The 135,846-nt window shown below is 55.2% G+C and overlaps 9 protein-coding genes, 1 non-coding gene and 1 pseudogene across 12 annotated transcripts; 2 read left to right on the top strand and 9 right to left on the bottom strand.

Moving 5' to 3' along the window:
* Positions 1-912: 912 nt before the first annotated feature.
* Positions 913-7,614, bottom strand: FAM50A (family with sequence similarity 50 member A). The gene is made up of 13 exons (XM_016123729.2): positions 7,403-7,614; positions 6,126-6,210; positions 5,925-6,024; positions 5,514-5,659; positions 3,134-3,210; positions 2,950-3,016; positions 2,756-2,817; positions 2,415-2,491; positions 1,973-2,027; positions 1,694-1,742; positions 1,542-1,612; positions 1,314-1,424; positions 913-1,176 (listed from the first exon to the last, which is right to left on the bottom strand). The coding sequence occupies exons 1-13, from the start codon at positions 7,511-7,513 to the stop codon at positions 1,168-1,170; spliced, it is 1,020 nt and encodes a 339-aa protein (XP_015979215.1). The 5' UTR covers positions 7,514-7,614; the 3' UTR covers positions 913-1,167.
* A 766-nt stretch (positions 7,615-8,380) lies between these two features.
* GDI1 (GDP dissociation inhibitor 1) lies at positions 8,381-14,291 on the bottom strand. The gene is made up of 11 exons (XM_016123716.2): positions 14,132-14,291; positions 12,860-12,967; positions 12,612-12,711; positions 12,329-12,463; positions 11,661-11,859; positions 11,271-11,402; positions 10,654-10,753; positions 10,057-10,228; positions 9,643-9,787; positions 9,478-9,532; positions 8,381-9,388 (listed from the first exon to the last, which is right to left on the bottom strand). The coding sequence occupies exons 1-11, from the start codon at positions 14,174-14,176 to the stop codon at positions 9,236-9,238; spliced, it is 1,344 nt and encodes a 447-aa protein (XP_015979202.1). The 5' UTR covers positions 14,177-14,291; the 3' UTR covers positions 8,381-9,235.
* Positions 14,292-14,834: 543 nt separating this feature from the next.
* ATP6AP1 (ATPase H+ transporting accessory protein 1) lies at positions 14,835-22,402 on the bottom strand. Its single transcript, XM_016123702.2, has 10 exons — positions 22,257-22,402; positions 21,880-22,006; positions 19,495-19,569; positions 19,021-19,214; positions 18,493-18,533; positions 17,577-17,662; positions 16,905-17,143; positions 16,255-16,302; positions 15,938-16,169; positions 14,835-15,710 (listed from the first exon to the last, which is right to left on the bottom strand). The coding sequence occupies exons 1-10, from the start codon at positions 22,400-22,402 to the stop codon at positions 15,501-15,503; spliced, it is 1,398 nt and encodes a 465-aa protein (XP_015979188.1). The 3' UTR covers positions 14,835-15,500.
* A 7,222-nt stretch (positions 22,403-29,624) lies between these two features.
* TAZ (tafazzin) lies at positions 29,625-37,041 on the bottom strand. 2 transcript variants are annotated; one of them, XM_016123692.2, is made up of 10 exons: positions 36,609-37,039; positions 36,388-36,516; positions 35,361-35,406; positions 35,028-35,113; positions 31,632-31,712; positions 31,491-31,532; positions 31,269-31,331; positions 31,043-31,095; positions 30,568-30,645; positions 29,625-30,455 (listed from the first exon to the last, which is right to left on the bottom strand). In XM_016123692.2, the coding sequence occupies exons 1-10, from the start codon at positions 36,715-36,717 to the stop codon at positions 30,354-30,356; spliced, it is 789 nt and encodes a 262-aa protein (XP_015979178.1). In that variant the 5' UTR covers positions 36,718-37,039; the 3' UTR covers positions 29,625-30,353. The 2 variants fall into 2 exon arrangements, with proteins under 2 accessions (XP_015979178.1, XP_015979168.1); XM_016123682.2 differs by having other exon boundaries at positions 29,625-30,645; positions 36,609-37,041.
* Positions 37,042-38,456: 1,415 nt separating this feature from the next.
* Positions 38,457-44,678, top strand: DNASE1L1 (deoxyribonuclease 1 like 1). Its single transcript, XM_016123679.2, has 8 exons — positions 38,457-38,612; positions 41,275-41,484; positions 41,843-41,931; positions 42,011-42,097; positions 43,182-43,282; positions 43,421-43,533; positions 43,614-43,862; positions 43,943-44,678. Exons 2-8 carry the CDS (start codon positions 41,350-41,352, stop codon positions 44,090-44,092), a joined length of 924 nt encoding a protein of 307 aa, XP_015979165.1. The 5' UTR covers positions 38,457-38,612; positions 41,275-41,349; the 3' UTR covers positions 44,093-44,678.
* Positions 44,679-45,389: 711 nt separating this feature from the next.
* Positions 45,390-47,865, bottom strand: RPL10 (ribosomal protein L10). Its single transcript, XM_016123664.2, has 6 exons — positions 47,820-47,865; positions 46,905-46,963; positions 46,708-46,815; positions 46,367-46,505; positions 45,684-45,846; positions 45,390-45,599 (listed from the first exon to the last, which is right to left on the bottom strand). The coding sequence occupies exons 1-6, from the start codon at positions 47,840-47,842 to the stop codon at positions 45,447-45,449; spliced, it is 645 nt and encodes a 214-aa protein (XP_015979150.1). The 5' UTR covers positions 47,843-47,865; the 3' UTR covers positions 45,390-45,446.
* LOC118608153 lies at positions 45,895-46,029 on the bottom strand. Its single transcript, XR_004952946.1, has one exon. It is a non-coding gene; the product is annotated as a small nucleolar RNA SNORA70 (small nucleolar RNA).
* Positions 47,866-61,339: 13,474 nt separating the features above from the next.
* On the bottom strand, positions 61,340-86,876 carry FLNA (filamin A). 2 transcript variants are annotated; one of them, XM_036226506.1, is made up of 48 exons: positions 86,736-86,876; positions 83,120-83,607; positions 79,885-80,133; positions 79,673-79,770; positions 79,404-79,551; positions 78,737-78,855; positions 78,574-78,651; positions 78,317-78,479; positions 78,016-78,216; positions 77,336-77,473; positions 77,127-77,250; positions 76,867-77,003; positions 76,569-76,762; positions 76,282-76,395; positions 76,049-76,192; positions 75,165-75,288; positions 74,922-75,082; positions 74,741-74,831; positions 74,489-74,658; positions 74,186-74,303; positions 73,825-74,087; positions 73,001-73,598; positions 72,731-72,904; positions 72,487-72,649; positions 72,244-72,404; positions 71,976-72,146; positions 71,468-71,591; positions 71,223-71,379; positions 70,404-70,593; positions 70,225-70,248; positions 67,666-67,913; positions 67,467-67,562; positions 67,188-67,290; positions 66,960-67,100; positions 66,723-66,851; positions 66,361-66,534; positions 66,103-66,264; positions 65,812-66,015; positions 65,583-65,735; positions 65,355-65,477; positions 64,992-65,258; positions 64,724-64,861; positions 64,409-64,524; positions 63,729-63,861; positions 62,811-62,987; positions 62,418-62,636; positions 62,130-62,333; positions 61,340-61,824 (listed from the first exon to the last, which is right to left on the bottom strand). In XM_036226506.1, exons 2-48 carry the CDS (start codon positions 83,490-83,492, stop codon positions 61,637-61,639), a joined length of 7,944 nt encoding a protein of 2,647 aa, XP_036082399.1. In that variant the 5' UTR covers positions 83,493-83,607; positions 86,736-86,876; the 3' UTR covers positions 61,340-61,636. The 2 variants fall into 2 exon arrangements, with proteins under 2 accessions (XP_036082399.1, XP_036082400.1); XM_036226507.1 differs by lacking the exon at positions 70,225-70,248.
* Positions 86,877-91,258: 4,382 nt separating this feature from the next.
* Positions 91,259-93,684, top strand: EMD (emerin). Its single transcript, XM_036227155.1, has 6 exons — positions 91,259-91,469; positions 91,658-91,765; positions 91,921-91,998; positions 92,213-92,346; positions 92,813-92,859; positions 92,942-93,684. Exons 1-6 carry the CDS (start codon positions 91,388-91,390, stop codon positions 93,273-93,275), a joined length of 783 nt encoding a protein of 260 aa, XP_036083048.1. The 5' UTR covers positions 91,259-91,387; the 3' UTR covers positions 93,276-93,684.
* A 15,957-nt stretch (positions 93,685-109,641) lies between these two features.
* On the bottom strand, positions 109,642-133,749 carry TKTL1 (transketolase like 1). The gene is made up of 13 exons (XM_016158870.2): positions 133,574-133,749; positions 130,054-130,171; positions 126,657-126,754; positions 124,217-124,408; positions 124,010-124,137; positions 122,671-122,864; positions 118,457-118,621; positions 117,959-118,115; positions 116,201-116,331; positions 114,375-114,458; positions 112,049-112,145; positions 111,794-111,913; positions 109,642-110,505 (listed from the first exon to the last, which is right to left on the bottom strand). Exons 1-13 carry the CDS (start codon positions 133,705-133,707, stop codon positions 110,333-110,335), a joined length of 1,791 nt encoding a protein of 596 aa, XP_016014356.1. The 5' UTR covers positions 133,708-133,749; the 3' UTR covers positions 109,642-110,332.
* Positions 133,750-135,475: 1,726 nt separating this feature from the next.
* LOC118608370 lies at positions 135,476-135,594 on the bottom strand (annotated as a pseudogene).
* Positions 135,595-135,846: the final 252 nt, after the last annotated feature.

The following is a 135,846-nucleotide window of genomic DNA, read 5'->3' as shown; positions in this document are numbered from 1 at the left end:
CATGGCCGAATGGGACACAGGGCTCTGCTCACGGGAGGAGGGAAGAGCCTCTGCACCCAGCAAAGCCCGTGCGCTTGCCAATGAGATGGGGCCAGACTCAGAGCTGGAAGCTCCCCACAAGCCAGGGGTTGTCCCCTGTCCCCACTGCCTGGCCTCAGGCAAGGGGAAGAAGGGTGAGAGTCAGGAGTGGTCAGTTTGCCTTCCTCGATCTCCTGGAGCCAGGCCTGCTTCTCTCAGCTTATTCAAAGAGAACTGGGGGGCACCTGCCTCCAGCAAGATTTCCCCATGAGGCTGTGACAGGGACCAGCCCCAGGGCAGTCCGAGCAGGACATCTATAGTGGCCTTCCCGTGTTGGGACTGGGAAGAGACACTGGGAAGGGCTCAGAGTAAGGAGGGCAAAGGTGGGTGTGCGCAGCTATGACAGCGAGGTAGGGTGGCTGGGAGCCACAGGACAGCCTTGTCCCCGACGGAATGGGCAGCTAGGAGACAAAAGAGGAGCCCAAGGGCCTGGGAGGGAGGCCTGGAATGGAACGCCCCTCCCACCCGCAGTACAGAACCACAATGCCACGTAAGTGCCCCGGGGAGGATGGGCTGGCTGCAGGGCCAGCTGGGCCTGCCCGGCCTGGGTTGCAAATGCCCCGCTTCTCTGTCCAGATACATTCCTGCCCACCCCCCTCCCACCCTCCCCAAACACACTTTCTTGTCAGACACAAAGACCACAAACGCTGTGCGACTCCACCCAGGCGAAAGCTCCGGGACAGGCACACCCACACGGATGGCGGACTGGGGGTGCCAGGGGCTCGGGGGAGACTGCTGACGGGTGCGGGGTCTCCTTCTGGGGAGTTGGAAATATTCCGGAACTAGAGGTGATGGTTACAGAACATGATGAATGCACTAAATACCCGTGAATTGTACATTTTTGAATGGCCACAATGGTGAACTTTATTTATCTCAAAAAAGATGTTTTAAAACAAAACGCGCTGCGGGTACTCCGACTCCAACATGTACATTTCTTTATCTTAAAAGAAAAACGCAGTGAACGACATCAGGGGCAGGGGCAGGTCAATCACTTCTCGAAAGGGGGAGCCGGGCACCTGTTGTCCAGGAGGCCCAGGGGGTGGGGGGGCTGGTGGGAACCGGGGAGCCGAGCCCGTTCGACGTCTGCATTCACCGGATCTAGTGTGAGGACGAGGAGACAGACAGGAAGCCGAGCTGAGCAGGGTGGGCCGGCCCGCTGACTGTTCCCCTAGCGGGCCAGGCCAGCTGCCGCCCCCCAGCCGGGCGCCAGGGCCCCCAAGGAGGGGCCTCCTCACCGTGTACTTGTCCCACTTCTTCTCGGGGTCGTAGGGCTCCCAGCGGCTGGCGGGGAAGATGTGCTTGTTCTTCTCGTACCAGCTCCTGAGCACCACCTTGCCCGCGTGTGACTAAGGAAGGACAGCCGGGCCTTGTGGCTCAGGGCTGCCTGGGCGCCTTGCTTCTCCGCTTGTCCCTCCCGCCACCGCTCCTCACTCTCGCGGCCCAGCACCCCTGCACCGCTGTACCTCGTCCTTCTCCACAGTGGCGTCACTGAGCAGCCGCACGTCATCATGAACGTCGAAGTTAAAGAGGGGCCCTGCAAGGGAGAGGCAGCCGTTCCACCCTCGGCTGCTGCCAAGTGGCCGGGGAAGGGGGACGCTGGGCCGGGCACACTTACCACTCTTCCCCCGTGCCTTGGTGACGATGAAATCGTAGAAGCTGTGGTGCTAGAGCCAGGGACAGAAAAGCCATGGCTGATGACCCGTCTCGGTCTCTCCCACCCGCCCGCCGGCCCGCAGGCTGGACGCAGGCCCCGCTCCGCACATGGCGCCACCCCGGCCCGAGCCAAAGACCCAGAGCAGAGTGGAGACTGTCCCGAGAAGCCCCCAGGCACGCCAAAGCCTCGCGCCCCTCCCAATGCCACCCTGCCCAGGGCTTGGGGAGAGAGGAGACTCACATGGGGTATGATTAGGTCCTCTTTGATGTACATGAGCTGCTCCACCCCTGCCGACCTGAGAGAGAAAGGCAGGAGGGCGTGGAAGGATGAGGAAGCAGCCAGCCAAGGAGACGGGCGCCGGAGCTGGGAGCAGCCCCGAAAAGCCCTGAGGCCGGCTGCTAGGTTCGGGGAGCCCAGCACCAGCGCCCAGGGTCCTCCGGGCGAAAGAGCTAAGGCCGACGCTCCCACCTGAGCTGTGCATGGTGAGAGGGATGGAGAAAGGACGCTGGCCCTCTTGCTGGGAACGCAGTGCCAGCATGCCGCCTTCCTACCCAGCGAGGGGTCATCCTGATACGTGCGCCACAGGCGGCGCAACCACTGGTATCAGGGCCGGGACTGCGGGCTCCAGACACACACACACACACACACACACACACACACACACACCCACCCACCCACCCACCTGAGCTCACTGAAGTCTTTGCGCAGGATCTCCAGCGCCTTCTGCAGGAACTGCTGCATCGTGTTGCCTTTCTTCATCTGCACGAGGGGGGCCAGGAGCCGGCGGCCGGGACACCAAGGCGTTGGGCGGGGGAGATGGTGATGGGCTCTCGAGAAGGCCTGGAGGCCCCTGCTAGGGTCCCCAGAGCCCTCGCTACCCCACGGGTGGCCGGGTCCTCTTCCCTGCTCCGCCCAGGGCCACCCACATGAAGGGGCCTGCGGGCTTCCCAAGTCGGGATTAACGCTCTTCCTCCCCGAATCCGAGGGGCACTGGGAATGGGGTGCAGCCCCCCGACTGCCCACCTTGACTGTCCGCCGGTGCCCAGAGCCATCCCAGTAACTGAAGGTGATTTCTATCTCCTCGCCTACAAAGCAAAGTGTCACGTAGCCTCCAGAACCAGGTGTCCCTCTCCCCGACCCCGGCAAGCCCCCAGCCCCAGCCGCCATCAGCCCCAGCACCCCGGAGGGCCACGTGGTCCCACTTGGCGAGCACTCACTCTTGATCTTCTCCTGCTTGGCTTCCCATTCTTGCCGCAGCTCTTCCCGGAGTCGATTCTCCTCCTCCTGGGACAGGAGACAGGTACAGGAAGGAGGCCCAAGGCACTCAGGGGACATGCAGGGCTCTGCTTCCTGAGCAAAAGCCTCTGCCCAAGATCAGGGCTAGGGTCAGGCTGCCTTTACCTCGCGGTCTCGGTCAGGCAAAAAGCTTGTGTCCACATCTGGGTTCTTCCCCAATTTCCTCTTCTTCGTGGTGATCTCTGAAGCCAAAAAAAACATGAGTCAGTGGCATGATGGCCCCTGCCTGCAGGACACCCCGGACCTTTGTCACTCAGACCTCAGCTCAAACACCACCTCCTCGGAGGCCTTCTGGACCATCCTGGCTGGGACGCGCTGCCCTCTGCTCTCAGCCACAGCGGCCGGCACTGTCCTCTTCTCAGTACCTATGGTGACCTAAAAGGCGCCCTTGCCAAAGGCCTTTACCTTGGTCTCCACGGCCAGAACCTGGACAAGAGACTGAGCACTGCGTCCTTCTCCCAGTGGCTGTGACCTGGAGTACCTTGGAGGACTTAAGGCATCAGTGCCAGCGCCAGAGAGGGCAAAGGCTCCTTTGTGCTGGAGAGACGGGGCACCTGCAGAGGGGCGGGTGCTTGGGGGACGACCCCCTGTGCCAGGAGCTGTGCTAGGCACAGTTACGTGTCTGATGTCTCTAACCCTAAAGGGGCATGCTGCTTCTTTCTCCCACGAGGAACCTGAAGCCCAAAGTCCCATGATTACTAAGACCAGAGGCAGCAGGGAGACGAGGACAGCCAGCCTTGCCAGCATCCTGGACTCTGGGCCGACGTCTCTCCAATTAGGACGTGGATGAACTAGAACGGTGGCTTTTCAACTTGCCAGTGTCGGCACCTGGGAACACTCTGACACGTTGCCAAGGACCCCAGAGAGCTCTTGTCTAGGGGATTGTAGCCACTGACATTCACCAAATTAGAAATTAAGCCTGAGAAACACCAAAGACTCCAGGACAGAAAAGCAAGCACTCTGTTAGCTGTTGGAGTGATGTCATCACATGTCACGTGGCTTCTGGAAAACTCCATCGCACACTCATGAAAGAACCAGAATGCAAAAAGCCAAAGATGTCTTTGTATGATTATAAAAATGTTCTTGACCTTGCCTGCCCTCCAAAAGGGTCTTGGAGACCCCCAGGGACCCTGAAGCACCCTTTGGGAACCGTGGACCAGGAGACAAGCCTGCTTCAGGGCTGGGGGTCCAGAGGCTGGCTGCACATCAGAGTCCCCCAGAGAGCTTTAAACAAATCCTACGCCAGCACCACGTCGCCAGGCCCCTGACACAAAGCCTCTGGCGGAGGGAAGCCCCCACGAAGCTCCAGTAACACACAGCGAGGTTCGCAGCCTTCCCCTCAATCTGTGCCGTCCAAAATGGTGGCCCCTGCCACACAGAAGCATAGCTCGTGCAACGTGTCACTAAACACTTACTACCAAATAGTGCTGAAATTAACCGCACCTGCTTCTTTTCATGTGTTTTACTATGGCCCCTAGAACACACACAACCCCAGGAGGCTCACAGGCTTCCTCCTGACCGCGCCAGCCACTCCCCTCAAAGCCATCACACCCGGTCTGTCGCCACACCAAGCGGCACCATCCAGCACCATTCCTTGGCCATCAGGCAGCCCAGGCCTGCCACCTCACCCTCCCAATCCTCAGATGTGTCTACTCCTGCCGCTCCGCCTCTGGGTGCACTCGGCAATCAACTCCACGTGTTTCCCTGCCCGTCTCTCTGGCCGCTAACGAAATACCCGCATCCTGAAGGCCCAACTCAACTGACCCCTGTGGGACACTTTCCCTGGGCCCTGGCAGGGTGCATGCTAACCTGTGTGACTCTGATGAGAGGGACAGTACCCTGCCTGTTAGTCTGCCTCAGCCCTGGCCCAGCCTGGAGCAGATGCATAACACATGGGGTCCCCATGTTGGCTTTGTCCTTGCTCCCCAGCCTTCCCAATTTGTCCCTCTGACCCCTTGTTCCCTTGGCTGAGAACTGCACTATACAATTAGTAGTCACTGAATTTCTGTGGCTGTGTCAATTTACACAGAAATTAATCAAACTGAATTTAACAGCCACGTGCCCCAGTCAGGAGCCACATGCTCAGTGGCCACCTGGAAGCACAGATATGTACATGTCCATCATCACGGAAAGTTCCACTGGCCAGCCTGGTCTAGACCTTCCTCTCCCCTCCTCCGTCCATCCTTCATGGCACACACAGCAGCTCACCCTGGCAGGCTCTCGCACCAAAGACCCCACACCCCTGCCCAGGGGATGTACGCCTGGCTCCAACTCACTCTGCCGCTGAAGGCGAGCCCCCACCCCAACTCAGCTTTGCACACACTGCAGACTTGGCTCTTCCTCTCCTGCCCCGACGTGTGAGGTTGGGGACCACGAGCACAGTGGGGAATCGAGGCTGGGTGGTGGATGTCCGCTCTAGAGCCAGAAACCCAGGACAGAGGGCTGCGGGCAGGGCCCCTCCCTGGCGCCCCAAGCTTGCCCTCACCTTCCCTTTCCAGCTCCTCCTCGTACATGGCCATCTCCTCCTCTTCCTCGCCTGCCTCCTCCTCTTCCTCCAGGGTGAAGGACAGGCTGGAGATCTTCCGCTTGGCCTCCTTCTTGCGCTCCTTCTCTCGCAGCTTCTCCAGCTTCCTGCCGAGGTACAGACAGCCATCATGTAGCATGTCCCCACCCCGTGACCCTTTCCCTGACCCACAGCCACCTGTGTGCTCAGCATGGGGCCCACGTAGTACAGACCCTGAGGAGTCCTACTGCCCTGGGTCACTTCGAGCTCACGGGCAGGGTTCTGATTACGACGCAAGGATTTCCCATTCATGGTTCAGGAACAGCCTGACCTGACCCCAAGCACTAGCTACATCTCAAGGGGAGGGCTGCGGGTAGGGATGAGAGGACCCACAGCTGCAGCTCCTTCGACTGCTCCTTCTTGGCCAGCTGCTTCTCCCGCTCCTTCACCAGTGCCTCCTGTTTGGCCTTCATATCATTCAGGGTCACAAGTCCTGCGAGGCAAGGAGACATGAGGGGTAAGGGCCGGTCAGCCTGGAGCCAGCGAAGCAACAGGTGTCTGGGTCCGGGACAGGGTGGCAGGCGCTTTGCTCACCCACGGTACTGGACTTGAGCTCCGCCTCCACGGCATCGTAGTGAGCAGAAAACTTCTTGTCGATGTTGGATTTCATTATGTTCTCCTGTCGGGGAGGGAGAGCAGCGGTGAGGGCCACCCATCACCCCACTGCGGAAGTGGGGACCTGGGCCTGGGTTCTAGTCCAGATCTGCCCCAGGCCTCACTATGCGATCTTGGGAAAAATACGCCCCCTCTCCTTAGTTGATGGAAGGTTCCACAAGGGCTGCGAGGGGTTCTTTCAGTGCTGAGGGAGCCAAATGGGGTCGTTTCCTTGTGACCTCTGAACTGCTCTGGCCCCTCCATGCCTCCCGATGGGGACCAAAGCTCCCCCAGCGGTCTGGAGTCATGGGCTCTGCCGGCCTTTGGCATTTTTCACACCCAGCTTTTAAGCTGAAGCTCTGGAGACCCAAGGCAAGGGGTGACAGAAAAGAGTGGCCAGAAGGCCAAGTCCCTCACTGAGCAATGTTGCTCCCTCCCTGCTCCAGATGTTACTAAGCTTCCCATGAGGCCTCCTTACTCCAGCCCAGCCCCATCCCAATAGGTCCCCCTCTGGCCAGAGGCCTCCAGAGGTGGCCAGCTGAGAAATGTACCTCTGGCTGGCCAGAGAATGGGCATTGGGACGGCAGGGCCAGGTGAGCATAAACTAGGGCCACTTCCTTAGGCCTGGCTTCCACAGTACCTGCTCGCCCCTCGCGCTCTGAGTCCATGCTCTTCCAGAGTCTCCCGCAAAGGCCCGGGCGGAGGACTCCTTCCCACCTGACTGCCCATTGCCGCTCGCTAAAGCCCTTTGTGAACCACTAGCACCTCTGAGGCTCGCGCACGCTTTTGTTGCAGCATGAAGGGCTCTGGAGTGAGCCTCAGCTGCCAGGTGATTGGCCGAGACCCGAGGGGCTTGCCCTTCCCAGTATCCATTGGCTCTGGGCCGAGACCTCGCTCTCAGGGCTGAGGGGCCAGAGCCAGGATGCTTTGTGCCCGCGAGGGGCGCTCCAATGGGACCGACCGTTAAAACCACTGATTGTGGCTCCCTCAAGCGGGAGGCTTGTCGCGAGCTAGCTCGGCGCAGCCTTCCGCGCCCATTTTACAGATGATCAGACTCGCCGGCTCGTTTCTGCCTCTTGCTGGAGGTCAGGGAGCGAGGGTCCCGCCCCGGCTCGCCGCCGGTGCTCTACGCCTGCCGCCCGGGGACGCGCAGGGGCCCAGGGGGTCCGGGCAGTGGGCAGCGCGCATGTTTCCAGGCTCCCCGGCCTGGTTCGCACCTCGGCGATCCGCTGCTTCATCTGCTCCATCTGCTCGCGCTGCTTCTCCCGCTTCTTCATCAGGTGCATGGCGCGGCCCGCCTCGCTCGCGGCACCCTTGTACTGAGCCATGGCGGTGGAAGCCGCGGCGGCAGCAGAGGCAACACCGACAACAACCCGGCTGAGTCTCGGCAGCTGCGACGCCGCGGTCCGTGCAGTCTGCAGACGCCCGCACAGTGACGTCAGCCGCCAGGAGACGCGCGGGCGCCCCGCCCCGCCCCGCGCTAGCACGTGACCATCTGTTGCCCCGCCCCCAAGGCAGCCCCGCCCCTGCGGGCCGCTGGACACTGGCCTGGGGTCCCCTCTGCTAGCAGTCTGCCGTCCCCCTCGTGCCTACTCCTTTGGTTCCCCATTAACTCCAGGACCAAGGCTGGGTCCCCACTCTTACTGCCTCCGGTTGACTCCAAGGCCAGGCCTCTGAGCCCTCCGCTTCCTTGATGATGACCCGGCCCAGGGCCAGACACCCCTATCCCCTTGCTGCCTCCCAGGCAGAGGCCTCCTTAGTTTCCCCTGCTTCCACTGGTTTGACCCTCATCCAAGACCGAGCCACAGTCGCCGTTTCCTCAGACCGTGAGGCTGGGCCTAGGGCCCCAGTGTCCTCCTTCTTGACCTGGAGGCAGGGGCCCAGCTCCCTACACTTCATCCCCCACCCCAGGCAAGGCCCCTCTCCCTGGCTCCTTCATGTTGACCCCCGAGTGTTGCAGTCCTGGTGCCAGCGCTAAATCACTGGGTGGGCCTGAGCAGGTCAATGTGACCCATTTCCTCTGTATAGGCCCTTTCAGTTCAGGAGCTCTGTATTTCCCTGATGAAGAAAGTGACCCTTTTACAGCCATCAGTAGCCAAGCTAAACCAGTCTGAATCAGGGACAGCATGACAGCCCAGCAAACGAAAACCCCACCCAGGGCCCAGCTTCCGGAGAATAAAACTAAAGATGTGGGCTCAGGTTTCAACACAGTTTTATTGGGAGCTTTTGTTTTCTGTGAAATACACTAGAGGTTGGGGAAGGGCACACATTCACTTTTCAAGATAAGGGTTTTCCCACCACTAAGGGAAAGGCATGGGGCGGGGCACACAGGGTCGGGAGCCATTTTCCCACCTCCTTCTGCTTTGCTCACATTTTTTGTCTCTCAGCAAGTACCAGAGGACACAAACAAAAACAAGAAAACAAAAGGGTAAGATCATCCTCCAACGGGGCCACACCCGAGCCCTCTCCCCTCCCAGGCTACCCAGTTGGCCAGGGGAGCTGCTCCACAGCCCCAAGCTCCACCAACAGCCACGGAGGGAGGAGTGAGCGCTCCCTTCTCAGACAGGGAGGGCAGGAGTTAATAAATTAGAATAAATTAACAGGGGGAAGGAATGCAACTTTGTGCTGGGAGGGCCCCTTCTCTCCAACACGCAAGAGAGTTGGTGGGGGGAGGCAGGGGGCATCTCCAAAGGCCACTACAGTAGGGGTAAGGGCAGTGGGAGCAGAAGTCAGCTTTTCCTCCAGCTTCTTCCCAGAGCAGAAGAATTATAAGTGGGGGGGGAGGGAAGAGACACACAAGGAGAGGAACCCTCTTTTCCCAGGATAAGGAAGGGCCGAGAAAGAGGATGCTATCCAAACCCCCCCCCCTCCCAAACCGATGCTAAGGTTAAGGATTTGGTCAGTGAATCAATGAGGTGGATGACAGGAATGTGGTGGGGGAAGCAGAGGATGCTGGAAATAGGGGTGCTTGGTCACGCCCATTTCCCCAGCCCTGGAGAATAGACATGGGTGTGGGGGGAGGGCACCTGGGGCTGAGGGAGGGTCAGCAATCACTGGTCAGCTTCCCCGAAGACATCGTTCTGTTTGCGCTTCATGTTCTCAAAGTCAAAGGCGGAGCCTGCCATGCGCTTGTAGATGTCTTTGATGTCATTGCAAGTTGTCTCGAAGTGTGTGGTGGCATCATAGGAGCAGGAACAGAACACCTGAAAACAGCCGGAGCCGGGGCCCGGGGTGAGTTGGGCAGGGGCCCTGGGCAGGCAGCCAGGAGCCGGGGCCGGAACAGGCTGCTTACCTGGCTCTCAGAACCATCATCGATGGGCTCATACAAGTCACTGATGGCCACAAATCTGAGGAACAGACAGAGAAGGGGACAGGACTCACAACCAGCCTTTCCCTCCTGGCCCCCGTCTCCCAGTCCACCAGCTCCTCGGCTCCCTTCCTTCCCCTAGCCCCTCACTTCTGGTCAATGGGCTCCAGCAGCTCCAGGGCTGGTTCAACCTCCTTTTCGGGCTCCGCAGTCTCCACTGTGGTGCTGGCGATGGCGATGTACTTGCCCTGAGCAGCCACGTTGTGTGCGTAGGAGATCATGCACACGTAGATGTCTGCCCGGAGGTAGGGCTCCATTAACTCAGGCATAGAAAGGGCTCCCCAGGGCTGGGCTCGGTTTGGGCCTCCCTGCCCCTCCCTGGCCCCAACAGAAGGCAGCAATCAAGCTGCCACTCTCATGGAAAAGAGTCCAAGCCACCCAATCCCTTAGAGCCCCAAGTCATGCAGACTATGATGTGGGTCCCTGTTCTTCCATGGAAGGACCAGGCAGAGCCCCAAGGCTGATGGGAAGAGACAGAGTCACCCCATGTGGGGCTTGGCCTACCTGACTTCCTGTTGACCTGGTTCTGGGGGATGATAATTTGGCAAGAGTTGGCATCGTTGGTGTTCTTGATGGGGTGGCTGAGAATACAGATGATGCGGATAACCTGGCCAGCCTTCCGCACACGGTCTGGAATGTAGCTGGGGTCACAGATCAGCTGCTTGCATCGGGCCACCTGGAAAAGCACCAGAAAGTCTTGTCCCTATCCAATCACCCCCCCAGGTGGTTGTGGAGATGGAGTCACAGCTAGGGCTGGCAGTTCCAACAGGTAAGGTGCTCCTCTGAGCTGTCACCACTGCCTCTCCTGTAGCACACGGCTTCATCCTATACCTCAGGGAGGTACGCCCCGATACGCAGAGCTGGGTAACCCCTCTGCTGGGACACTGACCAGGAACACTCCCTGGACCATGGACACAGCACATGGGCTTTGAGAGATACCTCTCACCAACAGGAATGGCCACAGAGACTTCTCCTGGAGCCCTGAGGCCATCGGAGCTGAGGAGCAGCAAACCCGGCAGAGCCAGGGTCACTGGGAAAAGAGCCTCCAAGGAGAGGAACGAGCCCCGCCCGGACCATCATGACTGCACTGTGGAGGCTTACCTCTCCCTCGGACTTCACACCCACCACCTTGCCGTTCTCCATGATGATGTCGTCCACAGGCTTGTTCAGCATATATGTCCCCCCATAGATAGCACTCAATCTGTGGTGAAGAGAGTGATGGGAAAGTCCCCCACCCAGGAGAAACAAGGTCCGGTGCCACTGCACCCTCCTCCCACCAGCACTGGGAGGCAGAGCAGGCTGCCTTGGGCAGGCAGAGTTCAGGAGACCCAGTGATTCTTCCCAGCTGTGTCCCCCAGAGTATCCTGCAAAGAGCTAGCGTAGGGGTGGCATGAGGGCACGGCTCGCCACGGAAATGGTCTGGCGAGCAAAAAGAAAGGTTCTGGAGAAGCCAACTCAAGGCGCCAAGGCCCCTCGCCCAGTTCTAGCGCTGCCTGACTCAGGCCTGGAGCCGAGCAAGCCCCATCTTTGGTGGCCTAGCTCTTCGGCCCTGCACTTCGGCGCGCTGCGGCGGCGCCCTGTCTCCCAAGGAAGGTGCAAAGAGAGTGAAGGCCACCACAGGAAAGTACAAAGTGCTGCAGAAATGCTCAACAGGGCCATTCCCACCCTTGGCCTTAGTCCTATGCAGTATTGCCAACTGAAAGAAGCCATGCCCTCACCTTGCAAAGCCCTGAGGCAGCTCGCCAAGGCCATAAAGTGGGTATAAATATGGGCTCTTGCCATACCGGGCCAGAGACTCGCTGTACAGCTTGATGCGGTTGATGGTCTCAAGACAAGGCTGGTCAAGGTAACTGCAGGGACAGGGTCAGGAGGAGAAGCTCTAATAGCAGCACCCCTGGCTCCCCCGCACCCAAGCACGGGGCCAGCATTCCCCCCACCCTCCATGGCCTGGGGAAGGCTATGGATTAAACACAGGAAAGAAACAGAAAAGGCCACAAGCGAGCGTGTGACTGAGTACAGGAGATGTGCAGGGTGGGCCGAGGGAGCAGGAGTGGACAGGGCTGGGGCAGGCTGGGTGGGGTCAATTTGCCATGCCAGCTTCCCCTCACTCATCAGTGCGGTAGAGCGCCAGGGCGTGGCCAGTGAAGTCGATGACGTCCTGGCCCAGGTCAAACTTCCGGTAGACTTCGCGCATACTGGTGCTCTGGGGATCGACGCCCTCGAAGGTCTTGGCATCGTTCTCATCAAAGTTGGCCACAAACACCAGGAACTTGCGGAAGCGCCGTTTCTCAAACATACCCATCAGATCTGCGGAGGCAAGGCGAGGGGAGCCTTCGCAGCGCGGAACCTCTCCTTCCCACTAGGCAGGCCAAAAAGCGGCTGCCCCAGCTCTCGCCGCGTTCCCTTGCTAACCACCCTGTGACCTGACGTTAACCCCTCCGCTCTTCTTGGCCTCAGTTTCCCCATCTGTACAAAGAGGGGGTTGGGCTGGACAGGCTTTGACGCCCTCCTGGCTCTGACACTGGGGGGGACGTTTCACTGGTCAGGTGGAGTCCCTGTCAAAGGCTAAAGTCCTTCAAGAATGACGCCCCCTCCACACACCTGCGTTTGGACTTCCCTCCCAGTAACCAGTGTGAGGCACAACTCGGGGCGGTACGGGGAAGACAGCAAGGGGGCTTCTGGTACCGCATGGGGAATGCGATTTGGACAAGGGGCACCCTGCTCTGGGTGACTACTCTGTCCCCATGATTCTCTGGCCCAGGGGACCCGCACTCACTGGAAGCCAAGGCTTCGGTCTCCGTGGACGGCACTTTATAGATCTTGCCCCCCTTGTAGACAAAGCTGCCCTCCACTACCTTGAAGTCGAGGTAGCGAGTCACCTCTGTATACAGCAGCATCTTCACCAGCTGCCCTGCAGGGCGGTGACGGAAAGGCAACAACGTCAGCATGGCTCCCTCCAGAAGCTCTACCTGCTCTGGCTGCCTCTTCTACCCAAGCCCGACCCTTCTCTGGTCATCGCAAGTGCCCCCCGCCCACAATACCTCATTCGTTTCCCTCACCATTGGCCATGAGGAATTTGGGGATCAAGTCAACATTCCAGTCTCGACCACGGCCCATGGTCTCAGGGGGCCCCTCCAGCAACTGAAAACGCTTATACAGCTGCAGGAAGGAGGAAGAAAAAGAGGCACCTCAAAGACCACCCCTCCCTCCCCCACCCGCCCCCGCCCAGAAAGCCGGGGGACTGCTTCAGTGCCCTCCATATGCGAGAGGGTAACAAGGGACAGGCCTGGGCCCAGGGGGGCCTCACCTCCTCCAGGGGTGTGATGGAGGAGCTCTCGCCCCCATAGTAGGGGTTCCGGTCCATGTGCAGTACCTTCTTCCCGTTCACGGACATGATGCCCGACAGGATGCATTCCTGGCAAAGGGGCACATTCGCATGCTCCCACCTGCCCACGTTCCCACCAGCAGCCCTGATCTGTTCCCCACTCCGACCTGGAGAGCAGAGCAGTGCTAGAAGGTCTCTGCCCCAGCGGACAGCTCCTTCCACCCCACGCTGGTCAGTTCACCTAAAACTAGAGGCGACAACTGCATCTGGCCACAGTCTCCTTTATAACCTTGTTGGGCAAGGAGGTAAAGTTGAGAAATAACGGAGACGTGGAGGCAGTGTCCGGCTGACACAGGGATGGTCCTCCAGGGACTACCGCACCAAGAAAGTCATCTATCTACACAGAGTCGTAGAAAAAAGACGTATAAGACACGACGAGCCACGGGAGAGACCCAGCTGGACAGAGCAGGGCCCCCGGAGATGAAACACGGTCCTGGGATCGCAGGCCCCACCCTGGGCTGCTTGGTCCTCCAAGTTGCCCCTGCCCCTGAGCCTTCTCCCCCGGCTGCAGGGAGGGGCTTCTGCGCCCCGACTCGGGGAGATGAGTCTCTCAGGGGAGCGGCCCAACGGGGTTTGAGGGACAGGGGGGAAATAAACACCCTCACCAGTCACTGTCATCAGCCCAAGGACAAAGGCTGCAGACACTACTCAGCCTGAGGTCTCCATGGGAAATCGGGGTGGGGTAGCGGGAATGTGGTCACTGCCCCCACTGCTGCTACTTCTGGAACATTCCCTGGGTCTCCGGGGCCCCGTAAAAGGCCGGGGGTGCAGGATGAGGGCCCCTGGCGAAGCCCCCGACCCGTGGTCCTTCATCGCCACCAGGATTAACGCGAGATGGGAAGGGATGCTGGATGGGTGACGGGGTGCGGGAGATGGGCGGAGGCAGGGGAGCGCTGCGGGGTATCGGGCCGAGTAGGTGTGCATTTTCCAGCCCAACAGGCCCGGGTGGGGAGGACGCTAAGGGCCAGCGGTAGGGGCTGGGGGAGTCGAGAGGACGGAAAGGAAGGGGGTCGCTTCTTAGAGGTGCGGCCACAGCGGAGGGTAGAGGCGACATCGCGAGGGGAGTGGGCACGGGGCTGTTTTTTGGGGGGACCCAAGCGCCGCGGATGGCAGTGATTGGATGGGGCCGGGGGCGGCAGAGCCGAGGGGAAGAGGGGACGATGCAGGACCCCGGGCGCCTGACGCCGCACTTACGGTGAGGCCGGTGCCCAGCACGATCACATCGTATTCCTCATCCATGGTCAGGCCTCGGTGCCAGCGCCGTGGGCTCCTCCTCCTCCTTCACCACAGCCGCCGCTGCCGCCGCACTGGACCAAAGATGGCGGCGTGCCGGCCGCCGCCCGACCCCTCCGCCGCGTCAAAGAGTCCCGGCCCCTCCCCGCACCCCGCCGCGCCCGGCCGCGGCCGCCGCCTCCCAGGCTCGCGTCCCGGAAGGGCTGCCAGGACGCGGGTCTCAGCACCAGCGAGGCCTCGCGGGCGGCGCCGCTCTCCGACAGCCCGGAAGGGAGCGGGGCGGGGACGGCCGGTGCTGCGGCCGAGGGATCCGTGCGCGGGAGCCGCGCGCTCCCGCCCCGCCCCTCGGGGATTCTGCGCGGCCCTGAGGGCCAGGCGCGCGCCGCTGCGGCAGCCAGGGGTGGCCCCCTGGAGACGTGGGGCAGCCATTGTCACGACCGTGTCCCCCAGGCGCTGACCGCCCACGCGCTGTAGCCCCCGCCCCACACTAGCCGCTTGGGGGCCCCGCTCGTTAAGACCCTCCGCGCTCCCCGTGGCTCCCCGGGAGGCAGTGCGCAGGGCTCCCGCAGGCATTCCCGCCTCCGCTAGGCCAGCTGCACCCTCTCCCGCAGCCCTCAGCCAAGCGCATCCTTCACATCCAGGGCAGAAATGAGTGACACGAGGCTGAAGCGTGGCGACCCGTCTTTATTTTATTAGGAAGGAAACCCACCGAGCATCCCGGCTCCTGCCTGGCGTTCCTGGCAGAAACCTGCCAGGAACCCAGTGAGCACACTCAGCCCACCTGCGTGGACGGTCCCTTCCTTCTCAAGCCACAGAAATAAACCCCAGTGTACTGCTTATTGTTAGCACGTCATCACCAAAAAACACCAGCCAAGCGCGACAGACAGTTATATGGTACTTCCACTCCACCCCCCCGAACTCTGGGAACCTCCAGCTCCTGATTGCTGCAGGAAGCCCCATAAAGCCTAGGGAAGGCGCATTGGCCACACAAAAGCACTATAAACAGCAAGGGGTGAAGGTGGAGAGATGAAAATAAATAAGGAGAAAGGGGAAGGAGGAGGGGGCCCTAGAATTCATATCCCCTCCCTTCATAATCACTGTGCCTGGGAGATCTGTCTACTATCTATGCAGAATATGTACACCTTATTGGTAGAGATGGGGGGTGGGCGGCCTCAGGGAAGTCCCTCATAGGTTGAACAGGAAGCAAGACAGACAGGGGAACTGGGGGTTCATGCTATGGAAGTCAGGAAGCCCTTCGGTCCAGCATGCCTCGAGGTGAGAAAGCCACAACTGGACACCATCACCCCTTCAATCCTCCATGGGCACAGGGTCACACGATTTGGGTCAAAGTGATGGTGGGGACCTTGTGGTCATCAAAGCGGTCCATGGTCTTGAGGCTCAGGATCATGTGCAGGCCATAGGTGAAGATGAAAAGCATGAACAGGGAGGTGAGCAGCCCCATCCAGATGCCCGGGGAGAAGAAGCCTGCACAGTCGCTGGCGTAGGAGAACTGTTCGCCCGTCACGTTGAAGGCCTGGATCTGGGGGACAGAAAGGACCACGTTGCCCCACAAAGAAGGAGGCCCAGTAAGGGTTGGAGTTCCTGGGTTAGTGGGTAGTCCAGATCTCCTGGGATGGGAGCACCATGGGAAGGGACTCTGGACCACATTCGTGAGCCCAATTGATGCCGAGACTTCAAGCCTCTGCTCCCTCCCCCTCCCCACCAGGACCCTGCTACCTCTGGCCTGGGCTCCTCCTTGATCCCTACCTGGAAGTCCTTAAGAGTAATCTGCCAGAGAGAGGGCTGCGTGTCAGGCACAAGGATATTGCCATTGTCACCATAAGTGCTGACATACTGGCAGTGGAAGGAGTAGATGCTGGGCCCCGTGATCTGGGAGGCATTGAAGTAGACTACAGAGCCATTGCCGTGGATTTCAAGGCGCTCCATGGTAAACCAGTACCGGGCTGACACTGGGTAAAAGCGGTTCACCAGGATGAATCTGAGGGAGGCCAGAGGGTGTCAGGCAGCTGAGACAGCCAGAGCCCGGCCAGTCAGCCCACACCTCAACCGCCCCCCAGACTCACTGGAATGTCACTGTGGTACCAAAAAGTTGTTCATAGGTCAGCGCAAGCCTGCAGGGCAGAAGAAAGAGGCAAGTTGTCAGGTTCTGGAAGGGCCTTAAGCATCTTAGGCCAAGTTGCTCGAGTTCGCTCCGACCTAAGCCGCCCAGGTCCTCGCAGCCACCTAAAGAGGCAGTGTCTCATTTGCCAAGCTGGGATAACTGAGACCTTGTCACATTCTAGGTCAGGAACCAGCACTCAGGTCCACCACCTTCAGATGAAGCCTCCTTCCTCTGGCTCCCCTGAACCTGCTGCCCCTCCTCCTCTCAGCTCCCACTCGGGGTCGCTGAGATGCCCAGTTGGGCTTTAGGGGTGAGAGCAGTCTCTCACATGGGGAAGGTACAGGAGCCCAAGAACTGACTCCAACCTGGTCTACGCCCCCATGCAATCGCCTTGAAGTTGCTCAAGGTGGAGGTGTCAGGTTTCCAGGTGACTGGGAAGTATGCACCACCAAGGTCCCAGCCAAGGACTAGAGGGCATGGGGAAGCAGAACTCTGAGCAACCTCTACTCCAAGAGCCTTCCACCAGCCTCACCCCATGACACCACCAGCACCCCGTAGTGCACACCCCCCAACACATACGCCCACCCTTAGCGGCAGGTACTTTGCCCTTACACGGCAAAGGAGTCATTCCAGAAGGAGCCAGCCAGGCTGAACTTCTGGAGGTTAAAGGTGATGAGGGTCAGGTCCTCCCAGCGTCCCCCGTATGCCACGGAGAAGTTCTGGGCCCAGAACAGGATCCGGGGAGCAGTGTCATTGTAACTCACAGGGGGGTGGATCACAACTGATGCGGGCTGTTTTTGCAGCAGCTGGCGACCTAGCCCCCCAGCCACCATGGCTACATCGCGGGTCACCTGCAGAAACAACCCACAAGCCTTCTCTCAACGGCCCTGGGGACAGGCTTCAAACCACATGGCCTGCCCTCAATGTCGCCCCCAGGCACCCTCTCCACCATCTTTAGTCCCAGTGGTCATACTCAGAGGCCCTTCCTCCAGGAAGCTTTCCCAGGCTGGCCCCTAAGCCTTTGTGATATTCCTAGTCCCTCCGATTTAGGATCACTTGGACTTACTGTCCAAGTATGCCAGCCCGTAAGGCTGCTAGGGCAAGGTGGCAAGCTGTGCCTGGAAGGACTAAGCAGAACCTTATGATTCATATTCATTCCCCGACATCGGCCCAGGAGAGAAGCCAGCTCCCACCGAGGTGCTTCGCTAGGAGCCATTCCCCCTCCAGGCCACTCAGCATGCGGCCTCTGCCCACACCCCAGAGCCCCTGCAGAGGGGCACGTACCCTGGAAGGGCGGACCGCCGTGAGGGCCGCTGTGTACGGGACGTCTTCAGACTTGAGTGTGCTCAGCACCTGCCCAATGACCTCATCTGAGGGGCAGTGGGGAGAGCAGAGAAGCAGGTCACAGGCAGCTGCTTATAGCAATGCTCCCCACCGCCTGTGAGAAACCATCTGATCTTCGCACAGCAGCCAGTGAAGGCAAGAGCGTGCCCTTCCGTGTCCCACATCAGTGCCCTCTGCTGATGGCGCTCAGCGAGATCACCTCATAGAAGCGGGAACCACCAGATGTCTGCGCTATGAAGTGCCCCCGCCCCCAGCAACTGGCATGTCCTCTGTGGTGAGACACAGACCCTCAAAGAGCCAGCACCCATGAACCTTCACTAGTGTGTTTTCAATTCCTGTTGAGGATCCCCCACAGCAGCTGCTGCTCATCCTGCCCGGCCCCAGCCTCCCCTGCGACACCTGTGGCCTCAGTCGCCGACTCCCTAATGCCAAGCCCTGACTAAGGGGAATGAGACAGAGACGTAAGAAACTCCAAACCCGTCCACAGAGGGTTCCTGATGACCTTTCCACGGGGAATGACTAGCCTTTCCAACAAAAAGACAAGTTTTTGGAACTGCTTTTGGAAATACTGCTGGTCTATTAAACCCACAACTATAGGATTCATGCTGCCTGAGTGGAAACTGGCTCCACAGGCTCCCGCACAAAGGACCGCTAGGTGCCCCGAAAGCTCTGCCAGGCAGGGCCTGGCTGGGGAGGGCGAGGCCTGGGGGCCAGCAATTCCCTGCTCAGGTGCCGGTTGCTCCGAGAAGCAGGGGGCCGCCCTGGGAGTGAAAACGGTCTGAGGAGCTGTGGGCCAGCTCTGAGGCTGAGGGCAGGACGAGGATGAAAAACGTGCACCCTGCCCGACCCCACTCACCGTTGCCTGTGAGGACTTCCCTTGGCGCCATCAGGCCCGAGCTATGGAAGAACAGAAGCGTCAGAGCCAGAGTACCCACGGTCCAAACAGCTCTCCGCCATCCTGGGCCGCACCCCCTCTATTGTGTCCTCTGCTCCATGCCACTGTCCTTCCCCACAAGTCCCATTCACCTGGCACTCTAGCTGGAGGCTCTGGGAGCCAGCTCACCGCTGTCTCCACACCTTTGCTCAGATCATGGCCCTACCTAGAAGCCTTTGCCTCTCCTTCTCACTTTATAGTCGTGCTCACGTCCCGGCCACCGGCTGCATGAATGGGTCCTGGCTAGGTGACTTGGCTCCCCACCACCAGAGCCCATGTACGCCTTGTCTCTCGAGGCCCAACAGGCCTAGTATGGGGATCCTTCCCACCTCTCTAGCCAAACAAAGCTCCTTCTGGAAGGGCTTCAAAGTTCTGAATGGGAGGACGGTCATCTCTGAGTTATGCTATCAGAGCCCAGACAGAGCCTTGTGGCTGGAGGCTGGGCCATACCTGGCTGTGTAGGGCAGGCGGATGAGCAGCAGGGCCGGGAGGCTGGCATTGAGCTTCAGCTCTCGCAGGGTGGCCAGGTCCACGTGCAAGGGACTGGCCCCGAGCTTCTCCTGCAGGTAAGTGGTCAGAGTGCTGACTGCGTACCAGTCGACGGCAGGAAGCACCAGAGAGGAGGGGGCCAGGTCCAGGGCATTCTGGGGACAGAAGAGAGGTGGGGGGTGAGTTAGCAAAAGACCAGTGGACCTGGGCCAGCCCCCCAAACCTGGCAGCCCTCCTCTGACAAGCCACACCCACACCCACACAGGCGTCTCATTCCAGGTCAGAAAGCAAATGCCCCATGCTCCTGGCCCCTTACACTCAGGCCTTTCTACCCCCCAAATCAGTATCTCTGGTTCCTAAGGGGACAGTTCTCATTGTGCTGGGGGAGGGGTGCAGGACAGCCCCCAAGGCCCACAGCTGGGAGAGGACGCTTACCTCCAGGTTAGAAAAGGCGCTGTCCTGCTTGTTTCCAAACACACCCCCGTATGCTGTGAAGTCCTCGATGCTCAGCTAGTGGGGAAGCAGGGAAGACGCCTCAGAAGGCTGGGCCAGACGAGGACAGGGCACAGACACCTTCCCTGTGCATATTACACAGGGCCAGCAAAATCTCATTTAGAGTCAGATCTGGTCTGGTCCAAAGAGCAAGCAAGGGTGAGTGTGGGGGTGGGGTTTGGGGTGGGGATGGAAGGTTCTTTCTGGTCTTTAGCACCCTCCCGGCAGGGTGAGAGTGAGGAAATACGGAAGGCGGTCATGGGGTTCGGAGGAAATCTGCGGGCAGCTGACTTGTGGTAACCTCAGGAGTAAGAGTCAGCTGCCCGCCTGCAGACAAGAGGAACCGGGTAGGGAAGAGGGAAGCTGGGGGAGGGGGCAGGGGGCAGTTAGGAGCCCTGACTGCATGCTCCCTGCTCAAAGGAAGTCACAGAAAAGGAGAACCTGCACGCCAGTTGAAACAGCTAGAGCCGCCTATGCCCAGTTTGGATGGCCCCTTTTGAAAGGAGGGTAAGAAGTCCCCCTCCCCACCTGGTTTCGGTGGAAGGAGAGAGAGAGGTAGAGATATTGGGATGTGCTGGAGAAAGCACTGACGTCTTCTGAGCTCTCACGACCACAGTAACCCTGATGCCCACTCCTTTCCCTCTGCGACCTAGAGATGTCCTTCGACTCCTGCCCTCCACCCAGACTCCCAGCTTCCTCTGGCTTTTCCCAGTTAAGCCCAGAGGTGACCTTAATCAGCTTCCCTAACCTCATTCTGTTTAGTATACACACTTGCCCAGCATCCTTTCCCTTCTCGGCAAGAATCACCACCCTGTTTGGCCGCCTGGGCTCTCCTTGTGAAAGTCCCAGAACTACCTCTATCTCCTCATGGCCCTCCCTGCTTGAAATAACCCAAGGCTCAGTGCCACACTTAGAACTGCAACCAACCTTTCCCTCCCCACCTCCTGGCTACTGGCTGACCACCTCTGACCCCTTTCACTCACCGCACTCCAGCAACACCAGCTCTTCCATGGGATCACTAAGAGCACTTCCTGCCCAGGGCCTTTGCACCTGCCAGGAACACCCTTCCCCCCATAGCCACATGGCTCGATCCCTCCCTCCATTTAGGTCTCTACTCAGTGAGCCCTTGCCTGATCACCCTTATCTTTAATACAGTTGCCAGTCACTCTGTCCCCTTATATCATATATGAACTTAGCTTTTACTTGTCACTCTCATGAGAAAGCTTCCTCAGGGAGGGCCATGGATTATTCTGCTCATGGCTATGTCCCCAACATTTAATAACTGGCACATAGTAGGCAGTCCAAATTTGGTAAATGGACGAATGCCATAAGACAGGGGAACCCCAGCTAGATGTTGCACGTGGATTTTAAGAATTGCTCCTCCCAGCCCTCTAACGTAGGTTACAGTATCTTCATTTCACAGATACAGAAACTGGCATTCGCAGATTAGTTCACGCATCCAAACGCTGGTTAAGTAGTAGAACTAGAACTGAATTCCAGTCTGACTACATTATTTACCACCTCCTGGAAGGACTACGGGCCAGCACGACTGCCACAACCTGCCCACAGAGTGACGGGGCAGGACCACAATAGGAATGAGACATACAGGCCACCAATGAAGAAGGGACAAGCAGAGGCTCGCTAACTTCCCAAACACCAATCCTACACTGCCCTAGAATCTTCTCATGGTCTAAATGTCTGGTTTCGGTACAGAGGAACCTGAATGGGGAGGGAAAACAGTGTGCTGGTTATAAGCACAAACTGGGGGGGGGGTGTCCAACAGACTCAAGCTGGAACCAACTGTAGTATGCATAAACCAGCCAATCGTTGCATCTCTACAAGCCTTAGTTTCCTTGGCCGTTAAACGAAGATAATGACATCAGCTTAGCACAGTATAAACGAAGCACTCCGTAAGTGGTCATTTTTTGATTACCTCTATTATGGTCATTACAAGTTAGAATCACAACTCTGCCACCCATTAGCTGTGTGACCTTGTGCAAGTCACTTCCGCTCCTTGGGCATCAGTCTTCTCATCTGTACACAGGGTCGATAATCCTCACCGTGGAGAGTAGGTCAGATAAGTGCTCAGGACCCAGTAGGCATCCAGACTCTGACCCCTTGCTTCCCCTAATCAAGTTGATGCCATTTCCAGGTCTTCACCATTCTCACTGAACATTCTCCTACAGGCCTTCCCAAGAGAGGAGCCACACCTCCTAGCAGTTGGGAGAAGGTCACTAAAGCTCCCCTTGGGGAATGGGCCTCAGTGTTCTGGGGAAGGGGGCCTGCCTGCCTCCTGGTGACCGAGGGAGAGGGCTGGGGCAGGCGCACCTTGTCCTGCAGGAACAACAGCACATTGCGGGGGCCCAGCTCCAGGGCGGGGTCTAAGTAAGTAGAGAGCTGCATGTCGCTGGTGATGTGGCCCTCGTGGGTGTCGACCGCAGGAGCCCACAAGTCCCTGCCAGGGGACAGAAGAGGTGCTGTCAAGCGGAGGCGCATGGTTTGAAATCCGAAGCCCATGGGCTCCCAGCTCGAGGCGTGGGGCCTGGGGCTCTGACCTGGCCGACTCGCTACGGGCCGCCGAGCAAGAGATGGTCTCCTCCGGGCCGGGCCGCTCCTCGCCGAGGACAGCCCTGGACTCGGGCGACGGCCCCTCGGCCGCCACAGCGCGCAGTGAAGCCCGCCCCGGCCCGACCCACCCTGCTCACCGGTCACTCGACCACAGCACCAGCGGCACCTGCTGCTCCGCCGCCGCTGCCGCCGCCATCAGCATCAGCGGCAGCCACCGCATCTGCCAAGGCGCCGGCACCTGCCGCGTCCCCGCCTGCATCCAAGTAGCCGCCGTCGCCGCCATCACAGCTTCAGCTTCAGCGTCCTCTGCTTTGGCCACTGCTGCCACGACAGATCAGGTGACCGTCGCCCCCGCCCGAACTCCGCCCCGCACCACCATTGGCCGGGGTGCAGTAGCTGGCCAGAGCCGCCGATGATTGGACAAAGTGTATGCCACTCACGGCCACCCCTTTTTCCTGATTGGCTGTACGTGTCCGAGGCGCGCACGCTCCAGGTAGAAAAGGAGGCAGGGCCGAACTCGGCCAGCTCCCATGGCCAGGCTGCGGGCTCCGCGGACTTCGGGAGGACGCGAGGGGCGGGGCGGGGCCAGTGGGGTGCCAGGGAGGGCTGCGCTTTACAGGTCCCCACACGCAGGGCTTCGCCCTTGTTTTAATCTTCTTTCTGCTTAAAACTGCAAGAATGGTTTCTTTTTCCTGCCGATGCACCCTCTGTGGGAAGAGAAGAGGGCCCAGGATAGCATCGAGGAATACCAGCACGTAGGGAGGAGGAGGAGGGTCCAGAAGAGAGATCTAAGGAACATCAAAGAGAAGGGAAAAACCCAGGGCGAAAACTTGGTTTCAAGGACACCATGATTTACTGTGTCAGTGTCGCCTGCTGCCAGGAAGCAGGTAAGATGAGGACAGAAAACTGTTTCTTGGACTTAGCAACAACCAGAGACTTTGGCAAGAGTGATGATCAGTCTGAGGAAATAGAGACACGGTGTAGGATTGTCCTTTTCTCGAAGTTTGCCTTAAAGAGAGGAGACAGTGACGGCTAGAGTCAAAAGATGGGACACCCCGCCTCAAATGAACTGGGAGACTTTCTTCTTTTTCTGTGCTACTTTTCGATCTCTCAGATTGGTGACCAGTAGAAACAAACAAAGAACGCGGAGAACTGTAGCCAACAATTGAACTCTTGTTAAAGATGTGTACACTAAACTTACTTAGGAGGAAGTGAACCGATGTCTGCAACTTAGTTTCAAGTGCACCAAAAACAAAATGGAGAGAAGTGTTGTTACATAGATAGGTGTGTGATGAAGCCATGACAGTGAAATCTTAATGGCAGAAGCTACAGGGTAGATATATGGGTGTTCACTATAAGTTTTTTTTGACCTTGAGTGCGATCATGTCCTCTCTCTCTCTCTCTCCACACACACACACACACACACACACACACACTGGGTTGAACGGTGTCCCCCTAAAATTCATGTCCATCTAGAACTTGTAATGTGACCTAATTTGGAAATAGGATCTTTGAAGGTATAATCAAGATAAAGTCATGCTGGATTAGGGTGGTGTCCTTATAATAAGAGGGAAATTTGGACACAGACACACAAGGAAGAATGCCAGTTAAGGATGAAGACAGATTAGAGTGATGCAGCTGCAAACCAAGGAACTCCTGGAGCCACCAGAAGCTGGAAGAGTCGAGGAAGGATTCTTCCCAAGAGCTCTCAGAGTGAGCAGGGCCCTGCTGACACCTTGATTTTGGACTTCTAGCCTCTAGAACTGGGAGGGAGTAAATGTCTATTGTTTTAAGCTGCCCAATTTGCAATAATCTCTCTAGGAAACTAATGTATGTTTGACAGTTTTGAAAATACATGGAAAAGAAAGTTGAATAATGCCCATTGTCTGCACAGATCCACGGACATAGAGTCTCACCTACACAGTGGTGAAGTATCAGTTGGAAGAACCTTTTTTGGAGGATAATTTCGTAGCATCTAACAAACTATTAAGTGTGTATGACCTTTAATCAAGCAATTTCACCCTTAGCGATCCATTCAACAGAAATAGCTGAGCACAAGACACACACGTAGAGAGGTCCATTTTGGCACCGTTTGTAGTTGCAAAAAAGTTGGACACTCGTTACTGGACACTGGGACACTGTGCCCAGCCACAGCTGCTTCTACCCCTGCCACTCAAATACCAGGATGTTTGTGACTTGAGCCAGAAGGCTGCTGAAGAAAACCAACACTCCCAGGGCCATGCCTCTCATGGGTAGAATGCAATCTGCATGCAAAGCCCTCCATGTGGTGCAGGAAGGCACACTAGAAAGAGAGGCTAGGTGCTGGGGACCACCATACCGTGTACACAATGACTTCCTCCCAGCCCTGTGTAGTGACAGCCCATTGATCACCTCCACTTATCAGAGAAACTGCTTATGACATTGTACTTGTTGTCACAAGTGTGGCTCAGATTAGGACCATGGCAATCGAGCTGGAGAGAGGAAGTGAGCTTCACAGGACATGGTTGAGGAAGACAGAGGCCAAAGATGGCTCTTGGGTCTCTCTGAGTTGGAGAATGGGAGATCAGGTCAGTTGAGGACACACAAATTTGCAGTGTTTGTAGGACCTTGAGATACTGTGATTTATGAGAGATTTAATCTTCATCCACAGTTTCTGGCTCACGACTCGTCAAACCCTTGCAATTTCCTAAGTGTTGAGTGTGATCAAGGTGTCTTTCATTGTGTTGATGAGGTGACGTTTGGAAAGCACCATTGGATGAGAGCTGGTTGCTACTGGAGCCAACCATGTGATTAGAGGGCTGGGACTTTCAGTCCCACCCCCTGCCCTCAGGGAGGGAAGAGGGGCTGGATGTTGAGTTCAGTTGCCTTGCCGGGGGCTAGTGATTTTATCAGTCATAATTAGGTAATGAAACTCCATAAAAACCCAGGAGGACAACTAGTAAATCGTTATCTAGTAAGTAATGTGTTTCTTGGAGTTCTGTGAGCTGTTCTAGCAAATTGATTGAACCCAAGGAGGGGGTCATTGGAACCCTTAGTCTATAGCCAGTCAATCAGAAACACAGGTGAGAACCTGGGCTTGTGGCTGGCTTCTGAAGTGGAGGGCAGTCTTGTGGGATTGAGCCCCTCACCCTGTGTATCTGATTCTCTTTCTGGACACACTGTGTCAGAATTGAGCTGAATCCTCAGACACCCTGCTGGTTTGTGGGAAAGCAACCTTCACACACGTTGGAATGGGGTCCAAGAGCCCCATTCAGGCCCCCAAGTGGCAACATCCAGGCCAGCTGAGGGGAGAGGTTTGTGCTGGAACTTTATGTAGCCCCAGAAGCCCAGGAGGAGATTGAAGCCCTTGCTCCATGATCTAATTTGTATTTTAAAGCAGTGGTCCCCAACGTTTTTGGCACCAGGGACCGAGGCTCCTATGAGAATCTAATGCCCGATGATCTGAGGTGGAGCTGAGGCGGTGATGCTGGCGCTGGGGAGCGGCTGCAGATACCGATGAAGCTTTTCTTGCTGGTCTGCTGCTAACCACCTGCTGTACGGCCCGGTTCCTAACAGTCCATGGCCCGGGGGTTGGGGACCCCTGTTTTAAAGGGCTGATCTTGCTGTGGTGAGTCGAACAGACTAGAGGGGATAAAAGTGGCAGCAGGAGACTGACTATTGCCATTTCTGGGAGAGAGATGACAGGTGCTTGGCCAAGGTAATGGAGGTGCAGAGCGAGAGAGGGCAGAAGAGACTGCAGAGGTTGGTGCCTCAGTGTTGATCTGGGACAGAAGTTTGACTGGGTGGCATAGTGACAGGACAAGAGCAGGGGCAGCCAGTGGATGGGGAAAGAAAGGATCAGTCCACTGCTGCTCAGGTGCTTCCCTCCACTCCCTCTTGCTCATGGCCTGGGCGCTCAGTTACATTCCCTGGGTCACGGATGCCCTATAGAGCCTACCTGGTGTAGAGCCATGAAAGGGGTCTCACTACTGCATTCCAGGTCATTTGGATTGTTTATCTTTTTCTTATCGATTTATAGGAATTCTTTATATGTTCTAGGTATGAGCCCTGCATTGATTATATGTATTACAAACTCTTCCACTCTGCGGCTGCCCTTTCCACTCTCTTAATGATATCTTCTGATGAACAGAACTTCTTAATTTGAATGTAGTCAAATTTACCATTTTTTTCTTTATGGTTAATATTTTTTATGTCCTTTAAAAAAAAACACACAACTTTCCTTGCCCCCAAGATTATGGACATATTCTCCTACATTATCTTCTAGAAATTGTCTTGTTTTCCAGACTTTTACGTATGCTGTGAGGTAGGTGTCAAGTTCCTTTTTTCCACAGGCATCTGCAGTTGCCCCAGTACTATTTATTGAGATAAACATTCTTTACCTACTGCCTTGACGTACTGCTTTTGCTGTATAGTAAGTGTCCGTCTAGCTGTGGGTCACGTTTTGGGCTCTCCATTCCATTCCAGTGGTCAATTCGTCCATCCAACACCACACTGTCTTAATTACTATAGCATCATAATAAACTCTGATACCCAGGAGGGCAAGTCCTCCCCCTTTGTTCTTCTTAGGCTATTGTGCTTCCATATAACTTTTAGAACCAACTTATTGGATTGATTAGATTATTTTAAAGAATCTGATTACGGTATTTAAGATTGTGGGAAAATACACATAAAATTTACCACTTTAACCATTTTCAAATGTACAGTTGAGTGGCGTTAAGTACATTGACGCTGTTGTGAAACTACCACCACCTTTTTCATCTCTAGAACATTGTCATCATCCTGAACTGAAGCTCTGTCCCCAGTAAACACCAACTCCCCATTCCTCCCCCTCCCCTGGCCCCTGGCAACCAACATCCTACACTCTCTGTCTCTGAATTTGACTCCTCTAGGGACCTTATGCAAATGGAATCGTACAATTAGTGGCCTTTTGTGTCTGGCTTACTTCACTTAGCATAATGTATTCAAAGTTCAACCACTTTGTTGCACATGTCAGAATTTCTTGACTTTTTATGGCTGAATAATATTTTATCACAAGACCACATTTTGTCTGTATGCCAATGGACAGTTAAGTTGATTCTCCCTTTTGGGTATGGTGAATAAGCTGCTGTGAACACTGGTGTACAAATACGTGTTTGTACCCTCTTGATTAGGTTTTGATGGGAATTATATTTAATCGGTAGATCAGTTCTGGAGAACCAACACCTTTACTACACCAGGTCTTCCTGTTCACTATGGGAGCCCTCTCCACTCAGGTCTTCTTTAATGTTTTACAATAAAGTGTTTTGATTTTCCTTATATACATCTTTCACATCTTCTATTAGATTGATTGCTAGGTACCTTGTAGCTTTTGTGAATGGTGTCTTGTTTTCAATTATATTTTCTAATTCTTTGTTGCTGGTGTTCTTATAGAAATGCAATTGTATTTTGCATGTATTGGTCTTGTAGATGGGACTCTCTAAAGCCTTATTTCCAAAATTTGTCTATAAATTCATTTGGATTTTATCCATAGAGCTATCATCAGCGAATAATGACAGTTTTGTTTCTTTACAATCATTATACCTTTGACTTCCTTTCCTTGTTTTATTGCTCTGGTACAGTAGTTTTGTTCTAGATTTTGAAAGCTTCCATATAAAAAAATATTAGGTTTTTTTTTTTGTAGACTATCAAATTGAGAAAGTTCCCCTCTATAGTTTGCTAAGAATTTAAAAAATTATGAATGTTATTTTATCAAGTGCTTCTGTATCTATTGAAATAATCATATGGGGTTTCTCCTTAAATCAGTTAATATGGGGAATGGCACTTACAAATTTCACAATCTCAGGACAAGTCAAATTTTGCCGTGAACCTAAAACTGCCCTAAAATATATAGTCTATATCAAAAAACATCAGATTGTGGAAGCATCCGTACAGTGTGATATCATTTAAAGTTTAACAACCTGCAAAACAATGTTTATATATTTATGAAGATAAGTATGTAGCAAATCACAAGTACATAAAAAATGAAACATTCTATCATTGGTTATAAAATCTGAACTCATCATGAAATGTAATTGCTTCGTTCAAATAGACCTAAAATATCTGCAGGAAGAAGGGATGTTACATTCGGACCTATAAATGTAAACTGGCCGACAGTCTGTTTTTATCTCTATTTGCATTTGCAAGTGTTCCCTTTTTACTCCAAGTGATTTTTTTCCCTTCTGGTCATTTTTTAAATGTTTCATTTTGAATTAGATACACAGTTGCAATCCTCATCATCTCTGAATCTTCTTGCTGGCTTGTTTTTGTGGTTCATTTTTTTTGCTTCCAGATTTTGTAACTGCACACAAACTTTGTTTCTTTAGTAGAGTGTTCTTCAGATTTTGCCCGGATAGCAGCTTGTGACTTACTTGCTTTTTGCACCCTCCCTCTCTGTGTGCCTGATCCTTTAATCTTTAAGCCTTAGGACCTAAGATTTATCCACTCAGGTCTATAGGCATGGGGACAATAAGTTTTGGTTACATTAAGGGTAATGTCCTAGCTTTAGACGTTTCAACCCCAGGCCCATTGAGGCAGAACGACAACAGCCACACTGGCCACTGGGACCAGGCCCCGGGACCAGACTGGATGGCGCCAGGCAGATTCCAAAACTGAACACGATGATCAATTACGCCAGCCGTCCAATCAGGAGCATCCATGCCCTTAGTTTCCATGGCGACTGATTTTTTCCCTATATAATCTGTCCTGAGACTGGCAGAGGGCAGGGTGTTGTTAAGAGCTTTAGCTAGTTTGCTGGAGTCTCCGTGACCTGCAACTCCCTGAAATAAGTCCTTACTTTCTTTGCTGCAAACCTGCCCGTATTCCTTCTAGGATTCACGCACAGGCAAACAGACCCCTACAGTTTTGGTAACAATTTCTATTATAGTTTTTTCCACATTCTGCCTGACACTGTCAATTTCAGAGGTCCCCAAGAGTTTCAACCCGTTCTTGTTTCCGCTGCCCATTGAGCTTCTTTTCCTTATGTGCTTGATCTTTGTGAGGTCTTTTTGGTTGATCTTCACCTGTGGATGAACTGGGGGCCTAAACTGAGCTTGCTTTTCTCTAGAGAGGATTTGCCTTGGGCTTCTGCCAGGAGCGTCACCACCTGCATCTGCTTTTTTTACTCCCGCCAGAGGTCCCAAGCTCAGTCTAGGTGTCCCCCTTCCCGCCTCCTGCTGCAGCTCACTGACTGAGCCCTCGACACCTCCCGCCTCCTGGGGACAGCCAGGGGAGGACTGGACTGCTACTTGCTTCTCCCTACTTTGCTAACTTCGGCTTCTGCGGCAAGTCCATTTAGCCTCGCTCTGCCTGTTTTGCAAAATGAAATTAATTCCTACTTTTGCCAGGTTCTGGGGATTACAGACAGTGGCAGAAGTCAATGGCTGGTGTGTGCTGAGAGTTCGATGCCCACCTACTCAAGGGCTCTAAGGGTCCAGCCTTCCTGTCCAGAGGGTCACCTCCCACCCCTCACCCTACAGAGAGGCCGGAGGTAAAACAGCACAATGCAGAGGTTTTATTGTTTACAAAACATGGCAACCCGGCTTCAGGGGACTGGAGTGATGCCAGGGACACAGAAAGGACGGAAAAGTTGGTGGGCCTCAGCATGGGGACAGCAGCCAGGTCTCAGGCCCCTTGCTGCAGGCCCGGTCCCACTGGGCTCCACTTGTGGCAAAGGGCCGCTACCCTGCCTGCATCCAGGGGCTGGCTCCTGCCCGTGGTTCCCAGGCCTGTGGGAACCTCCGGCAGAAGGGAATCCGTGATGAGGTGGGGAGCAGCCCCCAACTGTAGGGGCCCCTCTGGGCCCCTCTGGGCCCCTCTCTGAAGCTCAGGCCTGGCCACCTACCCCCCGACTTCCCTCCCTCGGGACATAGGCCCAGGGAAAGGACACTTGAAGGCAAGAAGGGCAGAGGCCCTGGCCTAAATCTCCTCCTCCCAGAGTGGTCGAGTAGGAGCAGCTGTGACCCTCCCGTCAACTGAAGAACAGCAGAGGAGCTGGAATGCTCACCAACTAGGGGAGGTCACCCTTTAAGGGTTATGAACAAATCTGCCTAAAAAACCGTATCTGGGCTCAAAGCATCGGTCCATTCCCCAGCCCCAGCTGTGTGCGGGGCGAGCCCCCAGAGGCAGCGCTGGGAGCCTGGCGGCTGGGGCTTGGGCCCCAGAGCTGCCTCTTTCCCAGGCCTCAGGAGGCACCTGGGTCAGGGCTGGGTGTGACCGGCCTATCTCCCGGGCTGCAGGTGGTGGTGGAGCTGCTCCGCCTGGCTCTTCAGGCGCTGGAATTCCTCCTGAATGAAGTCAGTCAGGGCTTTGCGCATCTCCACCTGAGGGGAAGGACTGGGGCTGGCCTGCAGCCCTCAAAGACCTTTGCCCAGGGACCGCACCCCCCAGGCCAAAGGCACCGGGAGGGGCCGAGGACAGCCTGGGACAACTCACAGCCGATTTATTCTCTGCCCGGAGCCGTTCGAGCACAGGTAGAGCACTGAAGGGCTTCCCGATCAGCACGGTGATCTTCTGCAGGGAGGTGGAGGGGTGACAGGAACAGGGTGAGTGCCCACAGCCCCAGCCACATTGCCTTGGGGAGCCAGAAGCCACGTCCTGCCCCTAACTTGCTTTGTGCTCCGTTGAGCTACTCTCCTTCTTTAAAACAAGGCTCAGTGACGTCTAAGGCCCATTCCAGTCCTTGGATTTGTGCTCTAAATGTCCTGTAGTGTCCCAACCCCAGGGCTCAGCCCTGATTCCTTTGCTCTCCTTAAATTGGCCTTGGTGCCAGGAAGTCCCTGTGTGCCACATGGTCCCTCTGCTGCAGCCTCAAGCTCAGCTCCTCCTGAATCTGGCCCCAGTCATGCTAAGTGGGAGACCAGGAGCAGACAGACAGACAGACTGACGAAGGTCAACAGCCTCTACCCACCTGTCCAAAGCGAGGGAAGTAGGGCCGGCTGTTAGGAAGGACGTCATTCATGCCTGCGGCACAGTGGACAGAGGCTGAGGAGCAGGTGTGGGGCGCAGCAGGGTGGCCCCAGCCCCCACCCAGGCACCCTCTCCCTGCCATCCAGTAGAACACCCCCCAGACACCTCCTACGGAAGCCCGTCTCCCCATCCTCAGACCACAGGCTCCGCCTAAGAGGGACGCTCACCAACATGCCACAGCGGCAGGATGATGGGGTTGAGGTGACACTCGGCAATCAGGCGCCCGATTCCTGCCCCAGGGAGAGGGAATTGGCGTAAGCGGAGCTTCAGTGCCAGCCGCCAGCTGGGGTCACCCCTGCCGTCCCCGTTCCCTTGCTGCCGCTACCAACACAGCCATCCGCCCCGTGTGCCATGGTCTGACTGAACCAGAGAGGGCCAGCAGCCCTTACCCCACTTGAAGCGCAGGAACTCAGAGCTCATGTTGACTTTCCCTATCGAGAGAGACAGGGGACAGTGGTGAGGGTTTGGAGGGGTCCAGGGGGTCCCGACCATATTCTTGGGCGTGCTCTGACCCTGCCAGCCCCACTGACCTTCGGGGAAGATGTGCACCCAGTCTCCATGGTTGAGCTTCTCCAAAATGAAATCCATTCCCTTCTGGTAGACGCCATCTCCTGCCCAGAAAAGGCCTCTCCCCATCAGTCTCCATTCTCCCGGGGCCCCTCCTCCCCTGTCCCTGGGAATGAAGCAGAAGCTCAGGGACTTCCTCTTCCCACAGCGCGATCCGGAGGGACACCCTCCGACGACTGTCTCTCCTGGGCCCCTCGGTTCCAGCTGCACCGCTGTGCACCGCGCTGTGGCCCATGGCATCCTTTGTTCAATAATATCCTTTAAACCTCTGAGTGCCTGTCACGTGCAAGGTGGCGTCATCATCATCTCAAATTGTCTTCAACTCAAATTCTGAATTTGACGATTCCTCTACCGATCTCCAAGCTCGCCTTCTGCTGTTGGTCACGCCACAGCCTCACCCGAAGGGCCGCTCGGCCACAGGCATGCTATGCCCCTGGTGGACCCCCGGCCCACACATCGCCCTCCCTCCCCAGCCAAGCTCTTGGAGCCTTCTTTCTCCTTGGGATGCGCCACCCTGGGGGACTCTACATCGGCTGCCCCTGGCCTGGAGGGTGCTGCTGGAGCAAACCGAGTCTATTCATGACTTCCAGCCTCGCTAGGGCCCAATTCTATACAGCACCTCTCTCCCAGGGGCCCGGGCAGTTACCGCCGCTTCGCCTCACGGGCCTCCCAGTCCTGCCTGCGCCCTCTGCCTCCTCTGTCCCTCCCGCTGGCCCCTTCGTCACAGGGCTCCCCTGAAAACTACTGACTCTCCATTTGATGGGACACACGGTGCTACGAGTTGGGAAAAACTAAAACTTGCTACTGAGGAAAGTGGGTTTGAGCTGTCCCCCATGCTAGCAACGCTGGCCTTAGAGATGCTCAGACCATGATACCAGACCCAGGCAGCCCGATGCTCAGCAACAGCGCAGACATGGGTGCCTGACGTTGTGTGGGGACAACCTGTGACCACGCACAGTGAGAAGCTCATCGACCACGTCCTTACAGTGGACAGAGACAGAGAAGGGGGTGGTTGAAGGAGCGAGGTTGAGTAAGCATCCTCATTTTAGCAAGGAGGGGCTAGAGAGCCACAGCGCAGATGGGTAATGTCACAGGGCCAGTGCACCAGGGACCGGACTTGCAACCTATTCTCTGCTAGGCTGTCTTTGGAAGGTACTGGTTTAGGGCTCTAGGGAGTCGGAGGTGCCAGCTCCTTCCCTGCTCAAACCCACTGGTGCAACCCAGCCACCCAGCTTGAAATCAAACTTTGAAAACAATGTGATGCTCTTGGAGCCATACTTCACAATGTTTAGCTTTTGCAAACACCCTTTCTGCTCACTTGGAGAGCTCGTACGAGATTCCTCCGATACTTCAGGTCCCATCGCAAAGCCTACACTTCAGGGAGGAAAGGGGGATTTTTTTTTGGAACACAGATGCCAGATCCTGCCTTTGCTTCAACACACATTCAGATCTCTGCTATTCATCAAATGTGTTTGATAAAAGGCTTGTCCTCGCCCACTGTCTCTCCCTGGAGGTGCTTAGGCTTAAGGGTTGACTTCAGGAGGCAAGAAGTGCACCTGCGAGGCACATCTGCCTGAGGCTGCAGGAGGGAGGAACTGAGACTCGGGCTGGGGTACGTGAGCAGAGGCCCCATCTCTAGAGCAGGATGTGATGAACACCAAAGTCACCAGCCATGACACTGTAGTCTCTGCTCGTGCTCTAGCGGGACAAAGTAGTTTCCAAAAGCAACAAAAATAAAAAGCGCTCCAGGCAGCTATCTCTGGGGAGTAGCCTGAAGGTTTGTGGGTGCTGAAGCTTTTCATTTTTTTTTAGGTTACCTTATTGTATTTTACCATGTTTTACTTTGATCGACTAGAAATAAAAATACTCCCCCTTGACACCTCTAACACGCTGGATTACTTCTTCCTCTCTCCTCCTGACCCACCAACCTCTGGGGGGAAGTGCCCACCCCTGCTGTCTCCTCTCCCCTCCCCCTCCAGCTCCCAGAAGCTCCCGAGGCAAGAAAACAGTTTCTCCAGGGTCCTGCTTTGCTTCCTTCCTCTCTGGCCACTGCTCTCTCCCTGCTCTTCCCTTCTACAATCTCACCTCTGTTTGTGACTTCCTTTGTGGCTGAGTCCCCAGTATCTTCATTCTCAACCAACTTTTCGAGTTCCAGAACTGCGTAGCCCACTGCCTCTGGGGCTGCGCCTCTCCTTGGGTGACAGGCTCCTCAGCTAAAGCATGTGCTGAACGGGACTCGTGTCCCCTCCCGAACACCACACTGCTTTCCCCTCATACCATCTCTCCCCAGTGGCTCGGTATCACCAGATGTCACCCAGCGTCATCGCTGGGTTCTCTTTTGCTTGCCCCCTCCCACGCCCAACCTATCAACAGGTTCGGTCAACTCTGCCTCCAGAGGATATCCCAAGGCTGTCCCCTTCTCAGGCTCTCCACGGTGACCCTCAGAGGCACAGCATTGCTGTGACAGCCCCTGAGCGGGCTCCTCGCCTGCTCTGGCCCTGCTCCCATCCACCAGCCTCTGCAGCCAGGGTGCTCACGCTCTCTCTCAAGCACAGACCAAAGCACATCACTATCCCGATGAGAGAGCAGAGTCTAAAATTCTTAACGTGATTATTCCAGAACCTTCACATTCGGCCTGCAACCTGCATTTCCTACCGTTATCGCTTCCAGCATCTAGAATGCTTTTACTTTCATTCTCTACCTAGAAAAGTTCTACTTCCCCAGAGGGAAGAGCAACCTGGATTCAAATCCTCGCTTTGCCATCTCTGGCCCCATTACCTTGAGCCAGCAGCTTAAATCCCTCCAAGCCCCTTTATTTGGAGAATGGGAACGGAAACGGCCCCTACCTCCTAAGGCTCTTGAGTGGTGCTGGGAAGTCATTCAATGTCACACACCTCACCTCACAATCATGCTTGTTCTCCCAAACCCTGCAGCCTGTGACACATGCCACTGCATTCACAGTCCCGTGACACCACAGAGACGTCAGCGAGTCTTTTAGTAACGTTCTCAAGAGAAGGGGCTGTGAATAATGCCACCTTGACTTCCAATGCCAGAGCTCCAGGTTCGCACAGCCATCAGGCAGTCACAGAGACTCGAGCACTGTCCAAGAAGCCATCAAGCCTCCAGCAGCCACCGCCACCTCTGCTGCCACTCAACGGAGCTGGACAGCCAGTGGGGCAGCAGCCCCCGGCTCCCCTTGCTCCCAGGCTTTCTGTCTCACCTGGGCCCTTCTACTCCCAGTGCTGCCAAGCCAGAGGCACTGGCTACCAGGCTCCCTGTCCCAAGGAGGCCAGAGAAGCCTGCAGAAGCACCACCCTGCACCCACTGGCCCACCAGCCCCTGCGGGAAGAGCAGCTCACCTCGGCATACGGGCACGCACTTGCCTAAGCTGAAAAAATGGGAGTGTAGCTCCTTGGTGAAGCAGATGTCTGCCGCTGCAGGAGTCCTGGAGTGGGAACAGACGCCGTCATCCCCGCCTCCCCCGCACCCTGCTTCCGGACCCACCCCACAAGCGTGATGCATGACAGCAGCAGCACTGGGCAGCAGAGGCACAGGAGGGCCTGTGGGGCCCCACCCCGTGCCCTGCCTGGACTGCTGGGTGCCGCCTCCTGGGCAGAGCAAGAGGAGGGCAAATCTGGGCAGAGACAGGTGAGGCCGGCCAGGCCCACTGGGAGGGGCCCGTTCCTCCTCACCAACGCATCAAGTTCAGGTTCCAGATGTGGCGGAGTTTCAGGATCCCTAGAGGAGAGGAAAGGCTTCATGCCCCAACTTATCTTGTCCCTAGAGAGCACTGTTTTCTGTCACCTCATTTCAAGGAATGAAGGACAACGGCAGCAGCACTACCATTTCCCTATGGCCAAAGTGGCATCTTCCAGACCCTTGGGCTGGACCCCCACATTCTCCCTGGCTCCTCTCTCTCCCTCTCTCTCTCATTCCCCATTTCTCACTAGTCACTATGTCTGGTCTGCCTACTTCCCTGACATATTTTGACATTCCTTACTCTTCTACACCTCTCTCTCTCTCCAATGTCACTGTCACCACCCTAGTCTAGACTACCAGATGGCTCTAAAGCCACCTTCCTGGCCACAGACCATTCTCTGCCCCGCAGCCATGGTGAGCCCCATACAGCTCCAACTACACCAGGTGGCTCCCCACAAGCTGTACTATAGTCCAACCTGCATTCGGAGGTGAAAGCTCTGGGCCCCCCTCTATCCAGACATCCAGGTTGTCAGAGCCAAGCAGCTCCTTGTGAAGTGAGTAGAGCGGGAACATCTAGGTGGGGAACCAGGTGGGCTCCCAGGTGAGGCTGGATGAAGGGTACAAACCCAGCCTGGGGCAAACGTGGAACCAGGATACAGGTCTTCCAGCCCCTAGTCCAGAGTTTCCCTGACAGGTCCTCAGATTTGTTCCCCAGACTCTGTGGGACCTTCAATGGCTTAGAGAATGGAGGGCTCCACAGGCCTGCTGCGTCTCAGTAAATAAGCTGTCAGCCCTTGTCCTGCAGCCACTTCCTCAAAATTTCTGACGCCCTCTCCAAATCGCATAGCCTGAGAGGATGCTCAAGGGACTACAAATCAAACTTTCACCTCCGAGGCAGGACGCCCCAGAAACAGCAGTGCCAGAGCTATGTGAAGACCCAGTGAGAAGTGGGTTTGTTCTGCTTCTGTCTGGCCCCCTTCTCTCCCTGCCTCCTTGTGCTCAGAATACTGGTCTGGGTACCCCAGAGATGAGGGTCATCCATGCAGGACTGGTGATTGGAGACGGTGATGAGGGGGGTGGTTGGGCCTCGATTCTCGATGAGCTCATACAGCACCTCCTTGTTGTGGACGGTGAGGTGGTTCATGTACTCTGGGGAGAGAGAGAGAGTGTCCGGGGATCTCGGCCTCCTTCTCCCCTGGGACCCGGGGCTCCCCTCCCCCAACCCGGTGAAGCGCACTCACTGGTCCAGAAGCAGCTGTAGGTGCCCACCAGGCCCATGACGACGCTGCTGGCCAGGGTCCAGGTGACCGGAGGCACCGCGGGGAACGGCCATTTCACGTGTAGGGGCATCACCCACACACACCGCCCCTGGCGGCGCGGCGGTGACCCTGCCACGGGGCAGCCTATGGGGCCGCTCTCTAAGTCTGTGTCCTCAACCGCTACAGAGCCGAGTCCCTAACAGGCCCGCGACTCAGGCGGGCACCGCGACTCGGCGCGACAGTGGGCTAAACCAAGGTCACCTCGTGGGGCAGGCCAGAGACTGGCCCGGCCCCGCTCTCTCGCCACAGACGAGCCGCCACCGGGGTCAGGGGCCGGGGGTCGTAGCGAAAATAGAAGAAGATGGACCGGCAGCCGCACTCGCCGGAAAGCAAATCCACGCGGTACCTCGCAACCCTACCGCCTGTCGCAAAACGTGCTCAGGCCGCTTGACGGCAGCGGGGGTGGCCCCGTGGGCTGTGTGGCCCCGCCCCGCGCCGGGCCCCGCGCGGCGCCCCGCGACCCGCCGAGCGCCCCGCGCCGCCGCGGCCCCAGCGCGAAGCGGGTCCCCGCTGCGCGCCCCTTTTTGTCTCAATTCAGCCATGGAAAGTCCCCGTAGGCAACAAGGGCTGCACAACATGATTCCCTGACACCGTCCAAACTGTGGGCTGGCGGATCACTTTTACTTTAGTTGTTTTCCCTCTTTATTTTTATTGAGGTCAAATTCGTGTAACGTAGAATGAACCTACCCATTTTATGGTCTTTTCCAGCACTTAATGTTTCATGTACATCACATCTTTATATATTACACAATGTAATTCTACATACTTACAACATTACAGAATCGTGCTATGTGTACGTATATAATATGTAATGTAACGTTATGTAACATATGTAGCAATATATATATTAGAATATTGTTATCACTACATTCGCAGAGTTAACACCTCTATCTAGTTCCGAAATATGTTCGTCACCCTCAAAAGAAAGCCCCGTACCCCTTCCTTAAGAAGTCTATTTTTTTCTTTTGAAAGCATAATTTTATTGATTTAAAATTTTTTTCCAACCTGCTCATTCATCACGACCCCCAATCCATTTAGCGCTTGGCTCTGGCAATGGCGACATAATCCTGACGACCACGCCACAATCATCCAGTTAAGACCCACCTCCCACCTTTAGACCCCGCCCGAGTTCCCCAGTTGTCCCAACAGCGACAGTGCCGTACCCCACGCGATACTGAGCTGCCAGCTCTCTAGTCCTCTTCTCTCGGGGACAGATTCTCAGTCCGCCCTTGACTTCTACCACCAGTCCCTGAACCGGCTGTCGCTCACTTTGGGTCGGCACAGAGCTCAGGAGCGTGCAGCCACACAGCGTGACGTGGCAGGAAGGCTCTTGTCCTCAGAGGTGCCAGGCTCCCCGCGGGCCTCGTGGGGCGTGAGCTCCGGCTTTTGCATTTTTCCGCACAAGATGCCGCCTGGAGGCGTCCGGCAGCCGGGGCCGAGCGCCAGGCTTCGGGGATCTCAGTTCAGGATCTACACTCGGGCGCCAGCTCCTCCGCGCCGCCCGCCGTTGGCACAGGCAACCACTCATTAAGGGGCTGCAGTCGCTCGATCGCTCTCCGTGACTCACTAGTCCGTCGAATGCCTGCAGCCCGGAGCCTCCAGCCCCGCCCGGTCCCACCAGGGCCAGGGGAAGGCGGGGTCTAGTGGGAAAGCAGACCTGCAGGTCGGCTGTTCCCAGGCGAGGCGCCCAGCCTCCCAGCCAGAGCCGGGGTGGAGCCGCGGCTGGGCCTGCCCGCCGGGGTGGGCGGGGCGACCGGCCGAGTCAGGACGGGCGGGGTGGCTCCCCTGGCTTTGACGGGTGGGTCTCACTCAGGCAGCGCCTTCGTCTTTTGTCTCCCGTCCCTGTCAGGAAGGCGCTGCAATTTCGTGGGGTGTTGCGATCCGCTTACAGCCGAGACCTGCGTGCGGACAAGCTGGTCTACGCAAGTATGGGAGCCCTCTGGGCAGAGGGAGGGATGATGTCGCACCCCCCACCCCGTGACAGGGAGTAGGGGGAAGGAAGTGAACCTCAGGACTGGGGCGAAGGCCTGGTGGAGTGGGGAGCCGGAGCTGGGCTTTGGGCTGAGGCTAGAAACGCAGTCTGGTACTTGTTCTCCACTTTTGTGAGAGCCCCGGCCCTAGAGCCTCCAAGCCTGCCCTTGCCAGCGCAGGGCTGCCCAAATGCCCACATACATCCCAGAATAGGCACCAGGGCAGGAAACCCAAAGTAACTTGAGTGACACAGCAGGTGACTAGGCATCCAGCCCAGCCAGGAGAGTGAAGTAGATATGCAGAAATGCAATGACAGACGAACAGAGGCAGGTAGAGTCTGAGAGAGACGGAAAGTGAGCCCAAGGGGGAAGGTGACAAGGTGACAGAGAAGAGCAGGCAGATAGAAATAGAGAGACTTAGGTCACCGAATGAGAGCCACATGAACAGGGAGTGGATAATGGGACTGAGCCCGAAAGAACATCGTCTGGGCGAGTCTGAGACAAAGATAAACCGAGAAGCTCAGGAAGAGGAGGCTCCAGTTCATAAGATGAACAATAAGGGGATCGCCAGTGGGGGCGGGGCGCCGGTACCGGGCCGCATCACACACTCCAGTGGGGCGATTTGGTGTATCTTGAGATAATTTTAAATGCATACGCCTTTAAACTCGGCAATTCCACTGCTGGGAGCTTATCTCAAAGATAACATCTCACATGTTTGGGAGAGAAATATGTGCGCAGATGTTTCTTCTAGTTGCTAATGGTGGAAAGCTGAAGTAGAGTCCTTGTGCACTATTGGTGGGAATGTAAATCGGTGCAGCTGCTGTGGAAAATAGTCCGTGATTCCTCAATAAATTAAACATAGTGTTACCATGTGACCCAGCAATTCCACTTCTGGGTATGTACCCAAAAAGATCGAAAGCAGGAACTTGATGGAGGAACTCGTGTTCACAGCAGCATTACTCACAGTAGCCAAAAGGTAGAAGCAACCCCAGTGCCCATCCACAAAGATAAACCGCGAAACGTGGTTTTTCCGTACAATGGAATGTTATTTAGCCTTAGAAAGGAAGGAAATTCTGACACATGCTACAATGTGGATGGACGTTGAGGACATTATGCTCAATGATTCCATCCTGTGAGGTTCCTGGAAGAGTCGAACTCATAGAAAGTAGGGTGGTTGACATTGCTAAAACCAAAAGACGACCTACTGAATGGGAGAAGATATTTGCCTATGATACATCTAATGAGGGGTTAATATCCAAAATTTATAAAGAACTCATACAACTCAATACCAAAAAAACAAACAATCCAATTAAAAAATGGGTGAAAGACCTGAATAGGTATTTCTCCAAAGAGGCCATACTGATGGCCGATAGACATATGAAAAGATGCTCAGGGTCACTAATCAGGGAAATGCAAATTAAAACCACAATGAAATATCACCTCACACCTGTCAGAATGGCTATCATCAATAAAACAAAAGACAGCAAGCGCTAGAGAGGACGTGGAGAAAATGGAACTCTCATGCACTGTTGGTGGGATTACAAATGGGTACAGCCACTATGGAAAAATTTGGGAGCTTCTCAAAAAACTAAAAATAGAACTACCTTATGACCCAAAAATTGCACTTTGAGGCATTTATCCAGAGAGAAAAAAAAAACTAATTCGTAAAATTTATGCACCCCTGTGTTCACTGCAGCGCCATTTACAATAGCCAAGATGTGGAAGCAACCTAGGTGCCCATCAGTAGACAATTGGATAAAGTAGTTTTGGTTCATATATACAATGGAATGTTACTCAGCCATAAAAAAAAAAATGACATCTTACCGTTTGAATGATATGGATGGACCTAGAGGGTATTATGCTGAGTGAAGTAAGTCAGACAGAGAAAGATAAATACCATATGATCTCACTCATATACAGAATCTGAGGAACAAAAGGAACAGACAAAATGAGAACAGACTCAGACACAGAGTAGTGACTGCCGGTGGGGAGGAGGTTTGGGGAACTGGGTGAAAAAGGTGAAGGGATGAAGAAGTACAGATTAGTAGCTACAAAACAGACACGGGGACGCAGAGCACAGCGCAGGGGATACGGTCAGCAGTATTGCAATGGCCGCGCGTGGTGCCAGGCGGGCGCTGGAGCAATCGGGGGGGGGGGCACCTCATAAATACTGTAAATGTCTGACTGTTGTGCTCTGTACGTAAAACTAATAAAAATAAAGACATAAAATATGAAATTCAAAAAGTAAGATGGTTGGTGCCAGGGGCTGGGGGACAGGGAATGAGGGGTCAGTGTTTAATGGGGACAGTTTCGGTTCGGGAGGATGAAAAAGTTCTGGGAATAGATACGGAGGGATGGCTGCACAACAGTGCGAATGTGTTCCACGCCACGGAATTGTACACTTAAAAATGGTTAAGGTGTTAAATGCTATGCTATGTTTATTTTACCACAATTAAAAGAATGAGGTCGAGCCATACGTGGCAATGCCAGAAGGTGTCCATGGGGAGAAAGCCAGGAAGTCTGCGACACTGGCAGCCCTGGGATGGTGGTGCTGGGCAGCAAGATGAGGATGAGCGTTGCTTTGTCTGACCAATAACACCATGTTTTTCTGAAAACAGAACCAAACACAGCTGGGACCACACCCGGCGCCGACCTGGATCCCTCCGGAGGGTCCCAGCAGCCCGCACACAGCCATGCACTGCCCAGCCGCGCTCCTGCTCCTCCTCCTGACTGGTGGGGCTGAGACCTTTCGCATCTGTGCCTTCAACGTCCAGCGGCTGTCACTTACCAAAGTGGCCAAGGAACATGTGATGGACACCTTAGTGCGGGTAAGTTCATCACTGTAGGTAAGCTGCTCCCCTGAGGACCATGAGCCAAAGACCCCAGCCCTGCTGGACCAGGGGGGCAGTCCCAGAGAAGAGGGGACTTCAACAGACATGGGTGCAGAGGCGAAGAGCACAGTCCCTCCCTGTCATTGGCCTGAGTCTTCCTCTGTGAAATGGGTACATTGTAGGTTCCAATGGCATTCAGTCTTCTCCCAGGTCCTTTCTAGTCCTACTGCTCTCTGTGGGCCACAGTCAGCACGCCACGATACTCTTGCCCATGTTAGTGGCAGTTCCTCAGGGACTCCACCCCTCCTCGGAGCAGCGGTCACTGAGTGGAACCGGTCTTCCCTGTGTTCTGCAGATCCTGGCTCGCTGTGACATCATGGTGCTGCAGGAGGTGATAGACTCTTCTGGAAATGCCATCTCCCTCCTGCTTCGAGAACTCAACCGGTGAGGCAGGTTCAGTGGGTGTAATCCCAGGCCCCTCGAGCCTTATGGCCCCTGACCTTGGGCTCCCCTTTCCTGGCAGATTTGATGGCTCTGGGCCCTACAGCTTCCTGAGCAGCCCCCTGCTGGGGCGCAACACATACATGGAGAAGTACGTGTACATCTACCGGTAAGCACAGGTGGCGGCTGGGGTGGGCTTGGTGCTCAGCTCACTTTGAGGTGGCTCGGAAGTCCCAAAGGCTACAGGCCCCTTCCTCCTGGGGCAGCCCTCACCTTCTCATCACACTTTTCCTCCTCAATGGCTTCATTCTGAGATCTGCCTCTCCTCTACCCTCACCAGCTTTGGTGTCCTTGTGTAGGACAGCAGAGGGCCTTCCCCACACACAGATGTCAGGTCCCCCTGCCTCTCTCCCATTGAAGCCACTGGGGCTTGGGACAAGTCTGGCTGCCAGAAGCAGCTGTTTCTAGAAAGAGGCTTGATGGGGCCCTGTCGTGGGCCTTGGGTAGACACAGTATTCCGAAACAGCTCTAAGTCCCTGGGAGGGCAGCCTGGTGGGGGGAGCCCTTTGGGGGTCAGGATTGAGAGGGCAAGGGGGACAGTCAGGGAAGGAGACCTATTTCTCCATGTAGATGAAATTAGATAATATCTAGAATTCACTCCAAAGGAATGGAAGAACAGAAACATGTCCGCACAGGAATGCTCATAGCAGAATCACTCATAACATCCCAAAATGGAAACGACCCAAGTGTGAATCGCCTGATGAATGGGTGAAGAAAAGGCGCTTTCTCCAACAGAATGTTATTCACCCTTAAGAAACAACGAAATACTGACTCATGCTGCAACATGGCTGAATGTTAGAAACCTACGCTAAGAAAGCGGCTACAGGAGAGCACATATTATTTGATGCTGTTCACATAGAATGCTCAGAATAGGCAAATCTATAGAGACAGAATAGGTCAGTGGCTGCCAGAGGCTAAGGGGGAGGAGAATGGAAAGTGACTGCTCACAGGTATAAGGTTTCTTTTTGGGGTGAAAAGAGCGTTCTAAAATTGATTGTGGTGATGGTCGCACAACCTTATCAATGTACTAAACACCACTGAACTGTGCATTTAATTGCGCATTCTATCTCAAGAAGAAAAAATTCTAGGAAAAAAAAAGGCTGGGAAGGCTGTGCCTACGTGAAACAGAGCTGCTGATGGAGGGCCCCCATCAGTGATGCAGGACCACTGCTTTCTGTCCCTTGGTCCCCCAGGTCACACAGGACGAAGGTCCTGGATTCCTACGTGTACAATGACAAGGAGGACCTCTTTGCTCGGGAGCCCTTCGTGGCCCAGTTCACTTTGCCCAGCAACGGTAGGAGGGGAAGGGTGTCCCTGCTACATAGGAGTGGGAAGGGGGTCTGGCTGGCTTTATTGGGGACTTGGTCCCCCAGAGGCTGGGTGGAGCAGGGCCAGGAGTGGAAGGGAGCCCTCCATATCTGGGGCCTTGCAGTCCTTCCCAGCCTGGTGTTGGTCCCCCTGCACACCACTCCGAAGGCTGTAGCGAAGGAGCTAGACGCCCTGTACGATGTGTTTCTGGATGTCTCCCAGCACTGGAAGAGCAAGGTAGGGCTGGCCAGATTGCACGAGATGGATGGGGACCGGAAGGCAGGGCGGCCAGGCCCGACGACTTTTCTCCTCTGCAGGACATAATCCTGCTCGGGGACTTCAATGCTGACTGCAGTTCGCTGCCCAAAAAGCAACTGAGCGAGCTGGAGCTGAGAACTCATGCCGGCTTCTACTGGGCGATTCCCGATGAGGAGGACACCACTGTGCGGGCCAGCACCCACTGTGCCTATGACCGAATAGTGCTCTACGGGGAGCGCTGTCAGAGCCTGCTGCGGACCGCAGCCACCTTCGAATTCCCCAAGTACTTGCAGCTCACTGAGGAGGAGGTAAAGGTTTGAGACCAGCAGGGTCACAGGGAAGTGCCTCGGCCCCGATACTGACATCTTGTTCCACTGCACACATCCAGGCCCTCAACATCAGTGACCACTACCCCGTGGAGGTGGAGCTGAAGTTGAGCCAGGCCGCTCAGCAGATCCGGCCCCTCAGTCTGACCACTTTGCTGCTGCCGTCACTGCTGCTGCCACTCCTGCCCCTCCAGCTGGGCCCGGTGGCCTGAATCCCCACCCCCACTCACTGACTGCTGCCCACAGATGTGATGACTACACTGCCTTCAGGACTGAAACCCTGGCCTCGGTCCCCAGAAGTAACTCCACCCCTTCCCCCTCCACCAGCCCTGCCCTATTGGACTGCAGCCCTCTGCCTTTGCCTGGCATTAGAATGTGGAAGAGGAAGGCCCCCCGGCCCTAAGGATGGAGCCATGACACTCCCCACCCCCCACCCCATGTCAAAGGTGGGGACTAAGCAGGCTCTAGGGCTGGGGGAGGGTCAGAAAGCAAGCTCAGGAGGCAGTGATCTTGGCTAAATGGCAGGGCTTAGAAAATGGAATCACGAGTTAAAATTATTTTACCATGAAAAGGAAACACTGAAAACAAACCATATTGTATGGAAATTACGTCTTAATATGTCAAAGGGCCATCTTTACACAGGATCCACATAAATTGATATACAGACTAGTAGACGCAAGGGCGGGGCTAAAACAGCTCACACACACCGCTGAAAGAGAAACATTTAAGCTCATCTGTAATTCAATAAAAAAAGCCCTGATGCCTCTAGTAAATAAAGCCTACTGTTTCTACCCACTGTATCTCCACCCTGGCTGCTGTCAGTTCGCGTTGATACATAAGTGCATTCACAGTTCACAATCCCAGGGAGGCTAGTTGCCAAGGCTACAGTTGTAAGAGCAACTATTAACTGCTGCAGGAATACATGGTTGCACAGGGAAGGGGCTACACTATACATAGTAAAACGTCAACGATTATGTTCGGTTTTGGTCTTGCGAGAAGAGACCATTTCTTCCCGAGCGTTTTCAGAGAACAGAACTTACCAAAAACAGCAGGACATTACAGCTGTTACAAGTTATAATCATACTTATGGTTTAGAGCAATCTCCTTGAGGCCAAAAATACTTTTAAACTTCAGAAATGGCTATAAAAATTACAAAGCTAGGGGCATTTCAAGGGTGGGAGGGACTAAGCACTGCCTGCAATCCAGGTTCTTCTCCAGGCGCCTCAAGCCATCTCGCCTAGCAGCACCCTCAGGGCCTATTCTTGCCGCTCCGCTCCACTCCACTCCCCAAGGACACCTCCAGAACCTCTTACAAGAGTGGCCCTGGCACACAAGGATCCACAGGCTGAGGGAAGCTGCACAGCATCTGCCCAAAGGTCTCTTTTGTCAAGCCCTATGAGTGTTTGCTCGTGGGCCCTGCTAAACTGTCAGCCTTTTTTGGAAGAGAAAGGATAGTCTGACACTGGGGTTCCCAGAGGCTCCCCCCTCCTCCATGAACCCAGAGGCAGAGACAGACAGAAATACGGATTTATTAGTGTGAGAGTGAGGGGAGAGCATTGTCAAGACTCATGAGTGCAGGGCCCGCCATTTGTCCAGGGGGCCGCGATTAGGGATGTATTTGACCCCGCAGCCATCTGGGATGAGCCGCTTTTCGGCCACCATGTCTTCGAACTCATCCGCATTAAACTTAGTAAAGCCCCACTTCTTGGAAATGTGGATCTGTGGAGAGAAAAAGCATTGAGTCAGGATGACTGGGTTTGGGGCCAAGGAAAGGCAGGACATCAAAGCTGCAGCACTATTTACCTTTTGGCGGCCAGGGAACTTGAACTTGGCCCTGCGCAGAGCCTCAATCACATGCTCCTTGTTCTGCAGCTTGGTGCGAATAGACATGATTACCTGGCCAATGTGAACTCTGGCCACTGTGCCCTGGGGCTTTCCAAAGGCCCCACGCATACCTGTCTGGAGTCTAGATTAGAAATAGCATGAGGTCAGACATGAGTGTCCACCAGAAAAGGACTGTCTCCAAGGTCCCTTAGAACAACCCATACAGACAATAGGCTGCGCACACTACCAAGGATGCTGCTGTCTGCAGCCATTGCACACTAGGCCCCTATGGGGAAAGGAGCACAGTCGGCTTAATTGGCTGCAGTGACTTAAGACTAGCCGGGATCCCTGCAAGGGGCCACTGGGCTCATCTGAAAGCCCCCAAACATGTGACTGCCCCAGCATCCTACTTTCTGGCAGACGCCTGTCACCAGGCTCAAAGCTACTCCCTCAGAAGCACCTCCCCCCTCTTAATGCCCTTTGTGTTTGTTTCTGGGAGTCAAGTGTCCAATCAAAACCTTGCCAGCCACTGGCCTGGATTTGCTATCAGTGGTTGAGTCTTTATTCAGGGTCAGCACCTCTTTGCCCTGATAGAAAAATCAAGCCCATCATAGAGATTCTCAAGTTATGGGAAAACACCCGAGACGCAGGACATCGCTCACCTGTCAGCCCCGGCACAGGACAACATCTTGTTGATGCGAATTACATGGAACGGGTGGAGCCGCACTCGGATGTGAAAGCCATCTTTGCCACAGCTTTTCACCATGTACTTGTTGGCACAGATACGGGCAGCCTCCAGGGCTAGGTGGGGAAAAGGCAGGCAGCAGGATGAGACGAAAGGCATAGAGGGAACATCTGTATTGCCTGGGTGAGTTTCATTAAGAGACTCAACTGGGTGCCCATGATTAATGAACCGGTAATTCTGGTAGAGTGGGCTCCAGATTCGGCTGGGGGAGTTCAGAGATAGAACAAGGTGAGATTAACAAGGAGCCTTACGCCTTACCTTCGGAAGAGAGCTGCTCATATTCATCTGATACCATGTGGCCGCAGAGTGGGAATTCGTCCACTTTTGCCTTCTTCCGCCCCAGGTCAAAGATTCGGATCTTGGCATCTGAAAAAAGCTGGGGTAAGTTGTGTGGAGTGCCACGGGCAATTGCGTCAGCGGAGCCAAACGAGTTGGGGCGCTCTTCCACTACTTACCAGGGACACCTCGGCAGAAGCGAGACTTTGGGTACGGCTTGTTCTTACAGTACCGGTAACTGCAGGGAGGGGAAAAACCCAGGTTTGCGGGGGTCCACAAATGAATTTGACAATAGGCATTGAGAGCTCCCTTAAAGACCAGATGAAGGATGGGAAAGGTGTGCGTGTGTGTGTGTGTGTGTGGGGGGGGGTGACACATTAATCCATAACCTGCCTCCATTCCTGGAAATTGACTCTAAAGCAAGACAGTCAAAACAAAGTGGCCCAAAGTTACAGGATGACCATGCGAGAAACATAAAAGCAAAAATATCTTGTCGCGTTAGTGGGTTTTAAATTTCCAATAAGGCCAACACCTGGAAACGGACTTCCCCAGTTAAAAACATCTGTCACTCCAAGGCACTGCATACCACAATCTGCCGCAGGCCTAACAGCACAGGTCATGCAATCCACCCTAAAGAATTTTGGGCACGTGGCATTTCGCTAAGGAGCCACGTGAAGAAGTCCTCGCGCCCCCTGCAGGCCACGCGACGCATCCGAACCCGTATGGCACGTAGCCAGGGAAAGACAAGAATGGCACACAAAGACCCAGAGAAGACAGCCCGAAAAGGAGTCCCATTTCCAAGACGCACGGAGGGATGCAAGGCGGCCGTCACTTCCAGCCTGAAAATAGCACAGCACACGCGGTCCAACATCAATGTAACAAAGAGGGGAGGAGTGCTCAAAGAGCGGAATTAAGTTTTAACAAAAAGAAACATATAACATAAATCGAGACCTAAGCGAACCGGAAGGTACTGGGGAAGATCCCTCAAAGGAGAAAGCCACACTAGGGAGGCCCCACCCCACGGCTGCTTTCATAGGACCAACGCAGTTCTCTCTCCTTTATCCCACAGCAGCGAAACTGGACTCGGCACTCACCATCGGGCGGGTCGGCGGCCCATGATGGCACAAGGATCCTCAGTGGCTGCAAAGACACAAAAACCGGAACAGAAGATGAAGACAGGCCTCAAACTACAGCAGAGAAAGACCGAGGGGACCGGGCGAGCTTTGAACAGCATCTACTCACCACGCCAGAGAAAAAGAGGCGCTCCCGCCCCTACGTAGGCCTTATATAGTCGGTCTGTCTTCACAAGTAGGAACCATAGAGTCCCCGTGAGGGCGGGGAGACGCTCTGTCAGGCTCCCGGACCATAGACGCGCTGGCGTTCTGCGCATGGGTACGGGCTGCACCGGACACATGCGCAAAGCACGGCAGCGGCTTGGCACCGGGCGGCTCACGCCATCTGGCGAATGGGGTTTCGCCACATCGACACCAGGAGGCCGCTTCCGTCTGGCCATCGTGGGCGTAGAACTTGGCCCGAGGCTTTGCTAGAACTGTGACGTGTGTTCCTAGTGTTGAAAGAAGTGAGGTACCCCCAAGTGGGGCTCACGGCGGCCACGCACATTTTCTGGGAAGTTGCGGGGCCCAGAATATATCCTTCGTGCCCCCCTCCGAGCTCCAGGGCTGGGAGGGGACAAGGCTGTGCCTGGGACCTTGTCCTGTATTCCTTTGTCGACAAGGCGGCCGGAGCGGGATCCACGCCACCACCCCTGCCCTAAGCAAACAGTCCGCAACCTGAGTAGCTGTGAGCCCCGCTCCGTGTCCCTGAATGAGAGATGTCCCTTAGGAGAGAGGCCGAGGAGACGCCTCCACAGAGATTCAGGACCTGTTCCACCGGGCAGAGGAAAGACACGCTGTGCTCCCCGTGATGCCCTGGAGAAGGGGAGAAGGCTGCGACCCCATTCGGATGGCAAAAAAGCATGGCCATTCTGTCTCCCGCCCCATCAGTAGAGGCCTGGCTCCGCGCTCCTGGGGTCCAGAACGTGCTCCTCCACACACATACACACACACGCGCGCGCGCGTGCAAACACACTCCTTGCCGGCCCAATGCGCTCCAGCGACTTCTGAGCGCGTCTGCGGGGTTCTTTGTAAAGCATGGTTCCCCCTTCCCCCTACACACCAACACAGTATCCGGAAGAAGTGGGCGGAGCTGGGGCTAGTCAACAGGGAAGGTGCTGTCAGCCAGAGGTGTCTGCCACACCTTCTAGAGGTGGGAACAGCAGGAAGTAACAGTCTTACCCCTGTCTTGGCCCCGCCAAGGAGTAAATGCTCAAGCAATACTGTTCACCAGGACAACCAGTCACTTTACTAAATGACCGTAGGTCCCTTTTGGAAGGCTTGGGAACATTTGTGATGTGCACGTCCAGCAGTGGCACAGAGGTCTTCGCAGGGGACCCAGCCTCCCATTCCATCAAAGGCCTCTGGGTTGGCAAACAAACTGCGACATTCCACTGGGGTAACTCAAGTGCCATGTAGGGCTCCCAGACCTAGAGCATGTGGGGTTATAGACCATGCAGTGCTGTGGCAGGCCACCTATCTCTTTCCTAAAGACACCATGATCTTTTCAGACCCTTTTGAAGACAGGTGTCTCCACTCTAATGGCACTCGATGCCTCATTGAGAAGAGCTGCTTCTAGAACTTCTCATGGAACATGGTCAAGGGGTGGAGTGTTCAGGTCAAATCTGGTCAATCTCAAAAGTTTCTCTCTCCCTGAGCCTTAGGATTCCCTCCTCCACCTGATGCCAGGGTGGCTATGGCATCAGAAAGAATGAACTGCAAGCAACTAGAGACCCCAAGTTGCAGTCATCCAAGTGAGGTGCTAAGCTTCCCACCAGCCCTATGTGCTAACTCAAACTGGAACTTCTAGTAAGGACACCCCTATCAGTAAATCCAGCCCCATCGGAAGTTGTAGCTCAGCTCCTCGGTCTTACACCTGAGAATCGGCTCCCACAAACGGGGTAGAGCTGGTAGATATCAGTCAAGTATTGGAAATATTTTTTGATGTGTGACCTTTTTCCTCCTAGGTCAGACTCTGTGTCTGTCCTCATGGAGCAATTAGTTATTTGATACTAATTTGGAGTCTAACGGCATCGCAGTAGTTGCGGAGTGTCTCAAGGACAATGGTGGCTCCTCGAATATACCAGACCAAGTGAGGTAATGAGAGTGCTTCGGCAGTGGAACGCCAGTACCCAGGCATGGGAGGGCAGGCTACATACTTACATCATCAGCAAGGGAGGCTCAGAGGGACTCGGGACTTCCCAAAGGTCAGCTTCAACTGAGGCCAATCAGACGTCCCATTTCCAACTTTCAGGACCCCACTCCTCCAACCACTGTCCTACATGAGAGACGTGGAGAGGCTGGGAATTCGAATCGCATTGGGATTCCTAACCCACACGGTTGAACGTTGTGTTTGATTTTCGGCCGTCGGTCCTGCAGATACGGGATGTAAGGGAATTTTTTGGGCTCTCGTGGAAGTTCTCAGCTTGTGACTTGAGTTGAGAGGCGAGGAAGTGGAACTGGAATTTGAGGGGTTGGTTACTCAAGTGTTGGGGGGCCGAAAATGCCAAAAGGGATTCTGAAGGAACAGATAATACGGGAAGAAGCTGCCCCCCTTCAAGGGAGGGGAAGAAAGAAAGAGGTTGGCGTCCTCGGAAGCCTAGAAGCCAGGATGAGGGGCACTGAGGAGCCAGAGCCCGGATGCCCGAGGAGGGGCCGCCGCAGGCTTTCGGGGAAGGCGGAAGCAGCACCAGCAGCGAAGAGGCCGAACAGGGCAGGAAGCCACCCAGGTCCAAGGCACCATCTCTCGCGTCACCAATTCTTCGGTGGCATCTCTTTGTGCCTTAATCCATCTGTTGAGGTTTTCATTGCAATGACTATGTTCTTGAACTTCTAGAACATTTTTTAAAATCTGCCAGGGCTTTGAAAATTATTTCTATTTTTATGATTCCTTCTTTTGTATATTTTGTTACATCTCAGAAGATTCGGGAACTTGCAAACAATGTGTAAATATCCCTGAGAACTGCTCTCTGATCTCATGAGAATTCAAAGGCAATGTCAACCTGTGTTTCCATATTTTCCCTCATTAAGCGCAAGAGTAGAGGGTGGTTCTTTTTGTCACCCTCCTTGCTTGGGGGATAGGACCCTGGGCTCACCACAAAGCCTTCAGGACACACCGATGGCCACACTCACCACGTTTAGAGCCCTGGAAGCTCTGAGTCTCCGACTGAGAGCTGTAGAGAAGAGCCCACAAAGGGGGCCCGGCTTGGTGCCCATCATCCTCTATCCACACGCTACTTAGGCCACTTGCTAGCCAGTGATTCAGAACAAGCTACTTGACCCTTCTGTGTCGTGTTTTCCTCATTTCCTCATCCGGGGAATGGGGATGACACCGCTACCAACCTCCTAGGGCGCCACGAGGATGGCATGGATGAGACCGGGCATGCAGCAGACACAGCCATGATGGAAATTACGTTATCTGGCCTGTGAAGGTACGCCCTGGGATCAACGGGGCTAACCCTCTCTTTGACAGACCTCCCGATTCTCCGTGAAGGCGGAGATTGCTGACCCGTCTTCAGCGGGGCCTCTGGGAGTGCTGGGCATGAGGCCCGGGATGCTCAGGCCCCTTGCAGGGAGGGCGGTTTTGCTCTGCCAGGAGCCCACATGTACTCCAGGATGGGGGGCAGTTCCTCTCTCAGCCAGGAGTTCGCGGAAGCCCCTCTGCCTGCAGCCCCCGGGGAAAGGTGCCCTTGCTTATTGGCGCTGAGGGTGGCGGAGTTCCCGGGCCACTCACTCAGACACACGCTGGATGAACCCGCTTCTTTTTACACCCCGTCCTTGCTTTACCATGGAGGTGACCCTTCAAAAGCACTGCATTCAGGTAGGGTCTGAGTTCTCTGTCACCTTCTGAGGCGCATTAACTCTGAGAACCTAGCCGGGTCCCAGCTGCAGCCCTAGCCCCCAGTCACCCTCTGAGGTCACTTGCTCTGTTTCCCCAGGGATTCCCCTCCCTTACCTCAACATTTACACAACATAAGTAAACACTTCTCATTGCGTGGAAGACCTTTGTGTCTACCATACACAACCCAGAATCAATTGAGAATTTAATAAATTGGGTCCTATCTAAAGGTATGCTCTTTTTTTTCTTCCTGCTGCTTATTTATTTTCTGCTTGGTGCAAGACACACGGTTACGGGTGTCAGGAAGGCTTGCGTGTGGATAGGAGAGTAAAGAGTGAGACTCTCAGATTCCTTTTAGGCGTTTTGCTGTTTTGATATTAAACAACTCAACTGCTTCTGCTCACCACAGCCTGCCTAGTCTATGGGGCGGGCTGCGGGGAAAGGGGCTCGAAAGAGCCTGGCGCCTCTGGAAGTCTTGTGGTTGGTGGTAGCCATTCAGGACGGGGGCGGGCCTTGGATTTGCTGGGCTGGCCACAATGGTGCTTCCTTGTGGCTTCCCGAGCCAGGTCACACGTGGTCATGCTGCTGGAGGCCTGGGGAGATTCTGAGGTCTCTGGGGACTCCAACTCCATGTCCATGAAGGACAAAGTGGAATTTCTGAAAAATAAACTCGCCCCCCAGTACCCGGGTCATTCTTGGGTAGACGAAGGTGTGGGGGATGGCTTCCCCAGAGTACTCGGCACTTCCAAGGGCCCTGATACTGGAAGAGAAGCCCAGGTGGCGCCTGTAGTAGTCGTTGGTGGCCAGCAGCAAGCCACTGGAGGGGACAGGTGCCATGCTTTTGCTTTTGGGCTGGCAGAAACCTTAGGCAGTGACCCCTCTCGGGCTTCAGCGTGCCTTCACGAGTGGTAGGGACAGGGACGCTAGGCCACGGAGCCGATTTGCAGGAGAGACCGCGGGAGGCGGCTCTACAAGTGCGATGCGCACAGGATGCGCATGCGTGGATGCGCCCACTTACATTATCAGGCAGGCAGCCCAAAACAGCAAGCCTAGTCTTTAGAGAGGCTGAGAAACAGATGCACTGTATGTAACTGAGATCCGACCTAACAACATATGTAACAGTTCTAGTGTATGACACTGTCCCTTGGGGAGACGTATACCTAGTGTCTGTTAACATGTTAAATACCCATAGATTTGGACCAGGCAATTGTGCTTAGAGGAAACTGTCCTAGTGGGAAATTGACACATGTTCATGCTGGTAGTTGCAGCATTAATATAAACAGAAGAAAAAGGAACAAAGACACGTTACAGTACATCGACTGGGGATTCATTATGTAAATGATGGTACATGTATTCTATCGAATCCCAAGCAGCCAGAGAAGATGTGAGCTACGCATCTGTGTACCGACATGGAAGGATCTCAAAGATACATGGCTAAGTAAAACAGGAAAACGTAGTTAGAAGAAAAACAAAATTGTTAACAATCTTAATGTTGTTTCGTAAAATGTTTCATCATGTGCTTTAAAAGTATGCAGGGTGGCAATGTAAAACGCCACAGCCACTGTGAAAGGCAATTCGATGGTTTGTTTTAAAGCTAAACATCCACCTCCATAGGACCCAGCCACCTCTCTCTTGGGCGTTTATGCCAAAGAAATGGAAACCCGTGATCACAGGAAAACTTGTGCACGAATGTTCACAACAGGTTTATTTGTAAAAGCCTAAAAAGGAGCAAGCGGGCGCCCCTCAGCGGGCAATGCTTGAACCAACACTGGTTGACCCACACCAAGGTCTGTAGCCCCCAATACCAAGGAAGGACTGTGGATCCAAGCAACAGCTTGGACGGATCTCAAGGGCATCATGGGAGTGAAAAAAAGCTCACCCCGGGTTGCGTACTACATAGTTCCATTTAGGCAACAATCTTCCAATGACGAAACTATTGGGACCAGAATAGAATAGCGGTTGCCATGGTCGGCAGGAGGAGGGCGAGAGGCTGTGGCTATGAAAAGTAAAGGGGAGAGATCCTTCTGAGGGGACAGGCTGGGCGCTCACGGCGGCGCCGGTCACTTGAATCTGCACGCCTGGGGGAACTGCACGGAGCTACGCGCGTGCTCACACACATGCACACACACACACACACACACACACTAACACAGTTGAAAGCGCGACCAGCTCTCGGATGGCACCCTTGCCATTTCCTGGGTGTGACCGCACTAGATGTGCAAGATGCTGACGCTGAGGGAACTGCGAGAAGGGCCCTGGCCTCTCGGACGTTTCCAGGTAACTTCCTGTGAATTTCTCTTCGAACTGCAAGTTCGAACGGAAAGCACACAGGCAGGATTTAACGTACACAGACAGGACGACTCGCGCGGCTCTCAATGCGGAGTCCCTGCACCGCCCGAGGGGACATCTACGAGCCCAAGGTCCACTGCCCCACCCCCGACTGCCAAGTCCGGGGCTCGCGAAGGCGGAGCTGAGAGGGGCGCGCGGGGGAACGGCTACTTTTGATTGGACAGAGGAAGTGTCGGTCAGGCCCGAGGGGCTGGGCTTCCCGGGCGGCCTGGGGCTGGTTGGTCGCGAGTCTGGTCGGAGGCGGAGCGCGGGAAGAGGGGGCGGTGCTAAGCGGCGGGCGGGGCGGAAGTCCCAGGCCTTGCGGACGCCAGGCGGGGAGGGGAGCGCGGGGGCGGTCGGGGCGGGGCTCGACACGCCGGGACGACGCCCGGACCCCGGGTCCCTGCTCTCCGCCCCTCTGTTTCCTGTACCCGGCCAGAATCTGCGTTCCTGAGACCGGAGATCAATGCCGTCTGCACGGGGAGAAGCCACCAGCAACCGAGTCCTGGCCTCGGGAGACTGTGGACTCTGCTGGACGCCCCTCCGCCGCTCGTGGCAGGACTTCCCCCACCGTCCTGACGGTGTCTGGCCCTCACAGGGCCAGGGACCGTGCATTGGGGTCCCAGGACCCAGTGAGGGGGTAAGGAGGGCAGCAGCTCCACCTGGAAGTCAGAGGGCACGGTCACTCTGTCTTCGGCCCGCCTAGTTCTGACCTCTGAGAGCTGCCTTGCTCCCACTCCTGGAAGGTTCCACCTTCCGAGGATTCGAAAGGCCCCCCCAAACACACCCCTTGCTTATTCCAGCGCCAGCACAGTGTGTCTAGACAGTTGTTTGGATTACACACACACACACACGAGAGGGAGACGGGGGCAAAGCTGGTGACAGTCACCCGGGAAGGTGCTGTCAGCCAGACATGTCTGTCCATGCTTCTGGAGGTGGGAAGGCAGGAAGTAACAGTCTTCCCTGTGTCACTTGAGTGGGCTGGCCCGTCATGGAGGGAATCCTGATCCACCACACCTGTTTGTCTCCAAGAGCACCCGTGGCCGCGACTGTCAGCTGCTCCTGCCTCCTTTCACCTGGGGAGGTCCAGGTGAGCCCTGCAGAGACAGCACAGGGCTTCGCCGGCTGCGGGGTGATTGGGAACCATCCATCCCTGTGGATCTCAGGCTGGAGGGTGCAGGTGATGAGAACACCCGCAGGGCTTGTTCACACCCAGCTCGCTACCCCCACCCCCAAACCCTGCCACAGTCTCTGATTTTGCAGAGCCTACGTGGGGCCTGAAAATGTTTGACGCCAACAAGCTGCCTCCAGCGGGACGCAGATGCCGCTGCTGCAGGGACCCCTCTGTGAGAAGCACCACTTCGAAGCCCGAAGCTCTTAGGGGAGCGCCCCCTGCCCCACCTGGGGCTGGGTCCTGTACAGGGTCCCCACAGGTCTGGGAGGTGTCAGAAGGGTGCTAGCCTCGAGAGAGAACACGCTTCCAGTTGAGCGGCAGTCCGCCTGGATCCACTGGAGGGCCAAGTCCGCAGCCAGGAGGGGCAGGTGTCAGGTTTCTGCAGGAGCTCAGCAATTCCCAGAGAGGAGCTGGGAAAGGCTGGATGGGTAGGAGGGAGGGGCAGGGATCAGAAGTGTGCGGGAGGTTGGACATGGAAAGGGCTCTCTGAGGAGGCACAGGAAAGACCCCATGGCCGAGCTGGGGATAGGAAAGGAACGTGGGCCCAGAGCCCGAGAAGATGGATTGGGGGGCACCGAGAGACCGTGGAGGAGATCGCCTGCCCGGGAACTGCCCTGCCGCTCGCCTGGGCTGTGGGCGCGGCCGGCCCTGGGCGGCGGGAAGCCTCCTCCTTTCCTGCGCAAGTTCCTGACCAAGGGGGTGTCCCGGCTCCTGGGCGATGCTGCGGAGACCCACTCACGGCCGGGCACCGCGAGTCTTTGCAGCGGTCAGTGGGCCGTCTTCGTTCCGCACCATGGTGACCTGTCATCTAGTGGGAGTGGCAGGTGACCCGCAGAGCCAGCTGCTGGGCGTCGTCTGTCTCCGGGACCCCAGCACCTCGGCATGGCATGTTGTGGCCGTGGGAACAGCTGAGGGAGTAGCCTTCGGCTTTTGTTTTCTGCAGTCCCCCCACTCGGCCCCCCTTTCTAGTTGGCTCATCGCGACGTCTCCTGTGGACTGGTCCGCTCTCTATACGTGTTAATGACAGGAGCCCTGAGTCACATGTTGCCGCTATTTTTTCCCCATTTTGTCCGCTGTCTCTCGGCGGTGTGGTTTGGGGTTTGGGTTTGGTCAGGCAGCCGAGTTTAGTTTTCGTGTCATCGGACTTTCCAGGCCTTTCCTGCTGGCTTCTGGGGCTTCTTGCTTCCTTCGCGTGGCTTTCTCCGTTTCACTTCGTGTAAGTGTCCCCTTCGCTGCATCACAAGCTACGCCAGCACCGCACCTTTGGGGGACTAAGGCTTGTGATATCCTGTCATCTCCCAAGAGGCAGAAGGACAGCAGGCCTGAGGGCTTGGCTGGGCAGTTCTGGCTCAGGATCTGTCGCAGGCTGCAGTCAAGTTATCAGCTGGGCCGCTGCCAAATGGCCTGCCTGGTGGGACAGAATCCAGTCAAGTTATCAGCTGGACGGCTGCCAGATGTCCTGCCTGGGGGGACAGGATCTGCTTCCAAGATAATCCCATGTCCGGGTGGCTGGGGCAGGGCCCGCACTTCCCAGATTGTCCTGTGGCTGTGGTTGCGGTGGGTGGTGGGGGGCCTCTGTGCCTCCCCATGGGGCCTGGCCACAGGGCTGCTCAGAGCGGGGCTTCCCCAGAGCCAGGGGGGAGAGAGCAGCGAGGGGAGAGCGGCCCCAGATGGAAGGCACAGTCTCTTCATCACTTCGTATCTCGGCGACACTCCCTCACCACCTCCTTATTTTCATGGGTCACAGACATCAACCCTGGGACAGTGCCGGAGGCGGTGATGACACCTGCAAGGGCATCGGGTGTTTCTTTCCTGGAGAATGAGATGGCTCTGAGGAGTGTCCTTGTCCCTGAACCTGGCTGTCAAGGAGGACGGGCCCCTGGTCCCATGCAGGCCCCTCAAGAAGAGGCGTGTCCTTTACCTGAGCACGGGTGGCGAGTCCTAGCGTCTGGACCAGGACGGGCGGGGCCTGTGTGCATGAGGGCAGAGAGAGGCTCTTTGTCTCTGAGGGGGTGCAGACAAAGCACACAAAAAGCCGGAGAAAGAAAGAAAATGAGCGACACAGGCCCCGGGTGGCCCATGAAGCCCGGTGTGTGCTCTCTGCTTTTGCAGGGGGGTCGCCGCCTGGTGGCAGTCCCCGCTAGTCGGGCAGCCCGGGGCATAGGGACAGGAAGTTCTTTCTCATCACGGCAGCCCTTGCCAGCACCCTGTTAGTGCCTACCCAGGCCTGGGCCCCAGGAAGCTCCCGGACCTGAATGTCCCCAACCTGTAGCTGTGTCCTGTCCCACCTCTTCCCCTTCCCCAGGGGCCACTGCTCTGCCTGAGGCGAGGGTGACCTCTCCCTGCACACAGGCAAGGACCCTCCTCTCCCCCTCCCCTGGCCTCCAGCCTTCCAACTTGTGGCCTTGAAGTAGGGTGGGGCGGGGAGTGGAGAGGCGGGGCCGCCCTGTGGAGGTGCAGGGCTGCACCCCTTTTTTCAATGATGGTATCAGGTAGCCCTGGGCTGGCCTCTGGGGGCTGAGGCGGGCAGCCTTGGGGGCGCAGCCGAGTCCAGTCTTCTAGGAAGGAGGTCCCACTGTGGCTGGAGACTGCCACGTGCATCTCCATCGTTTCCATGGAGACTTGCCCGCCCCATCCTGCCTGGCTGGGGCTCAGAGGTGAATTCCCGATGGCGATGGCTCATTTGCTGGCTCTGAATGTGTCACCAAAACTGTGTGAGCGGTGAGTGCTTTTCCTGTGGCTCTCACTGCTGGGCAACGCTGAGGCCCGGGGTGACAGTTCCTGGTACCTACCATGCAAGCCTGCCGTGTGCTGCTTGAACCCACGGACAGGGAGTTTCTGGGGAGCCGTGCTGTCCTTCTGCCAGTAGCAGAAGCAGAGACCACGATGGCGCTTGCTGTCCTTGCCGAGGGATCCTCCTCACAGCTCCCGGGGACACCCGTCAGCCTGGAGGTCAAGCCACAGGGCTCCGGGGTTCTCCTGGAGACGCTCAGGCCCAGTGCAGCCGCCCGTCCTGGGCCATCTGACTGCTGTCTTCACCACATGCTGACCTGTGCCTGAGCCGAGCCCCTGGCTGACCGTCGGCCCTGGGCCGGAGTCCATGGGGGCTGCCTGCCTCCCTCGAGGTCTGTGCATGGCAGGACGGGCACTGGGTCCTCCCTCACCCGGCTGCACAGCCCTTGCCTGGGGCTGCTCCTTAAGTGGCCTGCTGTGAGCACGGGCAGACCCAGCCACGGGCAGACCCTGTCCCACCCACCTTCAGTGCCATGTGTGGCTTCCTCCCTCTCTGCCCAAGGACCCGGGTGTCTTCCCGCTGAGCGCAGACATCTGTGCCTGGCCTGTCTGCGGCCATCATGCTGACCCAAGGGCGACCTCTACACCACCCACCGCTCAGAGGATTCCTCAGCCCGGCTCCCCTGGCTGCAGCCTCGCTGGGTTGTCAGGGACCTGCTGTGATACCACGGTGTACCAGGGAGGTGGCCAAAGCGAGCCCGATCACTGAGCAGGCCTGTGTCCTCTGCCAGGGAACGCCGTCCCTGGAGACGCCTTAGAGCTGAGGAAGGGGCTGGTGTCCATGGCTGCCCAGCCCTCGGGGGACGTGTCCACAGCTGGGATGGGCCCAGGGCCCTGGAGTGAGATGAGACTGTCCTGAGCCGCAGAGCACCCAGTGCACGTGAGGTCCCCAAGGCCGGCACCCTGCACCCCGCACACTCACGGACCCCAACTCTCTGGCCACCCCCTCCTTGGCCCACTGGCTCTGTTGGGGTTCCCAGAGGGCTGCTCTGGATCATGTGGCCCTGTGCCCTGCAGTGGGATGTGGCTGCTCGTGCCGGGGGCCCTGGGGAAACCCAAGGAGTCCCCAGACTTAAGTTGCCCTGTTGAAATGTTCGGACCCCTCAATGTCGGTGGGTGGTGGTGGTGGCGGCCCCATCTTGAGGGGCTGGCACTCCCCTTTCTCCACCTGGGTCCCTCCCAGCCTCCTGGGGGGATAGGCAGCAGGGAGGGTTGGGTGGGCGCAGAAGTGTGGCCGGGGCAGGAGGGAGGCTGGCTGTGGGGTCGCGGTGGTCAGCTCTGCCCTCTCCCTGCTCTGCCTGGGCTCAGCAGATTCAGGACCTGCAGGACACGGGGCTGCTCCCAAGTGGGGTGACCAGCCGTCCCCTCCCCGTCTTAGTAGGTAAGTTGGGGCCGGCCTGGGCGGGGCGCCTGCCCGGGACCTCGCCTCTGTTCCTGGCACCTGTTGGAGAGCAAGGCTCGGGCGTGGGGACTGGCGGGCCTGGTCGACCACCCCGCTGGCTCTGGGTGGGTGGCCAGGCCTCCTCACCCTACGTGTGATCCAGCCGATTGCCTGCGCCTTGCACCTCGCTGTGTCCTCGTAGCAGCCACGGGGCCCTCGGGGGCCTGCTCAGTGGGGGTCCAGGCCCCTTGCCATTTGCCCCCAGCAGGATGGGGTCCCGGTGGGTGCTCCTCCTCCTGGTGCCAGCTGCAGCTCCTCCAGTGGAGCCCGTGGCAGAGACTGTACCCCAGTGCCAGGCCCTCCTGCCCCTGCCTGTCCTGTATGCTCTGCGAGGGTGATCCCCAGGGGCCGCTCCCCCCAGCTCGCCATGTTCTGTCATTGCCGCCCCACGTGGGTCACGGTGCCCGGGCGTGACATGGTGTCCGTGGAGCAGGCAGGGACTCCTGGGTAGCTCGGCTCAGCTCTGGGGCCGTCTACGTGCAGGCTCCACCTGTCAGGGGCTTGGGAGTAGGAGACGCAGGACCATTTCCTCTTGGAGGGGCCAGCCCGGGGAGGGGCCAGGAGGCTCAGGGTGACTAGGGGAGGGTGGGCTGCCCCATGGGTGCAGAGTCCTGGGTGCCCTGTGGGCTAGGGGTGTAGGAAGTGACTCATACCAACCTCTATCCCCCCAGTGATTCTGGACCTCTCCGGGCGTGGCTCTGCCTCCTGTCCCCTGTCCAGCTGGGCAGCGGGATGTACCCGCCTCCCTCCACTCCCAGCCTGAGTGAAGGGAGAGAGGTGGTGGCCGAGGGGCGTGTCCTGCCTCCTTGGGGGCGGAGTTATCGCCAGAGACTGGCCCCCAGACCCCGGGGCAGCAGCCCAGCCCAGGTTCAGTAACTTTCCTGCCAATCAGTGGTTGGCACTTCTGTGCCTTTTCCTCCACCTCCTGCTGGGGTGGGGAGAATGGGGGCTTGCGGAGCTGGCCATTGGCCATTGCTTAATCTTCTCCCTCCCTGAGCTCATGCTTTCTTACTAGGCAGTGACCAAGATGCCACTGTGCCCTGGGCTCTGGCCTTTTGCTGGCCCAGAAAATGCTTCCAGGAAGGGGCATGGCTAGCATGACCGGAGCTGCTCAGCTGAGGATGTCATAGATCTGAATGCTGAGTCTTTGCTGACTTTGGGGCCCTTCCTCCGAAGTGGGGGAGCAGGCTCCCTGCAGCCCATGGCAGAGGTACAGAATGAGAATGTGTGCAGAGGGCGGAATAACCACGCAGGGACAACCCGGTGTGGGGCACTGGGTGATTTCTTTTAGTTTTTAGAGATGTTACGAGGGGTGTGGGATGCGATGGACGGGGATGCAGAGGGGGCCTTTAATTGAGGGGCTCAGATTGCCCCAGGACATTGATGGCAAGACGGAGCCATGGCAATGCTCAGGGAGGGAGGGCAAGACAGGCAAGGACACCTGGGGCCAGGTAGGAGTGGGACAACCTGTGCAGCCTAGCTGGCAGGTTCTCGAAAGCTGCCACCTATTCACTGAGGGGCCTTGACAGTACCTTATCCCTTATCCAAGGAGTGGTGGCGCATCTCAGATGCCTAGGAGATGACATGCACCTGCTGTGATTTCGAGACCTGCTTATCTGGTCCTTCCACCCAGCACTTTGCCTCCTGCAGCCTGGCCATGGCCTGGCCCTCCCCTAGGACGGCCTCTGTTCCTGGTGTGGACTGGGACAAGAGTACCAGGCCCTGTTCTTGGGGTGCTGTACACCCCTTGTCCTGCACTGATCTGAACCTAGCGAGGCAGAAAAGGTAAGTACTGATGGGGCCCTCCTGGAGTCAGGGGGTGCGGCTAGCAGGAGCCCCTTGGTGCCAGGGCAGTGGGAGGGGGCCAGGCCTGGGCTCACGCTTCGATCTACGCCGCCGGTGTCCTTGCAAGAAAGCTCAAGCCAGTCTCAGGAGAATGGAAGCGGAACTTTATTCCTCGGCTAGGGAAGAGATCTAGCAGGTGGTCGTGCACAGGCCCCCACCCGTCACCCCTCCCAGAATCAAAGAAGACAGGCGGAACCACCAATGCCTCTCTTCTTTGCCCAAGTGGAGGCAGGTGAGCGCAGGGCGGGGGTGGCTGCAGTGACGGGGCGGCCAGGGCTAGCCAGGGCTCCAGGGCTGGGGGGGAGGGCTGCTCGGGTCGGGGCGGGTGGGCGTGGGGACGCTTCTTGTCCTGGGAGCTGCCGCTGGCACAGGCACAGAGCTCAGGGCACCAGGACACGGTAGGGGCTGCCTGGGATGTGCTCATCGCCCCACTTGACCACCAGCGTGTACTCCCCCTTGTCCTTGAGCAGGTAGGAGACACTGTAGAGCCGGCTGCCCACGTGCTTGACCAGGATCTCCTCACAGGGTGTCCGGGGGCCGTGTACCCCCACCAGCAGCATGTTGTTGCCTGGGGAAGGAAAGGGCCTCAATCTCAGGCTCCAAGGTCCCCTATTTTCCACTGCAACCATACTGAGCCCCTTCTCTTCCTATCCCGTAGCCTTCTGACCCCCTCGCCTATTCCAGGGTGACAGCCCTTCCTAAGAGATTGCCAGCATTCCTGACTCCTGGGGACAGCAGAGGAACCCCCCCCAGCTCCTCCGAGATACCTTCCTGAAGAGTACAGAGGGCAGGGGGGCCCGGATGGGAAGTGACAGCCACACCCCCAAAAGCATTCCCACCCCTCCACCCCCCTCCCGTGTCCTAGGCACCCACCTGCTTTGCTGCAGTCTACGGTGAAGCTGCTCTTCTGGCCTGCGTAGGCCTTGCTCAGCCCCAGGCCCTTGGCCAGCACCTTGCTGGCATCGGTGGGACCTGGGCCAGGGGTGGCATGCTGGGGAGCACTGGCAGTCTTGGTCAGAGAGTCCACAAACACCGACGATGTCTCATGGAGGCTGTGGTTGCTGACAAGACGGGGACCTGCAGGGTGGAGCAGGCGGGGCTAAGAGGCGGCCGGAGTGCCAGGTGTTGGGCTGGGCACTAGCAGTCTGATGTGAGGCTCACCTGTGACCTTGGCCTTGAAGGGGCTGCCCCCAATGTGGTAGGGGCCACCATACTTGATGGAGATGAGGTAGCTGCCAGGTGCCATGGGGGTATAGGTGACACGGTAGCCCTCAGGGCACTCCTGGCAATCCATCTTCACCTTGGAGGGCCCATCGATGGTCACGGATAGGGCACCAGCTCCCGCATTGCTTGTGTTCACGATAAACTCAGCCGGGCTCCCTGTGGGAGCAGAGGTCGGGCAGAGCTGGCCTGGCCCATTTCCCTACCCTCTGCCCCATTTCCTAACCCCCAGCATAGCTGTCACTTCTGTGCGCCTTGGGTTGTCACTGAGAGCTTAGAGGAAGGGCCCCAGCAGCTGTGTCCACATACTGGAAGCTATACCCACTGACCTACCTGTGACGCCGCCTTCCAGGCCGGCTCCATAGGCAGACACCAGGCCTGGGTCCCCTCCATGCCCAGGCTCCCCAACTCGGATCTTGAAGGGGCTTCCAGGGATGTGGGTGCCATTGAACTTGACATCAATCAGGTAGATACCATTCTCCCGTGGGATAAAGCGCACCGCATACTTATCTAAGGAGCAGAGGGGCGTGTTGTGGACCTGGGGTCCCTCTTTCAAAAGCAAGCAAGTGGCACCTGCTTCCCTTGCCCGCCAGCCTGAGTCCAGCCAGCCCACGAGGCCCACCCTGCTTCTTCCACAGACCACGCCGGGCACCCACACCCCCCAGAGCACAGACCTCCTAAAATCTGAGGGGTGAAGCCTTAGATGCCCAAGCAGCCTGCTATCGTGGCTCATTTGGACTGAAATTGTTTGCAAGCAAAGCACGCGGCTCACTGCCTCTTTAGCAAGGTTACCACGAATGCCACGTTCCCGGCATGTTAACTGGGGCTCAGAGGCAGGCAGGAACTTGCTCGAGGTCCCGCAGCTGGGAAGGGGCAGCACTTGGTTGTGAGACTAGTGAAACTTGGCCCAGCAGTTGCTCTCACCCACTCCTACCCCCGGGCTGCCCCAGGCCTGCCTGCAAGTGCCACACCTGGCTAAAGGGCCAGGCATCCCCTTGGCAAGACTCAGGAGACTGCATCGTGCCGCCCACAGTTGTGGCTGCTGAGTCAGATTCCCAAGGGTGTGGGTCACGGAAGCAGCAGGGTTGCCTGGCTGATGGAGCCCAGGTGTGTGCACCCTGTCTCAGCTGCCTACAGAATCTGTACCTTCCTTTTGTACTCTCGGCCTGCTTCCAGCCAGCTGGGCAGGCCTGCTGCTCTCAGCGGGGCCAGCGAAGATGGCTGGGTGGCCGGGTAGGGACAGAGCCTCACCTTGGTCGATCTCTGTGACATAGCACTCCTCCAGGGCTCCCGAGGGGCTGTGCACCTTGGCATCGATCGCCCCCTTGGCCCCGTTCAGGCTGACTGCAAAAGAGGCTGGCTGGTTGACCTTTAGCCCTGACTCCTGGAAGCACAGCAGATGTGGTTAGACGGGGTGGCTGGGGTGAAGGCTGGGGTGAAGACGGGGCGCAGGACCCCGGAAGCAGGAGGCCCACAGGATTGCACTTACCCATCTGGCGTCCAACTTGGTTTAAAGAGGGAGAGCCATTGATTCTCGAGGGGCAGCAAGCGACAGGCACACGCCCCCGCCCCCAGACATCCATGCTCTGCAGTCACACACCTGGGCAGCATGAAGGGAGGGCGGCCCCACCCTGCGGGCGGCACTCAGCCCTTGTAGGCTGTCCCTCTTTAAACCTCAGCCCTGGTGCTCAAAGGGCACAGGCTTCTGTTCAAAGCCTTTAGACCTGAGACACGAGAAAAACTCCACGCGGTGGGCAGGGGTGCTTCCTGCCAACCCCAAGTGTGGGCTGTACCCGGCCAGAGCAGAGGCCTGACGCCCTGAGCTGGGCTGGGCAGGTCACTCGACACAGGGTCGAGGCCTGCTCCGTGCAGTGGCTCTGGTCTGGCCGGGCCCAGGAGCCCCAGGCGGGCGGTTTCTCTCAGTGCCTCACCTGAAGACTAGAAACAGTAAGGCGGCGGGCGTCGCCAGACGGAGAAGCCACAGGCACCACGAAGGGGCTGTCGGGGATGTGCTCCTCGTTGAACTTGACTGAGACCTCGTAGTCACCTGGGCAGGAGAGAGCACAGAAGGCATGCTGGGAGGCCCCCACTCGTCAGTGTTCTAGCCTCCCGCCTCCCACGAACAGCCTGGGCAGCCCCGGGTTCGCGAGGTGGAGGGGGGAGCTGGGTAGGGCTGTCTGCATAGACCTGGACCAACGCCCGCACCAAGGCGCCACCTCTCCTGCCCCCAGCTAGGTCCTCAGTACCTGGCTCCTGGACCACATAAGCCACGCCACAGGAGCCATCCTTGCGGTCCTCAAAGGAGATCTCAGCCTTGCTGGGGCCCTCGACGGCAATGGCCAGGCCCCCAGCGCCAGCTTCCCTGGTCCAAATGCTGAATTCCGCTGCGGGAAAGCAGTGTGTTGTCATGGGTGGGCTGCAAGCCTGGCCTTGGCCCCCTCCAAGCACAGCTGATCTTCCTCCATCCCCCTACCCTGCCCAGGAGAGCAAGAGCCTCTCAGGAAGCAGGCCTACCTGGCACTCCGGCTTCAGCCCTCTCCAGGCCAGGGCCTCCGGCGCGGACCTTGTGGGCTCCCCCTTCCCCTAGGGGCCCCACGGTGAACTGGAAGGGGCTCCCAGGCACGTGCTGGCCCTTGTACTTGACGCTGACTGTGTGCATGCCCATCTCGGCAGGCACGAAGCGGATGCAGTACGTGTGGTTCTCCCCTTCCACGATCTCGGCCTCATGGGTCTTGCCTGATGGGCTGGTCACCTGGGCCGTCATGTCCTGGATGTTAATTTCTGTAAGGAGGGGACAGTCTGGTGAGCAGGAGCTCTAGGCTCCAACCTTCTGCTTGGGGCCACCAGAACTCCTCTGTGGTTCCCTACAGCTCCTACCGGGGATCTTTAGGCTGAGGTCACAATGACTGCCAACGTTGGCCACCGAAGGGGCCCGTCGCCTGCGCGTGATGCTCTCTTTCACCCGGCCCTCGCCTGTCACCTTCACGGAGAAGGGGCTGCCTGCAGAAAGAAAGCACAGCCCGTGCCCCACACAGGTTACATTCCAGTCCTGGGGTGCAGCAAGGACGGTCGCGGTAAAGAGAGGTGACTGTGTGCTGCACTCACCAGGAACGTGCTGGTCAGCGAACTTGATGTTGATGATGTAGTTTCCAGGCTCCGTGGGGCAGTAGGTGACCCTGCACGTACCATCCTCCAGGTCTTCTGTGTTGATGTCTACCTTACTAGGACCCTCGATGGACAGGCTGAGCCCGCCATAGCCTGTGGGAGAGACACCCCTGAGCCAGGAAGCCCAGCACAGTGGTTTCACTCTGGCTGGCAGGCCACCGCCGCTTACCTGCATCACGGGTGTCAATGATAAACTCTGCAGGCTCAAAGGTATGGCCTTCGTGGAGGCCCTGGCCTGAGACCCGCACACGGCTGGCATCCCCAATCTCCGACTGGCTGATCACCACTGGGATGGGGCTGCTGGCCACGTGCTGGCCGCCCTTCTTCACATGCACTAGATGCTCTCCTGTCTCCTTGGGCACGAACGAGATCCCTGGGCACAGGGCAGAGCTGTCAGCCAGGGAAAGGGATGTCCCCCCACTCCCTCCTTTCCAGAAGGCCCTGCCCCTTGGCCTCTTACCCACATGGCCATTGCGCAGCCGCTTTAGCAGACAGGGCTCTTCCCGGCCCGAGGGCGGCACCACCGTGGCCGTCAGCAGACTGAGGTCCGTCTCGGAGATGTTGATGGGGATGTCAGCAGCAGAGCCCACCTTCAGGTGGGACATGCGCATCGAGTCATCACCTGGTAGAAGATAGTCGCTTGGTATCTCGGCGCAAAGAAAGACTGCGCCCAGCCTGCCACCTGCCGCCTCCTGACACTATTCCTGGTGGCACTCACCTGTGACCCTGGCGGTGAAGGGGCTGCCTGGGATGTGCTGATCGTTGTACTTGACCAGGATGCTGTAGTCACCAGGAAGCACGGGCAGGTAGGAGACGCTACACGTCCCATCCTGGTTGTCGGTGCAGCTGATTTCTGCTTTGGATGGGCCCTCGATGGCCAGGGACAAGCCCCCTGGAGAGAGTCATGGGTGAGGGTTGGGACTGCACTCAGGGACACTGCACTGATGAGGAAAAACCCCAACAGGCAAGGGCGGCAAGGCAGGGGGCCCCATTCGGGGGTGTCTCTCCTGTGTCCAGCTCTCTGCAAGATGAGGGTATCCCACGGCACACGGGCGGGTCAGGACTAGAGCTGCCACTCACCCTCTCCCGCGTCCTTGGTGTTGACAGTGAAGACAGCAGGCTTGTTCACTACTCCGTGGGTGAGGCCAGGCCCGTAAGCAGTGACATGGCCGCAGTTGACGTAATCCACATAGAACTGCAGGGGGCTTCCTGAGGCCAGAAGAAGAGCCGTGTGTAATTGGGACCTTGTGTCGTCCCCAGTCCTCCCCTCAGCCCCAGGTCTCTACGAGGCAGTGGTGGAATGCTGTGGGGACACACCTGGGATGTGCATATTGTCATAGCGGATGTCCATCTCGTGTAGGCCGGCCTCGCTGGGTGCGTAGCGCACAGTCACAGTGCCGTCCTTATTGTCGGTGATGGCTGGCTGTGCCACCTTGCCCGAGGGCATGCGCACTTCTCCTGCAGGGCAGTGGGGCCAGGGTCAGGGCAGCCCGTAGGCACACCCTGCTCTCTGGGGCTCCCAAGCTCCTTCCTGTCCCCACTCACCAGTGATCTCGCCCTTCTTGATGGTGAAGGGGATGACAAGGTCGAAGGGCCTCAGGCTGGTCACATCCAGCCCATTGACACCTACCAGGGGTCTCTCTGGTGCCTGCAGTGGAGACAGAAGCCTCAAGTGAGGGGCTGTAGGAGGGGAAGGAGTCCCTAGCTAGAGGATCTGGGGCCCCTCCTTACATGTGCCAGAATGGGGCCTCATGGGAAACCCAGCTGGCCAGCCCCCAAATGTCCCCTAGAGCTAGGTGAGCCGGGAGGTGGGCCAGGCCATACCCAGGTCTGCTGGCCGCCCTGGGCGTAGGTGTACGGTGGGGCCAGCTGCTGAGGCCGCACTGGGGTCTGTGTTGTGGGCTGTTCCCCAGCCAGAGCCTGCAGAGCGATGAACAAGAGCTTGAGATTCTGTCATTACACGGGAACCCCAGGGGGACAGGACAGGCCCCACCCAGACCCCTCACCCCTGACCCCTCCTGACCGTCACTTGGAAGGGGCTGTTGGGCACGTGCTCGCCGCCAAAGCGCACACAGATGACGTATTTGCCCGGCTGTGGGGCCGTGTAGAAGATGTCGAAGGTGCCGTCCTCATTCTCGACCACGTCCACGTCCACCTCAGAGCCATCGGGTGTGCACACAGTGCAGGTCACCTTGCCTTTGCCCGCCGCCTTGGTGTCCACAGTGATCACTGTCTCCTCCCCGATCTGGATGGTGGGGCCGATGCCAGCACCTGGTGGGGCAGGGCGGGTCCCCGAAGGGGGGCCGGGGCATGAGCTTGGCGCTCGGGCAGCTCCCATCCGCCTGCTGCCCGCCCAGGCCTTTTACTGCTACCACCAAGCACAGCCAGGCCTCCCGCCCCCACCCCCAAGCTGGGACGGTGAGTAGTTTCTCAGAAGGCAGGAAAGGTTCCCCCGAGCCACCTCAAGCCAGGGAGTCCTGTCTTGTGGGTATCCCCAATGTGGCAAATGCCCGACGGGTGGCACCCAGGTGTCTGGGGAGGAAGGAAGGGCCTGGAGGCCCATGGGGCGCTGCTGCCGTCAGGGCACAAGTGTTTGCTGCCACCTCCCCTGCCAACTCAGCCTCAGCCGGTGCTGTGGACCACGCTGACCAACGCCAGCGCTCTGGCTGGGCCCACAGCTGCCTTCGCCCCTGCGGCCTGGCCCCGGCCCCCAGTGCTGTGAGCGGACGCGGTGAGGCGGAGTCCTGCTGCAGTGTGGGGGATCGTGATACTCGCCTCCCGCCCCCCAGGCCTGAAAGTGAAACTGGAGTTTCCTGACAACTGAGAATGTTTGCTCAACCGGAGGCTTGTGGCGAGGGGCGGCCAGGCCCGGCCCGGAGCAGGCAGGGAGCCGGGAGCAGAGAAGCGGGGAGGCAGCGGGATTAGCGCCCTAGCAGCACAGCGAACAGGCAGTGGCAGCACCGAGAGGGAAGGGGAAAAAGGAGGCCCAAGCCACAGCCACCGCCGCTAGGTTGCAAGGGCAGAGCAGCTGAGCAGCCTCCAGGGCCCCAGAGTGCCCGAGGAAAGGGGAGGGACAGTGACGTTACGACCTGGGCTCAGCCGTGGAGGCTCGGGGGTTGCAGGCTGTGAGGCCTGGCAGCAAGAGGCAGGCTGCCCCCTCCCCCCACCAGGCAAACCACCAGGAGCACGGAACCCGCTCCAGGGCTAAGTTCAAGGGGCTCCGCAGCCAGCCTGCCACCGAGTTCCCCTGGTGCACTGGGCTCCGTGCTGGCCTTCAGCAGCTCTCCTGAGCTCTAGACCCGGCCACCTGCTGCCCACCCTGCCCTGGGAGGCCTCACCTCATACCCATCCACACCTGTCCGCCCCTGCTGGGAACCTGGACCCACCACGTAGCTAGTGGTTTGGGCCCCGACTTCATTGGTTACCCCTCAAACCCCCACTTTTCCCGCCCAGCCCATCAGCAGGTCTTGGCTGCTTCATCCTCAAAGTATGCCCCCAAATTTGGCGCCCCCTTCCAGCCACATTGCCACCAGCCTGGCTCCAGCCATCCCTCTGGCTGGCCTAAAAGCGACTTCAGCTCCCTGACGAGGCTCTCTGCCTCTGTTCTGCACGCAGCGGCCAGGGAAACTGACCACTCCCTTAACCAAGGCCTGACCTTGCGTTTGGTCCCCAAGGACCTGTCCCACTGCCTTAGGTGCACATGCCTGTCACTTTAGGTCCCAGGGCCTGCTCTACACAGCCATCGAGCCCAGGCTGTGAAACCCTAGGTACCCTAACTCTCACCCTGGCTGCCTCACCCAAGCCCCAGGCCTGCAGCCTTCAGAGCCTCCCAAGTAGTTGTCGCCTCATTGATGTTTCTGGCTGGGGCTAGGTCTCCCCTCCCATGCCTGAGTAGGAGAACCTCCATGCCTGATTGGGGACCCTCTGAATAACGTCACTGCTGCAGGAATAGGGGGAGGGAAGGAGGTGGGGAGGGCGGGAGGGCCACTGAGTGCACTTTGGGGCTCTGAGGCTGGGCCGGGCCCCGCCATGCTGGCCGTCCAAGCAGTCGACGCTGGTGCTTCTGCACTACCAGCCAGCCCCACCCGCTCATGCAGGCTGCACCTCCCCCGGCCCGGGACGCAGAGGCCCCTGGGGGGTGGGGATGAGGGTCTGTGGATCCGGCCAGGGCTGGGGACTCCCGCTGGTCGGGGGAGACCCCTTGTCCCCTTAGCCCATGCAGGAGCCCTTGACACGGAAGGAGGAAGCGAGAAGGAAGGGCCTGCTGCCCGCCTCTGGGGCTTCCCCGGGGTGCCAAGATCCCCAGACCCCCCAGTGGGGTGCCTCTCTCAGGATGCACCTCACCCCAAAGCTCTCAGCTGCAACCCAACTTCTCAGATGGGGAAACGGAGGCCCAGAGAGGGGGAGGGCCGGAGCGCTCATGCTCAGCTCCGGAGGCCGCCCTGGGCTCTAACCCTCCAGCCCCCCTCTGTCCCTGCCAAGAGCTGCAGCTGGAACTGTCCTGGGAATCAGCACGGAAGAGGAAAGGAAGCTGCCCTCTGGGCAGGAGGGGCGTTGGGAGCGGCCCCAGCAAGCAGCTTACCTAGCCCGTGACCTCCGATTGACACTGAGGTGAGAGGGCAGAGAGCAAGGAGAAAGGTCAGGTGAGTCACTCAAGGGGGCGGCCCCCACTCCCACACGCTGCCCCAAGCAGCGAGCCCTTGCACACAGGCACACCCAAGCCCCGTGCTGAGCGCCGTGGCCGATGGCGGGCAGGCTCACCTGTGACCGTGCATTTGCTGGCATCCCCGGTGGGCACAGCACGGACGCGATACGGAGAGAAGGGGATCTCATCACCACCATACTTGATAAGGATGGTGTAGCGGCCTGTCACATCTGGTACATAGGCCACCGTGTACGTGCCGTCGTGATTGTCTTGGATATGTGTCTTCTTGGGCTTGCCCTCAGGATCCTGTGTGGCAGAGCACAGGAGAGGTGGTTGGCCTAAGCCTAGCCAGGCCCAGGATCACCTCAAGCCCTCTCAAAGGGATGTCAAGCATCACTGTTAGAGGGATAGGCTCCTAGTCACTCAACCACTATGGCCCAAAATGGCTGCCTGCATCCAGCACTGTCCTTTATTTCCCCACGTCCATCGCCCAGCAGGGAAGTCTCAAAATGTCCAAAGCTTCCTGTCCCCAAATGTTAATAGACAGGGCCAGAGAGCTCAGCACCCATCCTGCTTTATCCCTGTGAGTACCTCTTGACTCCCATCCTGCACCCCAGGGCATGCCCTAGCACTAGGAGTATCCCGGAAGATGTCAGGATCTTATACTTACACCTGGTCTAGAATGCTGCAAGTGGGCAAGCTGAGGAATTAAGGGCTTTGATAATGTGCTCACTGTCAGCAGTGAGTGTGTGGGTAGGGAAGCCTGTGCCTGTCACCACCACCCTACGGGAAGGAGGCCTGTGCTGTCCCAGCTACATGCCCCACGCTATACACATCGCTCAGGCCTGGGCCCCTCCCTTCCCTTGCCCTCCCTGTGCCTGGATCGGCAGTTCAGCAGAACCAGGCAGCCACCACCACCAAGGCAGTCAGCTCACCGTGATCTGGACGGCCAGCAGGCCCTCCCCTGCGTCCTTTGCATCAATGGTGAACTCCACAGGCAGGCTGGCAGGCACGCCAGTGGTATTGAGCCCAGGGCCACTGGCCTTCACCTTGCTGGCATCATGCGTAGGCAGCACCTTGACCTTGAAGGGGCTGTTGGGCCAGCATGTCGTAAGCAGTTAGGAAGCCTCTCGATGCCCAGCCCGCCCCCCGCCGCCCCAGGCAGTGGACCGCCTCTTACCTGCGGGGCACCTCCTCTTCCCCGTACAGCACAGAGATGCTGTATGGCCCTTCGCGGCTGGGCACGTAGTTGACAGTCTGGGTGCCATCGGCATTGTCCACCACATCCACTGGTTCCACCAGGCCTGGCCCCCATCCCCAAAACAGAATCTCAGCCAGTCTCCTGGGCCCTCAGCCCTACCACATTGGACAACCAGAGCTCAGCCGTGCACCCAGCCCTCACCCCAAGCTTGGACCTCATTTGCGCATGCCCAGGAATGGCCCCAAGCCCTCGTGACGCCAGACACAAATCTGGGTGCCATCTTGGACCCTAGCCCTCTCTCCCTTCTGCAACATATGCTCAGTGTTGAAGTCCTATCTGTTCTACGTCCTAATGGTCCCCCTGTCACCCTAGACTCCTCCACAACTGCTCCGGCCTCTCGAGTGCTGGGCCTCCACTCTCCTTCCCTGGCCCCTCAAAGAGTACCGTGCCTTCCGGACCCCCGGCTCCCAGGTATGTGGACACTCACCTTTGGGCCCCTGCACTTTGACCTGCAGTGGGGCCACACCGGCCTTGCTCGTGTCCACCTGGAAGGACTGAGGGAGGTTGGCGCGGACCATGCCTGGGCTCAGGCCAGGCCCGGAGCACTTGACCTTCGTTGCGTCTGTCACATCATGCACAGGAACCTTGAAAGGACTGCCTGAACAGGGGGATGCGGAGGGACAGCAGCTGTGTGAGACAGAGCGGATGGCGAGCAGGGGGTCCCAGTGCAGCCCCAGCCGACCTGCCCCCCTCACCTGGTACTTGGTGGCCACCGTAGGTGACATTGAGGCTGTAAGTGCCAGCCTCATAGGGGATGTACTCGACCGAGCAGCTGCCATCCTTGTTATCCATGCAAGACATCTTGGCCTCAGAGGGGCCCTCCACAGCGAGGCCTAGGCCCCCTGTGCCAGCTCCCCTGGTCCAAACAGACAGCTAGTTATTGCCTGGGGTTCCAAGGCCCATCGCAGATGACCCCTGCCTCCTGGGCGCTTGCTCACCTGGTCTCCACAGTGAACTTGTTGGGCTTGTTGGTGGTGCCACTTTGGATGCCTGGCCCATGGACACGCACTCGGGAGGGGTCACAGCCCTCGGTCACGGGCACCTGGAAGGGGCTGCTGGGCACAGGGCTGCCATCGTAGGTCACGTCCACAGAGTGAAGTCCTGGAGGACAGCAGGCCAGGTAAAGAGGAGCCCAGGTCCCCCCACCCCGTCCCCCCATCCCTTGGGAGCCCCAGCACATACCTTCCTCATAAGGTGTGTACTCGACTTTGTACGTGCCGTCACCGCAGTCCTGCACATAGGTCTCAGTCAGGTTGCCAGAGGGATTGGCCACACGAGCCTTGACGTGTGGCCCTCCACTTTTTGTCAGAGCCCGGGCATCCACACTGAACTCGGTGGTGGCCTCTCGGAAGACACCTGCAGGGGGACGATGAGGAGGATGCATGGGGCTCCAGGAGCTCTGTGGGCCCTGGCTACCCCCGGACCCACTTATCCCACAGTGCGGCCTCTCACCTTGGCCCTCGATCCCAGGCCCATAGCACTGGACACCCGAGGTGTCTACTGCGGGCTCCACCTGCAGCTTGCTGGGGAAGTTGGGCACAGGCTGGCCACCATATTTGATGGTGACGGTGTAGGCCCCGGGGCAAAGGGGGATGTAGGTGATGGTATGCGTGCCGTCGCCGTGGTCCTGGATGTGCACCTCTGCTGGCAGCCCCGCCTCAGAGCGGATCTCAATGGTCAGCTCTGCGCTGCCTGCGCTCGAGCAGTCCACGTGGAACTGGCCTGCCTCGCCGGCAGTGGCCCGCTCCAGCCCAGGGCCTGAGCACTTGACCTTGGACGCGTCAAAGCAGGGAACCACGTGGGCCTTGAATGGGGAGCCAGGAATGTGGGTGTCAGCGAAGAGGATGTTGATGTTGTAGTCCCCAGGCTCGGTGGGGACGTAGGACACGGAGCATGTACCATCCCCATTGTCCAGGCACTCGAGCTGGGCCTCACAGGGGCCCTCCACGGTCAGGCCCAAGCCGCCTGTGCCGGCGCCCTTGGTGTCGATGGTGAAGCGGGCAGGGGAGCCCGCGCTGCCCCCCTGCAGCCCCGGTCCAAATGCCTTCACCTGAGGGAGGAGGGGCAGGTCAGGAGCCAAAGCCACGCCACCTCCCTGACCCTTGGCCCTGGACCCCCAGCCTGACCATCCATCTACCCCCTCTTGCTCTGGCTTCCCTCTCCCACCAGACAGGGGCACAAACAGGCCTGGCTACGGCCATCAGCCATAAAGACACAAATGACAAAGGGTAATGGCAAGTCTGGAAAAGATGGGGGAGCCCCCATACCTCAATTACCTTACTAGGCTTGGTGGGGGACACAGCTTCCAGAGGAAAGGGGCTGCCGGGCACAGGCACACCATCATAGGTCACCTCGACCTCATAGGGCCCCTCTTCGCGGGGCACAAAGCGCACGACACTGTTGTCAGCCCCCAGGCCCGGCTCCACCTTGCAGGGCACCGAGGCACCTGAGGGGCCCACGATCTTGGATGCCACTTTGCCTTGTCCGCCGGCACCCTTCGACTTGACTGTGAACTCCTGGTCTTTGCCAACATCCACCTCTATTGAGATGACAAAAGAAGGGAGAGACCCGTGACACCAGGCCCAGTCTGCCACTAGGGCAACCTCAGTGACCATGACAAGGGCGCCAACTACTTACTCTCTCCAAGGCCAGACACCTTGATCTTGCTGAGGTCCAGGCTTGGAGACACACCCACCGAGAAGGGGCTCTTAGGGATGGGATCCCCTCCATAAGTGACATTGACGCCCACTGGGCCCTGGAAGGGGTGCAAAATGGCAGGGCCTGGGTCATGACCTTGGTCTCCCTGGCCTGTGGCTTCCCCACCTAGGCATTAGGGGTGGGGGTCAGAGAGACACTGGCTCTCCTCCCCACCCCCAGCCTTCTATGCCCACGGGCTTGGTGGGTGTAGGGGGGTGTAGCTGAGGGCTGTGAGGTAGCTACCTGCTGCACAGGAGTGTACTTGACCGTGTAGGTGTTGTCATGGTGATCGATGATGTCCACATCGCGCGCTGCATCCCCCTTGGCCAGCCCTGAGAACTGAACGTCCAGTTTGCCTTTGCCAGCAGCTTTGGCATTGACCGTGAAATGGGTGGGTTTGCCAAGCTCGACACCTGAGGAGACAGAGTGACCATGTATGGGCACTTTGCCCCACCATCTTGAGATCCCCTGACCGCTCCATAGGGTGGTCCTCACCGGTGCGGCTGAGGCCTGGGCCCTCGGCCTTCACCTTGCTGGCATCATGGGAGGGCTCCACCTTGACCCGGATGGGGCTGGTGGGTGTGGCCTGCAGTGGGCAGGAGGAAAAGTACTAAGAGAAAGAAGGGCAGCACCCCGACACCCAGCAGTGTCAGGGGCCAGGAGCAGCAGTACCCACCTGGTCAGCAAACAGGACCATGATGGTATAGCTGCCGGCTCCGCGGGGTGTGTACTTGACTGTAAAGGTGTCATTGTCATTTCGGATGATGTCAAAGTCAATGTCGGCCTCAGCAGGGCCCACCACGCCAGGGGCACACTTGATGCCGATGCTGACGTCGCCTACAGCAGGGGAGAGAGCAGAGGCTGGGACCTCGTGTTGATGCCTCGCCCACTCGCCCACCCACCCAAGGTAAGGCCGTACCCTGGCCAGCCTCGGTGCAATCCACGGTGAAGTAGGTGGGCTCATGAGCCTTGAGCCCTGTCTTGGCCACTCCTGGGCCATACACCTTGACCTTGTTTGGGTGGCTGCCGGCTCCCACATTCACCTGCATAGGACAGAAGTACAAGGGCATGACCAGCCTGGACGAGAGGTCCCTTCCCCCACTGCCAGCTGGTATGCAAAATGGTACAACCACCTTGCAGAAGTGGGAAGTGGTCTGGTTCCTCAAATGACTAAACATGTGACCACATGATGCTAGAATTCCACTCCTAAGAATCTATCTACTCAGAGAAGTGGGCTCTCTCGTCTGCACGCCTGCACTCAAGTGTTCGATGGCACTATTCACAACAGCCAAGAGGTAAAAAATCCCAAAGGTCCATCAACGAATGACCGGATAACATCAAAACAGAACAAAACAAAACCGTGGTCTGTCAATACAACAAAATATCATTCAGCTATGAAAAGACAAGGAGTACCGGTTCACGCCACCATATCAAAGAACCATAATGAAAACATTTTGTTGAGTGAAAGCAGCCAGACACAAAATGCGAGATGTCACATGATTCCCTCTCTAGCAAATGTCTAGAACAGGCAAGCCCAGAGCCAGAAAACAGAGCGCTGGTTGCTTAGGGCTGGTGGAGGGGGCTTTGGTGGGTAGAGGAGTTTCTGTTTAGGATGACAAAAACGACCTAACCTTCAACGGTGACGAAAGCTGCACAACTCTGGACTCTAAAGCACGAAGCTGTACAGTGCAGTGGGCGAGCTGTATGTAATTGGAGTTCTATCTAATAGAGCTGGATGAGAACAGGACAGGCGCTCTAGGGAGATGGGAAAGGCCTGTCAAGGCCAGTAGAGGGCCGGCTCACCCGGAAAGGGCTGTTGGGGATGCTGACGCCTCCCCAGGACACCATGGCTGTGTGTTTCACGGGTTTCCTGGGCACGTAGGAGCAGCTGTAAGTGCCGTTGCCATTATCCTTGACTGTTGCCTCCACAGGGCAGCCCTCGTTGTCCTGGAAAGCAAGCGGCCAACTGGTCGGTGCCCAGGCCTGGGCACCTGACCCCGTACACACACTCTGCCATGGGTGGGCGGGCACCGCACCTGCACTTGAACCCGGAGAGGGGCCTTCCCGCCGTGCTTGGCATCCACTGTGAACTCTGCTGGCTTGTTGACGGCCACGCCGGTCTTCTCCAATCCAGGCCCACGTGCCTTCACCTGATGGGAGGTCACCCAGATCTCAGGGGACCAAGTGTGGGCCCCCAAGGACATGAGGGTAGCAGGAACACACTGCCAGGGATACCTGCCCAGAGCTTGGACCCTCTCCCAGCCCAGCCCCCAGGCAGAGGGGCAAGGGGGCCAACACCCCGCCAGCAGCGTATGCGCTTTACCCTGTCTGGGTGGAAGTCCTGCGGAGCCTCGCGGATGTCAGCCATGAAGGGGCTGAGGCGGATATCCTCGCTGTTGCAGAGCACGTGCACAGCGTACTCGCCAGCCTCCTGAGGCCAGTAGCGCACATCACAGGAGCCATCACCCTTGTCGTCACATTCGATCTTGGCCTGCGACGGGCCCTCCACTGAGAAGCCTGACAACAGCCACCAGTTCCGTCAGTACCCTGGAGCCTGGAAGGCGGGGCCAGCCCTTGCTACCCTCTGCCCCCCAGTGCTCGCCCTGCAGTCTCCGACTTACCCAGGGTGCCTACGTCATCCCCAATGGCCTCCACCACGAAGTCCGCTGACTTGCCAACGACGCCACCCTCCAGTCCGGGGCCCCAGGCCCGCACCTTCTGATTGCCACACTCGGTGCCCACCTTCACCTCAAAGGGACTGCAGAGAAAGAGCCACACAGGGCAGTGCTGAGGGCCACCACCCCAGAGAGGCACCACCCTGAGCCCAGCGCAGGGGAGAAATGGGCCACCTTGGCTCTGAACACTCTGCCAAGGGCCTCACCTGCGCCCGATGTTCTGGCCGCCCCACGTGATGGTGACGGTGTATGTGCCAGGGGCCATGGGGTAATATTCGAAGCCATAGACGCCATCCCCCAGGTCCTTCTGCTTCACACGCTCCTCGCCCTCTGCCAGAGACAAGGGAGGACCTCAGGCTTGCCCGACAGCGGCCCTGGGGATGCCATCGCCCACCCTAGCCGCAAGCCAACTTACTGGGACCCTTCACGGTAACCTTCAGCTCCCCACTGCCTGCGCCTTTTGTGTACACCTTGAAGTCGGCAGTCTCCTTCACCCGCACGCCCTTGGGCTGGAGGCCCCGGCCGACGGCACGGCAGGCACCCGGGTTACATGCTGTGGGCACAGGGCTGGCTAAGTCACTGGAAGCTGGCTCTGGGTGACCCCTCCCTGGCCTCCCATAGGGCTGGGACATCAGGATGGGGGCAGGGGCCCTCAGAACTTGGCCCCACGGGGTAGCAAGGGACATGCAAGAAAGGACTGAGAGGGACTGTGACCCCAGGACCCGCAGCTCCAGCCAGGATGCGGTGGCCTCCTCCCGTCCGCTCCACACTAGCCCCCCACCCCTGCCCAGCCCCCTCCTCCCCTCCCAGAGGAAGACAGATCCAAGTACCGTTGACCCTGTAGGCAGAGCAGAGAGCAGCAGGTTTCTAGACAGCTGGAGCGAGTTCTTCCAAAGGTGAAAGCGTGAAGAGAAAGAGAGAGAGAGAGACAGGCACGGAGGGGGCGAGAGGAGGAGGAGGCGGAAGGGCCCCAGCAGGGGAGGAAAGAGAGCGCACCCAGACAGTGGAAGCAGAGACCCAGGGTGCCGGGGTGGGACCCACCCTGCTGCCCCTCCCACGGGAGACTCCAGTGCGGGGCGGCCAAAACCAGCCTACCTTGGCCGACAGTGACAGTGTAGGGGCTTCGAGGGATGGGCACACCGGCGAAGGTGACGTGTACCGTGTGGACACCCTCCATGGTGGGCTGGTAGCTACAGCGATAGGTGCTGTCGCCCCGCGCCTCCAGCTGAGGTTCCACGGTGCCCTTCTGTCCTGCAGGGTCCTGGATCATGACCTCCACCTCGCCCGTGCCAGCTCCTGCCACAAGGTACCGGCTCAGCTCCTAGAGCCTCCGGGCTGCTCCTGGGCCGCAGTGGCTCCCTCCCCAGACCTGCCTGCCTCAGCAGCCTCCCCTCACCTGCCGTGAAGATCTCAAAGTAGGTGGTCTTATTGGCGATGTTGCCGCTGGGTTCCAGGCCGGGGCCCTGGGCAGTCACTTTGCTAGCGTCACCCTGGGACTTGTCCACATACACCTCGAAAGGGCTCTTGGCAATATGCTGGCCCGCAAAGAGCACAGTGACCTGTTGTTTCCAAGAGGGGCAGGCTGTGAGGGTGGCGTTGGGACTCTGCAGCCGATGGCCCTGCCGCCAGCCTCCCCAGGGGCTGAGGGCTCACCTTGTGAGTCCCCGTCACCTCGGGGACATACCAAACAGAGAAGGTACGGTTCTTGTCGTTATTGGCAGTCACCTTTGCCTGTGGCGAGAAGGAACCCGTGAGCCTCTGGTAAGAACAGTTCCTCCAGATGGAGGGACCGCACTGCCCTGCCCGCCTGCCATACCTCCTCCTGGTGTCCGGCCGGGTCCTCCACATACACCAGCACCTCTCCCTGGCCGGCACTTCTGGTCTCCACGGTAAACTCTGCCCGCTTCTTCACCATATTGCCCGTGGGCTCGATGCCTGCCAGGGGAGAGTGGGGAAGCCACGGGCTGGCTGTTAGGGCCGCTGCCTGACCCCTCCACCCCATCGCCCTCCCTCCGGCAGCATGTCCTGCCGCAGGCTCAGCTCCCCTCCCTGCTGGGCCCGTCAGGAACGCTCTCAACTGGGTGAGTCAGTTCAGCGTGAACTCTGGCGCATGGAGCCCGGCCTTGGGCCCAGCTGCACTCTTGCTAGGAGACAGGCCTGGGCCTGTTTTCTGGAACGCTCACATGGGTTTGCCTGGGCCCTCGCTCCTGTGTGATACCTTGGCTGGGTTTCGTCTCCATTTACAGTAAAGCAGTTAGGTCCTGGCTTCCCGAACACACTCCGCCTTACCTTGGGCTGATGGCTAGTCACAAGTGGCCACTTTTGACCAGCCCCAACCCATTCCTGTCTGTCTGACTCTCAGGGAGCATTTAATAACCTAGTCACCACATTTCTGAAGGCTCCCAGGGACCTCCAAATTTAGAAAGTACCCTGTCCTGCAGAAAGGTCAGCGCACCAGAGCATCCCCGGCCCAGCTCCCTCACCTGGCCCGTAGGCTCGGGCTTTCTTGGGGTTCAGCTTGGGCCGCAGGGGAGCCCCTGGCTTCAGCTTGGCCTTGGGGAACTGGGACAGGTAGGTCATGACAGAGTGTTCGTCAACATTGGGGTCCACGATCTCCTCTGGAGTGATCACCTGTCACAGGTAGAAAACAAGAGCCATTTGCCCTCCACGCCTCAAGGTCCTGGGATGCGACACCTCTCCCCACTGGAACTGTGGTCCCCAGACAGCCCTGGGAGCCCAGGCAGGGCCGTACCTGAGGGATGCCCAGCCAGTCATCGGCCTGTTGCATGGCTTCTCGCGCATTGTTCACAGGCTTGCTGGCGTCCCAGGAGTCCCAGTCAGGACATAGGCCTGTGGTACAAAAGGAAAGATGAGGCTAGGGACTACCAGACCCCCTTGCAGGCCGCCGCCTCAGCCCACTCGCAGATGGCCTCAGGCCCCCACCCCCACCCCCACGACCCTTACCTGGGGCACAGCTATCGACAAGGGCACCCAGGGCCCTGCCGCTCTGCCAGTCCCGACTGAAGTTGGTGATGGGCAGCTGCGGCAGCTTGTTCTGGATCCAGCCCAGGAGCCTCTGCTTGGGTGTCTGCTTCTTGGCTTCCTCATCCTCCTCCTCATCCCACATGGGCATGGAGATGGAGTAATGCAGGATCAGGGTCCAGATGAGGCCCAAGATGAGCTTCAGGTTGCCATCCACGATGGCTTTGCTGTCTGTGAGGAAAGGAGTGGCAGTGTGTCTCTGTGCATGGGTGTATTTCAAGTGGCTCCGAGACAGTGCGGAGTGTGGCTGCACGGGGGACCCCAGGGAGGGAGGACTCTGTGGGGCAGGGTGGGATGTGGGTTCTCCCCAGGACCCCTGAGGGAGTGCGGGTAGTTTCAGAGATGAAGGACCTTTCTAGGGGAAGGCGACACACCTGTAGACATGAGGTAACAATTCGGCAAAATGAGGGGTTGCCGCTGGAGGCCCCAGGGCCCTGGCGGCCCAGGACTGATGACAGCTGAAGGCAGCAGACAGGGCCAGGGGAGGCCCCTGGAGCGAGTGGGGTGAGTGCTTTGCAGCTACCCCAGAAACAGCCCACTGCCCATCTCCAGGGATCTCTAGGGAACAAGCAGGAGGAATAGCCCGGCCCCACTGGTCCTGGGTGTCAGGGCCCTTGGCTTGGTGCTGGCAGCGGAGGGGGAGCTGGGGCTGAGGAAGAGGAAGGCTAGTGGGTGGGGCAGTTGGGAAATACAAGTGCTTGCTCCCCTAAGGTGGGCGGCATGAGGCAAGGAAGTGGAAGCGTTGGGCAAGGACACTTTGGGTAGAGGGTGTGAGCCCCAACCCTACTTCCTCAGTACCCCCCCATAGAGCCATTCTGGGAGCTCGCTGATTGGGCCACATGGCCCTGACTCACTGGGGCCCAGCAGGAATGGCCTGTCAGCCAGGGTGATAGGCAGAAGGTATTCTGGGGGCCCCCTTACCCAGCCCAAAGAGGGCAGAGTCAGTGCGCCTGGGTCGGGCACCCAGGGCGCAGGCTTGAGAACTGGGGTAGCAGAGGCCATGGGTGGGGTCTCCGACTCCCGCTGCCTCAGCAGAGCCCAACCCGCCCTCTTTGCCACCTAACGGGCTGCTGGGCCTAGGGCGGGCAGCCACCAAGCTAACCACAGGGGAAGTGGTTAGGGCGGGCACCCTGCACCCTGTCACTATGGCAACTCCTCTCGGCCCCACCCAAGGCCCTCTGGGTCTCAGCCTCAGAGTGGGGGGCTGAAGGTGGGGCTGAGAACAGGCGGGCTTCCTAAGAGCTCATCTTTGAAATCGCTACTGCGTCTCCACCCCACCCCCCAATCAAGAGAAAATGCTTGTCTAGTGAGTCAACTTGGGGGTGGGGAGAAGGGGATGGATGCCACCAAAAGGGCCATCAATGACAGGTGGCCTCTGAATCCAGCAGGCAGCACCTTGAGGGCTGGCCGAGCCACTCAAAGCGGAGTGGCCTCCCAGTTCCCAGACTGGGGTTAGTCCTGGTCCTGCAATACTGCCTTGCATTGTCCCCAAATGATGGGTCGGTGAAGAAGAGACTTCAGACTAGGGGTGACTAGAAGGTTTAGGGAAGCACAGGACCAGCCAGGGCTTCCTACCAGGCCACCATCCTTAAAGTCCTGCTGTGACCCCTGAGGCGACACACAAGGCCAAGCTCATCAACCCTGGTGGGTCAGGCTTGGCCAGGCTGGATCCACCCCCTGGTCCACAGAAGGCAGGCCTAAACCATCTCAATTCCCCTCACAAAAGAGGGAGGGGAGGACCCGCTAGGACTGGGAGACTGCCTGGTTGGAAGGCCCCGCCCCATCCCACCCCCTTTCCCCAGGCCCCAGCAGCCTACCCCCTCCCTCCCCTAATCACTGCTGCTTTCCAACATTTTTTTGCCTTATATGGCAAAGCTCTGGGAACTAGGCCTGCTCCAGCCAGCTCACAAGAGAAGAAGGGAGGAGGGGGGAGACCCCCCCAGACAGCTGGGGTGTGGCCCGCCTCCCCACATCCGGTTGCCCCCCCACCCACCCAAGGCTCAGAGATGACTCAGCTTGGCTAGACTGAGGCTGGGACTGGGGGTGGGCCGCGGCCTCCACTGGCATTCCAAAGAAAGAGGTGAGGTTCGTGAGACCTGCCCTCTGAGTGGTCGGGGGCACCTGGATCTTAGTTTCTTACTTTCGTAGGCTCATTCTCTTGTGCCAGGGCCAGAGGGACAACTGGAAGGCCCCTTTTAATTCTGAGAGAAGAAAGTTCATGCCCCTTCTTCTCTCCCTGTTGTACCTTTCCCCAAGTCACCAGTTTGGGTGCCTGTCCCTGAGTGGGTTCCATCTTGAGAAGAGCCAGGGATGCTACAGTAGGCCCAGTCAATGCCAGCATCACCAGCCAAATGACATGGACACGGCTGGCCGTGAGCCCAGCACACGCTGGAGTACCTACCTCCCAACCATCTCTTGCATTCTAGCTTCAGAAAAGCAAGTCCTATATGGAAGCAAGAGTTTGGCCCAAGACCAAGGGTAACTCGGTGTCTTAGTAGACTACAAACCAGCTCACTTCACTGGCTGACATCCACACTCATCTCAGGTGCCATTTTGCTAGCCATATCCCACTCTGGTCCCCTAAATTCCCTGGGGGAGATCTAAACTGGAGATTGGAGCCATCTTGGGGTGTGTGGGGGAATCTTCCAGGGCCAGAAAAAACTGAGAGCCCTAAACAATGGGACCAGAAACTCCAACTCCCTTGTTTAGGAACCACAGGGGCGCCTGAAAGCCAGAAGGCCCTCTCCAAACTGCCGTAGGGGGTGGAGAACCCGGTCCTCCCCCTCCACAGGGATGGGGCGCTGGGCGCAAGGCCAGAATCTGGCCAGTGCCCACCCTTCTGGCCCTCTCCCACCACGGGTGAAACGGTGGGGGCGCGGCCTGCGGAGGATGTGAGCTCAGCCTGGGCTCAGGCCAGCCGGGGCGCGGCGGGCGGGGGCGCGTAGCGGTCCGCACACCCGCCTGGCCGGTCTGCCAGCGCGCCTTTGTTCTTGAGGCCCGCGCGTAGCTGAGCAGCCTGAGGTGGGGGGGAGCCGGGGCAGCGCCAGGGCTCAGGGGGGTGGCTGGGAGGGGTCTACCAGGGGAAGATGGGAAGATGCATGGAGCCCCCGCCCTCACCCTCGCCCTCCCGGCGCCACGGGGCTGCACACGCCCTCACCAATGGACACGAGCTTGATGCTCTCGCGGTCCAGGAACTCGAGCGCCACCGACACGTTCTCCAGCTGCATCTGGCGGAAGGTGGGCCTCTGGTTGTGCTTGCGGTGCATCTTCTTCTGGCTGAGCACCTCGAGCAGCGCGATAAGACGCAGCCCGTCGCTCAGGTCCGTCTGCAGGTTGGCGATGCGCTTGCTCACGCATTTGAGGTGCTCGTTGCACCAGCGCGTGAATGTGTTCTGCTGGATCTTCTTCCACGGGGCGTCCTCCGCCAGGTCCTTCTCGGTGGCCGGCATCTCGGCGTCTCGCGTGTCTGCACCGCCACCCGGAGCCACGCCCGCCGCGCTCTGGCCGGCCCGGGAGTGGGAGCTACTCATTTTGAGGCGCGAGGAGCCGAGGGGCGGTGCTGCAGCCTAGGCGAGGGGACGGCCCTTTAATTAAAGTCGCAGGCACTTCAGCGTCCGCGGGAGGATGCAGACAGCGGAGGTTGCGCTGTGGAGAGAGCGAGCCCTTTAAATGCGGGTGGGGGCGGGGCTATGGGGCGGGGTCGAGGCGGGGCGGGGTCGTGGGTGGGGCTTCAGGGATGGCCCGCCCCGCCCCACCCGTTGGAATGCTCCCCAAAGCCCCCCTGCCCCTGCCGTTTTGACCCGACCCCTGTGCTCCGGGGAGGGCCGCTGGGCCCCAAAGGGGGCAAGGACATACCCAAGTACCGCAGCCTCGCGCCAGTGCTGCAGGAAACGCTGGAGCGAGGAAAGGCTGAGCAGCGTATGGCGCTGGACCACTTGGTCTCCAACTAGCACGCCATACAAGGGACTTTCCTTCCCCAAGGCCCCTGCAGGGGGTGGCGTAGCTAGCCCTCCCTGAGTCATGTGGGCTCCACCCCGTCCCCCGCAGCCTCCGCCACCCTCACTTCCCCCGGGCTCCAGCGACTGGGGTTCCCCGACCACACCCCAGCCAGCCGACCCGGCAGCACCAGGAAGGGGCCCGATCCTAAAGGCTAAAGGCGAGCACTTGGAGAGCAGGGCCCGGGCCAGGCTCTGTGGCAAGCGCTTTGAACCGGTTCCCCCCACTAGAGTAGGAGGCCCCCCGGCAGAGCCGGTGCCCTAGGCCGGCCCCCTGACCTCATGGCCCAGGCTGGCCTGTGCACCTGCGCTCGCCAGTCCCCAGCGCTTCCCTCCCTCCCTGCTCCACTCGGGAGGAAATGGGGCACTGGGCCAGGAGGCCGCCAGCACTCCAGGAGCAAGCAGTCTTGGAAGGGGCTGGGCGTGCCAATGGGCACTGGCAGAGGGCGCCATGTGATGCGTGCAGAGACAGCCAGTGTCCGCCTGGGGTTGCCGTCCACCTGGGGCACTGGGGGTTTCCTCTCCTGTCTGAATGGCCCCCGAGCCCCGTGTGACCCAGGAGATGGCCAGGCGGGGGCCCCTTCCAGACCCAGCGGCCTACTGGGGGTTCCAATAAGGCTTGGCAGTCTCTGAGCCCCTGCGTCTCGGTAGGCTTCAGTACCCTGGCCTTGCAGAGGGCCCTTCCCCAGGACAGGGGGCCAGGGCACTGAGGGGGAAATCACGGAAGGCTGTTCTTCCAAAGCCTTGTTCCTGGAAGGACTGAGGAACCTGGACTGTGCCCCAAAGGCAATGGGGAACCTATTCACACAAAATTAATTTTCTGGTAGTAACTCTGGAGACAGTGGGGTGGGGAGGCTGCTGTGGGGAGACGGGAACCAGCGAGAGGCCTGTTGGGGACACACTGCTACCATCTTCAGTCAAGAGAAGCCACCCTATCTATCGCTTCGTCACCAGAGTGGACTCATTCCTCCCAGTCCCGTGTACCTCCCCTCTCCAGGATGCTCCCTTCTTTAGGTTTCTGTTCCTCCTGCTCGATTCTTAGATTGAGCTGCACACTAGTAGTAATTTTCTGCTAAAGGCCTGTGAGACAGAAGGCCCTGGTTCAGCCAGCACGTCATGGCCAAATATGGTTGACTGGAGCGTGCCTCAGGTCTGCGGTACCCGCGGCGGCGGGGCTGTGCTCCGAGCTGGCATCTCCCCTGCCCTCCAGCACACTCATTTCGAGGCCGCCTGTCATCCCACTGGTTTTTCATCACCAAAGATGGTGGTAGGGACTCCAAATACCATTTCCCAATCTGAGGCCCAACTCCTGCGCCACTTCCCCTCTCTTGACCACTGTCAATCACACCTGCACGAAAACTCCATACCACAGTCTGGTAACTGGGGTGGAGATGGAAGGGAGAGCCGTGAAGGGGGGACACAGATGGACCCTTCCCTACCAGGTCCCATTCAAACACAGGCCGAGTTGTTTTTCTGCTTCCTCTGCCCCACTGGAAAGCGAGTTCCCAAGGACAGCATTACATCAAGAATTGATTTTCTTTTCACCAAGTGCCATCCAACTGAGTCATCAGTATTCACTTCTTAATCTTCAGAGAGCAGGGAAACTGAGTCAGAGTAACTGACCAGTAGTCAACGCCAGCGGAAAGGGGGAGAGAGCTGGGTGTCCTGGCTTCCAGCCAGCCCCAGGCTTTCCCTATTTGGGGGAGACTAGGGATAGGGGTGTAAAGGGCTTTTGTCCCTAGGGGACATAGTATCACCACCAGATGGCGCCCCATCCTAAAGCCCCCAGATCAGGCAGTCAGTCCTTGGAAGCCTAAATCCAACTCTTTCATATTTTCCCTTATTTGGAGTAGATTCTTGGATGTTAGACACACCCCGCCCCCCACCCCACCCCCAGCCCTCAGACCCCAGGCCGGGCCCTCCCACAGGAGCACTTCAGCTAGTGAAGAAAGCCTCTGAATGGCTCAGTGAGAAGAGACCTGGGCTGCCAAGGCAAGTCCAGGTGTGGCAGGTGAGGGCACTCATTTTCTGAGCTCCCACCTTGACCTTGTAGCCTGGAACATGTACAGGTATGCCTGCCAGTGGACTTCACCTGCTTTTTCTGGACCCCAGTAGCATGAGAATCTGGGCATTATTTATGCTCACATCCTGGCTGGAGGTGAACATCCAGCTCAGAGCCAACCTGGGACATGGCTCAGGGCCCAGCCCAGAAATCTGGCTTGTCGGAGACCTTGCTTCCTATGCCTGGCCACGGCCCTGCCCTGGTCCCTATGAAGTGCAGCAGCCCCGTAACCAGCTCCCCTGTGTTCAAGGAGGACCAGTGCCAGTGAAGAACCTGCTGTTGCCCTCCCACAGGGGACTCTGGCTTGGAAGTGTCCTTCCAGATGGCCACTCGCCTTCAGTCCACAGTATGTCCTACTCTCTCAACATCCTTCCCAGTCATGCAGTGGCCAGCTCATGGGCATCCATGCGAGCCCATATTCTGCCAAACGCTCAGACCCCTCTCTCTCAAGGCCATCCATGGCCTTGGCCTTCCACACTCCTGGGTACAGGTACAGCTTCACGGGGACACTAGGGAAGGCAGCCCCGGGGCACAGCACTCCCAGACGCAGGTGGCCCTGCCCTGCGCTCAAGCACCCCAGCCACACCAGGCTTGGGCCTGAGTGCGCGCCGGCGTCTGCGTTCTCGGGGCTTCTCCGCTCACCTTCACCACCCCGCCCCGGGTCCGCGAGCAGCGCGGTGACCATCTCGCGTGGAGCCCAGCCGCGGAGGCCTCACCTGCTGTCCCTGCGGGCGGCCCGCTACCGCAGGGTGGCGCCCAGCTCGCCTTCGCGCCCGCGCCCGGCGCCTCGGGGCTCCGCTGGCATCCGCTGCGCGCCGCGCGCCTCCACGCGAATGGGCCGCCGCCGCCCGCCTTCTTGTTGGCCTCACCCCCGCCCCGCGCCCGCCCCGCGCCCGGCCCGGCCCGGCGAAAAAGCCTTAATTGGTAAAATCGCCCAGGAGCCGGGAGGGGGGGCGCGGGGCGCGCAGTGAGCTCAAGCGCCCGGGCCGCCTGGCGACGTCCCCCTCCCTCGATGAGCTCACCACCCGGCGAAGACTGCTGGGGTGATGAGGGGGAAGTTTGCCTCGAGAGTTCGCGGGTCCTGAGGGCCCATGTATCATCTCAGCCAGAAAGGCTATCTCCTTCAGGGAACCACCCACACAGTCACTGCCCCTGCCTTCACCCCAAGCCTGGGCTGCCTAGGGAAGTCGGATTCTGCCCTGCGGGGTGGGAGGAGACAACAGGCCTTTGCAGGTGTTCACTGAGTGCTTACCACCCGCAAGGCCCCAGTGGGGCAGGGACCCGAACCAGGTGACAAGCAAGTAGCCTGGCTGCCACCGACTTGGCCCCTGCTGGGTGCCAGGCCTGGGATCTGGCAGCAGAAAGTACTGGATTCTTAGGAGACCAATCAGGTTCAGTCCCAAAGCCTGGGAGTGCACAGCGAGGTGCAGCCAAAGAACCAAGTGTTTCTGAGCTGGGTGGGCACAGCCATGCCCTGGCACTGCCAGGCTCGCTCTTCCTCTTCTATGTGCCCATTTCCTGGTAGCTTCAGTTTCAGCTCAAATGTCATTTCCGAGGAAGGCCACATAAAGCAGTGTCATTTTAATATTCTGCCCATAACCCCCAATAAGAATTACTTTTTACATCCTGAGCCAGTTTGTGCACGCACGCACAGACACAAATAACTAAACAAACATTTTACTGAAGGAGAATCTCCCTTAGTACCTGCAAAGCACTTAGATCTTCTCTATTCTATTCTATTTCATTAAAAGAGAAGGAAGGGAGGAAGGAAGGAAGGAAGGAAGGGAGTGGAAGGGAGAGGATTGGTCACACCTGCTAAATGAATTTGGCGATTCGCGGTTTAAACTAACAGGAAGGCGCTGATCATCCTCCAAGCCTCCCTGAATCCTCAGTGCCAGGATGTCCATCTGTCACTGCTCCTTCAGGTGGGACCCCCTGCAACAACCACTGAAAAGGGCGGTGGGTTATCATCACTTGATAGATGAGTGACCTGAGTTCAGCCCCATTAATTAGGTGGCTGTGCTGGAACTCATGGCCAAGGCTATCCTTCAGCGAAGGAAACCCACCTACCACAGGCACTGCCAAGGGTACAATAGGTGGGGGGCACAAAGGAGGTGGTGGCCACATGGCTGAATCTTGGGATCCCCACCTCCATTGGAATGCTCTCTTTACGCTACCGCCTCCCTCTTCCACACACACCCCCCAAAACACATGCAACTCTCCATCTCTATTTCCTCCAGGTCTGGAGGGAACGAAGGTTTGTCCAGCACTAACATTTCCCTGGTGGAGATTGTCATAAATGAAAGGCCTTTTCTCCTTGCGTTGAAGGTTTTGGAAAACCGCTAGAATCAGCCCCATTCCTGCTGCCAAGCAGGCTGACTCTCCAACTGGCCGTGCCAATGAACCGATGGTGCTAGAGTTGGAACACAAAGCATTCTTTGAGAGACTTTTGGTCAGCTAACCATTCACTGTTTTATATTGACGGTGACAATCTTCTACACAGACATTTTCACAATAATCATCATCTTATAATTTTTGTTACCATCTGAGCAATGTTTCAAAGCATTCAAATACCAGATAAAATGTGAAGGATCTCTAACAGCCCTGAAGAAAAAAGTTTTGTCTACTACCGAAGTATTAAGAAGATTCTGATCTTACCGAAAACATTAACAGTTCAGTGAGCAGTCGTGTCCTTGGACATGGATGCTGAGAAATGTATTCGTGTTATTTTCCTTATACCTTTCAGTCTGGCTGGGATTGCAGGTTTTACAATATACTGCTTAGAAGCCATTCCCCATCCTTAAAGGAGAAACTGTCTTACTTGGGCTTGGACTGCAGTTCCCCCAAAACTCTTCTTTAACTCTGCCCAGCCTTTTGAAGAAGACTCCCCTGGAGGCCCCAGATTTCTCCAAAGCCCCTCTGAGGACTTGGAACCCCTGCTGCGCCACACTGTCCGGGTCATTGCTTGGAGGACTAGGTAGTGGTTGGGGGAACAATTCATGAATGAATCACTGCACTCAGGGCCTTTGGGCAAGTCTCTTCCCTCTCTGGTCCCCCAATTTCTCTATGTGACAGGGGTGGTGCAGAGGGTCTCTCAGCTCTGATGGTCAAGGGTTCACGCTGGTTTCTGGTGGTCTGGGATAGGTCTCCATGGTAAGGGGGGCTGGATGTGGGTTCCAGGTACCCATGGGGTGGGTGCAGGGGACTGTTGCAGTTCAGCCTCCTGGTGCCATCTGTGGTGGAACCTCACAGTGGGAAAACAGGGGGGACATAAAAAGCAGAGTGCCGAGGCAGGTGCTGGGGGAGGGGTTGTTCCTTGGGGAGCAGGCAAACCTAGAATTCCTTGACCTCATAAGGAAACAGCTTGGATATGTACAGGGAGGGGTGGCATGGGGGAGGACTGAGCCTCTGGGACATGGGCCAGCATTGCAGAAGAAGGCTTGGAGAGGTGCTGGGGAGTCTGATCTTGCCAAAACTCAAAATTCCATGAGGCTGCCTCTGAGGGGCCCAGAGCCCAAATGCCAGCTCCCTCCCTGTTCTGAAGCTACGCACGTGTCTGGGGACCCACACACCTCCTCCTATTTCAGGAGACAGAGCAGGCCTCACCTCTATTCTAAAAACCCAGCCAACGGCAGTTCTTCTGAGGGTCTTTGTGCATGCTCAAACCAGGGGCCCATCTCTTCTGCTCTCTGGGCGGCCTCCTCTTCTCCACACCATGAGCAAACCTCCTTGGAGAACTGGTCTGTGACCATCACCAGCTGGGCCAGCCAGCCTGAGTCTGAACCAGAGCTGCCCTCCTCTCTGCTCCCTGTCACCAGCTGTCATCTATGGGACCAGAGATAGCACCTCATCTCTCCCCATGCTCCCAGTGCTGGGCCTTCCCGGGCAGGGCACCTCACTTGGCCCCATACTCCACTGGCTGTCTTTGTTTAGAACGTGTTACCACCTTTCCGATCTCCACAGGGACACTTCTTCACTGACCAAGGCCTAGTGACAGTCCAGGCTCCACAGTAGGCTTTGGAAGAACAGCCTTCTGTGATTTCCCCCTCAGTCCCCTGGCCCCCTGTCCTGGGGAAGGGCCCTCTGCACTGCCAGCATACTGAAGCTTACCCAGACGCAAGGGCTCAGAGACTGCCAAGCCTTATTGGAACCCCCAGTAGGCCGCTGGGTCTGGAAGGGGCCCCCGCCTGGCCATCTCCTGGGTCACACGGGGGCTCAGGGGCCATTCAGACAGGAGAGGAAACCCCCAGTGCCCTAGGTGGACGGCAACCCCAGGCGGACACTCGCTGTCTCTGCACGCATCACATGGCGCCCTCTGCCAGTGCCCATTGGCACGCCCAGCCCCTTCCAAGACTGCTTGCTCCTGGAGCGCTGGCGGCCTCCTGGCCCAGTGCCCCATTTCCTCCCGAGTGGAGCAGGGAGGGAGGGAAGCGCTGGGGACTGGCGAGCGCAGGTGCACAGGCCAGCCTGGGCCATGAGGTCAGGGGGCCGGCCTAGGGCACCGGCTCTGCCAGGGCCCCCTACCTTAGGGGGGGCACCCGTTCAAAGCGCTTGCCACAGAGCCTGGCCCGGGACCTGCTCTCCAAGTGCTCGCCTTTAGCCTTTAGGATCGGGCCCCTTCCTGGTGCTCTGGGTCAGTTGGCTGGGGTGCGGTCAGGGAATCCCGGACCCCGGAGCCCAAGGAGAGCGTGGGTAGCACGGACAGCGGGGACAGGGTGGAGCCCACGTAACTTGGGGGGGGCGCTCCACTCGAAGCGCGGCGGCCGGGTCTCGCTCCCACATCCTGGCTGGTTTCTGCCAGTTTCACTCGCACAGCCCCACTCCTCCTCATTTCTCGCCTGAATGCGCCAGCGGGTGACGTCTGGGCTCGTCGGGCCCGCCCTGGTCCCTTGTCCTGGCGAGTCTACGCTTGTTCTTCTAGCACAGAGGCCCCGCTCCTCTCTTGGGTCTAGCCTGAGCACTGCAACCTGTGACGCCTGGGCGCCCCGACCCCGCCCCTTCCCCCGGGCGCGCAGCCCCCCACCCGTTTCCACCAAACTGCAGGCCTGCGCGGCTTTGGCTCCGCCCGTGCCCCGCCCCTTTCGCCTCCAGCCAATCCCTCTCGCCCGTGACTTCTGGGCTCACTGGCCCCGCCCCGCTCACTCCCACGGCCGGACTGGTCTGCGCCGGCTGCTTCCTAGCGGCCTGGCTCCGCCCTGCCCTGCGCGCGCATCCCGTAGACCCCGCGGCTGTGACATGAGAGTGACGCAGGCGTGACGCGGGTGCAGCCGCTCCCGAGGCATTCGCGTTCCCCTCGTCTCGCTCCGAGGCTGTCGTAGCTAGACCTGTGTTGCAGGCCCAGGCCGCCCCCAGGCCTCCGCCGCCCACCATGGACGACTACGCGGTCCTGTCGGACGCTGAGCTGGCCGCCGTGCTGCGCCAGTACAACATCCCGCACGGGCCTGTCGTGGGTACGCGGCGGTGGCGGGCGGGCGGCGGGCGGCGGGCAGCGGGCGGCGGGCGGGCCCCCTCCCCGCGCTAGGCCCTGCGCTCCCCCGACCCCTCCCCGGGCCCCCGCCCGCTGTCCGCCCCTCCTGGCACCCGTTCCCCTGCTTCCCTGCCTGTGCCCCTGACCGCCCGGCGCCCTATGTCTGGCCAGGCTCCACTCGCAAGCTCTACGAAAAGAAAATCTTCGAGTACGAGACCCAGAGGCGGAGACTTTCGCCCCCGAACTCGTCTGCATCCTCTTTCTCCTATCGGTTCTCCGGTGAGGCCCCCGCCCCAGAGCCCCACCTGGTCCCCCATCAGGACAGGGTTTGGGGTATGGGGAGGATGGGGTCTCGAGAGTACGGCAGGGGCACTGGCTGGGAGGGGCAGGGGGAAAAAGGATCCTGGGGCAAATGGTCCTCCCCTCCCATTCAGACTCAGATTCTGCATCTGTGGACTCGGATATGTATGATCTGCCCAAGAAAGAGGACGCCTTACTTTACCAGAGCAAGGGTAAGGCAGCAGTGGGATGGGCCCTGACATCATTCCACTCCCTCGGGGACCCCAGTGTCAGGGAGAACGTGAGACCTCAACCCCACCATCCCTCAGCAGCCCGGGGGTGGGGGGACCATAATATCACCAGCCCCAAATGGGATTCAAATTAAGGCCATTGGGCTAGGTGGGGACACTGTTGCCCCCTCTGCTACCGCTGTCCCCCCTTCCCAAGGCTATAACGATGACTACTATGAAGAGAGTTACTTGAGCACCAGGACTTACGGGGAGCCTGAGTTTGTGGGCACATCCAAGGGCTTCCGCCAGCCCTCTGCTTCGCTCGCAGATGCTGACACCTTTCACCACCAGGTAAGCTTATTGTTGGGCACCTTGCACTGTACTCAGGTACAACCTCAGGGGGTCACGTCTGGATTTGAATAATTCAGAGGGCCACTGGCTGCAAATGGTGGCTCTGAAGCCTCCAGGGAAAGGTGGGGTCAACAGACAGCTGCCTGGCAGGGCCCTCTTTTGGAGGATTCTTCCAAACTATTTGATTAGAGCACATGGAACGTGCCCTGCCCCTGGTCTGGAATCTGGGTTTGAGCTCTGAGAATCCTGGGGCAGAAGGTAGGGTGCAGGCAGCCAGGACAGTCACCAAGCAGTGGCCAGGCCTCACGGACATAAGGCCAGGAATTCAGAAGAGTTCTGGAGCGGGGCAGGGCCTTGGCCTTGAAGCACTGGTCAGACTGGGCCAGCCAGGGAAGTTTGGACTGAGAGCTGTGACAGGGCCACGCTGAGCCTGCCAGTCAGTCTCTTCACCCTGACCCTTCTTTAGGTTCGTGATGACAGTCTCTTCTCTTCCGAAGAGGAGGGCAAGGATAGGTGAGTAGTGGAGAGGGCCAGGGACCGGGACTGATTCTGGGCCCAAGCCCTCCTGGCCCATCTGCTCCCCTCTTTGCCTCAGGGAACGCCCCGTGTATGGCCGTGACAGTGCCTACCAGAGCATCGCGCACTACCGCCCCGTGTCCAACATCTCCAGAGGCTCCCTGGGCCTGTCCTATTATCCCACATCCTCCTCCACCTCTTCTGTGTCCTCATCTTCATCTTCTTCCCCTTTGTGGCTCACCCGCCGTGCCATTCGGCCAGAAAAGCAGGCCCCTGGGGCTGGTCTGGGCCAGGACCGCCAGGTCCCACTCTGGGGCCAGCTGCTCCTGTTCGTGGTGTTTGCTGCCTTCCTGCTCCTCGTTTACTATTCCATGCAGGCTGAGGATGGCAACCCCTTCTGGACGGAGCCCTGAGGGTCTGGCTGGCTTCATGGCCAACTGCCTTAGGAGTGTTTGTTGGGGGCGGGGGTGGGGTTTTTCTGTGTGTTCTAGCTTGGGAGCACCCGGCCTGGCCTGGGGCAGTGCTTGCTCCCCCTGCCTTGTCCTGCCTTGTCCTGCCTTGTCCTGCCTTGTCCTGCCACGGAGGCAGCAGGCCCGGGCCCTCTGCAGCATGGTGGGCCTGGGCTGGCCTACCTCTGGAGCCTCCTGGCCCTGCTTGCCTCTGACCCTTAGGGCCCAGGAGAGCAAGACCCTTCTCCTGGAGAGAACATGGTTGTTGTCATTGCATGCCTTCTGTTTGTCGTCACCTCGTTGGGGGGATTAACCAAAGGCCACCCTGACTTTGTTTTCGTGGACATAAAATAAAAAGACCGTTTATTTTTAATGCCTGGGCTCTTCCTGCTGGGGGAGGGGTCGGACTCCCCAGTCTGGGGCCTCTGCCCTGGGTCTCCAGGGTCACCACCTGGCTTTGTCTGTTCTCCCTTTTTGCTCTGGGCTTTTGATATGGATCGCTTGTTACCTATAGACACTTGGTGCTTTGCTTGTGGAGTCCACTCTCTGACTCATTACCCAGAGCTCTTATAGCTGCTTATAAAAACAATTGTGGCCCCGTGGGGTGCAGAAAGCCCCTGGAAATGGAGGTGAGGCTGCATTCACCATGCTGGCTTTGGACATCGTAACTGGGAAGAGCTGACTCCACCCTCCGTACCCAAGGGCAGCACGTGCTTGGTGGGCTGTTTCTCCTGGAAAGCTGCTCGTTTAATGACAGGGGAAGGTTCCCAGTTCTCTGAAATGCCCTGTTCCCTCTGAGTATCTCGACTCCTCATCTGACAATATTCTCACTCATCACCGGGTGTCCTGCCATGGATAGTCTTCAGGTTGTACATACATAATTTTTAAATGGCGCTAAGGAAACCCAGGGTAGGATGTCTCGCGAGGCCAGGCCGCCTGTTGGTATGCTGCCAGCAGAGGGTGGGAAGGTACGGAGCGGCTGGCATCTACTCCACATAGGCAGGCGGGACGCAGAGGTGGGGCTGGGCTTCCCGGACAGGCGGGGCCCTGGCATCGGTCCCTTTCACCTCTGGCTCCTTTGCTACAGGTGGGAGGACGCAGCCAACCCCAGTGTTTCACCTGGCACAGTGCCCGAATAGTGTCAGCATGTGCGCCCAAGGTCTCCTGAGCCTCTCGGGCTCTCGGCTGTCTGTGGCCACACAGCAAACTTGGGTCAGGGGTCAGGGCTGGGTCTGGGACTCCTCTACCGCCAGCTCCTGGCCATTTCACTTTGCTGCACCCTGGAGTTTCCCCACATTTGGGGAGGTGTTTTCCTAAAAGTAACATGTTTTTCGTGCATTTTAAAATATACCAAGAAAATGAAAGAAATTCTGTTTCTCACCACTTCCACAGCTGCAGCCTCTGTTGTTTGCTACGAGCCACTCCCACCTGGCTCATCTCCCAGTGCACGGCCACCTGGGCCGTGGACTCCTCAGGCCCCAGTCTCTGCCCGTCGCCATCCCAGTGCAAGGGCTGAGACCCGGATGCTCCTTGGTGGGGGTGGTAGGCAGGGGCAGAGGATGCTGTCACGCCAGCAATAAAAGACGCTGATGGTCAGATCAACGAGCCCGAACGAGGGGGAGGGGCAAAACAAGTAGGTCGCCAGTGTGCCAGACCCCAGAGGGTCACAGTGACAGCTTGTTTCAGCAGCCGATCCCAAATCAAGTATGTTAGGCGAGAACCCCACAAGCACTACCCCGGATTGCTGTTGGCCGAGAGAGGCAAGCGGAGGCTAGCGAACCCCCTGTGGGGCCTGGGGAAGTGGCAAGGTCGACATGCCAATATAGCTCGGGAGCAGCTGGGGTGGAGACAAAGGATAGCACGAGAGGAGGGGGAATGGGCTTGGGGCATCCCAAGGGAAGAGATGGCGTGGCTTCTGGTTAGAAAGACCCTTTTAAGTCTCTAGTCCTCCATCTGTTGCAGGAAGGTGGCTAGGTAGATGGGTGCTCGATAATCACTGTGGTGTCTGGCATGAGAAAAGTAAGGGAAGAGGTGATGCCCGTATGACATAGTCTCCCCCTCTTCATTCATTTATTCCCCAAGGGCAGCAACAGCCATTCATCGCCACGTGGCAGATGGACTGCTGAGGGCTCCACGCCAAGGGGCCCTGCGCCTCCCCTAGGCCTCCCCCTTAGGCTTGACGCTAGGCCTGAGGGGTCTGTGCACCCCCACTCCATGCTCCGAACCTGACCCCCACAGCCCTGGAGCCCCATGAGGGCAGCCAGGTGCTCCTTAGTACTCTGGATGCCACAACCCAAAGCCTTTTGAGGGCTCTGTGGGCCTGCAATTGAACCCCAGACTCGCAGGTCTGCACCTAGTGTTTTTACCAGGGCTGCGGGGCTACCTCCCTTGAGAGCTCCAAGGGGGCCCCCCTCCCAAAAGCACCACATACAGCAACTGAGGGCTCCAGGCCCATCGCCCCCCTCCCTGTCCTGCCCAAGGGCTCCAGCCGTGCTGAGGTCACAGCAGGGGCAGCATCCGCCTGTGATCCAGCACACCTCAGCTCCCCTGCCACTGAGAGAGCCACCTAAGTGGGGCCTTGCCAGGGTGGCAGGCAGGGCAGAGTGTGTGGCCTGAGTGGATGTAGCGGGAGCAAAGCTGTGTCCCTGAGAGGTGACGGGGTGGGGGCGCTCTGCAGGCAGAGCAAACAGGGAGCCTCGAACACCTGCTCCTGACCCTACCCCTCAGCCTCTACCCCTTCCGTGGGCCCAGGGAAAGCTGCAGACAGCACGGGGCAGGCCCAGAGGTGCCCCTGCCTTGACTCCAGCACTGTGCCACAGCGAGCTGTTTGTGCTAGAGAGGGTGCCTGCTGGACTAGTTGGGTCCCAGAACTGAGCAGGCAGCATCTAAGAGCACAGCCCAAGAAATACACATCCTGTGGCTCCATGAGGATGTGCCGCCTGGGCCGCAAGGGCCTTAAAGGAGTGGAAAGTGGCGCTGGATCTGCAGTTACTGCACCTGGGCTGGGCTGCTGCCCCAGGGTCTGGGGGCCAGTCTCTGGCGATAACTCCGCCCCCAAGGAGGCAGGACACACCCCTGGGCCACCACCTCTCTCCCTTCACTCAGGCTGGGAGTGGAGGGAGGCGGGTACATCCCGCTGCCCAGCTGGACAGGGGACAGGAGGCAGAGCCACGCCCGGAGAGGTCCAGAATCACTGGGGGGATAGAGGTTGGTATGAGTCACTTCCTACCCCCCTAGCCCACAGGGCACCCAGGACTCTGCACCCATGGGGCAGCCCACCCTCCCCTAGTCACCCTGAGCCTCCTGGCCCCTCCCCGGGCTGGCCCCTCCAAGAGGAAATGGTCCTGCGTCTCCTACTCCCAAGCCCCTGACAGGTGGAGCCTGCACGTAGACGGCCCCAGAGCTGAGCCGAGCTACCCAGGAGTCCCTGCCTGCTCCACGGACACCATGTCACGCCCGGGCACCGTGACCCACGTGGGGCGGCAATGACAGAACATGGCGAGCTGGGGGGAGCGGCCCCTGGGGATCACCCTCGCAGAGCATACAGGACAGGCAGGGGCAGGAGGGCCTGGCACTGGGGTACAGTCTCTGCCACGGGCTCCACTGGAGGAGCTGCAGCTGGCACCAGGAGGAGGAGTGCCCGCCGGAACCCCATCCTGCTGGGGGCAAATGGCAAGGGGCCTGGACCCCCACTGAGCAGGCCCCCGAGGGCCCCGTGGCTGCTAGGAGGACACAACGAGGTGCAAGGCCCAGGCAATCGGCTGGATCACACGTAGGGTGAGGAGGCCTGGCCACCCACCCAGAGCCAGCGGGGTGGTCGACCAGGCCCGCCAGTCCCCACGCCCGAGCCTTGCTCTCCAACAGGTGCCAGGAACAGAGGCGAGGTCCCGGGCAGGCGCCCCGCCCAGGCCGGCCCCAACTTACCTACTAAGACGGGGAGGGGACGGCTGGTCACCCCACTTGGGAGCAGCCCCGTGTCCTGCAGGTCCTGGATCTGCTGAGCCCAGGCAGAGCAGGGAGAGGGCAGAGCTGACCACCGCGACCCCACAGCCAGCCTCCCTCCTGCCCCGGCCACACTTCTGCGCCCACCCAACCCTCCCTGCTGCCTATCCCCCCAGGAGGCTGGGAGGGACCCAGGTGGAGAAAGGGGAGTGCCAGCCCCTCAAGATGGGGCCGCCGCCACCACCACCCACCGACATTGAGGGGGCCCGAACATTTCAACAGGGCAACTTAAGTCTGGGGACTCCTTGGGTTTCCCCAGGGCCCCCGGCACGAGCAGCCACATCCCACTGCAGGGCACAGGGCCACATGATCCAGAGCAGCCCTCTGGGAACCCCAACAGAGCCAGTGGGCCAAGGAGGGGGTGGCCAGAGAGTTGGGGTCCGTGAGTGTGCGGGGTGCAGGGTGCCGGCCTTGGGGACCTCACGTGCACTGGGTGCTCTGCGGCTCAGGACAGTCTCATCTCACTCCAGGGCCCTGGGCCCATCCCAGCTGTGGACACGTCCCCCGAGGGCTGGGCAGCCATGGACACCAGCCCCTTCCTCAGCTCCAAGGCGTCTCCAGGGACGGCGTTCCCTGGCAGAGGACACAGGCCTGCTCGGCGATTGGGCTGGCTTCGGCCATCTCCCTGATGAGTTGTGGTGTCACGGCAGGTCCCTGACAACCCAGCGAGGCTGCAGCCAGGGGAGCCGGGCTGAGGAATCCTCTGAGCGGTGGGTGGTGTAGAGGTCGCCCTTGGGTCAGCATGATGGCTGCAGACAGGCCAGGCACAGACATCTGCGCTCAGCAGGAAGACACCCGGGTCCTTGGGCAGAGAGGGAGGAAGCCACACATGGGCACTGAAGGTGGGTGGGACAGGGTCTGCCCGTGGCCGGGTCTGCCCGTGCTCACAGCAGGCCACTTAAGGAGCAGCCCCAGGCAAGGGCTGTGCAGCCGGGTGAGGGAGGACCCAGTGCCCGTCCTGCCACGCACAGACCTCGAGGGAGGCAGGCAGCCCCCACGGACTCCGGCCCAGGGCCGACGGTCAGCCAGGGGCTCGGCTCAGGCACAGGTCAGCACGTGGTGAAGACGGCAGTCAGATGGCCCAGGACGGACGGCTGCACTGGGCCTGAGCGTCTCCAGGAGAACCCCGGGGCCCTGTGGCTTGACCTCCAGGGTGACAGGTGTCCCCGGGAGCCATGACAAGGATCCCTCGGCAAGGACAGGAAGCGCCATCGTGGTCTCTGCTTCTGCTACTGGCAGAAGGACAGCACGGCTCCCCAGAAACTCCCTGTCCGTGGGTTCAAGCAGCACACGGCAGCCTTGCATGGTAGGTACCAGGAACTGTCACCCCGGGCCTCAGCGTTGCCCAGCAGTGAGAGCCACAGGAAAAGCACTCACCGCTCACACAGCTTTGGTGACACATTCAGAGCCAGCAAATGAGCCATCGCCATGGGGAATTCACCTCTGAGCCCCAGCCGGGCAGGATGGGGCTGGCAAGTCTCCATGGAAACGATGGAGATGCACGTGGCAGTCTCCAGCCACAGTGGGACCTCCTTCCTGGAAGACTGGACTCGGCTGCGCCCCCAAGGCTGCCCGCCTCAGCCCCCAGAGGCCAGCCCAGGGCTACCTGATACCATCATTGAAAAAAGGGGTGCAGCCCTGCACCTCCACAGGGCGGCCCCGCCTCTCCACTCCCCGCCCCACCCTACTTCAAGGCCACAAGTTGGAAGGCTGGAGGCCAGGGGAGGGGGAGAGGAGGGTCCTTGCCTGTGTGCAGGGAGAGGTCACCCTCGCCTCAGGCAGAGCAGTGGCCCCTGGGGAAGGGGAAGAGGTGGGACAGGACACAGCTACAGGTTGGGGACATTCAGGTCCGGGAGCTTCCTGGGGCCCAGGCCTGGGTAGGCACTAACAGGGTGCTGGCAAGGGCTGCCGTGATGAGAAAGAACTTCCTGTCCCTATGCCCCGGGCTGCCCGACTAGCGGGGACTGCCACCAGGCGGCGACCCCCCTGCAAAAACAGAGAGCACACACCGGGCTTCATGGGCCACCCGGGGCCTGTGTCGCTCATTTTCTTTCTTTCTCCGGCTTTTTGTGTGCTTTGTCTGCAACGCCTCAGAGACAAAGAGCCTCTCTCTGCCCTCATGCACACAGGCCCCGCCCGTCCTGGTCCAGGGGCTAGGACTCGCCACCCGTGCTCAGGTAAAGGATACGCTTCTTCTTGAGGGGCCTGCATGGGACCAGGGGCCCGTCCTCCTTGACAGCCAGGTTCAGGGACAAGGACACTCCTCAGAGCCATCTCATTCTCTAGGAAGGAAACACCCGATGCCCTAGCAGGTGTCATCACCGCCTCCGGCACTGTCCCAGGGTTGATGTCTGTGACCCATGAAAATAAGGAGGAGGTGAGGGAGTGTCGCCGAGATACGAAGTGATGAAGAGACTGTGCCTTCCATCTGGGGCCGCTCTCCCCTCGCTGCTCTCTCCCCCCTGGCTCTGGGGAAGCCCCGCTCTGAGCAGCCCTGTGGCCAGGCCCCATGGGGAGGCACAGAGGCCCCCCACCACCCACCGCAACCACAGCCACAGGACAATCTGGGAAGTGCGGGCCCTGCCCCAGCCACCCGGACATGGGATTATCTTGGAAGCAGATCCTGTCCCCCCAGGCAGGACATCTGGCAGCGGCCCAGCTGATAACTTGACTGCAGCCTGCGACAGATCCTGAGCCAGAACTGCCCAGCCAAGCCCTCAGGCCTGCTGTCCTTCTGCCTCTTGGGAGATGACAGGATATCACAAGCCTTAGTCCCCCAAAGGTGCGGTGCTGGCGTAGCTTGTGATGCAGCGAAGGGGACACTTACACGAAGTGAAACGGAGAAAGCCACGCGAAGGAAGCAAGAAGCCCCAGAAGCCAGCAGGAAAGGCCTGGAAAGTCCGATGACACGAAAACTAAACTCGGCTGCCTGACCAAACCCAAACCCCAAACCACACCGCCGAGAGACAGCGGACAAAATGGGGAAAAAATAGCGGCAACATGTGACTCAGGGCTCCTGTCATTAACACGTATAGAGAGCAGACCAGTCCACAGGAGACGTCGCGATGACCCAACTAGAAAGGGGGGCCGAGTGGGGGGACTGCAGAAAACAAAAGCCGAAGGCTACTCCCTCGGCTGTTCCCACGGCCACAACATGGCATGCCGAGGTGCTGGGGTCCCGGAGACAGACGCCGCCCAGCAGCTGGCTCTGCGGGTCACCTGCCACTCCCACTAGATGACAGGTCACCATGGTGCGGAACGAAGACGGCCCACTGACCGCTGCAAAGACTCGCGGTGCCCGGCCGTGAGTGGGTCTCCGCAGCATCGCCCAGGAGCCGGGACACCCCCTTGGTCAGGAACTTGCGCAGGAAAGGAGGAGGCTTCCCGCCGCCCAGGGCCAGCCGCGCCCACAGCCCAGGCGAGCGGCAGGGCAGTTCCCGGGCAGGCGACCTCCTCTACGGTCTCTCGGTGCCCCCCAATCCATCTTCTCGGGCTCTGGGCCCACGTTCCTTTCCTATCCCCAGCTCGGCCATGGGGTCTTTCCTGTGCCTCCTCAGAGAGCCCTTTCCATGTCCAACCTCCCGCACACTTCTGATCCCTGCCCCTCCCTCCTACCCATCCAGCCTTTCCCAGCTCCTCTCTGGGAATTGCTGAGCTCCTGCAGAAACCTGACACCTGCCCCTCCTGGCTGCGGACTTGGCCCTCCAGTGGATCCAGGCGGACTGCCGCTCAACTGGAAGCGTGTTCTCTCTCGAGGCTAGCACCCTTCTGACACCTCCCAGACCTGTGGGGACCCTGTACAGGACCCAGCCCCAGGTGGGGCAGGTGGCGCTCCCCTAAGAGCTTCGGGCTTCGAAGTGGTGCTTCTCTCACAGAGGGGTCCCTGCAGCAGCAGCATCTGCGTCCCGCTGGAGGCAGCTTGTTGGCGTCAAACATTTTCAGGCCCCACGTAGGCTCTGCAAAATCAGAGACTGTGGCAGGGTTTGGGGGTGGGGGTAGCGAGCTGGGTGTGAACAAGCCCTGCGGGTGTTCTCATCACCTGCACCCTCCAGCCTGAGATCCACAGGGATGGATGGTTCCCAATCACCCCGCAGCCGGCGAAGCCCTGTGCTGTCTCTGCAGGGCTCACCTGGACCTCCCCAGGTGAAAGGAGGCAGGAGCAGCTGACAGTCGCGGCCACGGGTGCTCTTGGAGACAAACAGGTGTGGTGGATCAGGATTCCCTCCATGACGGGCCAGCCCACTCAAGTGACACAGGGAAGACTGTTACTTCCTGCCTTCCCACCTCCAGAAGCATGGACAGACATGTCTGGCTGACAGCACCTTCCCGGGTGACTGTCACCAGCTTTGCCCCCCTCTCCCTCTCGTGTGTGTGTGTGTGTAATCCAAACAACTGTCTAGACACACTGTGCTGGCGGTGGAATGAGCAAGGGGTGTGTTTGGGGGGGCCTTTCGAATCCTCGGAAGGTGGAACCTTCCAGGAGTGGGAGCAAGGCAGCTCTCAGAGGTCAGAACTAGGCGGGCCGAAGACAGAGTGACCGTGCCCTCTGACTTCCAGGTGGAGCTGCTGCCCTCCTTACCCCCTCACCGGGTCCTGGGACCCCAATGCACGGTCCCTGGCCCTGTAGGGCCAGACACCGTCAGGACGGTGGGGGAAGTCCTGCCACGAGCGGCGGAGGGGCGTCCGGCAGAGTCCACAGTCTCCTGAGGCCGGGACTCGGTTACTGGTGGCTTCTCTCCGTGCAGAGGGCACTGATCTCCGGTCTCAGGAACGCAGATTCTGGCCGGGTATAGGAAACGGAGGGGCGGAGAGCAGGGACCCGGGGTCCGGGCGTCATCCCGGCGTGTCGAGCCCCGCCCCGACCGCCCCCGCGCTCCCCTCCCCGCCTGGCGTCCGCAAGGCCTGGGACTTCCGCCCCGCCCGCCGCTTAGCACCGCCCCCTCTTCCCGCGCTCCGCCTCCGACCAGACTCGCGACCAACCAGCCCCAGGCCGCCCGGGAAGCCCAGCCCCTCGGGCCTGACCGACACTTCTTCTGTCCAATCAAAAGTAACCGTTCCCCCGCGCGCCCCTCTCGGCTCCGCCTTCGCGAGCTCTGGACCTGGCAGTCGGGGGCGGGGCTGTGGACCTTGGGCTCGTAGATGTCCCCTCGGGTGGTGCAGGGACTCCGCATTGAGAGCCGCGCGAGTCGTCCTGTCTGTGTACGTTAAATCCTGCCTGTGTGCTTTTCGTTCGAACTTGCAGTTCGAAGAGAAATTCACAGGAAGTTACCTGGAAACGTCCGAGAGGCCAGGGCCCTTCCCGCAGTTCCCTCAGCGTCAGCATCTTGCACATCTAGTGCGGTCACACCCAGGAAATGGCAAGGGTGCCATCCGAGAGCTGGTCGCGCTTTCAACTGTGTGTTAGTGTGTGTGTGTGTGTGTGTGTGTGCATGTGTGTGAGCACGCGCGTAGCTCCGTGCAGTTCCCCCAGGCGTGCAGATTCAAGTGACCGGCGCCGCCGTGAGCGCCCAGCCTGTCCCCTCAGAAGGATCTCTCCCCTTTACTTTTCATAGCCACAGCCTCTCGCCCTCCTCCTGCCGACCATGGCAACCGCTATTCTATTCTGGTCCCAATAGTTTCGTCATTGGAAGATTGTTGCCTAAATGGAACTATGTAGTACGCAACCCGGGGTGAGGTTTTTTTCACTCCCATGATGCCCTGGAGATCCGTCCAAGCTGTTGCTGGGATCCACAGTCCTTCCTTGGTATTGGGGGCTACAGACCTTGGTGTGGGTCAACCAGTGTTGGTTCAAGCATTGCCCGCTGAGGGGCGCCCGCTTGCTCCTTTTTAGGCTTTTAAAAATAAACCTGTTGTGAACATTCGTGCACAAGTTTTCCTGTGATCACGGGTTTCCATTTCTTTGGCATAAACGCCCAAGAGAGAGGTGGCCGAGTCCTATGGAGGTGGATGTTTAGCTTTAAAACAAACCATCGAATTGCCTTTCACAGTGGCTGTGGCGTTTTACATTGCCACCCTGCATACTTTTAAAGCACATGATGAAACATTTTACGAAACAACATTAAGATTGTTAACAATTTTGTTTTTCTTCTAACTACGTTTTCCTGTTTTACTTAGCCATGTATCTTTGAGATCCTTCCATGTCCGTACACAGAAGTGTAGCTCACATCTTCTCTGGCTGCTTGGGATTCGATAGAATACATGTACCATCATTTACATAATGAATCCCCAGTCGATGTACTGTAACGTGTCTTTGTTCCTTTTTCTTCTGTTTATATTAATGCTGCAACTACCAGCATGAACATGTGTCAATTTCCCACTAGGACAGTTTCCTCTAAGCACAATTGCCTGGTCCAAATCTATGGGTATTTAACATGTTAACAGACACTAGGTATACATCTCCCCAAGGGACAGTGTCATACACTAGAGCTGTTACATATGTTGTTAGGTCGGATCTCAGTTACATACAGTGCATCTGTTTCTCAGCCTCTCTAAAGACTAGGCTTGCTGGTTTGGGCTGCCTGCCTGGTAATGTAAGTGGGCGCATCCACGCATGCGCATCCTGTGCGCATCGCACTTGTAGAGCCGCCTCCCGCGGTCTCTCCTGCAAATCGGCTCCGTGGCCTAGCGTCCCTGTCCCTACCACTCGTGAAGGCACGCTGAAGCCCGAGAGGGGTCACTGCCTAAGGTTTCTGCCAGCCGAAAAGCAAAAGCATGGCACCTGTCCCCTCCAGTGGCTTGCTGCTGGCCACCAACGACTACTACAGGCGCCACCTGGGCTTCTCTTCCAGTAACGGGTCCTGTGGAAGTGCCGAGTACTCTGGGGAAGAAGACTTCCCCCACACCTTCGTCTATCCAAGAATTACCCATGTCACTGGTGGGCGAGTTTCTTTTTAAGAAATTCCACTTTGTCCTTCATGGACATGGAGTTGGAGTCCCCAGAGACCTCAGAATCTCCCCAGGCCTCCAACAGCATGATCACCTGTGACCTGGCTCGGGAAGCCACAAGGAAGCAGCGTTGTGGCCAGCCCAGCAAATCCAAGGCCCGCCCCCGTCCTGAATGGCTACCACCAACCACAAGACTTCCAGAGGCGCGGGGCTCTTTCCAGCCCCTTTCCCCGCAGCCCGCCCCATAGACTAGGCGCGCTGCGGTGAGTAGAAGCAGTTGGGTTGATTAATATCAAAACAGCAAAATTCCTGAAAGGAATCTGAGAGTCTCACTCTTTACTGTCCTATCCACACGCAAGCCTTCCTGACACCCGTAACCGTGTGTCTTGCACCAAGCAGAAAATAAATAAGCAGCAGGAAGAAAAAAAAGAGCATACCTTTTGATAGGACCCAATTTATTAAATTCTCAATTGATTCTGGGTTGTGTATGGTAGACACAAAGGTCTTCCACGCAATGAGAAGTGTTTACTTATGTTGTGTAAATGTTGAGGTAAGGGAGGGGAATCCCTGGGGAAACAGAGCAAGTGACCTCAGAGTGTGACTGGGGACTCGGGCTGCGGCTGGGACCCGGCTAGGTTCTCAGAGTTAATGCGCCTCAGAAGGTGACAGAGAACTCAGACCCCACCTGAATGCAGTGCTTTTGAAGGGTCACCTCCATGGTAAAGGAAGGACGGGGTGTAAAAAGAAGCGGGTTCATCCAGCGTGTGTCTGAGTGAGCAGCCCGGGAACTCCGCCACCCTCAGTGCCAATAAGCAAGGGCACCTTTCCCCGGGGGCTGCAGGCAGAGGGGCTTCCGCGAACTCCTGGCTGAGAGAGGAACTGCCCCCCATCCTGGAGTACATGTGGGCTCCTGGCAGAGCAAAACCGCCCTCCCTGCAAGGGGCCTGCGCATCCCGGGCCTCATGCCCAGCACTCCCAGAGGCCCCGCTGAAGACGGGTCAGCAATCTCCGCCTTCATGGAGAATCGGGAGGTCTGTCAAAGAGAGGGTTAGCCCCGTTGATCCCAGGGCGTACCTTCACAGGCCAGATAACGTAATTTCCATCAAGGCTGTGTCTGCTGCATGCCCGGTCTCATCCATGCCATCCTCGTGGCGCCCTAGGAGGTTGGTAGCGGTGTCAACCCCATTCCCCGGATGAGGAAATGAGGAAAACACGACACAGAAGGGTCAAGTAGCTTGTTCTGAATCACTGGCTAGCAAGTGGCCTAAGTAGCGTGTGGATAGAGGATGATGGGCGCCAAGCCGGGCCCCCTTTGCAGGCTCTGCTCTACAGCTCTCAGTCGGAGACTCGGAGCTTCCAGGGCTCTAAACGTGGTGAGTGTGGCCATCGGTGTGTCCTGAAGGCTTTGAGGTGAGCCCAGGGGACTATCCCCCAAGCAAGGAGGGTGACAAAAAGAACCACCCTCTACTTTTGCGCTTAATGAGGGAAAATATGAAAACACAGGTTGACATTGCCTTTGAATTCTCATGAGATCAGAGAGCAGTTCTCAGGGATATTTACACATTGTTTGCAAGTTCCTGAATCTTCTGAGATGTAACAAAATATACAAAAGAAGGAATCATAAAAATAGAAATAATTTTCAAAGCCCTGGCAGATTTTAAAAAATGTTCTAGAAGTTCAAGAACATAGTCATTGCAATAAAAACCTCAACAGATGGATTAAGGCACAAAGAGATGACACCGAAGAATTGGTGACGCGAGAGATGGTGCCTTGGACCTGGGTGGCATCCTGCCCTGTTCGGCCTCTTCGCTGCTGGTGCTGCTTCCACCTTCCCCGAAAGCCTGCGGCGGCCCCTCCTCGGGCATCCGGGCTCTGGCTCCTCAGTGCCCCTCATCCTGGCTTCTAGGCTTCCGAGGACGCCAACCTCTTTCTTTCTTCCCCTCCCTTGAAGGGGGGCAGCTTCTTCCCGTATTATCTGTTCCTTTGGAATCCCTTTTGGCATTCAGCCCCCCAACACTTGAGTAACCAACCCCTCACATTCCACTTCCACTTCCTCGCCTCTCAGCTCAAGTCACAAGCTGAGAACTTCCACGAGAGCCCTAAAAATTCCCTTACATCCCGTATCTGCAGGACCGACGGCCGAAAATCAAACACAACGTTCAACCGTGTGGGTTACGGAATCCCAATGCGATTCGAATTCCCAGCCTCTCCACGTCTCTCATGTAGGACAGTAGTTGGAGGAGTGGGGTCCTGAAAGTTGGAAATGGGACGTCTGATTGGCATCAGTTGAAGCTGACCTTTGGGAAGTCCCGAGTCCCTCTGAGCCTCCCTTGCTGATGATGTAAGGAAGTAGCTTGCCCTCCCGTGCGTGGGGACTGGCGTTCCACTGCCCAAGCACTCTCATTACCTCACTTGGGCAGGTCCCCTGCAAGGGGACACCCGTTGTCCTTGAGACCCTTTGCAACCACCCCCTGTCGTCATTAGATAAAACTAGGGTCCAATCACGGCATGCTCCAGGGGGACAGCCATATGCTAGCTAGAGCCTGGGCTTCTTTTCTCTTAGCTCCTGCGCCCCCTAGTGGAATCCTGTGTTCTTGCTCTGCTTGTTCTGTAACTGCTGTTTGTCCTCCTCACCAAACAAGGGATCCCACGTAGGACCATTTCAGGATTCCTGAATTCCAGGCCACTACTTTTCTGATCCCAAGCATAGCCCAGAAGGGCATGGTACCACGGTGGGGAGGTAGACCATACCATTTCTGATGGCAGCCACACCCGGGCTGGTGTCTGTGGGCGGGAACACTCTGGCTGGAGTCCAGACTGCACTTGATTTGGAGGTCTGAGTCGCTGCATCACCTTCCTTCCCCTTTAGGACTCCGGGAGGGCCTGGACTGCACACCTCTGCCACCACCCTTACCTGCACCTCCACCCACCGCCACCCTCCCCTGCCCTGCACCCCTACACCTCCACCGCCATTACCACCCCAACCCCGCTCCACCCTAGCATCCTGGCCATACCTCTGGCCTCCATTTCTGGTCAGCCTGAGGGTAGGAGCAGTGCCCTTGTCCGACTCTTTCCTGGGGCCCAGGGCCGCTGCCTTCCCTTTTCCGCCTGAGTGCCAGGTCCCACGAAACCAGCCAGGCTCCATCCAGCCTCGCGCGGGTGCAAGTTCATCCCTCCGCCGATGCCTTTTGCATCCCGCTGGTCGCTGGTGGCGCTGATTGGCTGAGGCCCAGTGAGTGACGGGACAATACCCAATGGCGTAGCCCAAGCCTCCGCCCTCGCGTGGATTGTAGCCCGGGCAAGCGAGGGCTACGGGCTCAGTGCCAGCGGGGCGGGCGGAGCGCGGGCCTGCCAGAGGCTGTGTGTCATGGTGGGTAGGGGGCGAACCAGTAGGGCAAAGGCGGTTCGGAGAGGGCGGCGAGCAGCCAGGGTTGCAAACGAGGGGCGGGCTGGGCAGGGAGGGGGAAAGGCAGCCCCCATTCTTCTCTGAGCCCTGACAATCCCAGTGAGGCTGGAGAAGAGCTGGGGTAGGCAGGGGGCCAAGGCAGAGGCTGGGGAGGAGAAACTGTCCAGGAAGACAGAGCAGCTCCCAATGAGGACATTTCAATGGCACTTTTAAAATCCTGGCCATAGCCCTGAGACAGATACTAGCCCCATCATCAGCACCGTCATCCCTTTTAATAGATGAAACTGAGGCAAAATGGGTTACCCATGACCACGCTCCAAGGAGCAGGGGGTACCCTCCGTGTGCGCCACTCTTCCATGGGAGGGAATGAGAGCAGCAAGGAGACGTTCTTAAGACTCAGGGGCAAGAGCGCCAGGGTCCATGGCCCCAGGACAATTATGTAAAATTCAGAGCCTACACTGAGTGTGCCCGCCCCACCTCTCCTTGGCTGCTCTGTGAGCTATGCCTGGGCCAAGCTGGCCACAGGGCCACTCCTTTCTGTGAGTGATCATGGCCACTCTCAATGCTTATTACTAGCTATGTTCTTCTGTTCTTGTCCAGCACCTGTGGGGGGCCTGAATTTGGGCTTTTGGAATGGTATTTGAGTCATGGATGTTATTCGTCAGTTTAGGCTGCCACAATGTGCTCGTGTGCAGCTTCTGCTTTAGGTATCACCAGATGAGGGAATTTTACACCTGAATTTAAACAGATGTGGTGCTAGTACATGGCCTCACATTCTGCCTTGACTGCTCCCAATGGCTCATAGTAGTGCTTTTTGGATGTCATAGCAGTCATCTCATTCACTCCTCACAAAAGTTTAAACACACACTCAAAAGGATAGAGAATTACGTGATCCAGCAATCCCACTCCTAATACTTGTGAAAAGATATGTCCACATACTTGAATACAAATGTTCTTAGCACTATGACAAAGTGAAAACTCAAACATCTATCAACTGACGACTGGGTAAAATGTGGTCTATACAAAGGATGGACTATTCTGTGGCCTTAAAAAGGAATGGAGTTCTGGCACGTGCCACAACATGAACCTTGAAAACACCATGCTGAAATAAGCCAGGCACAAAAAGGCCACATAACATGATTACATTCACATGGAAGGTCCAGAATAGACAAATCTAGAGACAAAAAGGCCATGAATGGTTGTCGGGGCCTATGAGGGTGAGTGGGGAGTGACAACTGAAGGGTACAGGGTTCCTTTTCAGGGTGATACAAATGTAAAATTGACCACGGTGATGGTTGTATACCAACTCTGAGTAGACCACTGAATTGTATACTTTCAACGAGTGAATTGTATGGAGTATGAGGTGAAGTCAAAAATTTTGCTTACGTGCATTTTAACATCCTACAATGACCCTTTACCAGCCAACTTTTACTAAAATTCAACTATTTTTAATATTTTGATATATTTTTGTATCCATTATATCAACTTTTACAAAAATGAAAGTTTTTAAATCTTATAGAATAAGCACAACAAATTTCATGCTTATTTCACATGCCAGGGAAGCAGCTCAGTGGTTTAAAAGGGCAAGAGCAGAATGGGCAGGTCCTGAGGAATGAGTTTAGTGCTTGGCTGGTTCTCGGTCTCTACCCACACATTCTAGAACAAAGACCCTGATGAACAGTTAATGAAGGCAATAACAAGGACCACGACATACCAGACACATCCAATCACTTTTAAATTTAGTTTTGAAGTTCGAACCCATCTCTATCTGGCTGGTACTTTCTTCTTGAATTCTGGTCACGTGACTTAGCTGCTCACAGCTGAAATGAATCGGCTCAGGGATGGTTTTTCAGGCCAAACACTGTCCTCTAGTGGTGCATCTCCTGCCTGGGCGGTACCCTTTCCTGGGTTTGCTCTTAGGGGACATGGCATTTTCTCCTTCTGGTTTAGATAGAAGCTCGGGAGCTTCTATCAGGGAGAAACCAAATTACACAAACAAGGTACAAATGGGACCAAGCAGCTTATTTTTAAATGCTTTATTAACAATAACAGTAACATTGAGTAGTACCCTTAGTTGATAAATGTAACTGAGCTAACAATTTGGTCACTGGGCAAATGTCATGTTTCTGAGACCTCACAAAAATGCAGTGTGGAGACTAGAACTAGCTGTTTCCTCTCTTCACAGAACACCACAAGCAGCACGCAACATCCCCAGAGCTTTCGCTGCTGCTGCACAGCCTCTGCACCGCTAAGACGGTAGGAAAAGACAAACACCAGAGGCGATTCCAGGGCATCTGCAGTCACAGAATCCCCGGCGAGCTGCAGGTAGGATGGCAGCTTCTGAATTCTTGGCCTGGGACAGCAGGGTGCGGCACGGTGCTACCGCGCCGCATGCCCTGGGTGGCTGCTGGTACAATTCACTTTCTTTACTTATAAGGAAAACACACACATTTAAGAAACTGTTACTCTACATTGAGCCTCAGCCCAGATATCTATAGTGTTATCAGAAAACTTGGTATTAGGTGTTTGTTTTGTTAGCTATTCTTAGGCTTAAATTCTTATAACCCACTTGAATGACTCAAGGGTGCAAGTTACACATGTATATTTAGTTACGGCTTAACAGAAAAGTAGTTAGCTAGCTTTGCTTTTAAGAAGCACAAATGATACAGATTTAAATGATGGTTTGGCAAGATGCGTAAGACTCTTAAGACGAAAGCCAATGGCTATTTTAGTTCATCAAAATACATTTCACAGTCACTGCAATGTGTCTAGCACTAATTCCAAACACATCTAGCAGGTCACCCGACTGCCCACACCGTGGCACTCCTGGCACTGACATTTGATAGAGCAGGATGTCAGGCTCCATGGAAACAGCTGCAGAGACGGCCTCTCCGATGCCACCTGGGGAAGCAAGGGACATTAGGCTCTGTTCTAGAAGCGGTTGGTCAGCCTTAAAGCCCCATGATATAGAGGCCTTTTCAATTTGCTGGTCCTAAGGGAAAATACCTTTCACTAGTTATTGATTCATGGGAACGGTCATTCCCTGACTGGCCAGAAAAGTGTTCATTTGAAACTGGTTTCCACATTGTTCCCAGGCAACCTATACAAGAGGGCTCTCAACCAGGATCACTGAGTGCAGGGGTCTGCAGAACTCAGATGCTGAGAGCTATCAGAAAGTGAAAATGATTAAAATCTACAAATAAACTATACAGGAAAGAAGGTGGCAAGCCCGAGGCGGCCAGTTTCAGAAGGGCCACTTATAAGGCTGGTCCTCAGGTGGCGTCTGGGCAGTGGGCTGATGCAAGTCCCCTACGACATGACACTTTCCCTGATGATAAGGGCGGTCCCTGCGGAGCACCTGCTTTCCTCTGGGAGTTGGGAACTGTGGTGTGCGCATGGCACAGAGGCCCACGTGACCAGCCCCTAATACCACCTGGGGTGCCGGGTCTCAAGTGGACTCCCTGAGTCCGCAGCGACGCATTTTTCACTGCTGAAGAGGCGAGAGTGCTCAGTGGACCCCCCCCTGAGGGAGGGCGGGAGCCTAAGGCCTGGGGTTCTCCACCCCTGCTCTGCGTCCTGTCCTCGCGGTCCTGACGTGCGCCCTTTCCCTGTGACAAACCTCAGCCGTGAGGGCACTGGGAGTGAGCGCTTCCACAGACCCGCGGTGGATCGTGGGTGTGCCCTGGGGTCCCTGACATGCGAACGCATGAAGTACCTCATCCCCCCATCTGCCCCACTTAACCTTTCCAGGCCAAACACTGCCCAGGCCGCTTTCCCTGACGTATTTTTCTGCATCTGCTGTGTCTTCTGCCTGCAAGGCGCTACTTTCATTTGGCAGGGGGAAAACTATTATTAATCAATCAAAACCCAAGAGCAACTGTGAAGCTTTTCACAATCCTCCTCTGCCCACAATGCTGAGTTAAGACACTCCTTTGTGCTGCCAGTGAGCCACCCAGGGCCCAGGCCCTGTGCATTGTGCTGGGAACACTAAAATGAGTAAGGGATCCCCACCCTGAGGGAGTCAGTGTAGGTAAGCAAGATACCCCTAAACTCATACCCTTATGAAGAGCAGTAATAAAGGTTGCTGGGTGACTGGTTGACTACAGGGATGCCCGGGAGCGTGGGGCGCCTCCAAAGAAGGAAAACAAAACATGTCCTGCCTGCCGAAGCAGACACTGGAAAGACTCACCTTCTGGGTGGTGGTCCTCCACTGTGATGATCCGGCCGCCTGTGCATTTTGCACTGGAGATGATGGTGGCAGCATCCAGGGGTTTAACAGTAAATAGGTCGATGACGCGGATAGAAATACCTGGAGAACAGCAATAACCAGCTTGGTATATGAAACAGACTTAGAATAAAAAGACCGGCTGGGGTCCAGGAGGCAGCCCCAACCCTCCTACCTCTCCCCGGCTGGGACTTCAACACTTAGCAACAACCAACTGACCTTCCTGGAAAAGAGTCTCAGCAGCCGCTAAGACTTCATGAAGAGTAACTCCAGCTCCAATGACTGTGACCTTGTCGTCGATGCTCTGGCGGACGACCTGGTATTGCACGTGCAAAACATAAGTGCTGTGGTTACTACACACAGGGCGCGTCTCAAAGTGGAGGGCACTCTGCTACACTGCTCTGCCCCGATCCTCCCGGCTTCGACCCTAATAATGCACTATAAAAGGCTGGGTCAGCACACTGGCAGATGAGGACACGCTTTGATAAGCCCCACCTCATGTTTGTTTTACAAATTCACCTACCTTTCCCTCACGATTTTCGGTGCCAAATTACTAAGTTCTTATACAAAACATCTATGAAATGACCCTTTAACAAAAAAAGTGGATTTCAAAGGGGGCTGTGAAAGGCAGAGGGCCAGAGTGAGTTGTAGGCTCAGGGACCCCAGAAGGCCGACTCACACCCACCGAAGGGCCTGGGGAGGCGCCACTGCCAGACTGCTTGGACATCTTCCTGGGGCATGCACATAGTTTGGACTCCACTGATGAACATGTCCACAGGGACCATCTGGGGGCCTTTGCAACATGCTCTGCGCCAAGCATCACGCATGCCTGAGTGCCCCATAAGGTCTGGGTGTGAGTGGGCCCTTTCTGCTGCCCAGGGACGTGAACCTCACAGGATAGAGAACTCGCCCAGCGCTGAGACCAGCAGCCAGGCCCATCTGATGACAAAGTCCACACTTTCAACCTCTTGCTATTCCATAAGCAAAGAGGGGGCCCTGGCCTTTCTCACAGAGTTTGGTTTCCTCCAAAGCCCCCTAACCAAAGGCATCCGGAATAAGTCATTTCAGCCCTCTATGTAGGTTTCCCTAGAGCTTCAGAACCATCGCTGACAGTATGGACATTCAGGGCTTCTAAGCCACCCTATTCTCTGAGAATGCCATCTTTTCATATATACATACATAAAAACACATATGTGTGCACACCGCACACACACAGCCCTATGTCCCCTTTGCAAAACTTAGCCCTTGAGTTATCAATGCCATGCATATTATCACACACATTTTAACACACTTTATCATCAGGAAATTTACTTCATTTTGTCAGGGCAGGGCAAGTACCGGGGTTGGGGGGGGGTGGGAGAGATATAAGAAAGCTCTGAAAGCCATATGACTATTATCAAGAACTCCCCACCACACACACACCAGAAGCAAACATACAGCCTTGAGTTGAAATGTGGGAGTAGAGAGAATAAAACCTATAGTTAACACTGACAGTGAATGCTGCAGCTCTTCCGTTCAATGCTGGCCAGCTACCTAGTGGCAGGCTATGGACTGTTCTGGATATACCTACTTTATTACGGCACTGAAACCATTCAGCGCTCAGTCATTCTGGAGCAGCCTAGCCCTTAGTGATCAAGTCAAATGTCACCCGTCGCTCCTTCGAGAATGGCTATTGGCCTTTCGCTTACTTAAGAGTATTAATGACATTCTAAAAGACTTATAAAAGGAGGGCATTACACTTTCCTATGCAGTATCATCCTACCTGTTTACAATATACACAGATGCCCAGAAAAAAGCAAAAGCAAGAAAACATGTCTAAATGCCAGCAAGCCCTGCTCTCTAGGCGGTGGGCAGTCACTTATTTCCTCTGCAGACTGCTTGCTTTCCACAGGAAGAGCCCCAAGGAGCAGGCAGAGGCCAGGATGCTGCCCAGGCTTGAACGCTGGTCTTGCTGTTCACTGTGAACCCTGGGCAAGCTGCTCACCTTCTCTGCCTCTCATCTACAAACAAGGCTGCTCACAGTCCACACTTCTAGGGCTTTTGTGAGAACACAGGAGACAGGAAATGCCCAGAGATGCCAGCCTTATCAGCAGGCCTGTAGGTAAGGCCAAATCCAAAGTGCAAAAACCACCTGGGGCTGCGCAATGGCCAGCAGCAACATGGTTCATGTTCCCTTTTATTCCTGGCCTTGAATATGGCAAAACCTGAACCTTAACAGATTATTCTTTTGAAATGGGCTCTATTGTTTGTTTAGCTTGAGACTGCAGTAAGCTAACCAAGCAACTCAAATGTATTTAAGTCATTACTGCTTTATCTCTGAGAATTCAACAAAGAAAGACTCCACTCAGAAGAGAAATGTTCAGTTCAGCCTGATACTAGCAGAACATTCCTTCCTGAGGAAAAACAGGCAAGGGTTACGATAGACTTTTCTCAAGACTAGAGCAAGGAAAGGATGAAGCTTTGTGGGGATGCCTAGTGCTGGCTTTAGAACAGCCCTCTGCACGTGAAACGACACTAGAAGACGCTGCGGCGTTTCAGGGCTTACCTTGGCCTGTCCAATTATGAAGTTTTCTTGTGGGTCGTAAATAACGGCAGTTTCTGGGCGGCTGGTCCGAATGTAGCACACCCCCTAGGGTATAAAGGAAAGCAGAGCTACAATTTAGACATCAAGCTCAATTTGCATCTAATAAACCTTCAGAAATGGGTGGGGGTGGGGGTGGAGGAAGGACTAACAGTTCCTTTTACTAAAAACAAAGTGCATGTTTTGGAGCAAGGGACCAGCACCTACAAGCACTGGCAAACAGGTCAGGTGTCACCTGATCCAGTTACTACTAAGCTAGGCGAAAGCCTATGCAGCACCTTGGCGGACGCCCGCCGTGACAAACTTTCCATGCTGTCATATTCACCAATTTAGAAAAGCTTTCTCAAATACACAGTGACCCGTTCCGTCTCCATTGAACAGGAATCCAGGGCAGGAGCACTGGCTCATGTTGACCAGAAAGCCCAGAACACGATGTTAAAGAATCAATTTTTCCTATGGTAGCTTGTAATGCTTCAACCTTAGAAATACCTTAAACACCAGAATATTAAAATGACTCAATATTTTCCCAATGAGATGTAAATACATTTTTTTATCAACTTGAATACACAAACAGAAGTATAAATGAATACTCTGTCTAAAGTATTTGTTAATTTACATACATTAAATCATGCATTATAAACTCGTATATTAACTTAGTAACAGCTTCTGTTCGTTCCTTCCCACGTTAGGAACCAATTCTATTCGGTGTGTTTTTACCGAGATAAAATTTACCTAAGTGGAATGTTTCATGAATTCTGACAAAGGTATACACCACGTAGCCACCACCGAGGCCCGGACACCGTCCATCCGCCCAGGAAGTCCCCCTGTGCCTCTCTCGGCACTCCTCCCGCCCCGGCAGCAATCTCTATTCCGATTTGCCATCACGGCTTTGTTTTGCCTCTTTTGCACTCCTAGAAATGGAACCCTCCAGCACATGAGATCACTCTGTATGCGCTACTCAGACATAAAGCAATTTCCACAATATAGTAACAAGCAAGTATACGACACACTGTCAGCACGCTTAGTTTTTTTTTGAAGGTCAGAGAAACAAGTCCCTAATGTGCCGCAAATGCTTAAAACAGAATTTGTGGCCCACCCTAACTGTGCCCAGGGTGGCTTGTGTAGTGGGTGTGGGCAGGCGCAGGGCTGGGTGGTGAGGGGAGTCTGGTGACCAACGAAATGGTTGCAAAGGTGAAGACTGTACACCCGGCTGCCCCTGCTCATTTCTGGGCAGGAAGGAGCCTGTGGCTGCCTGATGCCCTCAACTGAGACTTCAGGAGGGGCAAGTGGGGCAGAAGCCACGCTCCTGCCCTTCTGTGCTGTTTCTGAAGGTGGAGCTGGGCAGGAGACCCTGGGGTTCATCTGTGGTGGAAACACACTGGCCACTCCTCGGCTTTCTGGGTGCCATGAAGCAGTGGCAGCACAGGGTGCACCTGCGGCCAGCACCTGATGCTCATGCCTGGGCACTCCTGCAGCCCTGCCACAGGGTCTCTGCCTCAGAGCCCCGGAGCACTCTCTGTTCTCCTCAAGCTCTCCTCGCTCCAGGCCATCGGATGGGGCTCGGTGTCCCTCTCACTGTTTGTCTTTGAATGTGCTCATGTTCTACGGGCTTCAACACCTTTTTTTGGGTAATGGTTCTATTTTTAAAAGGAATCCCATAATCGAGTTTTCTATAATGAATATCGTGACCTTCATGGCGAGAGAAGGATGGGAAAACTTCAACCATCAGTACCAAACTCGTAGCAAAGCTCAGAAGCATTTTGTCTGAATCGGTGTTCCCTTGAAAATACCTTGGTATTGGCCGCCAGGAACACAGCATACTCGGTTGAGACGGCATCACTTGGATAGAAAACGGTGCAGTTGGGAATTGCTCGGAACATGGCCAGATCCTCCAGGGCCATCTGGGAGGGGCTGTCTTCACCTGAGAAAACAAAGCCATGGCCCAACGAAAACATGAGGAAGACCAAGCTAGGCACATGCCCTCTGCAGGATAAATAACAGCTCTTACTGCCACAGGGGGGCCACGAAACTTCTGTAGCAGAGCCTTATAAAACTATCTAATGCCTATGTCGATACAATACCTTATGATTATGACCTGTCACGTCCATCTCCCTCGAGACATCACTGGGACACTCCAGTTTCAGCTCCTAATTGACCTTCTAGATCAACAAACCAGTGTCTCTTGGACCTGACCTTCACCAACCTCTGGTGCTTGGTCACTGGGCACTGCTGTCCAAGATGACTTGATGCTCTTCTTGAGCACCAGTGGCCGAGTGGGCCCCACCAAGTTTCTGCCCCTGTCCTCATTAGGAGGGTCCCTTTAGTCTCTGTCCTTCCTTCCCTGCTCTCCATCAAGAGACTGAGGTTTTTAGACTGATCTTATTCACTTCTCAAGGCCTTCAAAGTAGCTGAGCACAACAAACACTGAGAGTACCTTTGGGAAGCTGCTGTAACTAAGGGAGCCTTAGTATGTGTTTGGGAAGTTTCTGGTCAGAAATGCTGTGGAGAGAGAAAGCCCAATGCATACCATGGTGGCCTAGCTCCTCCAGTTAGGAAGGGGGCGGTCACTGTGCATACTGCCTTGCCTGGGACAACTATCTACCCTAAGAACTCCCAGTTCCTCTGGGTCGGACCTAGAACCACTTCTTTACTTCACTGACTTATTTTGAAACTTTCACTGGACTCAGCCCCAGGTGAAGACCCTTGCCCAGGCCCTCCCCGCTCCTCACACGGCTCTCTCCGTCTGTGCCTGGCCTATCCAGACTTCTTAGCCAGTCTAGTTCTGCCAGAGTCTCCCAGAGATGACTACCAAACGTGCACTTCCAGCCCTGCCTGCCTACCCAGCATTCTAGCAGCCATTTAAGCTGTCATATCTACCTAGGGCTCCTACCCAACAGGCACATCAGGCACCTTTTGGACTCCCCCACCTGTCAGCAATGTGACTTCTTTCTTCAGACTTTCTCAGATTCACTCTTATTTTCTACCTGCTGCTGCTAATGCACACCATATGTCAACCCTCTTCTGGCTTCCCTGTGTCCCACGGTTTCCGCCCAGCTCCTCCTGCCAGGTTAACACCTAGAGAGCAGTGTCTTTCCTCAGCCTCGCTCCCTGGCCACAGGATTCCTATCCCACCCAACTGCACTGCTCCACCCAGGCAGACCCCTGGCAGGCTGTGCTCTTCACTTCCCTGTGCCCATTCTGCTTGTCCCCATTTAGACTAAAGCAGCTACACGAAGAGCAGAAAGGGATGCTCTAATGCCGGGTGGCCTGTTCATACTCAGTACATGGCTAGACATGCTAAGAAGTACTCAGGACAGATTGTTGTTTCTCGACGACTACAAGAGTGGGCATTCTACTGTGACATCAAGAGATCTGCTCAAAAGCTACGCAGAGTATCTGGAACTTTTAAAATACAATATGGCTTTAAAAAAAAGTTACAAGTGATCAAGTGTTATGAAACTATAAGTACACTGGCAATTCAACTGCTCACGTAATCTTTCTCTATAAAGTAGAAAGGCTATAAAGATGATAGTACTGAAAACTCATACCAATGGATACCCCGCAGTGGGACCCAACAAGGTTGATGCTGGCTTGAAACATGGCTCCCATCCGGATCTGATCAAATGCTCGGGTCAAAAAGGCAGCAAAGGTGCTAGCAAAAGCCACGGTCCGACCACGGTTGGTGCATCCCAGGGCCACACTCACCTGGAACACCAAGAAGGTGAATCAGAACATCCCTGAACCCTGGCCCTATCACCCCTAAATGCCTCCCTTTCCCCCTTCCAAGAGTGGTGTGTGGCTCCCGGGATAACTCCTGCTCAGCACCGCCCCCAAAAGCATGTATCCAGGGAACGTTCCTCCCAGCACTCCTGGAAACAACCCCTCAGACCCTGCCTGGCTACTCTCTACCCGTTTCCCTGAAGACTTTTTTCCTTCCAGTTCCTTGGCTTTTATAAATGAAATGAAAGACCGTAAGGTGGGCTGGGTCTTCCATGTCCGGTGGGCCACTGTTAATCAGTGAAAAGGAAGGCCCACAACACACGCACCATGTTTTGCTCAGCAATAAAACACTCGATGAAACGCTCAGGGTGCTCCTTCTTGAATATCTCAGAGAAGGTGGAGCTCTTGCTGTCGCTGTCCAGCACAACAACTCTATCATTTGCATGGCCCAGCTTAGCCAGAGCCAAACCGCATGCTTTGCGAGTAGCGACCTGCAAGAGTCACATAGTAGAATTTCTTAGAATGAATTTAGGTGGTGATATTTTGTAGAATTACACATTATCTTTTAAATTATTTATTTTTCAATTACACTTGACATTTAATACCAATTTAGTTTCAGGTGTACAGCACAGTGGTTAGGCATTTATATGATTTACGAAGCGACCCCTCCCCCCGAATAAGCCTTGTACCCACCTGGCACTATAATAACTATAGCTATTACATTACTGACTATATTCCCTATGCTGTACTTCATATCCCGTGACTATTTTGTAATTACCAATCTGTACTTCTTAATCCCTTCACCATTTTTACCCAGTTCCCCATCTGGAAACCACCAATTTCGTCTCTGTATCTATAAGTCTGTTTTGTTCTTTAGATTCTACATGTAAGCGAAATCATACGGTATTCATCTTTCTCCGTCTAAATTATGTCACTTACCATAATACCCTCTAGGTTCATCCATATTGCTGCAGCTGGCAAGATTTCATTATTTTTTATGGCTTACTAATACTCCATTGTATATATGTACACATTTATCCAATCACCCACTGATGGACATCCACATTGCCTCCATGCCTCCATGCCTTAATTACTGCAAATGTTACAATGAACACAGGGGTGCACATGTCTTTTCGAATTAACGTTCTGGGTTTCTTCAGATAAATACTCAGAAATGGAATTGCTGAGTCATAAGGCAGGTTCTATTTTTAATTTTTTGAAGAAGCTCCAGGCTGTTTTCCATAAGTGGCTGCACCAATCTGCAATCCCATCAACAACGCAAGAGGATTGTCATCTATCCTAATGAATAAAAAAAATCCTTTGGGGTCATAAAAATGGATTGGCTAGCCAATCTTAAATCTATATGTGGGGCTCACTGGGTAGCAATTTCTCAAAAATAAATTTATTCTTCTGTACTATTCATATAGTTGATTAAAAAATTTAAATTTCCCCAAAATGCAAATACCTCTGTGACTTTTCAACTATGAAACTGTTAATATTGAAAAAAGTAAAATGTAGAACTTGAGAATCCTAATACCAATAAAAAAGAATTCCATTAGGACAGTTTGAGATTGGACTGAATTTATGAATTTAAGGAAGAACCAAATCTTTACAAGATTTTTCTATTAAAAACAAGTTTTTTCTTGTCCTCAGAATCTTAAACACAGAATTATCATGTGACCCAGCAATTCTACTCCTAGTTATATACCTAGAAGAAAAATACATTTCTATAAAACTTGTATACAAATGTTCAGTTCAGCATGATTTACCATACCCAAAAAGTGGAAAAAACCCAAATATCCATCAATGGATGAACAAAATGTGTGATATACACATAAAGTGGGGTATTTGTACGTCACGTGAGTAAATCTCGAGAACATTGTGCTAAGTGAAATAAAGCAGACACAAAAGTTCGCGTATTATGTAATTCCATTTATATGAAATGTCTGGAAGAGGCAAATCCAGAGACAAAGTAGATTAGTGGTTACTAGGGGTTGGGTAAGAATAGAGAATAACTGCTAATGAGTAAGGGGTTTCTTTCTGGGGTGATGAAAACATTATAAGATTGAATGTGGTGATGGCTGCGCAATTCTGTCAATATGCTAAAAACTACTGAACTATACACTTCATAAATGGGTGGATTGTACAGTGAGTTACATATCTCAATAAAGCTGCCATAAAAACAACAAAGTTTGACCCTTCGGTTATATTTATTTCTTTGTCATTCGTCTACCCCAAATAATTTTTTAAGTAATTCATATAAACAGTACAAAATTCGAGTTATAAAAGGATATCAAGTGAAAAGGCCTCCTTCACCCCGCTCTCCTGGCCCCCCAGCCACCCAGTTCCCCTCCCCAGAGGTTAAGAGAAAATGACAGGTTTATGTGGCTACTTTTCAGGAATGGTCTACACAGAAATACAGGGTGAGCATGTCCTATGTACAAAGCAGGCAGGCTTCTTTTAGGGCCATAATTTTACAAACATCTTAATATGTAGATATCATGTAAGTTTTTAGTTTTTTCAAGTTTTATTGCAATTACTGAGATCACCTCTCTATTTTGTTAATATAAAAAAGGAATTAATCCTTGTAGATCAGTTTTGCTACAAGCTCTCTTACTGGACTCTTCTTACTTCTAACCATTTCTGGTTCTCTTCAGGTTTTCAGATTTACAATTCTATCACCTGCAAATGCTGATAGGCTTGCCTGCTTCTTGGCAGGACTCAGTTTTTTAGACTGTTATTTAACTGCATTGGATGGCACTTCCAGAGTGGGGCTCAATCTCTGCCACGTTAATGAGATGTTTTTACATTAGGTATAAATAGGGTTCCAGATTTAAAATACCTAGATTGTCCTACTTTTAGTAAGAGATTATTTAAAAAAAAACAGGAATGAATGAATTTTATGAACTGCTTTTGTTTCCATGTATCAAAATTCCCCCTCCCAATCAAAGATGAATCACCCGCATTACTAATTTGAACTTCACTACTTGACATACTTCTTTTAATATACTAATGAAGTTAAGATTGGTATTTTTCTACGGCTGTTTATCTACTTGTGTATTTTTATCTTTTAAAGTCAATTCTGGTATTTTACATATTCCTAAATATGGTCCATTTCTTACAGGTTTTCCTATCAATTACTATAGAGTTGTATAATTTTCTCATAATTTTCTGTATGTTCTCTATATCTATGATCTCTTATGACTCATTTTACATATATATAAACATTTTAAGTAAACTAGCTAATGACTTGTCTACTATATTAGTAATTCAGTGAGCCAACTTTTATTTCCTATTCATAAAATATATCTTTGAAAAAACGAAAAGTTCCCATAATTTCACCTTCCAGAGAAAAATCACTTGGCTTTGCTATCATTTCTCCAAATATCCTTTTAAATGCCTTTTAATACGTGATGCCCTCAAGATTTTCCACATGAAAATAGAATTATACTCTGCCCTGCTTTGCAACTTCAAAAACGTTTAATAATAATTTGGAAAAAAAAAGTAATTTGGGCATGTCCTTAGTTTTTTCTTTTTGCTGGGTCATTTCCAATTTTGTCATAATAACCAATGGTGCACCCAACATTCATTCTGCTTAGACATATGTACATACTTGCACAGGTATTTCTGTAGGATAAATTCCTGAGCTGCACTGCTACTTTTCGGGCTGTGAACAGATGAAGTGTTAACACACATTGCCAAATTACCCTTCATTAATGTGCACTTTTTTCCTTATTAACTTCCTTCTGCTTTTTGTTTTCTTGTTTCTTAAACAGTCAATTCATTTTTAACCTGTATCATAATTTTAATCCACATTACCTGCCTAAGGAAACATAAGCGACACTCAGAACATCCCCCAAATAAGTAAGGAAAATAACGAAGGGCCAGAAAATATTTCCTTCTTCCTAGGATTGCCACCTCGTTTCTTTAGATCCAGAAGACCATGCCTATTTTGGGTATGTTGTAATAATATACCAGAAGGCAGGCTACAAAAAATGATAAAAAATGAAAAGGCTTTATGTTCAAGGTTTCATGCCTAATTTGTTCCCTTTCTGAAAAACTGGTCTTTGATGAATTGGCCCACTTCCTTGCATAATCCAGGGAATAAGTTCAAAAGATTGGCTCAGCCAGGTCCCCATGCTTAGAGCAGACATAGAATTGTTTTATGCTCAGTAGACTGCAGAACTGCGAACTGAATTTTGGAAGCAAGCGAAAGCTACACAGCACTGAGTGCTGATAAGTAGCAGTTGACTAACAGGAAAATTCAGACCTAAGTTTGAAATCAATTGATAAACATTAGAGATAAGAAAAGGTAAATCCTTTTTTTTTGCATTTTTATATGAGTTTATTTGAGCCAAAACTGAGAATATATGCCAGAGAGCAATATCTCAAATGCGCCCTAAGTAAACCCATTTTTATTGCTTATAACCATTAGTTAAATGTCATGCCATCTAATAATTGGTTTATCTGTGGAGATCAGAGTAAACGAAGAGTCCTGTGGATTTAGGAAGAAAAGCAAAGAACAAAGCAGTTTGCCTACCCTGTCACCGACTTCGTAAGCTGGTGGAGAGGCCATCTCTATGTCCGCGATGTTAATCTGAGGTGAGTCTTCAATAGGGGGTTTTGGTTCGAGATTCTTGGTGGTCTGTATCTGGCTCTCAATCAGTTTGATAATTGCATCTGCTCTTTCTTTTGGCATTGGCTTTCCATGCCAACTCTCCGCATCTTCGACACCTGCAATCAAAGAAATTACAGACGTTCGACCATAAATATTTAATGAGCGCCTGTCAGGTCATTAGAAAGACATCCTGATGGAAAAGATGTCAGCTGAGGACTCAGAGGGAGCCTGAAATGGTATTGCACTCCCAGAGAATAGCCTGGACAAAGACCCAGTGGCTCATGTGCTGGTGAACAGAGGGAGAGGAGGCTGAAGAGATAGGCAGGGCAGACCATGGAGGATCCCTGGGTATAAGGAGTTTTATCCAAAGCAAAATGGGAAACCACTGAAGGGCTGGGGTGGGGGGCGTGACTGATCAGTTCCCTGTTGTAGGAAGACCACCACAGTAGCCCTGTGGGTACTGGCTTGTGGAGACTGCGGTTAGAGATGGCAGGGGTCTGGGTGGGAGAGATAGAGAGTATTGAACAGATCTGAGATACACTTTAGAGGCAGAATCAGTTAGAACTGATAGTAACTGAGTACATGTATAGGAGGCATAAAAGGGAGAGGCAAGGATGATATTCAGGTTTCTGCCAGGAGCAAATAGGTCAAGGACTCATTTCCTGAACTGGGGAGTACCAGAGTAAGACTATTTTGGGGAGGAATCACAATAAGGTTTGTTCTAAAATGTTGACATTAATAACACGAGAATCATATTTCTTGTGTCAGCTTTGAAATCTGCAAGAAGTTAAGACTTTCAAAACCCCCTCCCTTCCCCAGGCCCTCAGTTCCCCAGCTACCTTTCCTGGAGGTACTGCTTTACTAGTTGCCTGCATGTTCTCCCTGATAATGTACGCACAGGCAAGTGCCTACACCCTTATTTCGTATCTGCTCCTACATGTAGCAGCACTTTCTTACTCTGCACGACTGTGGAAATTATTTCCTGCCAGTCCTCTAACAGATGGACTATCCTTCTAGCCACCACTACCATGTAGTCAGAAAACCACTGCTCACTTGCTGGGGGTCTGGGCTTCCCCCCAACTCTAACCATTCTATCGAGCAAAGCCAAGGAGAGAAAGAACCTCCAGCATAAATTTCAGGGATGGTCACTGTGGACTGAGTCTGTCTGTCCAGCCAGCCCGAGTCTCCCTCTGCCTTGTCTTTTGTGCAAGGCAAACGTTTTTAATGACCCCAGGCAGAAAAAAATAAAACACTTGTTTACTTGGAGTGCCCCGGCCCTTGAAGGTCTTGGCAACTATAGCTGTGGGCTTGTTCTTCACTTGAGTCGCTTGCCAGAACACTTGACACAGCGCCTCTACATCACGGCCATCCACCACGTAAGTATTCCATCTGTCAACCAAGAAGACCAGGTTACAAGACGAAGGGGAGATGGAGCGGAAATTGGTGACATAAAACAGGACACAGTTACCCAAAGGCTTCACAGCGCTTCTGATAGATGTCTATGCAGTGCTCGAGGGGCAAGGCGCCACTGTGGCCTACGCGGTTGACATCGAAGATGGCCACAAGGTTGTCCAGACTGTAGTGGGAAGCGAAAGCCAACGCCTCCCAGACGGAGCCTTCTGAAGACTCACCATCTCCCACGAGGCAGTACACCCGGTAGCTGGGGCAAGTCAAGACAAGGTTAGTACCCCTCATGGGGCTCTCTGGAGCCACTAGAGCAAATATATTTCATGGAGAGAAACAAAGGAACAGACTGATGTGGCTGCTTGAGAGTCTTGGGTTCCTAAGACTATTTTCCTCATCCTGTCCAAACTCAACATTAAGGAAACACGGCTTTCAAAGTGTGGGCCCCCAGATCAAAAAAAAAAAAAAAAAAAAAGGCTAAAGGAGCTCATTGCCACCAAACTAGTATTACAGGAAATGTTGAAGGGGCTGCTTGAAGAAGCAGTGGCAGCAAAAATATGAATAAGAAAATGGCAATAACTACATATTAATCATTACTTTAAATATAAATGGATTAAATGCTCCAAATAAAAGACATAAGTGGCTGAACGGAGAAAAGACCTTTACAAAAAACCTATATGCTGTCTACAAGAGACTCACTTTAGATGAGACACACACAGACCAAAGGTAAACGGACGGAGAAAGATATTTCATGCAAATGATAACAAACAAAAAAGCTAGGATAACAATACATATCGGACAAAATACTTTAAAACAAAGGGTATAAGAGACGAAGGACCCAGCAATTCCGCTTCTGGGTATTTATTCAAAAAAACCCAAAACACTAATTTGAAACAACATATGCATCCCTATGTTTGCTGCAGCATTATTTACAATGGCCAAAATATGGAGGTAACCTGAGTGTCATCAATGACTAAATGAATAAAGAAGAGCTGGTACATATATACAATGGAATATTACTCAGCCATAAAAAGGAATGAAGTCTTGCCATCTGCAACAACATGGATGAACCTAGAGAATATTATGTTAAGAGAAGCCAGTCAGACTGAGAAAGATAAGTATCATACGATTTCACTTATATGTGGAATCCAAAAAACAAATGAATAAAACAGAAACAGACTCATAAAGAGAACAAAGTGATGGTTGCCAGATGGGAGGGGTCTGGGAGGCTGAATCAAAAAGGGGAAGAGATTAAGCACAAATTTGTAGTTAGAAAATAGTCACAGGGATGCAGAGTACAGCATAGGGAATATAGTCAATATTGTATTAACTACGCATGACGTCTAATGGGTACTAGACTCACCAGAGTGATCACTTTGTAAGTTACAGAAAAGTTTAATCACTATGCTGTACACCTGAAACTAATATGATATTTTATGTCAGTTGTGATTGAAAAATAATTTTAAAAGACCTTGGGCCTCATGAGATGGGCTCCACCTTTCACTCGTTTTCTCATCTCGTCTGTAAAGGCTATGCCACTTCTTTGGGCTCAACAAACAAGAGGCGATAGAGAGAAAGCAGCTCCCTTAAACACCCAAACACACACATCATATACAGTTTCTTGGTAAGCTCCATTTTAAGAACTGCCACCTACTTCTGATCTGACAAATTTACAATAATCACAATTGAAACATTCTACCTCAAGAACATGATGTTCTGTTGTAAATAGTTAACTCCTTCGCAGCAGAAACATGAGACATACCAATAAAACACAATGCAGACCCCACAAAAATGTTGTAAGTAAAGTTTAAAAAAGTGATTAACTGCAGGATAGGGACTAATCAAGGCAATAACGAGCAGAACAAATGTTAACTGACTTACGGGAAATGGAGTGAGGCAGCTGCCTGAGTAGTGGAGGAAGCACAAACTGCCTCCAAAGAGGCCACCGAGGCTGGAACTGGGGACTGAAGGGCTCTGGACGCAGGCTCGCCAGGGTAGTCACGGGAGTAGAACATGCACACTACCATGACCGACCCTGCCCTCACCCCGACACCTGCCCCCTACCTTGCTCCTCTATCACCATCAGCTGGGCACATGCCCCTGCCAGAAAAGCCCTGATCTACCTTTCTTCAGAACGGTGGAACCACCCCAGAGAAAAAGACCTTTGATTAACATTTAGGGGTCCTTAATGCAAAGGTAAATGTGTCGCCTGTTCGCTCTGTAGTAATGCTCAGTAAGAGGTGGAAAACAGAAAGATGTCTCTCTCAGGAAAGACGAGACTCCTAACAAACTGGTTTTCATGCTGCAGGCAGCACTTAGAACCCAACCAGAGATGCTAGAACAGTTAGTTTCCAGAAAGCACAATTTCTTTACTGTTTGAATGCTTGGTCACCTGAACTTTCAAAACAATCACTGTCTTCCCAAACTAATGAGCCATAAATAAAGCCGAAGTGCCTGATGAGTAGGGTGAGAATAGTTAAGTGGTTTCTGGGGAAGTGCCTTACCTGGCTCTGTCAAAGTACTTGCCAGTATACGCCATTCCACATGCAGCCCCCAGTCCTTGTCCAAACCATCCGGTTGCCACGTCAACAAATGACAGTCTCTGTAAGAGAAAGAACCAAATGAACCTGCATCTGTAGAACATGGGTATCAGGAAGTTGAGAGTCATGCCAACTTCTGGCACTGAGCAAAGGCAGCTGCTCAGAGTGGCCCCTCCTCCCATCCTGTGGAGTGGCTTCCTCTTCATTACACCCACAAGCATCCCAAGTCTCAGATCAACTTCACAGAGAAGTGAGCCATAGTAATAAATGAAGCATTGCAAGGGTGACTGGAGCTTTGGGAATGGAGAGATTTTCCTCCATGTGGCAGCCTAAATAGAGCACAAGAGCAAAGCAAAAAACCTAAGCATGAGCCTTGCCGTCCATCAACGCACAAACCAAACGTTCATCTTTTTGGAGAACACAAGTTAAGATACACAGAACTTATTCATCACTTCCACTGCCACCATCTTGGTCTGGCCACAAACATCTTTCCCTTCCATCACTGCAGCGGCCTGCCTCCCTGCTCCTCCGTAGCCATTCTCAACACAGCTACCAGGGGGAGCCTATTAAAACGTAAGTCCGCTCATAGCATTCCGCCTAGAACTGTCCAAGGTCTCCTCTTGTGCCAAGTAGAGCCCAAGTTCTCACACTGACCTGTCCACTCTGGCCTCTATCACGTTTTATTCTCCCTCCCACCACTCTGGGTGCACTGGCCTCCTTGCTGCCCCTTGAATGCACTGGGCACAGACCTACCTCAGGGCCTTAGTACTTGCAGCTTCCTCTTTCCCAAGTACTCAGTGCTTGTGCCTAAATAGGAACACAACTCATTTCCTCACCCCTTCCAAATCGTTGCTTGAATGTCAGCATCAAGGCCTTCTAGGACCATCTCTTTCAATTAGTACCTGCTACCCTTCTACTTCTCTTGGATCCAGGATACTCAGTCCCATCTGAAATGCTGGCTATCTATTACCAGGTTTGTTTCTTGTCTGTCCCCTTCTCTATTCAAATGTCAGCTCCATTTAAGCACAGATGGGTGTGTGCTGTCACTACCAAAGATGGGTACTTGTCAGTCTCAGGTTCATCTCCTTGCCTTTTCTGCCCAATTCCTCCGCTCCTCCCAGAGCTCTTGACTGTCCCCGTCCCATTCTCCACAAGCTTTGGGCCCCCAGACTCCCTCCCCATTTTGCATCTCTATGCCCACATACCTATCCCACTCAAGTCTCTAATGACACCTTTAGTTCCATCCTCCCTATGGCTCCTACCTTACTCCTGGAACAAGCTCTGGCTCCCGGTTGCCTTGCATGTCCTTGAACTGTCTGGGCACTCAGACCAATTCTGCTTCTCCCTGGCTTTAAAGTGAGGCAAGTGAAACCACCTCCTCGAGGCTTCACTCAGCCAGCAGGAGGCTGTAGGATTGAGAAGACTGGCAGGGGCATGAGCGTGATGCTGGCATGGCGCAAGTGTTCCTACATGGGTTCCTTTCTCTCCTCCAAGAGCCCTTATGCTGTGAAGGGAGACACTCACAATTGAAAGTGGCCGAAAGCTAGAATAAAGATGGGTACAAGGTGTACAAGCACCTAGAAAAGAAAGATTTCTTTTTCACATTGTCATCTTTGTTCCAGCACAAAGAACACTCCAAACACAAGCTTATGGAAAAGCCTTTTGGTTACTTTGCAGGCCACCTTAGCTGGAGAAAAACAAATGTGCTGATAAAACAAATGTCTGGGGGTGGTGGTGGGGGCACTGCAAGCCTCCCCCCCACCCAGCCTTCAGCACTGTGAGGGCTCCAAGGGAATCCAAGAACCTTACGACACCGCCAGACTTTAACGGTTAGTCCCCTAATGAAGTTGTCTGCTTTAGACACTCGTGTTCTGGGAACACTGATCATGTGAACCCTGGCTCCTCTACCTGTAGTGGGTCCATTTATTCCATTCCCAGCCGAAGCCGAGGTGGACCATGCTCTTGTTTTCTCTTTTCTTCCAATTTTAACTGCTGCTGAAATCTGATGAATTTCTGATTTTAGAAATTCTGGCAGTTGAACAGTGCCCAGCCTGCTACTGCACACCAGAAAGCATCTTTATCCCTCTAAGGCCAATTATTTCAAACATCTGATAGGCTAGCGGTGGTAATGGAATAGTCTAAGCACCTTTCCTTTTTCTAAAGTGGAGATCTGAATACTCAAACTGTGTTTGTACACCCATATTTGTTTGATGTTTATTTTCAAAGAAGTTCCAGTTTGCAGAGAAGATGGAAGAGTACAATGAAGTCCCATAAGCTCTTCACCTAGATTCCCCAACTATTACTAATGAACCACTTCTGCTTCATCTTTTTCTACACATTTATCTTTCGCCAAACCTCGTTTGAGATTATGTTTCAGATACTAAGTCAAGAGTCATAACTACAACCCCAGATACTTTGGCCTGATCCCTATTCTGACTTTGTCTTTACTTCCTATGGCCCAGATCTGAGGTTTCTGTTTATACATGGTGCTCTATCAGTTGAGTTTCAAATGTTTTGATAAGGACATAGCAAACTTTCAGATAACATTAAAAGAACTCCAGCCATCTAGATTAACCTTGCTTTTAACACCCCTTTTCTTTCCTGTCCCCCAATGTCATGAGGTACCTGGCACTATACCTAGTCTAATGAGAAAGTCCCCCATTGGTGTTAAGTCATAGCTGCAGAGATGAAGTTGGATCTGCTGATGTTGCCCACCTCTGTCCAGGTGGCAGAGGATGGGAACATCATGACCCTGCCTGGGGGCCTTCAGTGCTAGGTGCCATGAAGAGGGACACCATCAAAGGAAAGGAAGGGCAGCCAGCTGCCACAAATCATCCTTCCCACCACGCAGTCCTCACTAGAACGCCCTTTAGACCTTTACAGGGTGTCATGGTCTGAATGTTTGTGTCCCCCCTCCCAAATCCATGTTGAAAGTTAAATGTGCAGGGAGATACTACAAGGAGATGAGGCCTTTGGGTGGTGCTTAGATCATGAGAGCAGAACATTCAAAAATGGGATTAGCGTCCTTATGAAAGAGATCCTAGAGAGAACCCTTCTGCTATGTGAGAATACAACGAGAAGTCTGTGACCAGGTAGATGGCTCTCACTAGAACATGACCGTGCTGGTGCCTTGATTTTGGACTTCGTCTCCAAGGCTGTGAGAAACAAATTTCTATTGTTTATAAACCAGCCAGTCCACGGTATTTTGTCATAGTGGCACAAATGAAGTAAGACGTGCGGCAAAGAAAGAACCAAAAGGATAAACAGAGCCCATTTCAGGCCTTGTTGCCACATGGCAGCTTTAAAAACAAGTTTAATAAGCAAGCATCTGAGCAGGCCCTGGGCTCCCGTGCCAGCTTACCTTGGAGAGGATGAATCGATCATTGTCTGGGTTCTCCGGGTCTGCCTGTTTGTACCTCATGGTGTAGAAGAACAGCACAGACATGATCTCAGCACCACTGCTGCATGATGTGGGGTGGCTGAAAAACAGACATGACATAGGTCATTCTCATACGTGAGGGCCATGGCGCACGAGAAGGCTTCTCAGCACGTGGTCTCCTCAGACTAGAAGCACCAGTCATTACTTCCAGCCCTGGAAGAATCCAGCCAAAGCAAAGGGATGCAGGGTCACTGCCTCCCAAGCTCACGGCTTTCAAAGACACTTTAGGCCCAGTAACCCCGTAGCCTCTCTTCCTGTGGAAAGTGAGACCTCCAGTGCCAGTCCTCTTCTATCGATGGAGCACCTAGGTACTTGGGGCAAGTTTACCTGATGACTCCGTAAACGCTTAAAACATTTTTTCATCTGTTTGAATTCATTTGTGATATCATTAATCAGAAACACCATGAAGTAGAAACAAACCCATGCAAACACAGTCAACTAATAATATTTGACAAGGGAACCAAGAATTCTCAATGGAGAAATAGTCCCTTTAATAAAAGGTGCTGAGTAAATTGAATATTTACATGTAAATAAATGAAACTAGACCCTTATCTTACAACGCTCACAGAAATTAATTTGAAATGGATTAAGAGTTAAAGGTTAAGTCTGGAAACTATTAAATTCCTTGGAAAAAAGAACAGGAAAAAAAGCAACTTGACAAATGTCTCTGTAATGATTTTTTGGATATGTTACCTAAAGCTCAAGTAACAAAAAAAAAAACAAAAAACCACAACTGGGACTACACTGAACTAAAAAGCTTCTGCTCAGCAAAGGAAATTGTCGACAAAATGAAAAAGGCAACCTACCATATAGGGAAAATATTTGCAAACCATATTATCTTTAAGGGGTTAATATCCAAAATATAAAATACTCATACAACAGCAAAAAAAAAATCCAATTAAAAATGGTCAAAGGACCTGAATAGACAATTTCCCAAAGAAGATATTCAAATGGCCAACAAGTAAATGAAAAGGTGCTCAATATCACTAATCATCAGGGAAATCCAAATCAAAACAGGGAGATAGCACTTCATACTTGTTAGAATGGTTATCATAAAAAACACAAGAAATAAGTGTTGATGAGGATGTGGAGAAAAAAGAACCCTTGTTCGCTGTTGATGGGAATGTAAATTGGTGCAACCACTATGGAAAATAGTATGGAAGACCCTCAAAAAATTAAAAATAGAATTACCATCTGATCCATCAATTCCACTTCTGGGAATGTATCCAAAGGAAATGAAAACACTATGTTGAAGAGATATCTGCACCCCCTTGTTCACAGCAGCATTACTTACAATAGCCAAGACGTGGACACAACCTGTGTCCATGGAATGTATAAAGAAGATATGGTTCATGTATACAATGGATTATTCAATCATAAAAAAGAAAATTATGACAATTGCAATAACATGGATGGACCTTGAGAGCATTATGTTAAGTGAAATAAATCAGACAGATAAAAAACGAATATATTTTATTGATATGTAGAACCTGAAACAAAACAAACAAAAAGATCATCGGACTCATGGTACCAGATGTTGGGGTTAGGGGAGGGAGAACTGAAGGCAGGTGGTCAAAAGGTACAAACTCCCAGTTAGAAGATAAACAGGTACCAGGGATGTAATGCACAAGATGACTACAGTTAACGCCACTGTGTGGTACATTTGAAAGTGGTTAAGAATTGTTAAGATCCTAAGAATTATCATCAGAAGGAGAAAACAAGTTTTAAATTTATTTTTTGTATCTATATTAGATGAATTAAACTTATCGTAGTACTCGTTTCATAATATATGTAAATTAAATCATTACACCCTATACCTTAAACTTACACAGTGCTGAATGTTATATCTCAACACAACTGGGGGGAAAGTTTTTTAAAAAAGAAATGCTGTGAAGACCCCATTCTACTACCTAAAATTAATTTTATTAAGGGACAAAAACCAATTCCCTGGAGCCCTGCCCCAACTGTTGGAAGAGTAAGAATTCAGGCCTAGCTTGTGTGTATTAACAATCTCTTTTAAAGTTCCAGAATATAGAAAATGGAGACTTAAATCTCCTGCCTTGCAAGGATGCTTTGAATTTAAAAATTGTTTGACCTAGAGAAAATGCAAACCATTATTAATTCTGAAGGTGAAAGGAGCAAAATGAAAGTGTAAAAATAATCCAAAAAGAGGTCTTAAACAACCAATGGGCTAGAGAAAAAGTAACAAATTAAAAAATACTTAAGAGACAAATGAAAACACAACATACCAAAATTTGTGAGATGCAGCAAAAGCAGTGCTAAGAGAAATTTATAACTACAAACATTAAATTACTAGAAAAACAAAAAATGGACAAACGAAAGTTGGTTCGTTGAAAAAATTAACAAAATTAACAAACCTTTAGGTAGATTGGTAAAAAAAAAAAGGGAAATTACTAAACCAGATTTGAAATTAGTAATTTTGTTTCAGAAATAAAATTAAGGACTTCATTACTGATTCTACAGAAATAACGACTACAAAAGCGCTGTGAACAATTTACATCAATAAATGGGCTAGCCTACAAATTTCTAGGAACAGGAAACTTAAGACTGAATCACAAAGAAATAAAAAATCAGAAATAAACCCATTACTAATAAAGAAATTCAATCAATATTAAAAAATCTGCCTGACAAAAACTCTGGACCTGATGGCCTTATTGGTGAATCCCATCAAATTTCTAAACAATGAACGACACTTCTCAAACTCTTCCCAAAATGTGAAGAACATTTCAAATCTTTCTGAAGCCGCCACTATCTTTACACACTAAAATAAAAAACCTCATGAGAAAACCGCTAACAATTTTTAGGAATAATAACGCAAAAATCATTTAACAAAATGCAGTTAGACCCAACATTCCCCTTTTAGGCTTCGATTCTTTAAATTTCCAAGCGCAGGGCTTTCAGGACCCAGACGTCGAGGGCAAGCGCTGGATCCTCCCCTCCCAACGCAGGACCGCCTCCACCCGCTGGCCCCGCCCCCGCCCCTGCACCCCCAGCCCGGTGCGCCCCGCAGGCCCCGCCCACCCCATCCCCCCGCCAGCGGGGCCAGCGCCCCGCCCCTCCCCCCTTTCGGCCCGTTGATCAGCCCGGCCGCCCCGCCCCCCTCCCGGCCCGTTGATCGGCTCGGCCCGGCCGCCCCATCCCCCTCCCGGCCTGTAGATCGGCTCAGCCCGGCCGCCCCGTCCCCATTCCGGTCCGTCGGCCCAGCCTGCCCGACCCCCTCGATCGGCCAGCCCGTCGGCCCACCAACTTTAACCACAAGGGGGCAGGGAAGTGTGGGGGTGGGAGCCGAGACCCAGTAGCCCTAAATCGGGGCACTACAACCAAGCCCACCCAGGCCGGACGCCTCCCTTTGCCCATCATGCCGCCATCGCTGTTGGGGCTACCGCTCGGCGGCATAAGGGCTTCGACGAAGGGGCCTTACCCGAAGCTCGAAGCGCACGTGGCCCTGATGGAGTGGATGCGCAGACGATTGGCCATGTCCCGCAGCACCTGGACAGTTTTCGCGTCGGGCTTGCCTTCTTCGGCCATGGTAGCGCTCGCCTCCGCATCAGCCATGGATGTGATCTCTTCGGCGTCTGAAGAACAAATGGCGCCGGATGCGTTCCGTAGTCCGTCAAGTACTCTCCACGCGCGGATCCCTCCGCGCGCCGTTCTCTCCGCTGCGTGGCTCCTTCCGCTGCGTGGCTCCTTCCGCTGCGTGGCTCCTTCCGCTGCGTGGCTCCTTCCGCTGCGTGGCTCCCTCCGCGTGCGCGCGCGACTCTGTCCCGTGTCTCCCTCCGCGTGCCCATTTCAATGAATTTTGAACATTTCTGATTTGCATATTGGACATTATTCGGAAAAATTTCTTTATATCTTCCTCGTGCTATTAATTCAAAGAGGACTGCCTCCGTAAGTGGGTCCAGGGTCTACTTTTTGGGGTGATCAAAAAGTTATGAAAGACGATATGGTTGCACAACGTGATGAAGTAAAGGGGCGGCCGATTCACACACTTGAAAATAGTTACAATAGTTACAATTTTGTGTGTTTCATCAGTCTTAAAAAAGCCACACTGGAATTTTACAGTTTGTGGGTACCCCTCTTCATATCCCATTGCAGCCCAGCCTCCAAGTCGGCTCCTAGGCAGATGAGAGGGCTGAGGGTTCCGAGACAGTATGGTGTCTCTGTGCTGACCTCCTCTTTCTAGAACCTTCTCTACGGCAAGACCTCTGGGGCTGTTTAGGTGGCATTAGCCCAATGCTAGCCTGCAGCTTTCCCAGGGAGCCTAAGTGAGGGGACTCCTTGACTTTCCGGGTGAAAGTCTCCATCTTCAAGGCCACTCTGACTTTGAGATGGTCTATCAAGCATCGGCAGGGCTCCCGGTAGCCCCGTCTCCATAACGCTATACCCTAACTTCAACCACTGGCGAACATCGTCAAAACTGCTGAGCTCCTGAGAGCCCCAAGTGTCCCTGAACACGGCTAGGTGTCCATGTTCTTGTTTGGTTCTCGTTTCGTGCATTGAAATTTTCATCAAAACTTCTGATGGCTCAAGAACAACCCCGACCCTCTGTGTGCTCCTACTTGCTGACTACATGAGTACTCATTTCCCCACATCCTCACCCACACTGGATATTGTTAGCCTTTTCAATGTGCGGCATTCTGGTGGATGAGAAAGTCGTATTTAATCATTGCTTTGATTTACGTTTGCCCAAGTTCCTTGCACCTTTATCATACGTCTATTGCCATTCGTAGTTCATCCTTTCTGAATTGGCTATTGCTCTCCTTCACTGTTTTTGTATTGAATTATTTCTTTTTAGCTTCTTAATTTGTAGGATTTATTTGTATATTATGTTGTTAGACTTTTGTCTATTAGAGATATCGCAATTTTTTTCTCAATCTGCTGCTTTTTAAAAAAAATTTTTAACAGATACTTTATTTTTAAGAAGCAGGCGTTTGAACCAAAACCTAAGTGTTGCTTCTTTTTAACTTCATGCTTTTTTCTCCATAAGAATGTATTAAACACTTTTTTGTTTTATGGCATTTTGATTTAAGTCTTGTTTAGAAAGGTCTTCTGTACACAAAGATTATTTTAAAAATCCTATTATATCATTTTAATACTTTCACAGTTTCATTTTTATGTTTAGTTCTTTATTCTGTCTTGACTTTATTGTTGTGTATATGGAAACACTCTACCTTAATTTTATTCAAATAACCAGTTGTCTCGAGACCATATTTATTAATATTTTTCAAAAATTTCTTAACTTTTTGTGCATTTTTTCTTCAAAATAAATTTTGAAATAGCTATTTTATGATTCCTAAGTCATTCTCACTGGATTTTTTTTAAATGCCTACAACACCTGATATTCCTAGGCAGTATCCTGTCCAAGAACTAACCAGGCCCGACCCTGTTTAGTCTCCGAGATCAGACGGGATTGGGCATGTTCAGGGTGGTATGGCTGTAGACCCCATTAGATTTTTAATTGGAGTTTCATTGAATTTTTAGGTCGATATATAGAAAGCTGACATATACACAGTATTGAGTCTTCTCAAGAACGTGGTATGTGGCTATTGCTAATCACATCTTATTGACATTCTATTTTATATTTTCTATTTATCATGGTGTCTTGTTTCTTTTCCTTCCTTCTTTCCTTCCTGTTTTGGGATTAATCAAGTTCTATTTTTTTTTGTATGCTCTTCGTTATTTGGATGTTATGTA

Source organism: Rousettus aegyptiacus, unplaced genomic scaffold, assembly GCF_014176215.1.
Source record: "Rousettus aegyptiacus isolate mRouAeg1 unplaced genomic scaffold, mRouAeg1.p scaffold_m13_p_9, whole genome shotgun sequence".
In the NCBI taxonomy this organism is placed as follows: domain Eukaryota; kingdom Metazoa; phylum Chordata; class Mammalia; order Chiroptera; family Pteropodidae; genus Rousettus; species Rousettus aegyptiacus.
Note: the sequence above shows the minus strand (reverse complement) of the source record. Positions and strands in the feature narration are given on the sequence as shown.

Bases quoted from the DNA above. Each gene is read 5' to 3' on its own strand.
- FAM50A (XM_016123729.2), bottom strand. From the start codon at position 7,513: ATGGCTCAGTACAAGGGTGCCGCGAGCGAGGCGGGCCGCGCCATGCAC. The intron at 2,028-2,414 runs GTGGGTGGGTGG...TTTCTCTCTCAG, and splicing joins AAAGACTTCAGTGAGCTCAG to GTCGGCAGGGGTGGAGCAGC. The intron at 1,743-1,972 runs GTGAGTCTCCTC...CCCTGGCTCTAG, and splicing joins AGGACCTAATCATACCCCAT to CACCACAGCTTCTACGATTT.
- GDI1 (XM_016123716.2), bottom strand. From the start codon at position 14,176: ATGGATGAGGAATACGATGTGATCGTGCTGGGCACCGGCCTCACC. The intron at 11,860-12,328 runs GTGAGTGCGGGT...TTGCCTCCGCAG, and splicing joins GACCGAAGCCTTGGCTTCCA to ATCTGATGGGTATGTTTGAG. The intron at 10,229-10,653 runs GTAAGCCTCCAC...GTGCTTTTCCAG, and splicing joins GTGTGAAGTCCGAGGGAGAG to GTGGCCCGATGCAAGCAGCT.
- ATP6AP1 (XM_016123702.2), bottom strand. From the start codon at position 22,402: ATGGCGGCGACGGCGGCTACTTGGATGCAGGCGGGGACGCGGCAGGTG. The intron at 19,570-21,879 runs GTGCGCCTGCCC...CTTCCCCACTAG, and splicing joins TGTTGTTCCTGCAGGACAAG to CTGAGCATCGAGGACTTCAC. The intron at 16,170-16,254 runs GTGAGTCTGGGG...GGCCTCCCTCAG, and splicing joins GGTACCACAGTGACATTCCA to ATTCATCCTGGTGAACCGCT.
- TAZ (XM_016123682.2), bottom strand. From the start codon at position 36,717: ATGCCCCTACACGTGAAATGGCCGTTCCCCGCGGTGCCTCCGGTCACC. The intron at 35,114-35,360 runs GTGAGGAGGAAC...TTCCCACTCCAG, and splicing joins AACCTGAACTTGATGCGTTG to GACTCCTGCAGCGGCAGACA. The intron at 31,332-31,490 runs GTAAGGGCTGCT...TCCCTGGGGCAG, and splicing joins GTTCCTGCGCTTCAAGTGGG to GAATCGGGCGCCTGATTGCC.
- DNASE1L1 (XM_016123679.2), top strand. From the start codon at position 41,350: ATGCACTGCCCAGCCGCGCTCCTGCTCCTCCTCCTGACTGGTGGGGCT. The intron at 42,098-43,181 runs GTAAGCACAGGT...TTGGTCCCCCAG, and splicing joins AAGTACGTGTACATCTACCG to GTCACACAGGACGAAGGTCC. The intron at 43,283-43,420 runs GTAGGAGGGGAA...GGGGCCTTGCAG, and splicing joins GTTCACTTTGCCCAGCAACG to TCCTTCCCAGCCTGGTGTTG.
- RPL10 (XM_016123664.2), bottom strand. From the start codon at position 47,842: ATGGGCCGCCGACCCGCCCGATG. The intron at 46,816-46,904 runs GTAAGTAGTGGA...AGCTTTTTTCAG, and splicing joins CTTCTGCCGAGGTGTCCCTG to ATGCCAAGATCCGAATCTTT. The intron at 46,506-46,707 runs GTAAGGCGTAAG...TTCCCCACCTAG, and splicing joins TGAGCAGCTCTCTTCCGAAG to CCCTGGAGGCTGCCCGTATC.
- FLNA (XM_036226506.1), bottom strand. From the start codon at position 83,492: ATGAGTAGCTCCCACTCCCGGGCCGGCCAGAGCGCGGCGGGCGTGGCT. The intron at 77,474-78,015 runs GTAGGCTGGTTT...CTGTGCCCACAG, and splicing joins CACTGTCACTGTCGGCCAAG to CATGTAACCCGGGTGCCTGC. The intron at 67,291-67,466 runs GTATGGCCTGGC...TCTCCACTGCAG, and splicing joins AGGGCGGCCAGCAGACCTGG to GCACCAGAGAGACCCCTGGT.
- EMD (XM_036227155.1), top strand. From the start codon at position 91,388: ATGGACGACTACGCGGTCCTGTCGGACGCTGAGCTGGCCGCCGTGCTG. The intron at 91,470-91,657 runs GTACGCGGCGGT...ATGTCTGGCCAG, and splicing joins CCCGCACGGGCCTGTCGTGG to GCTCCACTCGCAAGCTCTAC. The intron at 92,860-92,941 runs GTGAGTAGTGGA...TCTTTGCCTCAG, and splicing joins GAAGAGGAGGGCAAGGATAG to GGAACGCCCCGTGTATGGCC.
- TKTL1 (XM_016158870.2), bottom strand. From the start codon at position 133,707: ATGGCTGATGCGGAGGCGAGCGCTACCATGGCCGAAGAAGGCAAGCCC. The intron at 124,409-126,656 runs GTAAGGCACTTC...GACTTGCCCCAG, and splicing joins AAGTACTTTGACAGAGCCAG to CTACCGGGTGTACTGCCTCG. The intron at 124,138-124,216 runs GTAACTGTGTCC...CTTGGTTGACAG, and splicing joins AAGCGCTGTGAAGCCTTTGG to ATGGAATACTTACGTGGTGG.